This window comes from Cajanus cajan, chromosome 6 (assembly GCF_000230855.2).
Source record: "Cajanus cajan strain Asha chromosome 6, NIPB_CcT2T_4, whole genome shotgun sequence".
NCBI lineage: Eukaryota > Viridiplantae > Streptophyta > Magnoliopsida > Fabales > Fabaceae > Cajanus > Cajanus cajan.
Window position 1 is genome coordinate 56178740 of NC_138522.1, and position 102728 is coordinate 56281467.

At 31.6% G+C, this 102728-nt stretch overlaps 11 protein-coding genes, 2 non-coding genes and 1 pseudogene across 22 annotated transcripts; 9 read left to right on the plus strand and 5 right to left on the minus strand.

The window, feature by feature from the left end:
- The first annotated feature begins 4377 nt into the window (after nt 1–4377).
- Nucleotides 4378–8481, plus strand: ACLA-3 (ATP-citrate lyase A-3). 2 transcript variants are annotated; one of them, XM_020356518.3, is made up of 12 exons: nt 4380–4607; nt 4698–4874; nt 4966–5127; nt 5272–5352; nt 5826–5877; nt 6179–6293; nt 6405–6486; nt 6988–7083; nt 7224–7325; nt 7456–7572; nt 7657–7773; nt 8157–8481. In XM_020356518.3, the coding sequence occupies exons 1-12, from the start codon at nt 4509–4511 to the stop codon at nt 8226–8228; spliced, it is 1272 nt and encodes a 423-aa protein (XP_020212107.2). In that variant the 5' UTR covers nt 4380–4508; the 3' UTR covers nt 8229–8481. The 2 variants fall into 2 exon arrangements, with proteins under 2 accessions (XP_082933840.1, XP_020212107.2); XM_083077714.1 differs by lacking the exon at nt 7224–7325 and having other exon boundaries at nt 4378–4607.
- A 1050-nt stretch (nt 8482–9531) lies between these two features.
- On the minus strand, nt 9532–9605 carry TRNAI-UAU (transfer RNA isoleucine (anticodon UAU)). Its single transcript has one exon. It is a non-coding gene; the product is annotated as a tRNA-Ile (tRNA).
- Nucleotides 9606–11247: 1642 nt separating this feature from the next.
- On the plus strand, nt 11248–11320 carry TRNAF-GAA (transfer RNA phenylalanine (anticodon GAA)). Its single transcript has one exon. It is a non-coding gene; the product is annotated as a tRNA-Phe (tRNA).
- Nucleotides 11321–17308: 5988 nt separating this feature from the next.
- Nucleotides 17309–18992, plus strand: LOC145958785 (serine/threonine-protein phosphatase 7 long form homolog). The gene is made up of 5 exons (XM_083076327.1): nt 17309–17717; nt 17813–18239; nt 18322–18406; nt 18496–18894; nt 18984–18992. The coding sequence occupies exons 1-5, from the start codon at nt 17309–17311 to the stop codon at nt 18990–18992; spliced, it is 1329 nt and encodes a 442-aa protein (XP_082932453.1).
- Nucleotides 18993–19636: 644 nt separating this feature from the next.
- On the minus strand, nt 19637–21397 carry LOC145958875 (uncharacterized). The gene is made up of 2 exons (XM_083076409.1): nt 20668–21397; nt 19637–20593 (listed from the first exon to the last, which is right to left on the minus strand). Exons 1-2 carry the CDS (start codon nt 21338–21340, stop codon nt 19812–19814), a joined length of 1455 nt encoding a protein of 484 aa, XP_082932535.1. The 5' UTR covers nt 21341–21397; the 3' UTR covers nt 19637–19811.
- Nucleotides 21398–22876: 1479 nt separating this feature from the next.
- Nucleotides 22877–25163, plus strand: LOC109796681 (S-adenosylmethionine synthase 1). Its single transcript, XM_020356429.3, has 2 exons — nt 22877–23030; nt 23736–25163. The coding sequence occupies exon 2, from the start codon at nt 23746–23748 to the stop codon at nt 24925–24927; it is 1182 nt and encodes a 393-aa protein (XP_020212018.1). The 5' UTR covers nt 22877–23030; nt 23736–23745; the 3' UTR covers nt 24928–25163.
- Nucleotides 25164–27466: 2303 nt separating this feature from the next.
- On the minus strand, nt 27467–32432 carry LOC109797493 (putative receptor-like protein kinase At5g18500). The gene is made up of 8 exons (XM_020357546.3): nt 32049–32432; nt 31191–31890; nt 30726–30830; nt 30282–30404; nt 30043–30213; nt 29797–29926; nt 28025–28237; nt 27467–27858 (listed from the first exon to the last, which is right to left on the minus strand). Exons 2-8 carry the CDS (start codon nt 31868–31870, stop codon nt 27742–27744), a joined length of 1539 nt encoding a protein of 512 aa, XP_020213135.1. The 5' UTR covers nt 31871–31890; nt 32049–32432; the 3' UTR covers nt 27467–27741.
- Nucleotides 32433–40725: 8293 nt separating this feature from the next.
- Nucleotides 40726–47023, plus strand: HASPIN (Protein kinase superfamily protein). Its single transcript, XM_020357271.3, has 14 exons — nt 40726–40956; nt 41046–41138; nt 41229–41319; nt 41632–42206; nt 42917–43040; nt 43263–43372; nt 43820–43931; nt 44253–44345; nt 44431–44492; nt 44578–44708; nt 44824–44894; nt 44973–45025; nt 46218–46284; nt 46576–47023. The coding sequence occupies exons 1-14, from the start codon at nt 40820–40822 to the stop codon at nt 46705–46707; spliced, it is 1851 nt and encodes a 616-aa protein (XP_020212860.2). The 5' UTR covers nt 40726–40819; the 3' UTR covers nt 46708–47023.
- A 2327-nt stretch (nt 47024–49350) lies between these two features.
- LOC109798054 (uncharacterized) lies at nt 49351–52724 on the plus strand. 2 transcript variants are annotated; one of them, XR_002239763.3, is made up of 5 exons: nt 49351–49548; nt 49639–50985; nt 51566–51614; nt 51715–52012; nt 52374–52724. XR_002239763.3 is itself a non-coding variant. In XM_020358257.3 (4 exons), exons 1-4 carry the CDS (start codon nt 49440–49442, stop codon nt 51848–51850), a joined length of 1641 nt encoding a protein of 546 aa, XP_020213846.1. In that variant the 5' UTR covers nt 49351–49439; the 3' UTR covers nt 51851–52724. The 2 variants fall into 2 exon arrangements, 1 of the variants encoding a protein (XP_020213846.1); XM_020358257.3 differs by having other exon boundaries at nt 51715–52724.
- Nucleotides 52725–57612: 4888 nt separating this feature from the next.
- On the plus strand, nt 57613–61592 carry LOC109796120 (uncharacterized). Its single transcript, XM_083077715.1, has 3 exons — nt 57613–58027; nt 58733–60185; nt 60274–61592. The coding sequence occupies exons 1-3, from the start codon at nt 57766–57768 to the stop codon at nt 60458–60460; spliced, it is 1902 nt and encodes a 633-aa protein (XP_082933841.1). The 5' UTR covers nt 57613–57765; the 3' UTR covers nt 60461–61592.
- Nucleotides 61593–63498: 1906 nt separating this feature from the next.
- On the plus strand, nt 63499–68826 carry LOC109796513 (putative pectinesterase/pectinesterase inhibitor 13; annotated as a pseudogene).
- Nucleotides 68827–69736: 910 nt separating this feature from the next.
- LOC109797560 (Pyridoxal phosphate (PLP)-dependent transferases superfamily protein) lies at nt 69737–73659 on the minus strand. 6 transcript variants are annotated; one of them, XR_014434905.1, is made up of 3 exons: nt 72076–73659; nt 71066–71305; nt 69737–70854 (listed from the first exon to the last, which is right to left on the minus strand). XR_014434905.1 is itself a non-coding variant. In XM_020357632.3 (2 exons), the coding sequence occupies exon 1, from the start codon at nt 73403–73405 to the stop codon at nt 72080–72082; it is 1326 nt and encodes a 441-aa protein (XP_020213221.1). In that variant the 5' UTR covers nt 73406–73658; the 3' UTR covers nt 69737–70753; nt 72076–72079. The 6 variants fall into 6 exon arrangements, 3 of the variants coding, with proteins under 3 accessions (XP_020213221.1, XP_020213220.1, XP_082933843.1); XR_014434906.1 differs by having other exon boundaries at nt 71227–71287; nt 72076–73658; XR_002239711.3 differs by having other exon boundaries at nt 71066–71287; nt 72076–73658.
- A 5046-nt stretch (nt 73660–78705) lies between these two features.
- On the plus strand, nt 78706–83819 carry LOC109797728 (aspartic proteinase). 3 transcript variants are annotated; one of them, XM_020357849.3, is made up of 14 exons: nt 78706–78899; nt 80218–80581; nt 80659–80719; nt 80853–80947; nt 81040–81152; nt 81300–81468; nt 81565–81604; nt 81887–81951; nt 82027–82140; nt 82238–82311; nt 82644–82797; nt 82901–83020; nt 83339–83427; nt 83566–83819. In XM_020357849.3, exons 2-14 carry the CDS (start codon nt 80231–80233, stop codon nt 83648–83650), a joined length of 1530 nt encoding a protein of 509 aa, XP_020213438.1. In that variant the 5' UTR covers nt 78706–78899; nt 80218–80230; the 3' UTR covers nt 83651–83819. The 3 variants fall into 3 exon arrangements, with proteins under 3 accessions (XP_020213438.1, XP_082933844.1, XP_082933845.1); XM_083077718.1 differs by lacking the exon at nt 78706–78899 and adding an exon at nt 79081–79106; XM_083077719.1 differs by lacking the exon at nt 78706–78899 and adding an exon at nt 79081–79106 and having other exon boundaries at nt 82238–82302.
- Nucleotides 83820–84770: 951 nt separating this feature from the next.
- Nucleotides 84771–88411, minus strand: LOC109797842 (D111/G-patch domain-containing protein). Its single transcript, XM_020357989.3, has 8 exons — nt 88232–88411; nt 87497–87575; nt 87099–87294; nt 86236–86390; nt 85845–85988; nt 85631–85734; nt 85329–85482; nt 84771–85079 (listed from the first exon to the last, which is right to left on the minus strand). Exons 2-8 carry the CDS (start codon nt 87566–87568, stop codon nt 84990–84992), a joined length of 915 nt encoding a protein of 304 aa, XP_020213578.1. The 5' UTR covers nt 87569–87575; nt 88232–88411; the 3' UTR covers nt 84771–84989.
- Nucleotides 88412–102728: the final 14317 nt, after the last annotated feature.

A 102728-nucleotide genomic window follows, 5' to 3' on the forward strand; every position in this document is an offset into this window, starting at 1 on the left:
TCAGCGTTTTGTGAACATCCCAATTGGCTAACGCTACGGCTATAACCATGGGATCGTCCTGGTTGGGGTTGACTCCGGCATAGTCATCATTTGTGAAAGCAATCGTCGGTGCACTTTGGTGCAAAGCTGAGGTAGTTAAGTGTATGTGGTTGACGTTGCGCAGGTGTCTTTTCCGGGCCGAGCTGTTGGCGCCCCCTCCTGCGAAACCACTCGCGATTGTACTGATTACTCCCTGTAGGGGAGTTGGTCCTTTTTCCTGGCTTACCTCGGCTCGCATTGCTCCGCCGGGGTTGAGTTGGGAGGCAGAGGGTTGTTCCGTGCGAGCTCCTGAATCATGACCTCTGTCTTGTCTTTGTCCTTTTCCTCGACCTTGGTCGGGGAGAGTGGAGTGTTCCTCTTCCTCATTACGGTTGTTTGTATGAGGGGGGTGATCAGAGTGTCGCCGCGGGAGTTGAGCGCGAATCCTTTTGTTTTCCGTGCGTAGAGTCGCTAGGTCAGCCTCATTGGCGGTCCGCATCGCGACTAGGTCAGTTTCGTGCTTGGCACGCATACTTTGTAGATCTGCGGCGTGTTGTTGTCGCATCTGTTCGACCTTCTCGATTAGTTGTCTTAATGCTGCTTCATTTTCCATGTTAGTGGTGTGATCTAGGTCGTCTGTTACGCGTCTGCTATGGCTTCCGGTGAAAACCACAAGCGTGGCCGATAAGAGCTATCTTGATCGGCCCCACGGTGGGCGCCAAATGTTCCTACCGGAAATCTGCTGTAGAGCTGATCCGCCAGGTAAGATCGGTGAGCCCCCTTCACTGGTACGTTTGTGTTCCAAGATGGTGGTGGTACCTGCAAAAGAGATTCCGATGCTAAAGTTAGTGTTTGTGGGAGTATCAGTCTCGTATAAGTAATGCATGTACCTTAGTGTGAATTAGGGTTGCTTTGGGCCCTAGGCCTGAGATAAGATATGATAAAATTAGATGATAGATCTCGTCTGGAGCGAGATTCCTTGAGATCAGTTATGATCTACTTAAATGCCGAGCTGACATCGCGTAGCGCGTGCCTGAGGTCATCTTGCGCTGTGGTGCCGAGCTCCCGAGCTCGGAGCTCGGCTTCGCAGTACGGACAGTACAATTGGTAACATAAGGGACTAAACAATAGTTTTAAAAATAGACTAAAAATAACGATTTTAAATTTAAGAGACCAAAAACAAATTCGTTTTAAATTTGAGAGACTAAAAACATATTTAAACTTTAAAATAAATAGTTAATTTAATTCCTAAAATTATAATTCACCGTTGTTTTAGTATGAGTTTAACGAAATAAAAAAAAATCTTAAATTGTATTTTTGTCACTCATTCTAGTTTTTTGGTCAAGCATATATACATGAGATATCAAGTATCTAAATGACAAAGTGTTACGTGAGTGTCTTTATGTGGTATACAAGTGTCATTTGAATGCAATGTGATATTATTTTATTCATTAAAATTACAACTCAATATTATTTTAATCTCGAGATGTTATTAAAATTTTGTTTTCATTGAATAATTGACTTTAATATTTATATAATAAAATTAATAATTTAATATTGTCAACAGAATGAGAAATATATTAAAATCATGATATAAAATGAGTATTTAACATTGCGTTTTTATTTTAAGTATGTTATATCTCATTTTTCTAATTATTAATTTTTATTCTTTTATTCATTTTATTTAAATAAATAAAAATTATAACTTCTCTATATTTTATCTTATTGTATAATTAATTCAATTATCAATTTATTTTGATTTTTCTCTATTCTAAAAAATTTATTATTTTTACCTCTTAAAATCTTCAGAGTTTATTATATCTTATATTTGATTTTGAATAATTGTAAAATAAATAATTAAATTGATATTTTTTTTATAAGAAGACTAATATATTTGACAACATAATATAAAAGTGATACTTGGTATTTATTCTCATTTTGAGTTTTTTTTGGTTATATATTTTTATAATATAAATATTTAAAATAAATACTTTTCTATATTACACTTTTAGAGTACAATATTAATTTTATAACTTCTTTGAAATTCAAGATCCAAGTAATGAAATTTAAAGTATATTTGATTTGAATAATTGTAAAATAAATGATTAAACTAATATTTTTTTTATGAGAATACTAATATATTTGACAACATAATATAAAAAGTGATACTTAGTCTTTGTTCTCATTTTGAGATTTTAATTTTTAATTTTTTAGTTATCTATTTTTATATTTATATAATATATAAATATTTAAAATAAATACTTCACTAAATTACACTTTTAGAGTGCAATATTAATTTTATAAGTTCTTTGAAATACAAGATCAAAATCATGAATTTTAAAGTAAAGAAACGAAAATTAGTTTTAGTAAAAAGCTAAAGAGAGAATGCAAAAGTATTTACCTACTTTAAATAGCATGATAAAATATTTTAATCAAGAGATAAATATGCTCCTGTTTATCAAGAGAGATAAATATGCTTTAACTTTAAGTCTCTATTAATATGTTTCTGTTTTGTTTTAATTTTTTTAATTTTTTTTGTTCGACCTTAGATATTTGATATTTTTGTAGTCCTATATTAACTCTAATTAGTTTATTATTCACATAAATAAATAAATAAATAAAATTAAAATAATTAAAGTAAAAATGATATATTATAAATTAAGACAATTAGATTATTTTTAGTTATATAACTTAAGTAATTTTTTATTAATTTATAAAAACAAGATAATTACATATAATTTTTTTATTTTTAATTTTAATATAATATGAGCATTGATTTTTAATTATTTTAATTCACTATTTTATTTTTAATATTAATATTTTTAACATATATATATAGACACTTTATTTTTTATATTCTTTTTTGTATTTAAAGGCAAAATCATTGTTTTTAATACATTAAAATAAGTTATATTATAATTAGTAAAATTAGTGAATTGAAATGTAAAAATAACATTAAAACTTAAAAGCATCGTATTAAAAAGAAATAAAAATAACTACTTATAATATATTTAAAATAAATTAGAACACAAAATTATATATAATTATAAATTTATATAAAATAATAAATATATTATTTAATTAAATTATTCACCTAAAAATAATTTAATTACATTATTTGTATTTTTGTTAACTTAATTATCTTAATATTTTTATTTTATTAATGATGTCAACACCAAATAATTAATTTAATAATAAAAATTAAAAAATAACATATCTAAAAATAATAAAGATTTAAAAGTGACAATTTCTTAAGAAACTTAAAAATAATGTTAAGAAATACTTTAAATATATTTGAGTATTTAATTAATTAATAATGTAAAATTATTGTATCAAATTAAACACTCAATTATAATATTATCAATTTGATATTTTAAATTTAAATTTTATCTATATTAAAATAATATTTAATTAGCTTTCACCAACGAAATCATGTTGATAGAAAAATAAAACATTATTATAACATATCAAAATTAGACTAACTTTTTTTTTTGAAGGGAAAATTAGGCTAACTTAATTTTACTTACTTAAGAAATTTAATGCGCTTGCCCACCTACCTACAAAACAACAATTATTATGTCTTGAATTGCCCTGCAAAGTGCATAACGAAAATGACAAATTGAACAGAATAATAAACATGACGACATTGACACGCTCATCCTTATCCTTATCATGCACCAAACTAGCAACTAAATATATCATTTGTAATTCAGATCAATAAAATTAATTAAACTTAACTAATTTTTTAATCAAAACTTTAACATTCTTTGAGTTGGTAAGAATATCCATAATTCATATTTTGGTTGACATTAAAAATATTTTTAAATACCTACAATAATAAGAAGAAGAAAAATAAGAAGAAAAATAATAATAATAATAATAATAATTATTATTATTATTATTATTATTATTATTATTTTATGATTCACACAATATTTTAAAATTAATGATGAAATTAATCAACATTTGTTAAATAACTTTTATAACCCCAAGCGTGTGGTTCGCGTTAAATCTTGGGGCCAGCTATCCCACCCTTTGAAGTGCCACCAACGTAATAAGGAGTTATCGACAGTGGATACTTAGGAACAAAAAAAAAATAATAATAAAATTATTTATGACAAAGGCACGACATATTTAAATATCAGACCAAATAAAGATATAACTAAAAGGTTACACTAGGTGCTAAAAAAAAATTCTAACACATTCTTTTAAATATATTTATTTTATTAATTGAAATTTATAATTTTTAATAAATTTAAAGGATTAAAGAAAATTTTATGAGAAATAATTTGCCACCATTTGTCAATTTAAAAAAAAATAGACGAAAAGAAACAACAGTTACAAGCAGAGCAATAAGTGTTTGGAGCACAGCATAATTTGCGTTCACCCACTCACAGTGAGAGTGTAATAAGAATAAGAAGAAAGAGCAACCACTCCACTCCACGTTCATTACTCCGAATTCATCATCTTCGTTTGAATTGAGATCGTAAATGGCGAGGAAGAAGATCAGAGAGTATCACTCGAAGAGGCTCCTCAAGGAGCACCTCAAACGCCTCGCCTCCATCGACATCCAAATTCTATCAGCTCAGGTTTCCAACTAGTATAAATTTATGTCTTCCGTTATGAATTGAATCGATCGTGAATTCCCGATTCCAACTCAAGACTTGGATTTATGGCAGGTAACCGAGTCAACGGACTTCACGGAGTTGACGAACGAGCATCCATGGCTTTCCTCCACCAAACTCGTCGTCAAGCCGGACATGCTGTTCGGGAAGCGCGGAAAGAGTGGCTTAGTCGCTCTCAATTTGGACATTGCGCAAGTCGCCGAGTTCGTCAAAGCGCGTCTCGGCGTCGAGGTTGAAACCAAAACTCTTCATCGTTGCTTTTTTCATTTCGTTAATTCTTCTTCCTCGCCTGAACTTTGTATTCGGATTGGACGTTTCGTAGGTTGAGATGGGAGGTTGTAAGGCGCCTATAACTACTTTCATTGTTGAACCGTTTGTTCCTCACGACCAAGAGTATTATCTCTCCGTTGTTTCTGAGAGGCTGGGCTCCACCATCAGCTTCTCCGAATGCGGGGGCATTGAAATCGAAGAGAACTGGGATAAGGTCTTATTCGTATATGGTTAAATTAAATTGGAACAGTCTTATTGTTTTATTTGCTGTTTCTTATTTGTTGCCGAATTTTTGCTTCATTTCTGCAAATGTAATCCTCATGAGCTGGGGCTGGGATGATTGACTGTTAATTTTCAGGTTAAAACTATATTCCTTCCGACAGAAAAGCCGCTGACTCCAGAGGCATGTGCGCCGTTGATTGCTACACTTCCTTTGGAGGTTCGTGTTTTGGCAAATCCCTTATGTTGCCAATTTCTTGTGTGTTTGCGCGGGAACTTGTATCGTGTTGAGCATTCAAAGAATTAATGGTCTAAAGAACCGCTCTCACATAAGAGCCTGATTGAATACAACTTACAAGCTTAGAAAAGTTTTTTGAGAGATTCTCTATCCAAAAAAACCTATTTATTTTTAATAGAAAAGTTTTCAAAAGCTCTTCTAAGTTCATATCCAAACAAGCTCTACCTTCATGTCTAATCAAATGTGAATAGCTTAGACTTTGCATTTTGTGAAAAGATGGTACTTTATGTGACTGCATCATCTGGACGTGCTTAATGCCGTTTGGAGCTAACCATTTTTACCTATCATTATCGAGATTTCTGAGAGTTTGAACTTCTGCATTTTTAGGATAACGCGTGTCTATCTATATTCACAACGTTTTACTTCTGTTACTTTATTTTACCTCTAATTTGCAGATTCGCGGGAAAATTGGTCATTTCATAATGGGTGTGTTTGCTGTCTTCCAAGGTATGCAATTCACAAGCTTGAGAATTAGTGTATTTAGAATCTGAAGCATGATATGAACTCCGGAATCTAGAATTCGGAAATGCTTTAGAACTTTAGTATGTGATTTTGAGTACTTGCCAAATTGTTCAGGTTCTGGTTAAAACAGGGTTATGAATATTGTTTGCCTCTTTTCAATAAAAAACTATGGGGAAATACTAAATAGTCCATTTTGTGCAGGATAAGATTCTTTTGTGTACTATTTCTCTCATTAGCCATGCCAATTTTCAAGTCTAACATTTTTTTTCCTCCCATTTGTTCATAGATCTGGACTTCAGTTTTCTAGAGATGAATCCATTTACACTGGTGAATGAAAAGCCATATCCATTGGATATGAGAGGGGAATTGGATGACACTGCTGCATTCAAGAACTTCAACAAGTATAATATAATCCTTTAATATTTTGTTCAGAATATTTTAATTTTCAAGCAATGGAAATTTAGCATCTAATGCATGTAACTAGTTGTTATCCAATGTATATATGCTTTCAGGTGGGGTAATATAGAGTTTCCGTTGCCTTTCGGAAGAGTTCTGAGCCCTACAGAAAGCTTTATTCATTCCTTGGATGATAAGGTATTTTTTATTTTTATCTGTAAAATTTCTTTGATATTATTATAAAAATAAGGAAAGCTCTTTTTTCTGTGAAATTGACTTATGCTTTTATAATTTGCTGAAAACAAGCTTTTTTAACACTTCTTTTTGCCAGTTTATTTTACATGGGCTTTACTTAAATTAGTTCTGCTAAAGATGATTTTGGAGCACCTCCAGAACAATGTACAATATAAGGCACTTTTGCACAGTGAGTGCTGGGAAAATCCTTAAAATTTGAAGAATGTTATCAGAATTTTAAGCATTTTCCATCGTCATTCTGATGAAATTGGGAAAATAGTTATCCAACCTCATGATAAATCTTGCTTCAATAAATGGTAGCCCAGATATTAGGCAATTAGCTATTTGTAACCTAGATAAATTACACCTCAGTTTTTTGTAAAATTCGTACTTATTTTAATAATTGCAAAAGGAACTTTTCTCTGTATTAGAGATCCCTAAAATATATTTTTTTTCATATTGCAGACAAGTGCATCATTGAAATTTACTGTATTGAATCCAAAAGGACGCATCTGGACAATGGTAGCAGGAGGCGGTGCAAGCGTAATTTATGCTGATACTGTAGGTTTCCATGTTTCTATGGAATTATTTCAATTCAAGCTAAAAAAGTGAATAAAGGGTCACCTCATCATAGTGATGATTACTGGAAAGTTTTCTTTTAGTAGGCCTTTTGGTGACCTAATGCAACTTTTGTTTATAAGGTTGGAGATTTAGGCTATGCATCAGAGCTTGGCAACTATGCTGAGTATAGTGGAGCTCCAAATGAGGAGGAGGTGTTGCAGTATGCGAGAGTCGTAATTGATGTATAGATCATATCCAATTGATTTTTTAAAAAAATTGTTTGTGGCTTAAATTTCACTAATTAGTCATAGCAAGTGGTTTTATCACTACACTGCATTGTTTGTGAAAATTGTGCTGATGACTGTGTTGCAGTGTGCTACTGCGGATCCTGATGGCCGTAAGAGAGCCCTTCTTATTGGAGGTGGCATTGCAAACTTCACTGATGTTGCTGCCACATTTAGCGGGATTATTCGAGCCCTGAAAGAAAAGGTATATTATTGTTCATTGTATTGTTAATCCGCTTCAAGTAGTTTAATTTGCCAGTTACGAGTTAATTTCCCTGTCACTCTACAGGAATCAAAACTTAAAGCAGCGCGAATGCACATCTATGTCAGAAGAGGTGGTCCAAACTATCAGACTGGTTTGGCAAAGATGCGTGCATTGGGGGAGGAATTGGGAGTACCAATTCAGGTAGGATGACAACTTTCTAGGGATCTTGCTATTAAATGTGCCATAAATATGCTCAACTGCTGACCACTGATCAGCACCTTATTGTTATCAGAATCCGGGACCAATGAGTAGTTACAAAATGCTTTTTGGTTCGTAGTCAAAAACTATACTAGTAAATGGTGTAAATGTAAATTGAGAAATCTTGCAACTTACGGTTTAAAATGTAAATTAAGGCTTTGGCAGTAAGCCTGGGGATTTTAAGGGTGAAAGGAGTGTCTGCATTAGAGTCTTGTGTGGAGAGTTCTCTATCTTTTCTTAAAACATATGATATAACAGTACTATTGAAATACAATTTTTATTTTATTTTATTTTGTTGTGTGATTGTGGTAATCTTGTGGTTCCAGGTTTATGGGCCGGAGGCTACAATGACCGGCATCTGCAAACAGGCTATTGATTGCATCATGTCTAAAGCATAAAGCAGAGGTGGTGTTTGGATGGATACAAGTCTTTAGTCTGTACCAAGCAAGAAGGAGGAATAAGATCGAAGGGAGGAGGATAAATGTTGCAACCTTGAACTGTTCTTTTCTTCCTATTGTGATTTTATTGTTATATTTTGACTGCAATATAGCTTAACATTATAAAATCCTCAACAGTAAATGTGAAAATTGTGATTGTCGTTGACAACTTTCCTTTAAAGTGCTAAATTCCATGTTTGATTCTCTGTTTCAATTGTTTGTGTTGATATCATGGACAAATGCAAAGATTTCTTAAGCCCATTATCAAGAACCCATTCTTCCCAAGGCTTGCTTTTGGGTAGTTAAAGGCTCTTGACAGTGATTTGAAGTTAGGTTTCCCGCGTTCTTTAAGATACAAGTTGGGAGAGGGAGGCTGGTCTGAGGAACATAGTGGGCACATGAGTTAGCTTCTCTATTGAGGACGCTGGGAGACCAACACATCTCCGGAAACAAATATAGGACCGTTAGATTTGCTTATTTGTAAATTGAAACTTTTTATTTTATTTCTTTTCCCCATTTTACCCCGTCTCTCTCTCTCTCTCTCTTCTTTTTTCTCTTCACCTTCTCTTCTGCGCGGTAACCATTCCGCACTCAGATAAGCAACAAGGAGGTGACGGGTCAGCCGACAACTACTAAAAAAAAAATTATATAAAATTATTAAAAAAACTGCAAAATAAATGTCTTATGTCTAACTTAAAAAACTGTTACAAATAAATAAATATAATTACATAAAATTAAAAATTCATATATATTATAATAATATATGTTTCATAGAAATAAATTACAAACTTACAACAAAATTAAATAAAAACTAATCTATTTATAATAAAATTAAAATTAAATTACAAACTTACTAACTATTAATAATCTAAATTTATTAATAATTCATAAATGAATTAATAAAGTCTATTGAAATCCAATTATTTATGGGGATTGACAGGCTGTGACGAGACGAGACCCATCATTTGATCACATATTTTGACAGATTGAAATGAATGATGGGATCGCTATCCATTGTGCCACCTCTATGAGCAACACCCACACATTCAAATCTGTCCAACCAATGCAGATTCAACAAACAAAACCACATACAACCAGATTTACGAAAAGGCCGCTGTTACGGAAAGTTACGACGAACAATGCCACAACGATCTGAACGACGACGAGATCAACGAGGATAAAGAGAGATGAAAAAAAAATAAAAAAACGAGAAGGGGAGGAGGTTTTGGGCGTCGCCGTCGTAAAACAGGAGATAGTTTAGGAATGGTCCCGGCGGGGCTCGAACCCGCGACCTTCGGCTCATAAGACCAACGCTCTAACCAACTGAGCTACGGGACCTTGTTGCTTACACGTACCAGTTTAGAATAAAACAAACTCTTTCAATCACAGGAAAACAGAAGTCCCTTTCTGAGATTTTTTGTTCAGGTTGTTGCTTTTATGCTAACTGTAACTTTTGGTTCGTAATTTTGAAATTATTATTTTAATTTTATAATTTTAGCTTTAATTTTATAAAATTTATAATTTTAGTTCCACTATTAAAATATATATTTATTAATTATTAAAATTATAATGTTGATTATAATTTTAAATAAATAACATGACAATTAATATGAAATAATATTTAAGTTAAATTACACTATAAGTTCATTTTATTCTTTTTTATTTTTAATTAATTTTATGAAATAAAAATAATGATTAAAAATATAATTTAACTTAAATATTTTTGAACACAAGTTCATATTTATTTTATACAATTTTAATAGTCAGTGAGTAGAATGATCAAAATTCATTTTATAAGTTTGAAGAATTAAATTTTAAAAAATATAAATTAGGAATCAAAATCACAAATTGAATACGAGAGGAATCAAATTAAAAATTAGTCTTTCTTTTATGTTCATAAGTAATTTCATAACTTAATTTGGGTTTAGTTTTTTTGTTTTCCAAATTTTTAAAGTATATTTTTAGTTTCTGTCTTTAAAAGAAATAATAAACAAACAAACTCAGTTTAATCATCTGACCACCTATATAAACAAAATTGAGTCAACTATGCAAGAATAGTTAAATTTAATGTAATGTTTTTTTAAAATAATAATATTAATAAATAATTTTTGTGAGGCAAATCATCGGACAAAATAACTAAAATATACTATTTTTAAATTACAAAGATTAAAAGAATATTTTTGAAATAATTAAGAAACTATAAAAGATTACATATGAATTCAAGAGAATAAAAAATTGTTTAAAAAGTCATAAACTCGTTAATTTTTATACTTAATAATAACAAATTTTTAATATAAATAACAATATTTAAACCTAAAACTGAAAAACTTTATATATACCATTCAAACCCCAAGAACGACTATAACAATTTATTGTCATAAATTCATTATGAATGTACAATTGAAATTTTATTGAACATGGGAATTGAAGATGACATTCCATTTGCATTCTTTAAACAATTAGAGTATATCATTATGTAAAGAACATATCATGATTTAGCTGGTAATTATAAAGACAAAAGTGGATACATAGCGCATTATTGACAAAATAAAAAATAAAATAAGAAGTTCAAAGAAAAAAGGGGGAGGGGGTTATATTAGGCAAATCTAAGACTAAAAACAATAGATAAAAACTCTTTTAAACTATAAATCAAATATTTTTTAAATATGGAATATTTATATTTTATAAATTATTATTTAATTATTGAGTTTTTAGGATTTTTTTTCAATAAAGGTGTTTTAAGAGGTTTTTTATCCTCATATTTATCTCAATATATCTTTTTTTATCTTTATTTTGAAATCAAATTTAAATAATTATTATAATATAAATAATTAAAAATAACTTTACATCATAATATAAATTATTTATTATAAATTTAATACAGAGAGATAAAGGAAGTAAAATTTTACTTTGTAAAAATTAACGGAATGTATGTTAATGAAATGTATATATAAAATGTTAAAATTCACTTTAACAAGTTGCGGGGATAGCTCAGTTGGGAGAGCGTCAGACTGAAGATCTGAAGGTCGCGTGTTCGATCCACGCTCACCGCACTTCTATATCTTTTCGTTTATGGGGTTTTTGACCGAAGTGGGGTCGTTGACCAAATTATTTACGTAAATGGGGCTGTTCTGAATTTATTTACACCTTTGGGGTTGTTTACAACGGTGTCGCTATGGGCCATTGCGACACCAATGCCACGTGACTTTTTTTTTTTTGGCGGACGGATGGCTGGAATGAGCCACAACAGTGTCGCTATGGGCTGGACCAACACAGTTTGTGAGCCAACAAAGCTGGTGTAGCCCATAGCGACACCATTTAAGAAAAAAAACGAAAAAAATTGAAATAATTTAAATGTAACCTTAAAATAATCAACTGAGTATACTTATTATATATTTATAAATAAAAAAAATTATTTAAAAACGTAATTTTAAAAAATAGATTTAATTATTTATTTAAGTGGCGATGTGGCCTATAGCGACACAGAGTCGCTGTGGCCCACAGCGCCACTAATTAATTAATTTTTTTTAGTTATTAACTTATTTTGTTTGGAAATTTGTTTAATTTATATTTAGCACTTAAATATTAATTTGTAATTATAAAGTTTATTTTTTCTATAATTTATATTGTTTTTGTATATATATTTTTGTCCTTTAAATAATTTTAAATAGGCGCTGTGGCCTACAGCGACTCTTAGTGTCGCTGTGGCCCACAGCGCCAGTAATTTTTTTTTTTTTAGTTATTAACTTATTTTGTTTGGAAATTTGTTTAATTTATATTTAGCACTTAAATATTAATTTGTAATTATAAAGTTTATTTTTCTGTAATTTATATTGTTTTTAAAATAAATTGTTTTTGATCACATTTTATTTTATTTTCGAATACATAAAAATATGTACTTATAAATATTTACCTATTTCTCATTTTTCTTTATTTTATACATTTTTATTTTTGTATTTACGTTTTTTAATTCTTTTTTATCACATTTTAATTATTAAAAATTATTTTTTTAAAATATGTGACGCTGTGGCCTACAGCGCCACTTTATTTCTGTTTTTTTTTTAAATTATTAAAATAAATTGTTTTTTATCACATTTTATTTTATTTACGAATACATAAAAATATGTACTTATAAATATTTACCTATTTCTCATTTTTCTTTATTTTATACATTTTTATTTTTGTATTTACGTTTTTTAATTCTTTTTTATCACATTTTATATATCTGATTTTTTTTAAAAAAGGGGACGCTGTAGCCTACAGCGTCACTATATTTCTATTTTTTTTATAAAAATTATTAAATAATTTGTTTTTTACCACTTTTTAATTATTAAAAATAAATGTTTTTTTATATATGTGTCGCTTTAGGCTACAGCGACTTTATTCTAGCTGTTTTGTGGCGCTGTAGGTTGTAGCGACATTATTAATATTGCTTTCATGGCTTTCTTGAAGTGTAAAAAAGGCTACGTGGCAACGGTGTCGCTATGGCCCATAGCGACATCATTGTAAACAGCCCCAAAGGCGTAAATAAATTCAAAACAGCCCTATTTACGTAAATAACTTGGTCAACGACCTCACTTTGGTCAAAAAGCCTCGTTTCTGAGCTTGTTCTTGTTTTTTTTTTTTTTTTTTTTGCATTTTTTTTATGACTTTACTTTCTTCTTTTAAAAAGGAAACCCTATATAATTACGTTGAAGTCGAGTTAAAAAATATTAATATTTATGTAGATTAAACACTCTTTATACTCTTCCAATATGGCGATTTTATATTTGATAAATTTGTTAATTTTTAGAATAATTATATTAAAAGTTATATTTTAAATAATTTGAGATTTTTTTTAAATAAATTTGATATTTTAGTTAGTGAGTTTTAAGTATAAAAAATTAAAACAATGTAATTAATTCAAATATATAAACATGTGGAGTAAACAGAAAAAAAAAAATTGAGTTTCGAAATAGAAAAGGTTATTATAGACTAGATTTATTTATTTAAAAAATTAAAACTTAATTTAACTAAAAAAATATAATTGAAATCCAAAATTGCAGGGTTTAAATTGGAGAAACAAAAACTAAAAGTAAATATATTTATTGAATAACTATCATCAAATCTTGCTTGAAAATATTATTTATTAATTTATGAGTAATATCATTAAGGTTTAAATATATTTTTAGTCATTCAAATTTAGGATAAATTTATTTTTAGTCTCTCAAATTTAAAATTATTATTTTTAGTCTTGTAATTTTAAAAAAATATTATTTTAGTTATTATATTCAAATTTTGTTAAAAAATCTATCAAATATTATTATATAAAATCTATATACTAGTGTCCCTATTAGTAAAAATATCACATTAAGTTTAATTAATATTGTTTAACCATCTTAATTTGTCACTTTCAGATATGTTATTTATGATCTAAGGGTTTAAAACAATATTTTTAAAATTTCAAGAATTAAAAATAATTGTTTCAAATTTGAGGGACTAAAAATAAATTTTTCTTAAACTTAAGGATTAAAAACATATTTAAGCCTATCATTAATTATAAATAGAATTTATACTATTTAATTTCATGAATATTTTTAAAATAAAAATATAAAACTATGATTATTAAATATAACTAAATAATTTAACTATTTTCATCAATTGTATGATATAGGTATTTTTTTCTCTAAATGAATAGAGGTAGTATATGTAATCATGAAAAGACATGATTACTAAAAATTACAAATTTTAAGAATCATAAATTTTAAAAATAACTTAAATCTATTTAGTTATTCATAAAGATTTATGAAAAGTTTATATAAAATTCTTAAGAATTAAATATTTTCACATTTGATTATAATAGTATATTATTGAGTATATAAATATTTTTTGTAAAAATATTATTTATTAAAATAACTTCATTAGATATATTTATTTACTCAAATCCTATTATAAATGTGATATTATTTTTTTTATAATCTAATTACTTTTGAGGATAATAAAAAATTAATTACATATATAAATAATTTTTTATATAGTAATATTTACATTTGATAAAACTTAAACTATTTAAAAAAATTAAAAACTTATAATTAAGATTAGTTAAATACATTATTCAACAAAAGAAATAAATAAAGAAAATGTTACCTATAATAAGAAAGATAAAAATATATTATTTTATTTCATTAAAAAAATATATAAAAAAACATTTATGTGAATATTTTTGTGAAAATGTGGAATAAAAATATTCTCTAGGAACAATATTTCTTAATAATTTTTTTAAATAGTAACTAATATTTTATATCTAAGATTCATCAGAAAACTAAAAGTTTCTCTCCTATCAAACACCCTTGGAGTTGGAACACCTTTAATTATAGCTAATCTCACCAACTTCCTCACTTGCCTGGCCTCACCATGCCATCAACTGCAAATCTGCAATATACATTTCCTTTTTTGTCTTCGGTAAGTATCATCTCACACATATATTTATTTATAAATAATAAAAGTTAAAATATATATGGATAATTTGTCATGGGTAAGGGTAAGTATGCACTAAATATAGGTTTTTTGACCAAAGTAGGGCTGCATGGAAAGTTATTTATGTAAATGGGGCTGTTTAGAAATTATTTACGCCTTTAGGGCTATTTACAACGGTGTCGCTATGGGCCATAGCGACACCACTGCCACGTGGCATTTTTTAAACTCCAGAGAAGCCATGAGAGCCATATTGAGGAAGTTGGTCCAGCCTATAGCGACACCAATAGCTACAATGAAGTCGCTGTAGCCCACAGCGACTCATATTCGAAATTTAAAAAAAAACTAAAATCCAAAAAATATAATTTATTTAAAAAGAAAATTTATAAAATAGTTATTAAAATTTATATGATAATGTAAAAATAAAAAAATTAAAAAAAAATATACTACATAATTTAAAATATTAAAACGTAACATACAGTTGGTGTCGCTATGGGCTATAGCGCCACTCTGTCGCTATAGCCCATAGCGACACTATTATATACAGAAAAAAATAAATATATTTATATTAAAAAAAGAAAATAATGGAAAAATAAGTTTATAAAATAGTATAATTTATATGATAATATATAAATATAGAAATGTTTTAAAAAAAATAAGATAATAATTCAAAAAAAAAAAAAAGAAACACTTGTGTCACTATGGGCTATAGCGCCACTGTGTCGCTATAGCGCCACTGTGTCGCTATAGCCCACATCGACACTATTATATACAGAAAAAAATAAATATATTTATATTAAAAAAAGAAAATATTGGAAAAATAAGTTTATAAAATAGTATAATTTATATGATAATATATAAATATAGAAATGTTTTAAAAAAAAATAAGATAATAATTTAAAAAAAAAAAAAAAAAACAGTGGTGTTGCTATGGGCTATAGCGCCACTGTGTCGCTATAGCCCACAGCGACACTGGTGGTGGTGGTTGAGGCCATTTATTACAGTGGCCACGTGTCAATTTACCGTCTGAGGAACCAATGGGTAATTGACACGTGGCCTGGCACAGTAAAAAAAAAAATTCCTATATATATATATGGATTTACCCTGCTGGTCCCCCCCCTCCGCGTGAACGTTCCTCAGGTGCAAGGTAGGTAAATTTCAAAAAAAAAAAATTCTTTTTTTGTTGAATTTCGTTTAATTTTTTTTTTTAAATATTGTTTAACTTATATATTATAATTAATATTTCAGGTTAAATTGTATTATTTGGATTTCTGCAGAGTTCCAGAAATATCAAGTATTTGAGGTATTTTTTATTTTATCAGTTTTGTAATTTAATTAAATATATTGATTTTTATAATTATTATAGTTTATTTAGTTATATTTGTATGTAATTTATGTTTAATTTAAAAATAATGATATTTGTATTTATTTTATTTAGTTAAATTTCTGTGTAATTTAATTTAAATTTTTTATGAAATTATTCTGTGTAATTTGAGGTAGTTATATTTGTCTGTAATTGTTTTTATTTTAAAAATAATATTTGAAATTTAAATTGAATTATTTTAATTCTGTTAAATTTATATTTATTTAGGAAAGAATTTAATTTAAATTTTTTGTTAAATTTGATTGTGAGTAATTTAATTAGTTATAATTCTGTGTAATTGTTTGTTATTTAAAAAATAATGATATTTAAAATATAAATTGATTTATTTTAATTCTGAATAATTTATATTTATTTAGAAAATAATTTAATTTAAATAATTTATTAAATTTAATTCTGTGTAATTTTATTTGTTATTTTTCTGTGTAGTTTATTTTAAAATTAAAAGATAATGATTTTTAAAATATAAATTGATTTATTTTAAATCTGTTTAAATAATATTTATTCAGAAAATAATTTAATTTAATTTGTTATTAAATTTAATTATGTGTAATTTGATTAGTTATAATTTTCTGTAATTTATTTATATTTTAAAAATCATTATATTTAAAATTTGAATTATTTATTTTAATTCTGTTGAATTGATATTTATTTAGAAAATATTTTAATTATATTTTTTTATTAAATATAATTCTGTGTAAATTTAATTAGTTATGTTTCTGTGTAGTTTATTTTAATTTTAAAAATAATGATAGTTAAAATATAAATTGATTTATTTTAAATCTGTTTAAATAATATTTATTTAGAAAATAATTTAATTTAATTTGTTATTAAATTTAATTATGTGTAATTTGATTAGTTATAAATTTCTGTAATTTATTTATATTTTAAAAATCATTATATTTAAAATTTGAATTATTTATTTTAATTCTGTTGAATTGATATTTATTTAGAAAATATTTTAATTATATTTTTTTATTAAATATAATTCTGTGTAAATTTAATTAGTTATATTTCTGTGTAATTTATTTTAATTTTAAAAATAATGATATTTAAAATATAAATTGATTTATTTTAAATCTGTTTAAATAATATTTATTTAGAAAATAATTTAATTTAATTTGTTAATAAATTTAATTATGTGTAATTTGGTTTATTTGTATTTTATATAATGTATGAAATAATTAGTTGTTAAATTTTGTTATAGATGACATCATCTTCTACATCTATGCGTGTGAGTTGTGGACCCGTTGAGGATGATTTATTGTCATTGCAATCCATACATGTTTCACAACATGTTTGGAATAGAGAAGAAGATAGGAGATTATTAGCAAGACGTGCTGCTCCAACACGCAATGGAATTGACGGAATTCCACATCAAATAGTTCCGTTATTAGACCAGGCTGGATTTGGATGGATTGCTCGGTTGAGTTATATCAAAGTGAGCCCTGGTTTATTAACTGCTTTGGTAGAACGATGGAGACCAGAAACACACACATTTCACATGCCATTTGGAGAATGCACAGTTACTCTCCAAGATGTTGGTATGATTGTTGGTCTTCCAGTTGACGGTCAAGCACTGTTAAGTCGAGGCAGTGCTAATATATTTGAATCAGGTACTAAAATAACTATACTTTAAGTTTTTTTTTGTTATAGTAATTGTGTTTTATAATATTAAAAATCGGTAAATAATTTATTTTGTTTTATGCAGCTCATGATTTTTTAGGTGTTATTCCACCTGAGTCAGAAATGAAAGGTCATAGGGTCAAGCTATCTTGGTTGGCAACATATTTTAATGAGATTGCATATGATCTACAGGAGCTACATCAGTTGCTTCCTTATGCTCGAGCTTGGATACTACGGTTTATAGGAGGCGTTTTGTTTCCTGATAGATCTTCTAGCTATGTCTCATTGAGGTGGTTGGCGTTCTTAGGTGACTTTCAGACCATTAAGACGTATGCATGGGGTGCAACTGTGCTTGGATGTTTGTATCGCAATTTATGCACCTCTACTGATTACAAAACGCCAAGTTGTGGTGAGTTTACACTTTTATTGCAGTTACGGGCATGGGAACGATTCCCAACCATTCTGTCTTCTCCATTCCCACCTATTCCTCCCGCCAGTCCTATTGGTTTAAGGTATGATCAAATTCAAATATTAACATTTTTAAAATTATTCAATAAATTTTGTAGAAATTAATTGTTTACATTTTTATTTCAGGTGGTTGAACACAGCCACTAAAATAAGCATGAGCGATGATATTAAATTTTATCGCAAATTCTTTGATCGTTTGTCCAGAAAATCAGTAAGTAACTAAAATTTAAGGGTTTTCGGTTTTTATTGTGTAAGTTATTAGTATTTTAATATAAACTAATTTAATTTTTTTATTTACAGATTATTTGGCAACCATATCCGCCTTTGGATCAGATGCCCGAGGACTGTACACAGGGGATACGTATTTGGGGTTCTGTAATCCCCTTACTTTCTCTGTGTATTTGTGAGTGGCATCAGCCAGATAGGGTGATGCGGCAATTTGGACTCCAGCAACCAATTCCAAATGCTCCGATCACTCCTGCTCATGTGCATGCGTTGACCCTGCGGGAAAAGACGGATGATGATTGGACTACAATATTAAGTCCAGCACTTGAGCACTGGGCCAATCGATATGCATACCACTTTCCAGCTACTTCTCCACAGGTTGGACTATTAGGTCCAAATTCTGAATACATGAGGTGGTATCGCAGAAAGGGGAAATTGTACATTGATCCTGATGAAGTTAAAGACTCGATTGTGGTATGTACATATTACAACTCATATTTTAATATAATATTTTGTTAAATTATAAAGTGGTAAACTAATTTTTTTATGTCTTGTATATGTAGGGAGGCTGAAGGGTTACCTAGACGAAGAACGCCAGTTGAGGCGATGGATCAGATGTACCTTACAGTGCCAGACAGAGCAGCAGGGTTATATTATATTCCTTCTCAGGAGCCCACTTATCCATCGCAGTCCCAATACACATATTGGTACACTCCACCTCGCCCTCCAGGTTTTGAGACATCAGTTCCGATGACTACTACACATATCTGTGAGTCACTTGGTTTAGACTCATCACCGGAACCAACTATGTCATCAGAAATGATGGATCATATTTTTGGACATTCCCCTTTAATGACTCCACAGCCAAGTATGCCACAGGATGCCACACAATCGAGTCAGGAAGCACCTTTTCATATTCCGTATGATGATGATTATATCAGTCGTACTTATACATTAGGTCTACTCATATTTTATTATTTTGTTATTCTTTTCTTCTTATAATTATATCAATATTAATAATTTGTGTCAAATATGACGTTGCAGGTGTTGATTTGCGTCCACAATTTTCTGCGGAGGCTAGTCATCACCCATCACCGCCAGAACAAAGACGTGTTCGAAGAAATCCTCAAAGGGCTGCAAGGGAAAGACGACGACAGTGTATTCTAACTCCTGCTACTGATAGAGGGCATCATCATCAGGAAGATGAGGAAGACGATGATGAGTAGATTTTGTATAATTATCAATAGACAATAGTAATTACATTATGTTATACAATGACCATCATGAATACACATTACTAATTACAATATGTTTAACAAATTCTAAACATCTTCAAAACTTATCGACTGATTATTAGACTTAGATGGACAATTGCGCCTGTTGTGACCCTCTTATTTGCATATGCTACATTTTGGTCGTCGTTGTGAGCTCTCCACCCAATCCATTTCGTTTCTAATTCTTGTGGATTTCGGTCTCCCTTTCCCGCGCACTGATGTTGGATCTGAGACAAGTATCCAATCCTCATTACTCGGAGGGATTAAGTCATCATTTCCGATTGGTTCCCACGGACCAGAGTAGGCTTTTAAAACATAATCACTGGTATAAACAGGATCTATAAACTGGTAGTAATCAATGCTAACAACACCACATGCAGCTATAACATGAGAACAAGGATAATGAAATGCTGTAAAATTTCCGCATTGACAGTATCGTTCCTTTAAATTTACTACCCATTTCTTCCCTCCTGTTTGTGTTACTGGATCAAAGGCCTCTTCAACCTCAAATTTTGAAGATTGAATGTCGTATCTACAAACTTGGTGGGAGCAAGCCTCTTCTTGATTTTTTTGCAAAGCTTCAACTAACTTTGAAACGAAGACCTTCCCAGATGAAACATCTGCTAAAGCACGACTACCACGAACACTAAAATACTCAGCGCACCTGGTATACGTCGACCGAACTAATGCAGTGATAGAGAGATTTCTACAATCCTTTAACACCTTGTTAACACATTCAGACAAATTTGTTGTCATATGACCATATCTTCGACCATCTGCATCATATGCCATGCTCCATTTGTCTTTAGATATCGCTCCTATCCACCTTTCAACATCAGGGTTAGATTGACAAAACTTTTCCAAATTGCGATAAAAAATGTGCTTACACGGTGTATACCCTGCATACCAATTAAAAATAACGCACTATAAATTTGTTTAAAATGGTTGAAAAATTTAAAATAACAATACGTACCTAACTTCACAAGCTTTTGTTTAAGTTTGACATCCTTGAATCGAGTATTAAAATTACTTGCAATGTGCCTAATGCAGTACTTGTGATATGCATTTGGCGGTCTCCAACCAATTGCTTCATTGTCAATGGCCGATTTAATGCTACGATGTCGATCAGATATTAAACATATCCCTTCTTTATTTGTAACATGTAACCGCAAATGAGACAAGAACCACGACCACGCAAGTAATGTTTCTCCTTCAACCACAGCAAATGCAAGAGGAAGAACGTTGTTATTACCATCTTGTGTTGTAGCAATCAACAATGTACCTCGATACTTGCCATACAGATGAGTGCCATCAACTTGTATCAACGGTTTACAAAAATTAAAGGCATCACAACACGGCTTGAATGTCCAGAATAATCTGTGAAATTGACGGTAACCACGATGACAACGATTACCAACAAAAAACTCATCATGACACAGATCATAAAATGACCCTGGAGCAATTTCTTTCATGTATTGCAGCCATCGAGGTAAATAAGCATACGATTCTTCCCAATCTCCAAAAACGTTAACAATTGCTTTTTGTTTCGCCATCCAAGCCTTTCTATAAGATATTTTGAACCCAGTTTGAGATGTTATTCTCTCTTGGATAAGGCTAATCTTTATTGATGGATCTTGGTTAACCATTCCTACATATTGACTTCCACCTATTTTAATAATAATGAATTTAGTAAGTTCAATAAAATAAAATTCAACAATTTACTTTAAACAAATAACAAATTATTGACAAATTTATTTTTTAAATGATACCTTCAGTAGATGGATACATTGAAATTGGTTCAACCATTGGACTATTAACAAGAACATCTGGCTGCACCTCATCATCAGATGGTTCACAATTATCAATTTCATCTTCATTGGATTCATCAATGCTTTCATATGATGATGAAACATGATAGTCTTCATCTTCTTCGTCATCTTCATCTTCATCTCTTGTGATCAAAGGTGATCGTTCAATTGACAAATTTTCTAATGAAAAAGTAGAAGATTCTTGCATACCTATTTCAACATATAATTCCATTATTGGCATCACATTCTGGCTTTGAAATGCTTCTATCATGCATTGTACATCATCATCGTCACTCAATTCCAATGAACAATATATGTTGTTATCACCTTGTGAAACTATAAATCTGTAGCTTACAGATAATATCACTTGATTTGAGTTAAGACTAAATTTGTTATGAATCCTTCTCTTTAATATATCCAAAGTGATACCTCGTTTAATATACATTCATTTTCTTGGTCCATCAAATGTTACACCTTCAGCACCTTCATACATCTTTCCAGTATAAATATAAGCAATCATTTGATCCATAATATCTACAACAAAAAAAATTAATTAGTGCAAATATCTATAATTTATATTTAAACAAAAATAAAATTATACTCACCGAATCAGAAAGAAACATAACTGGCTCAGAGTCTTAAATAAGACCAAAACGTAATTGATAAATATATATGACTTCAACTTGAAAAGAACGTAGCTGGGTGGGGGTATATATATTGATAATGTCGCTATGGCCCATAGCGACACTGTGTCGCTATGGCCTATAGCGACACCATAAAAAAAAATTTAAAGGAAAAAAATATACATAGAAAAATAAAGAAATTACACAAAAATTAATTTTACAATTACAAATTATTATTCAACTGCTAATATAAAATAAACAAATTGTAAAATAAAATAAGTAAATAATTATATATATTTTTTATGATTACGTTTTTAAATAAATATTTTTTATTTTTATAAATATATAATTCACTTCATTATTTTTAAATTTAGAAATTATTTTACTTTTTTTGTTTTTTTTCTTAAATGGTGTCGCTATGGGCTACACCATTTTAAATGGCGCACAAACTGTGTCGCCTCAGCCCATAGCGACACTGTTTTGGCTCATTCGAGCCCAGCCCACACAAAAAAAAAAAAAAACCACGTGGCATTGGTGTCGCTATGGCCCATAGCGACACCGTTGTAAACAGCCTTAAAGGCGTAAATAGTTTTCAAACAGCACCATTTACGTAAATAACTTCCCAGACAACCCTACTTTGGTCAAAAAGCCCTAAATATACTTTTCTTTTTATTTAACATATAAGTAAATTAATTTAATGAGATTAAGAGAAAAAAAATATAAATATTTTGGCTACAGGTGTCAATACCTATCAAAGCGTTACAAGTACGATGTGTGGACAATGGCACAGAGGATCCGATCCATTCGGTCTATAAATTCTAACCCAAATTCGCGGCGTAAGAGTGGCAAGGAATTTAGATAAACCTGAAAAGAGTTGAGACTGACTTGACTCTATAGTGTAAAAGGTTTGTGTTTTTGGGGTTTGTCCCTACTTGCTAGTCATCTCATTTTCTGTTACTTTAATTATTTGCATGTTTGTTTAATCTGAATCACGCCATGCTATTTTTATTCATGCTTGAATTATTGGTTATGAAAATTTGATTGCGCTAGTCTAATTTTGCTACAATCTGTTATCCTTTTTTTTAATTGAAGAAATTGAACAAACTGGCAAATTTTCCATAGGTCTTGCTCTGATTTTTCTCCTGTTGTGTGCATGTGAAGAATAACAGTTGCAATTGAAACTGACGATTGAGGGATTTTTCTGATCGTGTGAATTTTTTTGCATTCTCCACATCTGTAAAGTTGATAAATCTTTAGCAAATTGAACCACCTTCAAGAGATGGTGATCCACCATTTTCGGTCATGAGAATATTTGGTTTTCTATCTCTTTTGTGTCTTTTTTAATGGGGGTAAAATACCTTTTTTCTTTTCTTGAATGTGAAGAATTCATCTTTATGCTTTTGGGGTATAAGGACAGGGTTTCTTTACTCTTCTTAGAATCAAAATGTCTCATTAGTCATTATTCTTCTGCAGGTGTGGAACTTTACTTTTTACTGTTGTTGTAGGCTGTGTAATTTTAGCACGAACCATTTGTTGTATTTTTAAACCAATCCTTTGTGTCATAATGGTACTTGTGGTCATATTTTTAATCCTTCTATTGCTTCTTGTAGCTTGAGAAGAATGGATACCTTCCTGTTCACTTCTGAGTCAGTGAATGAAGGTCACCCCGACAAGCTTTGTGACCAGATTTCTGATGCAGTCCTTGATGCCTGCCTGGACCAAGATCCAGAGAGCAAGGTTGCTTGTGAGACCTGTACCAAGACCAACTTGGTCATGGTGTTTGGAGAGATCACAACAAAGGCTGATGTAGACTATGAGAAGATTGTGCGTGACACGTGTCGTTCCATAGGCTTTGTGTCCAATGATGTTGGCCTTGATGCTGACAATTGCAATGTGCTGGTCTATCTGGAACAGCAAAGCCCTGATATTGCTCAGGGAGTCCATGGCCACCTCACCAAGCAACCTGAGGAGATAGGTGCTGGTGATCAGGGCCACATGTTTGGCTATGCCACAGATGAAACACCTGAGCTTATGCCTCTCAGCCATGTCCTTGCAACCCAGCTCGGTGCTCGCCTCACTGAAGTTCGCAAGAATGGAACCTGCACCTGGCTCAGACCTGATGGAAAGACTCAAGTCACAGTGGAGTATTACAATGACAATGGTGCTATGGTCCCGGTGCGTGTCCACACAGTCCTGATTTCTACTCAGCACGATGAAACTGTTACCAATGATGAGATTGCAGCTGACCTCAAAGAGCATGTTATTAAGCCTGTTATACCTGAGAAGTACTTGGATGAGAAAACAATTTTTCATTTGAATCCATCTGGCCGTTTTGTCATTGGTGGTCCTCATGGTGATGCAGGTCTCACAGGGCGCAAAATCATCATTGACACCTATGGTGGTTGGGGAGCTCATGGTGGGGGTGCCTTCTCTGGGAAGGACCCCACCAAAGTGGATAGGAGTGGTGCCTATATTGCTAGACAAGCTGCAAAGAGCATTGTGGCCAGTGGTCTTGCTAGAAGGTGCCTTGTGCAAATTTCATATGCAATTGGTGTTCCTGACCCCTTATCAGTGTTTGTTGACACTTATGGGACTGGAAAGATTCCAGACAAGGAGATTCTGAAGATTGTGAAGGAAAATTTTGATTTCAGGCCTGGAATGATGTCCATTAATTTGGACCTCAAGAGGGGTGGGAATGGAAGGTTCTTGAAAACGGCTGCTTATGGTCACTTTGGAAGAGAGGACCCTGACTTCACCTGGGAGGTGGTGAAGCCCCTCAAGTGGGAGAAGCCCCAAGAGTAAGGTTGCAGTGAGAGTTATGATGAGTTGGTTCTTTAGCTGCTTTCATGACTGAGTTTTTTGGTTTGATTTTGGCTTTGCCTTTTCTTTTGGGTCTTGTTTTTACCTACTGTATCTCCACTCTGTTAGTTCTTTGCCCTATCCAAAAACATGTTTGTACTGAGCTGAGTATTTTAAAAAGTTAGGGGACTGTTTAATATTATGTTTGAAACAACTATCATTATATTCATTTCTATTCATTACAAGTCTCGTGGAATATTTATAATCCTTAATCTCGGTAACATGGCAGAATATTGAGGAATTACAGAATTACAGGTTCCTTAGTTTTTTTGGTTTGGAGTCACTTCACTTGAATCAGATATATTCATTGGAAAACTTATATTTGCCTTGCTACATCTGTTGTCCCTCATACATCGCGAATGCAAAAGAGAAATGTTGGTTTCGAATATTGCTGGTACAAATCATCGTTCAAAATAAAAAATATCATAAGAGTAGCAACTGAAGGAAAAGGAAATTACATTCTTCTTAGCTCTCCCTCTCCCTAAATATTTTTGCGTACACTGTTATTCTTCCAAATCCAAATTTCTTGTTACTGCTGAATGTTATTACTTATTAGCATTTCTTTTACACTTTTCTTATTTAATCAAGACTAAAATTCGATTCCTAGTTTAAAAATAGAGTTGCGAGAGTTTGATTCCTAATTTGAAAATAGAGTTACAATTAGAAATATCAAATCAAAAACTAAAATTCGATTCCAGTTTAAAAACATAGTTGCAAGAGTTCGATTCCTAATTTGAAAATTGAGTTGTAACTAAAAATATCAAATCAAAAACTAAATTTCGATCCATGGTTTACAAATAAAGTTGCAAGAATTTAATACTCAGTTTAAAAATAGAGTTGCAATTAGAAATATTAATTTATTAAATAGCGCATTCATACTATTTTTAAGAGAAAAAGGTTATATATATATATATATATGTATGTATATATTATGGTACAATATGTTAACATAATGTGGCAGATTAATCCAATTAGTGCAAATAGGAACCATGAAAGAGAATGAGAAGGAATCGCTATGCCAGCAAGCCTTAGCCTAGTAGGTTGAACCGGTTCAGGCTGCTCAAACATTTTGTATTTAGATGGGTTGATGCTCAAACGCAATACATCTCCTGTATTTTTTTTTTGTCAATAGTACAAGAGAACGCAGGCTCCAAAGGCCCAAAGGAACAAACCCAACACTCCTAAAGAATCTCCCAGCAGCAAAAACAATCTAACAGAAAATTCATCACTTCCACTTAGTTGCCTTCGGAGTCAAGGCTTTCTGACAACACAACACAATACATGTCTTGTTCAGTATTAAGGACCTCCCCAATACATCTTTAGTGGCCTTTTATTTACGATTATGGATTATGGTGAGACCAGTTAAAGTCTAAACTAGCCTCATTTTTCATATTCATCATATTATAAGTGAGACTTTCACTTTCTTCCCTCTCAGATAAACATTTTTTTTAGTGTCGTTCTATTTATAAGATCTAACATTAAATAATTATTTATTTTTTTTTATAAATTTTATTTTTTTCTCATATATTAATTATTTTTGGACTAAAATATCATAAATTAAAGTGTGTTATCTTAACTTAATAAAATGCATTAATTATAAATTCTCTAAAGAGTATGTACTTTAGTCAAGAGAAATATAAGCATTAATTAGGATAAAAAAATAATATAGGACAAGTACTCTAATTGGTTAGAGATATATATTAAGAAAAAAAAATAGTATAAGGGTAGTTCTAAAAAAATATAGGTTAAAATACTTGTTTAATCTCTATTTTATAGTTTCATTTACTTCATTCACTTTTTAGTTCTTATAACTTAAAATATATTTTTTAGTTCCTATGCTTATCTTTTTCAATCTTTTTAACAATAGGCATCAAAGATATAAAAAAGACACAAAACATTGATAATTTAAAATAATTTCAAAAAAATAAATTTAATATCAGATATACAAAATTGAATTAAATAATTAATATCTATCACGTTAATCTAAAAGAGACAACATTACAACAACAAAAAAATAAACACAGAAACTAAAAGGGTTATAAAATTACAAATATAGAGGTTAAAAAGATTCTTATCTTAAATTATAAGAATTAAAAAGATCTATTTTAAATTATAAGAATTTATAAAATATATTCTAAGGAAAACTATAAGAAATAATAAAATATTTTAACCAAAAATATATAAATAAAACAAACTTATTGTTTTTAACTAAATCACCTACTTTTAATTTCGGTGAAATAAGTAATTGAGTATTATGTATAATAATAGAAGTAGTATTTAAATGTAATAAAAAAAAAAGTAGTATTTAAATTTTTTTCAGCAAAAATTATACTGTCACGTTCATGAAATTTTAGCATAGCCTAAAATAAACTGAAGGTCTCATGAGCGGTTTCTCAAAAACATAAACTGATCCTTCCCTTCTTACGCTCCCCAATAGCAACATATTAATGGAGCAAATATTGAAATTAGGAAAGATATCAAATTCTGTACACAACCCAATGTTATGGGTTCTTTATCTTAGGAATAGCATCCATCTTCATACACAAAAGGACACCAAGAACCAATGCATGGTAAGAAAAATATTAAAAATAAAAATATCCCCAGCTGTGCCTACCCCTTTGCAATGCCCATCTTAGGTAGGCAAAAATCCAAGAATCTAAAAAGCTACGGAGGAAAAAAAAAAGAAAAAAAAAAACTACCACTTTATACATCCCAGTAACCCCCGAATTCTCAATAATAATAGGGTCATGTCTGTTGTCACCCTCTTCTTTCTTCTCTGGAATCATGAATCTCACTCCTGTCTGTGTCAGAATATTCCTTCTGGGACTCTATTTCTCCACTACCCCCTCGATTTCTTCTTCGGTGTCTTCGGTCCTGAACATCCACACAACCAATGAAATCAAATGTCAGCCTAAAAACTTTGAATTTTGAAAGAAAAAACAAAAGGTGTGAGATCAACTTTGTTCTAATATGTCATTTCATTTTTCACAACAAAATTCTATGATGAGGACTTAAATCAAGGAAGTGGGAAAAAACAAACCTCTCTTGGTAAAGGGTATTCCTCTGACTCCAGCATACGTACAACTTGGCCCATCTTGGGCCTTTTCTCAGAATCTGGATCAACACATCTTAAAGCAGTTAAGAGAGCCCGTTTTAAAGCTCTGGTGGATGGCTTCATCTCAATGTTGGGGTCCACCACTTCTTCTGATCTCCTGTTTCCCACCATCATCTTCAGCCAATCAACCAGGTTCACCTGAAACCATTGCAGATAATTGGTATAGGTCAGTTAAAAAACTTGATCAGAACCTGTCTTGTAGAAATAAGTTATACTAAGAACACAATTCTTGTTTATATTAATAATCGAGCAAAAGGTGGTGAAGGGAGGAGTATTTATAGTCCTCTACACAAAGTCACAAACTAATCCTCTTATAATTATTGCAGGTGCCAGGCCAGAGTTCATATACCGTATAGTTAAAATGGACGTGGTCGATAATGAACTATTCATAGCTCAAATTAGTAAATTACCTTCCAAATTTTGAGGTTAACTGTCTATAGTGATAAAGTAAGCTTTGGATAAGCTTCAAAAGGATAAGGTAATGAATTTTGCTTTGTATGGGGTCCCTCGTAGCAATAATAGAAGTAGAATACTGAGCAATTTTTAGGTGCACCCAGGGCAAAAAAAAAAAAAAAAAAAAAAAACCACTTACGTACCATTCAAAACATGACCCCTCGTATGTAACATTCAACATGTTGCTAAAGTAGATGATAAATGACCCACAAAGCTGAGATGGTACACAGTACTCAAAGCTAAAGAGCAAAAAAAAGTTCTTTCTCTAGAAACAACTAAGAATTTCTCATATAGCAGTGATGACAATAATGAACATGCGAAAAAGATAGTTACTAGCATGTTGAGAAGGTCAGTGCTGTGTTTCCTGCTTTTGAAAGAGTTGCTTCAAAAAAAGTGAAGACTAAGGCCTTGTTTGTTTACTGTTCTCAGAAACACTTTCTATTTTCTAAAATTTGTGTTCCCTAAACACATTTGAAAGTGTTTGTTCCCCTAGTAATTTTTGTTTTGTAAAGGTTTGTCCCATGAGCATTTGAAGAAAAAAAGAGGATAAAAACGTGTTTTTTGGTTTTTAACACACTTGTTTTAGAAATAATTTTCAAAATTTAACAGATTTTGGATAAGAAATTGATTGCACGGTAGTGTGAAATTGATTTAGAATAGTATTTTTAAAACAAAAAAGTGCGAAGGAAACTTATAAGTTTTATTGCTGTTTTAACTAGTCAATTAATTTTTATGCATAATGTCCCAATATAATACTGGAAATGGAAGTCACTGGTTCAAATCCTGAAAACAGCCTCTCCACCTGGGGAACAAGGTTGCATGCTTCAACCCACCCCAGATTTCATCAGGTGGAGCCTTGCACTGGGTCTTCATTTATGTCCCAATTATTTGCTTCTCTTAAGAGTTGGAAAAAATAATTAGAGATAATAGAGCAGTCATGCACCACCAAATTGAAAACAGAATGGAACAGACCAGATTTTTCATATGAATAGATTTGTTGCTAATAATATATAATTTTCATCCTTAAGTTGATTGGAAAAAAAGGTAGAAGTGTTGTATAGCTACAACATATGTCAAGATTAGCCGCAGATACACAAGACAACAATGCATTTCTTTAGTACCACAATTTGGCTGAATGAACCAAACATACACGGTTAATGTTTCAGGGTGGTGAATTGGGAAAAACACACTGTATGCACAGTGCTAAAAGTTGAATTTTGTGCTCAAGATAAAAGTTTACTCACTTCATTTGCTGGTCGACCATAGTCAACTGGATCTCTTCCAGTAATCCCTTCCAATAGCAAAACACCAAAGCTATAAACATCACTCTTCTCATTTAGAAGTCCAGTATTTGCATATTCAGGAGCCACGTATCTGAAATATTTAAGCAATAGAGAAAATAAGAATTTTTTTTTTTATAACAAAAGTTGAACAACACTGAGCATGAGAGAAGTTTATTACTATAATGGGTAAAGCACAGAAAAACTGACCCAAAAGTTCCCATAACTCGTGTTGTGACATAACTCTTCCCAGCACCCAATAACTTGGCCAGGCCAAAATCAGAAACCTTAGCATTGAAATCATCGTCAATTAATATGTTGCTTGACTTGATATCTCGGTGTACCACCTTTGGCTCAATTGCTTCATGCAAATATGCAAGCCTGAAACATGTACGTTGCTTTATATGAGGAATAAGAAAAATAGAACTAACATAGATGCAGGGACTCACGCTTTGGCTGTGCCAAGGAGAATCTTGATTCGTGCTTCCCAGGTAAGGTATCCATGGTGACGCATAGCTCCATGAAGCCACTGTTCTAAGTTTCCATTATTGACATACTCATAAACTAACATCCTGAAAATATATCACAATAGGAGAATTCAGTGAATGGGATATCGACCACCTCACCAACCATCAGGAAGCAGATTAATGAACATGCAATTCTTAGAGTCTGTTTGGATACAAGATAGAGGTGTTTTTGAAGGTTTCTTTATTGAAAATAAAGATTATTTTCCACTAGAGAAACCATTCAAAGCACTTCTAAACTTATATTTAACCAGACTCTTAGTATAATTAATTGTCATTTATTCTGGCAACAATTATTTAATTTAGCTAAGCTAGCTATATGAAATCATATATGTTGAGATGGGACTATTGTAATTGAGAATTATATACCTGTGAGTTCCCTCCATGCAGTACCCCAAAAGGCGAACCAAGTTTTTGTGGCGGACATGACCAATAGCTTCAACTTCCACTCTAAATTCTTTCTCTGCTTGACCACTGCTAAATTGAAAAGCTTAAGAGCTGAATTTCAGCTAAATAGAGATGATAAAGGGATTGTTTGGGTAAAATTCTCAAGAAACACTTTTAAGAGATAAAAATAGAAAATAAAATTAAAATAAGATTCTCTATAGGTTAAAATTGACTTATGCATAAGTTAATTTGTAGAAATTCTCCTGTTAATTTCTCCAAAATCTTACTTTTAACTAATGCAAAAGCCAGTTTTAACTTGTAGATAGGCTTATTTGATTTCTTTCCTACTTTTTTCTCCCAGAAGTGCTTTTGATGAAGTTTATCAAAATTCACTCTAACAACAAAACAATTAAGGTAACTAGCATGAATATTGTACTCAAAACTCACATGTTATTGAGTATCTTTTTAACTGCCACTTGAGTTCCATTGATCAACTGTCCCCTATAAACAACTCCATACCCACCTTCACCAAGGACATTTTCTTTGGAAAAACGGTTTGTGGCAAGTTCAAGATCCCTCAAGGTAAACCAGTGACCCCAACCCAAGTGAGAGAATTCTGGAAGGCCAGATAGAGGTGAAGGAGCTGTTATAGGGTATGAAGAAGATTGCTTGTACACTGTAACCGTGCCAGTGCCAGAGCTACCTTCTTCTCCTGAATGTGTGTATGAACCACCTCCATCTTTCTCTATGTGATGAAATGAATCCGAGTAACTAGTGCTATCCCCATTCTTCATCTTCCCCACACCTAAATGAACCATGACTTTGTCTGATTCCTTGTCACTGGACTTATCATGAATTGTGAGAAGTATTCCATCACGAGGAGCAAATACATTGGTTGACACTTGTTCAACCCGCACTTCCTTGATTTCCTTTGAGACAGCAGGTATTTGACTAAGGGGAATCCTGTCTTTATCTTTTCTAGATTTCTTCCTTGACGTGAGGCAAAGTGAGAGCACAGAGAGAATAACTATTATAGACAATCCAACCGCAATTCCAATTATTTCCCAAACCTTAAGACCAAAAAAGGGAGTTTTCTTGGACAATTCAGCATTAAGATTAGACCCCATTTCTCAAAAAGCCTTGATACCTACAATATGCAACACAAAGCCATTATCAATTAATCCACATAACTGCATACATTCATCAAACAATTGGAACAAGTATGAGATTAAAAAATTAAAAATAACTCAAATTAAAGAGCTAATACACCAACAACCTATAAACTATCCATAGTCTCACTCTTACCAGTACTCATTCAGAAGAACAAGTGAGAAGCCTCAAATCCCAGATCTCAGAAATAGCCCCATCACAAGTTAAGAGGCTGAAACAAGGGAACAAACCCAAAAGGCAGATCTTTGAGACCCTTGAATGTTGGGGTGTCAGCAAAAGCAAGTCTGTCTATATACGCGAGAATCGTATTCCCATGTGTGGAAATGGAAAATGTGAGTGCGAATCTAAGATGGGGTGGAGCTATCTGAAGAACAGACACAAAGGTGGTCGGGCTAGAGGGACATGAATGGAAATGTGAGTGATGATAAAGAGGAAGGGATGGAGTTATCAGTGGTAGGTGATGAGTTTCGGAATAGATGCCTTCCAACGCATGTATATCAATGTGCTTATAAACATCCATTTTTTCTAACATGAAATTCTCTAAGGGGTCAAATATGTTACTTATTGCCAATGCTAAATCAAAGCTATGTTTCTCCCTCTTAGCCTTGCCTATTCCATGAACGTGACTCGGTAATTATCGGCAAATAAATTATTTTCACTCCTTTTTCGTTTTATTTCTTCTGCTTTTTTTTCTTTCTTTCCTTTCTTTTCATTTTATGGTAAGTTTAAGTTAAGCTGTAAATTTTCTGTCCATCAACAGCAACTATTCAACTTTTAAGCTGATTATCATGCTTAACTAATGGAAAGAAAGAAAATAAAAAAGGAAGCAAGTATAATTAAATGTATTTTAGTCTTTCTAAATAATGTTAGTTTCTTAAAAATAAATTATCTTTGCAGTAAAAAGTATCTTATTTATGGAAATATATTATGTGTTTTTTTTTATTATTCACAAACAATTGTTTCTTTTTAAAAATTAAGATTTTACGTGTCATAATTTCTTTTTACTGTCTTTTCCTTTTATTAAAAAAAATCGTTACTTCAATTAATGCTCCCTTGCCCTCTATAATGTCACCATCATCTCTATTAGCTTTCTCATCTCTTACGGCATCAATCTCATAGCTTCCAAAACTAACCCCAACCTTCATCAATGAAGTAGCACCCTCTTCTCCTTGTTAATGGGTTTTTACTCTTGTTCTTAGGTTATGGTAACTACTTTCCTTGGCATTATGAAAACTTTATAAACCTCCTTTCATTAGACCTAGGAAAGTGATTAAATAATCAATAAAGATGATATATATTTGCTTAATAGGAATATACTTTTCCTTCCATTTAGTCAACATACGATTTATCTTCTTCTTATTGAGTGATTATCATGTTTAGCTTTTAAAATGAAGTTATTTTGTTTTTACAATAATTGTTTATTAGTAATGACGATCAAAAAATAACAAATTAACATGTTAAATCTATTAAAAAAAATAACATGGTATTAACTTAGGTGACACTTTACAATCGGAGGGGAAGATAAGACAAGAAAGAACAAAAAAAAAATAAAAATAGAGATAAAATATTTATATCTCCCTTTTTAAACTTTTGTTTATAAAAATAAAAATAAAAATACTACATATGACTCCTTTTCGTAAATAAGAGAATAAAAAGAGATAATTTATCGACTAAAAATGAGTATTATTTGATTTGCAAAGACTAAAAAAATATTTTATCTTAAAATAATTGTCAAATATTTTTTGTTAATGTACATTACATATTTTAGTTCTTATTTTTGAAAGAGAGGATTTTAAGTTCTATTTATTTTATTTTTTGTAAAATGGTGTGATTTATTTTACATTAGATATTTAATTTAATTTTTTTATTTTAAAATATTAATATTTAAATTTAATTAATTTTTTAAGTTAATAAAATAAAACATTTACAATCAACATATAAATATCTAATTTTTTAATTTTACTTAAATATAAATACACTTGTACAATATATTGAAAACACGTTTATAAATTACTTGTTAATGTTAGAGTCAGATATTTGTGTATGTATAATGCTAACGATAAAAAATCTTACACAAATTATTTTAATTTAGTAGCCATTAATTTAGTAGTGAAAATTAAAGTAATATGTATAAAATATTAGGTTCAATTTGTTATTATAATATTTGTTACTTATAAAAAGAAAATCAGTTATAGTAAAATTGCTATCAATTATTCATAATTGGTTTTTGACACCAAAAGTATTCCTAAGCGTTAATAAACAATGAATGAATTTTTTAATAAAATACATGAATGACTTTTTGTGATAAATAATTATTAACACCTTTAACAGCTATTTAACAGTCGGAATGAGGGGAAAATAATAATTAAATGTAACTTAACATGCCTATATTCAACGCTAAACTGCTACTTGACCATTATAGTTATAGTTAGAGCGTTTTAAAATTATTTGTTCCTAAATTATTTTTACATCTTTTAATATAATTAAGTTGCATGAAAAAATATTTCTCAAAAATCATATCTAGAAAGGAGTAGAAATAAGAATTTTATATGTTTGTGATAAATTATTTTAATTTATTATTTTTGTGGAAGTATATATTATTGATCCTTTGTCAAGTATATGAATATGAACGTGTAATCAAATATTTATTTATCATATTAATAAAATCATATTTTTTTATATATAAACAATAATTAATACCTCATAAATTTAGGCTTCGGTATTTTAAAACCATAAATATTCACACTTCTTTTATACATTTCCTTAGTTCGGAAGAATAAAAACATAAAACAACGTGTTTCATTATTTTATCATCTAAATAGAAGATGACACAACAATAATAATAATACAATAATTATAATGTATAAATGACCTCATTGAACAAGTTATAATATATATATATATATATATATATATATATATATATAAAAAGGAAATTATATACAGGCCGAAGCAAGTACGAAACTGAAATTTATCAAGGACGTACTAATGATGTTTCTGAACCACGCGATGGACTTACAAAGGAAACACCTTTGGAAGCACTAATTTAATAATTGATTTGACTTATAAACTAATTAATTTGTTCCTGAGCTAAAGTTTTGAGATTTAAATTAAAGAGAGAAATTAACAATTTTGTTATTTGAAGTTACTTTTTCCTTTTTTATCTTTTCAACTAGACAAAAATTTATCAAATTTTATTTGAGTCCAAGACCAACACATGATCTTGCATTTCTCAGACATTAGTATTTGTCTGTCGTTGTTTACTTAATTGCTTGCGTCACCAAACAATTATTCTACCGTAATCAAAATCTACAAATGAGTAAATCTCACCCTGATTGGGCATACACTATTTTATCTTTTTGAAATATTCTCTAAGTGTCGAAATATCTTTACATTTATATACATGCACATCCCTCCCATAGTTACGATTTACAACATAATATAGCTAGGGGAGAGGAGCTCTTATGAACAACTAGAATAATGATTTATATGATTATCAAGCGCGTAAAGCGATTCACGTTAAATTATTTTAAGTTTGAGTCTTAATATATAATTATGTTAAACATTTTAAAAAAGAATTTATCTTACTAAACTCCAAAAATATATTTAAAAACAAGACTCGTGTAGTGTTTTTTCATTTTTGGGCAAAGTTTAAATGAAGTATATAGATGTGCCTTTGTTAGGGTATGAAAAACTTGAAATTGGGTGTAAGGTATTCTTGTGGTAGAAACTTAGGCTTAGTTCGGCCACGGCTTTCTAGATGGTGACCCATGAGGTTTAACAGGAAGAAAAACATTTTCATGATGAATCAAATTAGACATAATTTTAATGTATAACCTTTATTTTAAAAAATAATAACAATAGATACACAAGTTTTAATATCTAGTTTAATGTTAAATAACCTGACTGTGAAGATAGTTATGCAAAATAACATTCTCTAATACGGTCATATATATATATATATATAACAAACCTTTGCTGGCAGTTTGGTATTATTGGTCTATCTCATTTCCAGCACCTGATCCCAGTCCCATGTATACATAACATTTCTGGGACCACCAATTTTGTTTGCGTTAATTAGACCAATTAATTGTGTTCAAATCATGTACATTATCTTAGAAGGGTAGTTAAAGGAATAAAGAATATTTAATATATCATTCAATTAATCTTGTACGTGGAGCTTAGTGGTTAGATGTTATTCGGCTTTTAATTAACTCTGATTAATAAGAATAAACTGGCGTGGGATTATAATAACAATGGCTAGCTAGCATTAGATGAAAAAATGGCTTACATGTATATACTATATAATGTTATCCATTCCATGGTTCTTTTTGTTTCACCTATAAAGAAAAAATAGGAAATAGTCATGTATGCCCGCGAGGGTCTACATGCCTTATCTTTGTAGGACAAATACATTGACGGATACCCCAAGTTGAATTAAATAATGATGTGCATATATATAAATTAACTTATAACTGCTTCCTATATATGCAGAAAAATGGTTACAGGGAAAACCAGAACCTGGTAGGTGGAAGTATTATAGATGCTACAAATTAAAAGGTGGCACCGAAATGGACCAGTTATGTTCTTTTGTACCTTGTGAACTAACTGTAGATATAAATGTTTGGTTGATAGGCTCATTGGGAAGGTCTTAAATTCTTTCACGCTCTGTGGTCCATACTCATTCTATGGTCAAAGGACGAAACCAATCGTTAACCTAAACATCTTTGTCATACCAAGCTTAGCTACAAAGAGTGCACCTATTTATAAAACTTTTTTCTTTCTTTCAATTTTCTGTTATATCAAGGTGAGAAAATTCAGCTTCTAAAACTACTTACAAATTACATATTAACAAAATCTTCACATTGAATGAAGGTAGGAATTCTATATTTTTTTTAAGATATATGAGTTTGTTCTATTAACAACAAAAACCAAATTTTGTTGGTGCGTAAATATACATGAGCCAGCTCTAATACATATATAGTCAATAAGATTTTCGTTGAAGTTAGATATAATATAATTAATAATTGGGTTTGAAAATATTGAACCAGCATATATACTTTGTTTAATTATTTGTGACCTAATAGAAGTCATGTACACACATTAACAGTCTCATGCACGTTGATGCTAAAAGCATATATATATATATATATATATATATATATATATATATATATAGGAGGGAAGCATAAGAAAGGCATGAATTATGAACGGTGTATGGGCAAAAAGCTTAAACCTATTATACATTTATACACCAACCACCAAGGAAACAATCAAAGTGGAGGGTCCGATGAATAAAAGTATGGCATCACTAACTAATTTCATGAGTGCAGTGGGACAACTTTTAGGTCTCACCATTATTGTAACCGCACAAATGACTCAAATAAAACTTGATGAAAGAGATGATACATCAATAAGTTTATTGTAATTAATAATTTTTTTATATTAAATTATAACGATCTAATTGTTAAATTAAATTTTTTTAATATATATATCAAATTTATAAATTTTCAATTTTTTAATGTATAGATCAAATTTATAAATTTTTTAAAGTTAAAAAAAATAATGCTCTATTTCATCAATTAAAATTAATAGATAATTATAAAAATATTTTATATTTTGAATTAATAAAATAGACTTTTAAATAATTTTTAATTTTTAAAAAATTTGTAAACTTAATCTAGATAAACTTATTCTTGAAGTAAGTGAATCTTTCCTCACATATTATACACACATATATATATATATACATATATATATAAAAGAGATTTATTTACTTTAAGAGTAACTCTATCTAAACGTACTTCATCCAATAACCCATTCTATATCAAATTTTAAAGATCTAATTGTTCAATTAAAAGGCTTTAATGCATAAGTTAAGTTTACAATTTTTTAAAAATTTGAAAATTATTTGTTATATCATTTTATTAATTTGAGTTAATATATAAAATAGTTTTATGAATATCCATTGATTGAAAAAAAAAATTAGAATAAAAGATGATAAATCCAGAAATTGATATTACAGAAACTTTTAGACTACTAAATATTGTATATTATAACTTGTAGTATCATATTTTAGACATTTGCTGATGAATATTGATGTCACTTAGATGTAACAAAAACAAAAGGCAAATAGAAGGTTTGATTTATTGATTCTGTTAGTGTAATATGCTAAAGTTCTTAAATTTAAATTTTATTATTATTATTGTAATTAGGGATGACAACGGGGCGGGGCGGGTACGAGTTTGAGTTTTATCATACCCGTCCCCGTCCTCACGAGCCAAACCCATCCCCATCCCTATACTCGTACCCGTTGGGTATGTGATTTTCATTCCTATTCCCGTCGGGTATCGGGTATACCCGTACCCGTCAAAATTTTTATTTTTTATTTTTTTTAAATATAATATTTTTAAATTATTTTTTAATTATATTATAATTATAATTAGGTTATTTCTCTATCTCATATTATAATAAATAATCACACATAAAAAAATATTAAAATTCTTTAATATAATTAAATTGAAAGTGAGTATTAAATTAAAAATTACAACGAGGACGGGTACGGGTACGGTACGGGTACAAGGCGGGTAAGTAGATACCCGTACCCGTACCCATACCCGATTTAATATATCGGATTTTACCCGTACCCGTACCCGGTCAAATCGGATATTCCCCGTCAAAGTCGGGACGGGTTCGGGTATTACCCGCGAGTACAGTATATTTGTCATCCCTAATTGTAATTTTTATGAATAAAAAACAAGGATAAAAGAACTTAAAAGTTCAACGCATAAAACTTGAAATTGAAAACAGAAAAAGTAAATAATACTATTAAAAGTAAAACGTGGGTTCTATACCTTATTTGACAATTTTTTTTTTATTTTGTAACTTTCAAAAAAATTTAATCAATAATAATAAATATGTTAGTGACTCTTCTCATTATTTAAATTGATACTTTTTTATGAATAAAAAATTAAGTGATAAAAAACTTTTAAGTTCAATGCATAAAACTTGAAATTGAAAACAGGAAAAGTAAATAATAAATATAAGACATGGGTTCTAGACTTTGAGAACTTTTTTTAAATAATAGTGAATATGTTACTGACTCTCTTCATTATTTAAAACGATACTTTTTAATTGATTTTTTTAATGATTTGGAACTAATTATTTTGGTAAATAAGTCCTTGGTAATCATCATTAGTTATTGATGTTATCGCCTCTAAGTTTACTGCATGTATATTTATCATCCACCAACAGCCTGAAATTTCTGTACAATAATAGCGAACGTAGAGGGACAAATTGCTTGAAACCGTTAAAACTTTTTCATATAATCACATCAATGGCAGCAAGAAAGTTACGAAATAAATAATCACATAACAAAACTATACGATGATTGATGAACTAATGAAGGAAAGTAGGTTGGGTGGTATAGATAGTACTTTAAATTGAAAAAGATACCGTAACAAATTTGATTTGAAATGTATTAATGCTAAATTTCAAGCAAATTTTGAATTGAATTAGTCATTGCCAATACTTGAAAGCTTTTTTATTTTTTTCTTCTTCCTTTGGTATATATCAAACTGCATAATTATTGTGTACTTAATCGCCTTAGTGATCAAATCATATGAATGATCTGTGCCAAAAAAGATTGGTCTTGAATGGTCTCAATTGCTCCTCTTAGGAAGCTTCATGGCTCGAATTGATATGATGTATCATCCATTTTGTCATGTGTTGGGAAATTATTCCACAAAAAATGAGGCCAAGCATGTCAATGTCCACACGGATGCATATATAGGTCACTCTAATCAAGCACATTATGGGGTTAAAGAAACTTTATTTAAAGTACCTGCTATATATATGGTAGGTGCATAGTATCTAATAAATTGACCCAATGAAATTATGCATATTTGTCATGATTCATCATAATTCAACCTTCAACCCGGATTCCACATAGCTTTGTGAAATGCAGTTCATTGATAGTGGCGCGTGAGAGGGACAGAAAAGACATGTTCATGCTTGCGTTTGATGCGCATTCAATGGCAGCTTAAGTATCATCCAGGGTGATGAGAATGAAAGCCCAAAACCAATTCATAACTTAGACCTAAGTATTTTGATCGGGCTGAATCCCCAGGCCCAATAATTGGACTTAGTGGAAAATTATCTCTTATTTCTAATTACCTCAAAAGAATATTTTTACGGTACTCACCATAATTGTGAAGTACCGTATAGCCGTCTAATTATTTATTTATTTATTGTAATTACTTGTTTTATTTTTATTTTTATTTAATATTTTTAATAATTTATTTTTATAAATTTTTTTATATTTTTATATTTTTTAAATTTTATCTTAATATAACATCTATTATAATTAAATAATTTAATATTAATATTTTGTTATTACATTTTACTTTTTCTTTAGTGTTAATTTTTTAAATTTATAATATAAATTAGTTTTTTAATTGTATTATTTATTTATTTTTCTTATTTTAATATTTTTATAATATTATTATATTTTTTGTTTTTAATTTTTTAATTCTCACGTATAAATAAAATTTATTATGAAAATTGATTTTTTAATTATTTTTTTTGAATTAATATTTTTTTATTATTATAAATTTTTAATCTAAAATTTATATTATTTTAAATTTATTTATTCAAATAACGTACTAAAACCCTTCAATTTCCTTATCTTAATCCTAGTCCATCCAGGCTAGTCATAGTGATATTGAGTTTGACCATTTAGCGAAAGCATATGAATATTATTTTTTTAAAAAAATAATTATTTAAAATAAATTAAAGTAAAATAGATTTGTTGTACTGGGCTCCCGCCAGGTTGCGTTTTTAAAATGTGACGAGAATCAGTATTTGATGCGACGGAGAAAGAAGGAAGTGAAGCAGAAAGCATAAGCATGAAGACGAGTAGCAGCAACTCCAACGCACCCGTTGATCTATGGTCAGAAATCCTGGCCGCTGAAACCCCACGCCCCCAACAAATCGGCGTCGTTTACAGCCGGAGAAACCCAAACCCTCGCAACCATCCCAACCAGTACCTCCATTCTTATACTATTTCTTTTTTCTTCCCATTTTCTTATTTCTTTCACTCTAACTCATTTCCTTTTTGATTGATTTTTCCAGACAACCTTCAGACCCTGCTCTTCCTTGTTCCACTCGGGTCAGTTTGGCCGATCCTAACAAGCGAGTCAGTTGGAATCGTTCCCTCTCCACCAGGTTTCTATTCTGTTCAATTCAATTAGTTGCTTTCAAATTATCATTTGCGCTTTTATTTCATTTTCGATTTTCGATTAATCCTTTTCACAGAGGGAGGACAAGTATAGCCGTTGGTGCTTGCATGGTTTATCAGCCTGGGTTAAAGAAGGACAAAAGGAAACCAAAACCCGCTCTTCCCAAAGTATGCTATCTTTTCTACTGGAATTCAGCCTCATTTGATACATATTTATATACAAGAGGAGATAATATTTACAGGTCCTATGTTCCAATCCTGTTGCATTCATTGTGATTCATGCGGATGTAAAAAAAATTCTATTGAGAAGAAGTAGAAAGTAAAATAAAGTTTTCCTAATATATTAAAATCGACTAACACACTTCAACATTTACAATAAGCTTTTTTATTTAACCTTTTTTTAAAAGTTTATTTTAAATCATGAGAGAAACTTAATTTGTTTTCTTTTTTCGTTATGCAAAACTTGTATGGTATGTACAGGGAAAGCTTGTGCAACCTCCAAACTTTGAGAAGGAGAGGTTATACTTTCAAGAGGTTGATGCTTTTGAGTTGTTGGAGGAAAGTCCCTCACCCAAGAAAGTTGGGACATGGATCACAGGAAATATGACAGAAGAGGGACCAATACCAGCTATAAGCTCCAGATTAGAAAAATGGTTACACTCTAGAAGGTTAAATCCTATCTGTGGTTCCTCTAGCACACTGTCCAAGATACTGGAGGCCCCATCCACACGTATGGAAACTATTTGTGATCTTGATCTCAATGCTTCTGAATTGAGAACATTGGAACGAACGGAGGGAAGCAATTCACTATTACATTCCGCCCAAACTGGTGACAAGAAAAGTTTTATTGAGAATGACCTTCATTTGCAAACAAATGATAGGATGCTGGCGGCTCAAAGTGGTGAAGGGTGTGAAGATATTGAAGCTGCTGTCAAGAAGCTCTCTCTGGTATCAACGTTGTCTTCAATAGATGATGACCACATTAGTCCATTTTCTGCTCTATTATCGATTTGTGGACAGTCTGCACCTTCAGCGTTTCAAGATGTTTTCTCTAGGTATTGGATTGTGCCTTATTTTCTAGCAACATGCTATCTTGGTTTATTAGTGAGTACTGACAAAGGTTGGCATAAGTGTGTGCTTGTGGTTTTTGAAATAAATTTAATTTCTCGTTGCATCTATGTATAATATAATTTGTTGTTTGAGAGGCGCTGTTTCTACTTCCTATGCTACCTAGTGCTTACCTACGTAGTTGTGTTAAAGGCTTTTGGTTTGGGTGTTATTTTTAGTTTGCAAGCCAACTAACATTGGATTGTGATGTTAAGAACTCAATTTGATGTTAACTAGTTATGTTTTTTCTTTCCTCTATATGCATTACAGTTTTGTAATCTCACGCTGGCTGTTAAACGGGAAATAGATAATGTTTTATTCTTCAAGATCACAAGGGACTTCTGTTATACATTTGAATTTGTTTATTTTTCCTGATAGTGGTTTGTGCTAGAGATGATGTAAGGTTCATGGCGTGAGGTTAAAAATTAACTTTTTTTGGGGCTTAATTTCCCTTCTCTAATTCGAAAGTTCAAGGTCATAGAAATCATGTAAAGGAAGCTCACATCTAGTATACAAGAACTACCTCATTCTTTTTTAATTCAGAAGTGTCTTTGCTGTAACGAATAATGCAGCAATGACATTTTGATTTTTCAAGCGATATTTGAATTATGATTCGGTGTCGTTGGGTTCATAGGAATGCAATTTTTCTTTTTTCCAGTGTCTCAGATACTATTGTGAAAGTTGGTGAAGGAACATTTGGAGAAGCTTTCAAGGTTAATAATTATGTCTGCAAAATAGTTCCTTTTGATGGGGACTTCAGAGTGAACGGTGAAGTCCAAAAGGTAACAGTCGCATTTATATTGTATTGTAATATATATATATATATACTATTATTTTTGTTTCCAATAGTTATTTTTCAAAGTAACTATGTTTTCCCAGCTACGATCAGAATATTTGATGAACATGTTGATAACAAGCCTTCTTAAATTTAATTGAATTGAGTGGGATGCTGCGTCACGGACAAAAAGATTGTTAAGTTAATGAATTATTGGTTTTGTGTACAGACATCCGAAGAGCTGCTTGAGGAGGTGCTTCTTTGCAAAACTCTCAACCAATTGAGAGGAAAAGATGGAGATTCTGATAATTTATGCAGCGCATTCATAGATTGCGTAGAGTGAGTATCTGACTTAAATAATTGTAAGGTGCTGGTCACATTTTCCCAGGGAACAAAGTTTTGATTACCTTTCGCTAGGTCTTGAGGTTTTAAATTGTAGTCGCGGTTTTATCATATTGGTTAATATTGTGGGATATTGCAGAGATGTGGCCGAAACTGCGGTCGTAGACGCCTTAGAAATATTGACTTTGTGTTTGTGGCCGCAATCGTAGTTGCTGACTGTTTTTTGAAACATTAGTGCTGGCCATAGTTTTTGAGTTTGGTGCCTATGGTGTTGTACTTTTGACCTTTGTGGCTTGGTAGAAAGTAGAAACACAGATGATTAGTAGGGTCATTGGCTTGCCATCAGGCCTGGATTTCGAAAACTATTTCTGTATTTAAATTTCTACTTATTTTGCGGCTAAGTATTAGTGTCTCATCTATCTATTGTCATGTCTTCTGTGATAGATTTAGAGTATGTCAGGGCTCTTATGATGCGGCACTAATTCGAGCATGGGAAGATTGGGATCTTAAGCATGGCTCAGAGAATGATCATCCAAAAGAGTTCCCAGATAAACAGGTTTCCTCTTTTAACTTCATTATTGACGAACTTACGTGTATTTCTATTCTGAATTAAATTTTACAATGTTACTTCCAATGATATATTGCTGCCAACATAAAATGATGGGGATTGATTATGAAGCTACTATCCTCTTTCGTCAAACCAACATTTGCTAATTTTGTTTAAAAAAAGGTTTAAAGAGCAGATTGGAGAGAATAGATAAGCGAGGAATGACGATATACTCCCTTTTTCATCAAATGAGCAATCCATACTTTCATACATCAAGCATGACTGTATCTCCCAAACAAGAATTATATACTAACATATAATTACATTTAGTGTTACGTGGTGTTCGTACAACAACATGGTGGCAAGGATCTTGAAAGTTTTGCCCTCCTGAATTTTGACGAGGCAAGGACTTTACTGGTCCAGGTATGTTATACTTGTTATGATTGCACCTGCTGAGTGCTTGAAGCTTGACAAAGTATTAATTTTTAGGTTAATCTCTGTCATACAGGTTACGGCTGGGCTTGCTGTGGCTGAGTCTGCTTATGAATTCGAACATCGAGATCTTCACTGGTGGGTTATCATGCAGTGGTGTTATATATGCTCATTTGGTCATTTATTTGCACGATTACTAACTTATGAATATCCAATTGCTCAGGGGAAATATACTTATCGGACGAAGTGATTCTGAAACGTTGCAGTTCACTCTTGATGGCAAGAATATGTTAGTCAAAACGTATGGTTTAATAATATCAATAATTGACTTCACTTTATCTAGAATAAACACAGGTGAGCACTTGAAGTTTTGCCTTTGATATGATATCGGATTTATGGATCAAAACAAAAAAATGACATCAGATTTAAAATTTGTCACGTGTTATGATTAACTGTCTTATTCTCCCAGGTGATAGAATACTGTATTTAGATCTTTCTTCTGATCCTGACCTATTTAAAGGACCAAAAGGGGACAAACAGGTAAAGAGTGCTTCTTTAGAGTCACAAGTTCTGTTGGTTCTATCTGATTAAACTAATGAGTCTAAGTAATGCATGCAGTCAGAAACATACCGGAGGATGAAGGAGGTGGCTGAAGATTGGTGGGAAGGAAGGTATAATTTTCATACCTTTCTTTTTATTATTTAGGCAAAAATATACTTTTCGTCACTTCTATTATTTATTAGTGTCAATTTAGTTCTACTTTAATTAATTAAATCAATTTAGTCTCACATCTTTACAATATATCTCAATATATGACCTTCCGTTTCTTCCGTTTAAATATTTAACAGATGTGACGTGTATCATGCCACGTGTCATGCTATCATGTAACGTGACATGACATCATGACATGTGTTATGTCATTATGTCATGTGTCATGACACGTGTCAGATCTGTTAAATATTTAAACGAAAAAAATAGAAGGTCAAATATTGAGATACATTTTAAAGATGTGGGACTAAATTGATTCAATTAATTAAAGTGGGACTAAATTGACACTAATAAATAATATAAGAGACGAAAAATATATTTTTGCCTATTATTTATTACAGCCAATTTCACTCAACTTGGAAATCGAGAACTTGAATGCTTGATTATGAGTTTCATATGGTGTTTAATATTATTTATACTTGAATACTGGGCAAGAGGTTCGAATCACTTGTCCCGCCACTCCCCTTGTCTCTCTAATTAAGTGACACCACACTAAAATATCGTTCCTTCAAAGTATTATGTCTTAGGTTATTTATTTATTTTTTTATGAGATGTCATGTTTTTAATTATAGAAACAGGAAAAAGGATGGGCAAAATGACTGATGCTTTGATTCCCTGGTTAATTAACTAGGCCCCAACAAGAAGGAAATAGAGGGAGTATTTACTATTTACTATGTACTTCACATGTAATAATCACTAAGGGATGAGTTAAAACTTGTCTTCTGGGTTCTTGCTAACATGGAACATGGGTCTTAAATGGGTGATTATGCGTAAAATGCCTCTTTCTTGTACTTTGGGCAAAAGTATACGAACGCAATTCTTATCCCTCTTAAGTCTGCCTTGTAGCCCATCAATCTCCCTCCTTTGCCAGTCTACGTATATGGAAATTAATTGTGTAACACAATTCTTAATGATTATCAATCGAGTCATGTATAGTTTCACATTTCCACGCCAGTGTGGTAATTTGATTGTGTTATAAGATTTGGCTGTTGGCACACTCTAGATAATAGTCGCGACGGTATATTAGTTCCAATCTTCTTTGTTTTTATTGCATTTTCTAGACACTGAATCCTTGTTGCCTTTTCAAATGTACAGTTATCCCAAGACAAACGTATTATGGTTGATCTACTTGGTAGACATACTCCTTATAAAGAAATCATTTGTAAGTCTTCTCTCTAGTTTCTCCAAGACAGCAACCATGTACCAGTTTTGCTTATTTTTCTCATATGGATAATGATTTTTGTAGAATTTCAATTTGTAGTTTTAGATGTAACTTTCCAAATCTTGCTCTGATACTTCGATATCATACCACTGAATTACTCCATATAACCTTTGGTGTGTGTTATGGTTATAAGAGTTAAACAGCATTTATTTTGATTAGGCATATACTCTTGTCTTAAATGAATTGAACAAAGTCAACAGCAAAATATATAATGAACTATTGTTATTGCAGGAACGTACTACAAAGCACGAGAGAGATCTACGCTCCTTGAAGAAGCGTCTTGACAAGTATGATTCGGCCAAGGAAGCAATTCTTGATCCCTTCTTCACTGATTTGTTCCTTGAGTCTGACCCAAAGGCTTAACAAGCTAAAGCTCCTTTTCTCACCTTCCATGGCTTTTTGTCAAAACTTAACTTTCTTGCATCCTTGGAGGCAGCTTACTCCATTGTTCAACGTGATCCGTACAAGGGGAATTTTGTTTTTGCCTAGTTAAAATATTAGTGTGTAGATCAAAATGTGATAACTTGAATATACGGGTTCAAACTTCTACAGCAATGCATGTTGTGAGAGTTTCTTCTGTAAATGTTACAGCATATGGTACTGGTATATTTTTCCGAGTGAATGTTATCACATTTTAATTTTAATGTTTTCACTTGACAACAACCTAAGTCCTGCAATATGTATTTCCCTAGGGAGAGGTTTTTTTTTTCTTTATCAGCAGAAATTAGAATGTCTCTGAAAGAATTTGAATTTAGAATTATATGTACTACTCTAACCTTCAACACTACTCTAACTTTCACCAGTAGGCTGATCAGTGTTTTTTGAAAAGGGTTAATCTACTAAGCAAATGTTTGGATTGTGCGATATATGGGTAGCAAAATTTAGTCTACTTAAAAGAAAAACGACAAAATTTAGCTTACTTGAGGAAAAAAAAAAGTAAAATTAAAAGATTTCAACGTTACAAGGAATTTAAATTTATAGGGTATTATTTGTATTATTGCAGTTTCAATCCTAACTTCAACGTTAAGGAACATTGCATCTCATTTTTTCCCCTTATGGTTATCGTGTTAGCTTTGTCTAAAAATAATTTTCGTCGAACAATTTGATTCCGTTTTACCGTCGAACACATGAATCACACGATTCTAACCTAATAGTATTTTTTTTCCAAGGATTTTGAGAAGTGAAAATTGAATAAAAATAAAAGTACTACACGCAATATTTTTTAAATATATTAAGGACATTCAATGTTTTTCGTATAAAATTGAAATCATTACTAAAAATATTAATCAGCATGATTTCAAATTATTGAACCAAAAGAGGTTACACAGTATGGCTGTAAGCTTTGTATGCCGAAACTTGCATGATATTTTCGCCCTTACGTGTTAGAACAATTGGATATCCCGTAATATCCGCAATCTCTTATAGCAGACAATACTTTTTCAACTGCATTACCCCCAAATTTTAGCTCTTTGTTTCTTGACTATGGGAGGGAGCTACTTAATCCTCCAATATCTATAAGAGTGGGAAAAATGTTGTCCAATTAGTTTTTCCCTGTTTTTATCTTATTTTATGAAGACACAACAAACAACTTTATAAACCCATTTTCCTAGTAGACGGATTGTCTTGTTCCTACTTTGTGGTTTTGAGATTGAGAATGGTTATGGACCCTTTTGTGCAATGCATCACCCCTATCACTTTCTCTTAACTTTCGGCTAGAGACCTAGTCAGACACTAGTCCTTGTTAAGCCAAAGCAGGCAGAATAGATTATTCCACATGGGTAGTGATTTTATTTTAGGCCAAAACCTTTTCTCAATCTTTTTGCCTAAACTACATATGGCTAACATACACCCAATAATCGAGGTAGAATATTTTAGTCTACCCTGCCTAAAAACTTATACTCAATTTCGCCCATGACTTTTGGACCTAAGAGAAAAGTATCCATGACTTTCTTATACCTTTATTTAGCGTCAACATATTACTATTGGTAGTGGTTTTTGCTGAGACAATGTTACTTTTTTCTTTTGTAAATCTTTAATACCATTAACTCAACTTTAGATCCTTGGTAGATACTATATATATATATATATGAACTTAGTAGTTACTTCAAACCGACGCTAGTGCACATGGTCTGATCCCTTATCTCAGGTCAAATTTTCCGTGGTCTTTAAAAATTTGAAAAGCTTTTTTATTTTTATTTTAAAAAATTAAATAAGAAAAATAACCGTACAAAACTATGTATTATTTATAATTATATGAGATGAATAATTAAAAAGTAAAATTTATGATTTTATAAAAAAAAATTAAATCAAAACATTTTAATCGTATATAACTTCAAAGTTTAAATGATAGAATAAGACGGGTGAAGTAACATTTAGTAACACATACCTTACTTTTGTCGATATGCGTGCTTTATTCAACACCTACCCATCAGCCAGTAATCATCAAGACCCAGTCAGGAATCCAACGGCTCATTGTGTGTTTGGAACGGCGAGTTTGACTGGAAGGAGAAAATAATAGCTTCTCTTTAAATTGTTACTTGCACGTGGAGAGAGACAAAGAAATTGAGTTTCAAAATTAAAATCAAACACACACTCAGTCATTATACGTGCATAAAATAGTTTATAAATGTTTTTTTAACCAAAAAACTAAGACTAACAACACTAATAAAATCGAAAATAATTAATATTAGACACTTTTAAAATTAAAAAATAAAAATTAAATTGAGTAGTAATTGAAATAAAAAGAGAGTCCAATAAGCAGATAAGCAAAAGGCTGATGTCTGTGCTTAACAGAGAAACAGGTCATGTTGCTTGCATACACATAATAAGGGCTTTTGGAAAGATAAAGAAGCAATTTATAGAAGGACAAAAAAAAAAAGCATGTTTCTTCGTACTTGTGATGAGACCTAAATATTTCCCTACCCAATGATCCTTCGTGACAAAGTAACATATTTTAATTATTTTTAAAAATCATTATTACAACTTGGTCGTTTTCTTTTGTTGAAACTTTTCACTCCTCACCTTTATGGTCAGTATCTTCAACACCTTCCCTGGTCAGGGGCTTTTAGTCGTTTTTTTTTTGTTTTTAAACCCAAATGAAGCACACCAACATTCCAATTACATTGCAAATCCAATCTTTCATAATGACCAAGGAAACTTCTCTGTGCCTCTTGTTCCTCTCTTTTCTCATTATCTCCTCTTCAGGTCAGTAACTAAAGTCACTAGTTAACACTTGTTTGCTTTTGTTTCTGAATCTGCAACACTTAACTGGGATCCATCCTTTACACTTTGCAGGGACTAAATCCTCATCATCTGATGGAACCACATTCCTCCACAAAACCAAGATCTCCAATTCTCAGATTCGCTTCTCTGTAACAGATTACAAGGTTTTGAACACTCTTACCAACACCAACCTGTCGGTTGATTTCTTCTTGAATGAAAGCCTTGTTGAAAATTTTGTTGCTTCAAAATCATCTGTTGTTGCATGGCTCGAAGCTCATCTTATAAACATTCTTCCACAATTAGACATCAGAAGCATCATTGTTAGTTTTGGCAGTGAGCGTTTGGGCCAAGATGAGATGCCTTCACTCACACCTGTTCTGAAATCAATTCATTCGTTTCTCAGCAAGCTTCCAATTAGAAGGGAAATAAAACTCTCAGTGGCGTTTCCACTTTCATTCATAGAGAATTTGAATGCATCACATGAAAATGATCTCCTTAGGATTGTTTTGTTTATGAAGAAAATAGATTCATTTATCATGATAGAAGACAACATCGAAGAGGGATTGAGCATTGTTCAGTCTGTTATTGAGAGAGCCACCCTTGCTGCTTATATTCTCCCTTGCAAAGATGTTCCTGTGGTTCTTACAATCAAGAGCCAAGATGTTCCAAGTTCAATGGAATTATCTCAATTTAGTGAGGCAGTGTCAAAATATCTTGAAGCAGGATCCCATTTCACAAAAAGGATAGTTGCATTGTATGCACAAGTACACACAACCAAAGATTTTGTAGTGAGAGAGCTCATATGGGAAGAGGGAGAAGAGATATTTCCTTTGTCCCTTGGAGAAAATCCAAGCAAGGTCCACATGAGAAGAACCCTACAAGACACACCCAACTCACCTACCACTGTTTTCCCCACAAATCCAACCCCACCTACACCAGTAATCACACCTCCAGATACACCAACCATCATCACAGTTCCTTCCACCAATCCTGTCACAGTTTCCCCCACCAATCCAGGTTCAACACCTATCACAGTTCCTTCTACCACACCAGTTGCTCCCTTAGCCCCTACCAATCCGGTTACCAACCCTGTGACTTCTTATCCACCTCCGTCATCTGGAAGTGTTCCTGTCACAAGTTCCATTCCTCCTCCTTCTCCAAACACAAATGTTCAAACAGGGCAGAGTTGGTGTGTGGCAAAGACTGGAGTTCCAGAAGCTTCTCTTCAATCAGCACTGGACTATGCATGTGGAATGCCAAGTGTAGATTGTTCACAAATACAGCAAGGTGCGAGTTGTTATAATCCAAATTCTTTACAAAACCATGCTTCTTTTGCCTTTAACAGCTACTACCAAAAGAATCCTGCGCCAACAAGCTGTGACTTTGGAGGCACTGCTAACATAGTTAACACCAATCCAAGTAAGCTCTCAGTAGTTTAATGTCCCAATTTTATTTTATTATATGAAGTTTGATTTATACATGAATAAACGATTAATTTCATCTCCCAAGTATTACCCTCTCTTAAGCAGTCCTTAAATAAAATTATATAAATAATATATCAAGTATTGAATATCTATCAATTTAGTTCTGAAGTTGATGTTGTTAATAAAGTTCAGGAACCAATTTGAAGGTTTTTTCTTAATATTTTGTGGACTAGTTACCATGATTTATAATACTTGAAAGTTTACTTATATAGTTTTTTAACTTTAAGGACCATTTAAGAGAGAGGACAATACTCCAAGAATGAAATTGATGGTTTGTTAATTTATATATATTGGTCTGAAACTTCTTTACAACAAACATTCAATAAGAATTTGCTTCATGGCAGTCAAATCTCATCTGATGTTTTATAAATTGTATGTAAATTATTTGGTTAACATGTCTGTGTAAAGATGTTTTATACTAAACTTGTATATAAATTAAACTTTATGCTTTCACAAAATTGAAAACCATTATATTTAGTTAGGCATACTAAAAAGCTCTTTTTAATTGTAACTAGGCTCGGGTTCTTGCGTTTTCCCATCATCTTCAGGAGCAGGCACATCCGGGTAAGTGATATAACATGGTTTTCATTGCTGCAACAAGTCGTTGGTATCACTAAGCCTTCAGGATACTAATCATGGTTCTGTACGATACCATCTTTTGCAGCTCTAGTAGTCCACCTTCAGTTTTAGGGTCCCAAAGCCCTTCTAATATAGATACCTCGTATTCAGCTGGTCTGAGACCTTTCCTTGGCTGCACGGTACTAATGATATCGTTAGTCACTGTTAGACTCACTATGTAAGTCTTCCACAAGAATCAACGGTAAAGATCAATACACTTCGCTTTGGAATTAGTTGTGTTGTAATACTACAAGCAGCCTACAGCTCTACAAGTGCAGAATCAGAATGATAGAAGAATGAATATAAGAAGAGAATTACGTGATGATCACAGGTTATATGGTCAGGTACAAAGTAGTATGTAGTTCAGTGTGCATTGGTCTGAGTTTGTGTTGGAATTATTCATTTGCATATAAATGGGGGGTTTGCTATTTTGCAAAATAATTCACGTGGATATATAGAGTGAGTCCAGGTTAGCTAACTCACAGATGGTCAAGGAAACAATTTCGAATCATGTAAGAGCATATTTGAATACAAACTTAGAAGCGCTTTTGAAAATTTTTCTATTAAATAAGATTTTTGTTAATAGAAAAGTTCTCAGAAATGCTTTTAAAATTGTATGAAAACAGACTCAAGTCTAATAAAGAAGTGTCATGTTCAGTATAATCATATGTAAAGCTATAATTGTGATATTGGTAAATTGTGAAGGTTTATTGGGAACCACTCCAAAGGCACTACTATAGATCATCATAGCGGAATTCTCATCATCATTTGTCATCGAGCATGGATGCTTTTAGTGGATTTGAATCATGATACTGAGTTACTCACCAGCATGTTTTTCACTGTCCATATCAAAAGCTCTTATTCAACATGTTCCTATTTGTTAGCTAATGTTTTTTTCTTTCCAAAGTTATTTATTAGGAAATGTTGTTCGTGCATTATCCAGACAAATAACTGCCATTGCGGCTCAATCCCCTTTCCTTATTTATATCAAAGAATGAGGAATGTTGGCGACATTTCTCCATCACTCCTTGGTTGAAATTTATTAGAAATATCAAATTTCGTGTCTTAGATCTCATTTAATGAGTTTCTTTTCTGATTTAATGGTAACACTTGTCAAAATTTATGATTTTAAAGTCAATAGTAATAGCAAGAGTGCATTAGAGAATGCTTCAATAGTATTTCTCTACCATACAATATACTTCTCTTCAAATGAACTCCCTTTAAGGACTACAATCATAAATGTGATGTAGAATTAATTATTAATTAACAATGAATTATTAATTAACATTGAGTTTTATTTTATTTAAAGAATTTCCATTTTGAAATTGTCTTTTAATTTTGAAATATTGTTGTTAATTCATATTTAGGAATTGTTGACTCTATTTATAATAATTTTTTTTCCATGCAAGAGTACTTTTTTTTTATTTTTTTTTTTATTATTTTTTTTTTTTACTGCGGTACATAATGAGAGTACATGTATGTGGTTAGTCATGAATACCAGGTCAAAAACAGAGTTGATAAATGGCTCATGATAAACACACCTCCACTCTCTTATAAGCACACCCCCTTTTAAAAAAAATATATATAAAATGTCTAAATTACCCTTAAAAAAAAATTCTTAAATTTACACCCCTCCTTCCTCGCACCCCTTCTTCCTCGCACCCCCTTCCCCGCAAGCAGAACGGGCCGTACTGCAAGCAGAACGGGCCGTACTGCAAGCAGAACGGGCCGTACTGCAAGCAGAACGGCCCGTACTTCTTTCAATACGGCCCGTTCTGTTTTCAGTGCTGGCCGTTCTGCAGCAAAACGGGCCGTACTGTTTTCAGTACGTCCCGTTCTGCAAGCAGTACGTCTCGTTCTTCAATCAGTACGGCCCGTTCTGCAAGCAGTACAGGCCGTTCTGCTTGCAGCAAGGGCCGTTCTGCTTGCAGCAAGGCCGTTCTGGGGCCGTTCTGTTGCAGTACAGGCCACCGCGTCACTTTTAAAATGGCTACCTTATGACTGATTTTAAAACCCCGATTTTAAAAGTTATTTTTGTACTAATCTTTCTTTTCATAGAACAAGTAAGAGTCTTTCTCATAGAAAATCACTTGCCGACATTGCGCACCCCTCTTCTTTCTCTTTCTGGCACTCCTCTTCTTCTTCTTCTTACTGTTACGAAAAGTTCTTTCCGGAATTATATAAAAATGTTCCGGAAAATACTTTCCATAATATTAAATTCTTATTCCGGAAAGTATTTTCCGGAAATATTTTGTTATATAATTCCTGAAAGTATTTTCCATAATATTAAAGTTACTATTACGGAAAGTTCTTTCCGGAATTATATGAACAATAATTTCTATTCCGAAAAGTACTTTCCGGAATGCTAATGACTGTAAAAGTACTTTTCGAAATGCTATGACTGTAAAAGAACCTTTCTTATGCTGATTATGGTGAGACTAGTCCTTTTTTTCTATTCAGAATGACTGTAAAAGTATATTGCTTAATAACATTGAGCGGAAAGAGGCTTTGGGAAGAAGAGGGGTGTGAAATGTGGGGTGCGGGGAAGGAGGGTGGGGGAAGGGAGGTGTAAATTTAAGAATTTCATTTTTTTTAAAGGGTAATTTAGATATTTTATATATATTTTTTTAAAAAAGGGGTGTGTTTATATGAGAGTGGAGGTGTGTTTATCACCAGCCTTGATAAATTAGGCCGTGTGATTCAAGTTTATCGGGTTAGAGTATAAAATCAGGTTGGACCGAATTTTTTTGGGCTTCTTAATTTGATAGGTCTATTTTATCAACCCAACAACATAAATCAATCCTAATTAAAAATGAAAAGAAACTTAAACATGTTTAATATACAAAATTTTAAGAAATTAATATTTTAACATATATAATATACAAGATAAATGTTTATTTTATATTTTTTATAATTGGAATAAATAAATACCAGAATGAGAACAATAATTATAAGTCAAATTAAATGTTAAAATTAAAATACACAATGGATGACAAGAATAAACTGAAATGTATAATAAATTATGTGATGAATTACATCTCAATTTCTTGCATAGAAATAGCGGAATAACATTATATTTGCTCAAGCAATAAATAAAAGGTGATTTATTAAATGGATATTAAATATACATATCACGTTGGATTATCTAAAACAGATTTTTCTTAAAAATGGCTTACAAATTGTATTTAGATAAAGATTTAATTTTTTTTCTAAAACCTTGCCACATATCTAGGCTACGTACAATCAAATGAGGAAAAACTCTTGTTTTTTAAAAAATTAAATATTTATTATAAATTTATGGTGATTAAGCTGGACATACAAATAACCATTATTATTTAAATATTTTGATTATCAGAGGGAGAATATAATAAAGTTAGCATAAAAAAGAAAAAGAATATTTGAATATATAAATTATATTTAAAATTTGTATAAATAGATATTTTTAAATGTATAAATTATATTTTAAATTTATGATAAATATTTTATATTACAGCACAATATTATTTTTTATTTATTGATAATTTATTTTAAAAATATTAAAATTTAATTCATAAATATTTATGTAAATGAAAATTAAATTAGATAAGAAATTTTTAATAAATTTCAAAAACTCATTTGTTGAAAAAAAAAAAACTCTTAAAAATAATCTCGTGCAAGATAGTAGTTTATGTTTAATACATAGAAATTAATTGATTAATAATTTATTTTAAAATATTAAATTTAATACATAAATAATTATGATAAATATAAACTTAAATTAGATAAAAACAATTTTTTTAAAAAAATTATTTCATTAAAAAAAACTTCTAAAAATACTATTATACAATATAGAGGTCCATATTTAATATATAAGGATTAATTTCTCTTTAATACATGCTTTTTTTTTAATATAAAGATATTTTTTTGGTTACAATTAATATAGATATATAAATATATAATACAATATCTATAAGGAAATTCAATAAAACACGATAAAAAATATTTGAGTAATGAATAATAATATATTAAAATTAATATTAAAACTAAAACTAACCCCTGTATATTAAAAAAAAATTACTATTTTGCGAAAAAAAAACATTTTTAATGACTTTTCATCAATGGTAAAGTTTATAAAGATTTTTAACTTCTTATAAAATATAATTATTTATGAATTAAATTTTATAATTTAAAATAAATTATTAATAAATAAAATATTTTTGTACTATTATAATAATTATTTATCATAAATCTAAAATATAATTTATACATTAAAATATTATATATATATATATTATAAATTTTAATTATATATAATGAATATGTTACATATGCTAAAATACTAATTAATAATAATAAAAAACATATGACAAATTATATAACAAAATAATGAATAAAAAATAATAACAATAAATGAAAATAGATGTTAAATTAAAATTCCAAAGAATAAACACAGACAAGTATAACAAATTATGTTACAAATTACCTTCACATAGCAATCCTCTATACGAGGAGAAAAAAACAAATTACAATTAATAATATACAGAAAGATACAACAATATGTAACAAAATAATTGGATAGTAAATAATAACAATAAATTAAAATAAATGTTAAAATTAATAGTCAAAAACATTATAAATGAAAATAATAAACTAAAAATAAATTATGTGACAAATTACGGCTATATCTCAATCCCTGGTTATTACAAGAGAAAAATCAGTTATATTCTTCAAATTTATTGTAAGTTAGTTGCTCATACACATACTCTTTTAGTTATCTAATTACTTTAATTATCAAATCATCCTTAGAGCGAGTAAGACAAGTAAATTAAACAGAATAAAGTTAACATTAAAGATAATGCTCAATATAAAATAAATCAAAGAAATTTGTCTTAAAAAGATATTAATTATTAAACCCGATGTTTTGAAAACCAGAATAAATCTATTGGTTTAACCGGAAAACTAGTAAACCGGTAAGGTAACTAATTCAAATAAACTATTAAAGAAGTCGAACAACTGAAAAATTGGTCAAAAAATGTTCAAAGCGAGCCCATTGAAAATTCTTACCTATTTAGTGGAGATTTATTAATAGCGAAAGAAATGGATCAAAATAAATTTTTTTAAAAAAATTTATATTTTATAGAAATTATTTAATAATAATTATAAAGAATTAAAAGTAGATTCCACTTTATTTTTCATAACCTTTTCAGTGAGATTCTTATGAAATTTGATAAATGTATAAAATTACATAACATAAAAAAATATTAATCCAAATTATATTATAAAATGAGAATAAAATAATAATTATAGATATTAACTTTACTATATTTTTCATTTAATTTTATCAAAAAATTATAAATTTTATTACATTTTATTTTATCTTTTATCAAATTAATTATTACTTATTCTGTTTTATTCCTTTCCATTCTTTCATCTCTCCCAACAAAGCATTAGAATGTTTGTTTGTATATCCTTATTTCACGTTATCTATATTCTCACATCAAAAACAAGAAATTAAAGCAAAATCAAGTTGGAATAACTTCAAGTGAGACATGAAAAGTCTCGTCCTAAAAGTAAGTCAGGCAAGCATTTAATAAAAATCTCGTCCTAAGCAAGGAACAGGAAAAGCATCAAGAAAAAAGAAGTTGCGATGAACATAACCTCACAATGGCTGGGAATAAAACCTTACTTGCTAAAAAAAGATTCATTGGCTCCAGGCATGGAAAAATCATCGCATGGCAGGATGATGGAAAAATCAAGGGAAGATAGATAAGACAGTCAAAAGTAGAAAAAGAAGAGAAAAAGTGGGTGACACTCACAGTCAGGGATACCGGGTCAACCCGACCCGAAGACCAAACGAAGGACTAAAGACTAAAGTGGACTGTACCCATGAGACACGAAAAGGGTAAATGAGTAAATATACAACAACGCCACTTTAACTTTCTCTCTCTTTCACGAACCATATAATCAGATAGCGTACCCACCTCACTCAACCACCCTTTTTCTTTGTTCTAACTCCGTTACTTTCTGCCGTCCCGTGGAACACGGTAGTCGCCCTGTCCTCATAAACGGTGTCAGCGTCTGAATCGGAAGAGATTAGGTCACCCAAGAGATCGGCACCATGGGCGGAGACGGAGCCACGGCCAACGCGGAGGCGCAGTACACCACCGCCAAGACCTCCGTCTGGTGGGACATCGAGAACTGCCACGTCCCAAAGGGTTCTGATCCCCACGCCATCGCGCAGAACATCAGTTCCGCCCTCGTTCGCATGAACTACTGCGGCCCCGTCTCCGTCTCCGCCTACGGCGACACCACGCGCATCCCAGCGTCTGTACAGCACGCGCTCTCCAGCACCGGAATCTCCCTCAACCACGTCCCCGCCGGTCGGTAACCGTCTCTTCTCTCTTCCTATTTCGCCTTTTTCTGTGGCTCCTGCCTTGGCGATTTACGTTTTCGATTATTCCTATCTACTATTTATCACCACTCGATCTAGTAAAACACTGCGCCTGAACTCTATTACCATATACTCGCTAAGTTAAATCTTCTTGTTATTATCATTCTTATGATCCACGCGCTTTGAACCCAATCTCAACGCTTGCCAATATTGCTCTCTCAGTAGCTTCCAGTTTTTGACGGTTGGAATTACTAGTGCACGTGCTTAGTTGACTATCGTGAGGAATTTCACAAGTTTTTGACGACTTGTTAGTTTCCTCTTCCAAATCTTGTCGATGTGTTAGTTAGGTTGTAAGTTCTGGTCATGGTTGCAGTTTTCGTTCCATTTCTTGTGGGAAATTGCAGACAAATACGACGGATGTGGCTGCTATTGTGGTCGCAGACACCACCAAGAGCGAGAATTGCAGTGGCAGCCACGGTTGCTATTGTAGACATAACCGAAACAATGATTGAGGCAAAAATTGTGCATGGACTGATTTTTGAACCTTGGTTACGAGTTTTCTGGTTTTGGATCAAGGTTATTGTGATTTTTTTAGCTTTGTAGGTGCTGTGAAGCTTGAAACTTCTTTTTTGAAAGAAAAAAAAAAAAAAAAACAAACAAACAAACAAACTGACGTTTTAACATTTGGTTATAGGCGTGAAAGATGCAAGTGATAAGAAGATTCTTGTAGATATGCTGTTCTGGGCAGTGGACAATCCTGCACCTGCTAATTATTTATTAATTTCCGGTGACCGAGACTTTTCGAATGCGCTCCATCAACTTCGGATGAGGAGATATAATATTCTTCTTGCGCAACCTCAGAAAGCATCTGCACCCCTAGTTGCTGCTGCCAAGAGTGTATGGCTTTGGACTACCCTCTTAGCTGGAGGACCTCCTCTGTCTAATGGTGAATCGCAACAACTTGGTAATGGTAACCTTAGCCATGTATCATCTTCTGACTCCTTACAAATACCAGTTACAAGTGCTGTTCTGATACAGCAACAGGTGGATTCCTATTCAGAAGTTCATGTAGGAAATTCAAAATCAAATGGAGGAAGGGGGGTTGATTCGAGATATCAGGGGAAAACAAATTGGAGAAACCCGGGTCAAACAAATGGACCCAGATCCATGAATCCACCACCAGTTGGACCTCAAGATAATCGCAATCGTAATAATATAAACTCTTATCGACCTGGTAACTTTAATCCTAATGTTCCGCATAGTGGATCTGCTACAAATTATGTTCATGGAAATACTACTGATCAGTTATGGAGCAATAACAGTAATCTACAGGGCGGCAATCATCAAATTCCTTATTCACAGCCATTAAGACCAAACAACTTCCCATTGCAACCTCCTTTTGCACCTAGTAATTCTTATACTCCAAATTCCCATACATTTGCAACTTCAATGATGCCACCTAGAACTGGTGGTCCCAATTTCACTACAGGGCCACATACCAATGTGCCAGATATTGGTAATCTGAACATTTCTGGATATCCTAATACTGCTCATAACCCTCCTATTGTTCCACAACGGAGTGGAGAGTTGAAACACAATCCTAGTAGTAATGCACCTCATCTTTTAAGATCAATTGATGAAAAAAATGGACATATGGTACATAACAGTGGCACACAACAATTACACCAAGGTTATCAGCATGGCCCAGATTATCAACATACACCATTAGCAGCAATGGGTAATAATAACTCTCCTGGTAATGGCATGTGGGGTTCTCCAGGATGTCCTAAACCTTCTGAATATGTACAAGGCCTAATAGGGGTTGTTTTACTTGCCTTGAACTCGCTAAAAAATGCAAAGATGATGCCAACTGAGGCAAATATAACTGATTGCATCCGGTATGGAGATCCCAAGCACCGCAACACTGATGTTAAGAAGGCTCTTGAGAGTGCTATTGAGCAGCAGATGGTGGTGAAACAGAATTTAGGAGCTTTGCCACTTTATGTTGGTAAGAATGATAAACTTTGGAAGTGTGTAAATCCTTTAGGTGGTAATCCTAAGCAGCACTCAAAAGAAACATGGGAAGAAATTGAAAAGTTTTTAACAACTCCTGCTGGAAGATCAGCATTAATGGCTACACAGTGCAAGTAAGCATATTGTGATATGTCTTCCAACTTATTTTATTTTCATTTCTTCAAACTTGTCATAGTAATATGCCTTTATTTTTTTCTCTAGGTATGAAGCAGGTATTGTTATAAAGAATATGTGCTTTAAAGATCTTGCTTTGGGTGATGTCCTTCAAATTTTAAACATGTTAGTTACCCATAAAAAATGGATTGTGCATCATCAGTCTGGTTGGCAACCACTTAACATTACACTTCCTGAGACAAACCCTGGTTCAGGGGTTGTAGCTGGCGCATAACTGGATCCTGATTAAGGTAATGGAAAGGCACCCAGATAAAACTCACTGAAGTTGATGAATATAGTATGAGCCAGTTGAACTAGGAATTTGTTGAATAATCTTCTGTTTCTCGTCTGAATCAAAAGGTAGGTAGTAATGGTGAACTGTAGTACAATAAGCATCTCGAGAGTTTATGGTTATTGTTACAGCCTTCAGTTGGTTTTGAGGGAGAAATGAAGGCAGCATTTGAGTTTTGTTTGAATATACCAAACTGTAGGTTGCTGAGGGTTCCTATTATGGTCTGCTATGCATCACAGTGGATCTATCTTGGAATTAGTAATCCTTCCTGTGTCCTGAGCTTCTACACATTTATCCTCCTAAAGTTTTATATTTTGCTTGGAGGTTGCCTTATTAGACTGAAATCTTGGGACCCATTTATTGATATATTCTAAATAGTGTCCGGGATATATGGCAAGTACGTGTTTTACACTTTTGCTGGAAATTGAAGGACCTTCGAGCTAGTTAAGAAAACCATCCTCGATGCTGTTTGTTTATCACTAGGAAATTGATCTTCCAAATCAAATTCTTCAGGTTAAGTACCTTTTGTTCGTTGGTGGCTGTCTTTGAAATGTTACAGGAAGTTTAAGTACTGGACAGAGAATAGTTAATTTGCACAAAATTGAAGACTACTTCATTCTTAAAATCCTGCATGAAGCCTCATGACTTGTTATCTCAACACAAATACTTGGTATGTTTATGATATTGGAAACTGATTTCACTATGAAAATCACGCTACGGAGTATTCAATGATTCAAAGATGGTGAAACTAAACGGTATTGCATCTCTTGTTGCTGATGGTGCCTGTTGTCATATTTTATTAATCATCTGGAATTAGCTTCTGGATACCTGGCTCAATGCGCAGAATTCGGTAATTCAGTGGGGGAATTAATCTGGTCTGGCCGCTTCTTATTGCCTTGTTAATGTTATCTTGATTTAAATATGCATTGTATCATATAGATTGTTTATTTGTATGCCCTCAGCTTAAGTTTTATTTTTACCTTTGTGGTTGGAAGATAATATCGGTGGATGTGCTTATTACTGGAGCAGGGTTTAATTTGTGTTTAATATGATTAAACTTTCTCAATCTTTGCAATAGTGTGACTCGTTGAGTTATACTGATGCCCACTGGTGTTGGTCAGTGCGCGCCACAGCTGTACATAATCTAGGATTTGGATTTGATGCAGCCAGCAAGTAATGTACTGTCTCGCTTTTAGATTTGATGTGTTTCAAAAGTGCACATCTTGTTAACTGCATTCAGTCCAAAGACCATAAACCCTAGCTATTTAGAGATGTTCCACCTGTACTTGAATTAGATTACAACCTTTATTTAGTTTTGGTTCAATAAATATTATGTATTCAAGGGCATTTGTGGTTTAAAGAAACAGTTTTCTTAACATTTTTGCTCTTAATAATCCGTTTTTAATTATAAGCAATGTATGGTAAATTATCAATATCAAGAAAAGTAATTAAGTTGTTACTTTTAATTAATTTTAAAATATTTTAACTTTATTTCAAAGATATCCGTTGTTATAACTGATTGTTATAATTAATGCTAGTTATTAAAGTACATGAATAAAGTTAACAATTAATTAAGGTATAAAAGAAATTAATCCTTAAGTGATTTTAAAATTAAATGATTGTTATTTATAATTAAAAAAATTAAAAATATTAATTTGTTGTTTATAATTTAGATTGATGGTAGTATATTTGAACTTAAATATGATTGCGGTTTTTAAAAATACATGTTACTTTGATTTACTTCCTAATAAAAATTTTATTTTTAGATTTTAAAAATATGTTACTTTCTTGGATATTTCTATTAGGTTTTTAATGGATGGTAAATAAATCAATTCAAAAATAGTTTGATTCAATGCATGAGTTAAATTCCAGTTGAGTATAATTTAATTGATCAAATGAGTTAAACTTCGATTAAAGATTAAGCTAAATAAATAAATGAACTAAGTTTGTCGTGTATAATTTAATTTATTTGATTCATAAATCGGTTTGACATATAAATATAAAGTTTATATGTTTATTTTTTTTATTTAATTTTAACTTATTAAAATTTTAAATAAAGTTAATAATAAAATACGTTAAAATTTTAGAATTTTATAGTTATAAATTGAGTTATCTATTATTTTATGTAAGGTGAAGTAGTTTTTATTTATATGGATTTTAGTTGTAATTATGTTTCTTTGAAGTTATATATTGTAACCTTGCAAAGTAGATAGAATAACTTATGTTGTCTTTAAAAAAAAGTTAAAACAATCATTTTATCTAAAATTTATTAATAAATTAAAGTTTTGAAATGTGTAAAATTCAAAAAAAATTACTCTTGATTTATGTGATTCAAGCTAACAAATTGAACTAATATGCTAGCAAGTCTAAAACAAGTTAATTGTAAACCCTAAAAAAAGGTTCATGTTCAATTTGAGTTAAGTTATGAACTGAGTTGAGTTGAATTAAATTTGAATTAATTTGACTCATTTTTAGTCTTACTTTAAACTACAAAAATTTGTGATTAAGTTTTTCATCATTTTTTTTTTGTAGTTTAGTCCTTAGACTTGGAAATTCATTTACAATTTATGAAGTTGATTATTTTTAATTAATTCTAAAAAATTAAATTTCACTTTAAAAATACCATTTGCTTTAATAGGTTGTTACAATTAATAGTTATAAGTGAATATATAAGAAATAGAGCTAACAATAAATTAATTCTATAAAAGAAATTTACTTTTAAGTAAATTTTAAAAACTAATGATTGTTGTTTATAATAAAAACTAAAGAAAAGTTCAATTTGTTACTTATAATTAAGACCAAAAATAGTATATTAGAACTTAAATATATTTATGGTCTTTTAAAAATATATGTTGCTTTGATTTTATTTCTTAGAAAAAGTTCATTTTAAAGTTTTTCTTAATTATTATTTTTTCTGGTCTTATATATAAGAAAATTAGACATAAGATAAAAACTTTCGTCACCATTAGCAACTAACAACTATCTAACTTAAGTTAAGATTCTCATAGATCACCAAATTATTATTTTTTCATAATTATTATTTTTCTGGTCTTATATATAAGAAAATTAGACATAAGATAAAAACTTTTGTCACCATTAGCAACTAACAACTATCTAACTTAAGTTGGGATTGTCATAGATCACCAAATTGCACTCCATTACAAGTCAAACATATCAATTCGTATTTTTGACTATTTAGATTTTTCTATACATACGATTATGTAAATAATGGTCTTGGAAGATATGGCTTTACCTTAAAAAGGGATCATCTTTAATTATTGTTTATGAGTTATTGCAAAATTTAGGCAAACTAGAAGTTGTTTTTATTAAAATTTAAATGCTACTTCACATTAAACTGAGGTTTGTCTTTAACTACTGTTTATGTTATTCCAAAATAATTATTGTCCAAAAATAAGTAGAGAAAGATGTAACAAAGAAAGATAGAGAGAAAGAGTGATAAAAAAAAAAAAGTGTTATGGATTATATAAATAATATAGTAATTCTTAATAAATTGTTGGAATCAGTTGCAACATTGCAATGAATTAGGATCCTCTCAAACAAAGTTTTCCTCCGGCCAAAGTCCTGCAAGATCCAAGTCCTTTGTTGAATTTTGTACAAAAATAAGATAGGAGAGAAAATGTAATCAATGGTTCTGATCTTACAATGCATGATAACTGAATAACTAATTAAGATGATTATATAATTTGCTGAGTTTAAGTATACTTCACGCATATCGAAGTGATCACAACAAACCCAATACAACAAGGAATTCCAATTCAAAATACCTATCTATCTATAACATCATTTAGGTGGAGCCAGCTAAGAACCAATGCATCAAAATTGTGTATGATAAGAAAGACAACCATTATCATCATCAGAATCACGAGTTTTTCTCATATTTAGTAGGATCGTATATATCACATTAAACAAGGAGAGTGAGACATTATGAATCAAGTATAATCACGTTGTACATTGATTGTGATGAATCATCAAGATTTTGCAAATCATAACCAAATGGATGATGATTCAAAAAAGGAGGCGTTGATTTTGAACATAGTGATCATGGTGGGATCCATGATTATGATTGCAATGGTGACCATGGATTTTGTTTCTAATTCTCACATAGATGGCCCCAAACAAGATGCAAACAAATGTGAAGTCTCTTCTATATGTTTGCCAAAAACCAGAGGAACCAGAAACTTGTATCCGTGTGTTGAAAAACGTAGGTGAGAGGGACACAATTTTGGATTACGAGAAAGGAGTTATCAATGCAACCCTCACAGAGTTGTTGGTGGTGTTTAGGCCTAAGCCTCGTCTTCAAAGAAGCCTCACGCCACTGCAACATCAGTCATATATAGATTGTTTGGAACTCTTAATTTTCAGAAAAGAAGAACTAGAATCTTTGTATATGAATAGTGAAAATGCAAATGCTAATGTTGAGTTGAACAGGCTAAGCCTGGATGATGTAATCAACAACCTAAGTGCGGTCATTTCGTACCAACACACTTGTTCTGATGAATTAATGTGAATAAATAGCTATGAAGTTTTGGGCTATTCATTGGAAGTTCCAATTCTTATTGCAAGGATAGCCTTAGCCATTGTTAATAATTTCTATGAGAGGCCTCCTAACATTAAGGCTCAACGACTAGATGGATTTCCAAGATGGTTCCCTACAACAAAGTGCCAAATGATAGAAGCTAAAGGAGGCAGTGGTCAACAATGGCCAAAAGATGTAATTGTGGTCGGTGACGGATCCAGAAAATTTAAATAGTGGAGGTAATATTTAAAGATATAAATTTGTTAAAATAAAATAAAATTTCTATAAAGATAAATACATATCATAATTGTTCTTTACGAGTTTTCATAGTTTGAAAATCTTGAATGATTTGCTCATTTTCAATATTATCAAAAACCTCTCTTTCTCTATATAAGTAACTAAACAATCATTTAACCATTCATCTCCTATACGATTTCACATCCAATTCTTGATGATATTCATAGCATAAAAAACACTTTCAACTGATGTAGTTGCCACTGGCAGTATCAAGGCTAGCTTTAAAAGCAAATACACCAATGGATATACAACATGTTTTCATGTCTCCACAAACTTCATAGAAAGATCATGACTTCTAATTTTAAAAAAGCACTGTCAAAACATACATCTATGAAATAATTTTCAAGTTGGTTATCTAATGCCAAAAGTTCAACTGGAGAAAATTTAGAAGAATAAAATTGAGCAAAACGAATCAACTTCTCCCTGTCAAATGCAGAAAATGAATCTATTGGATTTAAACATCTTACACAAAGAAGCAACTCAATATTTGCTTATGTGAAACAGTTGTTTAACTCTTGAAGTTGTTGATCAATCACTTGAAAAAATAATTCAACTTGAAAATATAACTTTAATTAATGTAATGTTCATAACATACACTGATTTTTCTAAACATAAAAATAGAATGAGTAAATAAAAATTAAAATACTAAATTTCTCATTGAAAATAAAAAATAATTCAAATAAAGTAATATAAAAATAATAACTTTAAATACACTAACCTCAAAGATCACTTTATTAAATGTATAGTTTAGTTATTAAAACATGAAGGAGTAGAGATGGAAGAAGAAGTTTGTTTTTTTTTTCTTCTCAATTTCACTCTTCTACACTTTAAAATATGTTAGAGGTAGAGGGAAATCTCAAAATATGAATAGAATTGGAAAAAGTAAAAATAAAAAAGAAAAAAGATATAAAATATCCAAAAAGAGGTTAATAACAACTTATGATTTTTTTTACTTAAAATGCATATATTATTAATTTATAATTTTTTTATCTTGATTTACAATTTAAATACATAATAATTTTTTTTTCTTCTAAAACATGTAATTTGTTATTAATTTTTATAACATATTAAATTTTTTTTAAATCTTTCTTCTCACACAAAAATAATTGTAACAAGACTTAAATTCAATTATAATTTTATAAATTTTTTATTTTTTTTAATTTTTTGTTTCTTTTTTTAAATTTTAAATAATAATATATATATATATATATATATATATATATATATTAAAAGGAAAAAACTGAAAAATTAGTGGGGACAACTGCCCCCACAATCATATACGTGGATCCGTCATTGGTTGTGGCCCAGGATGGAAGTGGCCAGTTTTCAACCATAGCTGACTCGTTTGATGCATGCCAAAAGAATAACAAGGGTGTATGTTTTATTTACGTGAAAAAGGTAAAGATGATGAGAGAGTGGTGATTCCTAAGGATGTAAACAAAGTGTTCATGTATGGTGATGGGAGTGAGAATACCATTGTCCCATGTATCAACACAAGAGACCCCAAAATAGTCACAAGCACCTTTCAGGCAGCCACGTTTGGTAAGCTCCTCTACATTAACAATATTCCTCAAATGACCAATTTTTAATGACTACATTACTTACAACCACAACCAATCAAGAGTTTGGATTACACCAAGATTTTATAGAATTAAGTTAGATTCAAACTCAAATTTTTAACATGGTATTAGAACTTATTTTAATAATTATTGTTAGATTTATTGTATTTTTTAGACGGTCTAATCCTATAATCTTCATGTTCAAAAATTTAAAATATTCAATCCTTGATTATGAAGGATGTGTTGTGTTGAAGATCTATATCAACTAGTAATATTGTCAAAATAAAGTATATAAATAAAAGTAAACTTTTATTTACAGAATTGACCTATAGAAGAATTGTTCATATTTATATATTTTATTTTAACCATATCACTAATCAAGATAATAACAAGTACATATTAAAGTACGTGGTAGAGCTGTTTTATTTGAATGTGACAATTTGTTTTAATTTATGGCTCTTGTAAAATGCAGTGGCAATGGGAAAAGGATTCATTTGCAAAGACATGGGTTTCATTGCCCCAGTTGACATTACAGGAGCACCAGCCCTCCTTGTTCTTTTTGATCATGCAACATTCTTCAACTGTAGAATTAATGGTGATGAAAATAGTTTATATGCAGTAACCCAACGCCAATTCTACCGAGACTGTGAGATTCTTGGTAGTGTGGACATCATTAAGGGAGACTCTACAACCGTAACTCAGAACTCACAAATCATTGTGAAGGCTTGAAATTCCTCTGATTTGGTTTTTAGGAGAAATGTGGTGAGTGCTCAAACCAGGTATCAGACAACTGGGTTGGTGATCCAAAACTGCACCATCACAACACAAGAAAGTAAGAATACTCTCAATGCTACCACTTACTTGGGCTCCCCATATGGTGAATACTCAAGGTCAAGGACTATCATAATGGAATCATTACTAGATGTGATACACCCAAAAGGTTGGTGTAAATGGAGTGACAACTATGGCATTGAAACAACAACACATGCACGGAGATAGAGGGACAGAGGGAGGGGATTGTAATAGGACCTAACTGAGTTAAACCTCTTTGATATTGTTCACTTTGGTTAAGAAGAAAAAGGAAAAGAATAGAAAATGAGATGTGATTTTGAATTGTTTGGTTGTGTAATAATAGAAATGAAAGAGAAAAAAGTTTAAATAAAATGGTATAAATATCAAAAAAAAATTAAAAGGGTAATATTTCTTTCCTTCATTATAGATGCCCTTTGAAACACTTTACACTCCAATTTTTTTACAATTCAATCATTCTTTATTGGGAGTAAAAGAGAAGATATTTCAATCAAGGGAGAAATTGGAGAAATCCCATACGACGTACTATATTAATCAAGTTGAAGAACTATATATCTATCGAGATGCTGCTTCTTTCATGAGACTTTAAAATTAAAAGGGTACCTTTAAAACACTAATGAGCATAAAATGAAGAAATATATAAAGTTATATATCTCACTTTAGTTTGAAAACTTAAGAATTAGTGTATCATGTTAAAACTGATTTACTTTTATTCTTTTATAAAGAAAAAAGAAGGTTGAATTTTTCTTTCCTTCTTTTATTTTTATGATATAATAAATGATATCTTAACACTCTTTTTGACACAAGGAGATAAATTGAATAAATGAAAATAAGAAAAGGTGTTTGATTTAAAATATATATATATATAAGAGAAAAATATAAATGAATTTTTTAACGATATATTGTTTTAAATTTGATTAATTATTTTTTTTGGTAATATAAACACCATGACAAAACAAAAATAATTGACTGTTTTCAGTGAGACGTTGGAACTATTGAAATCTCAGCTTGCACCGTCTTCCCCTCCCTCCTCTCCTTCCCCCTTCCATGGTAACAAACAGACCCTAAGAACTACATCCAATCAAATTATTATGCCCTTTTGTTTTTGTTAACCAAAGGCACTGACAAGACTGAAGATATAATAATTTTTTATTTAAATTAAAATAACATTTTCAGTGATATCTTAAAACTTTATTTTGTATTTCAACCTTTTTATAATTAAAATCAATTTTGCAATTGTAAAAATTAACTTACAGTATATCTAAATAATTCATTTTGTATTACAATAATATCTTGGAAATTAATGATAAAAAATTTAGTTGTTCTGCATCTCGCAAAAAAAAAAAAAAAAGAATTATATCAATAACATTTTATGTCACTTAAATAATCTTTTCAATTTTAGTATTATTTAGTTTTTTAGTATTAAATTAAAAATCCTATTGCAGAATATTTATTATAGACGTATAATTATATTTAGGGAAGTTTTTAGAAAACAAATAATATTACGTCAATAATAATATTGTGTCCCTTACTAAAGTATCCAAAGAAAAAAGAAACAAAATTTTGTAAAATAATAAATTATTTAATACAAAGAAATTAAGTTATAATTAAAATATATGATATTAAAAATATAAATTATCATTTATTCGGCTTTATAATATTATATATTACTTATTTTAACAGTAATAAATATGTATGAAACAAATTGGGTTCATAGTTCAGTGGACAATGGTAGGGCATTCCGCATTTGACTGCAGATCAAGAGGTCACCAGTTCGAACCAGTTGGGCCATTTTAAAATGCATAATAGAAATGTACCATATATGTTGACTTTGTTTTCCACGCATATAAGTTATATGGTACCGGGTTACTCATGTTTAGCCAGGACCAGACGAGCTCATTAAATTGAATGTTTCAAATTAATTCTTTGTCAGCAATGATGTATAATTATGCCAAATTATGAGTATTGGAGAATCCAATAAAATTACATAAGCACAAAAGTTTAACCTTTGATACGGGACAGAAAAATTGTTTTCATTACTTTTGGTGCAAATATTCTAACATAATATTATGATATTGTAATTATTGATAAAAATAAATCAAGGTACCATTTGGTTAAATCCAAAAGCCCTTGACTTACAAAATCATTCGTATATAACGTCCCATGTTTTTCTGCACGTCATGAGAGCCCTGAAAATCATTATCATCTATAGTTGCAACCTTTGAACCCGTTCCTTTTAAACCATGAAATACAAGAAATAACCCCTACCTTACTACCTACAGATGCCACACTACCGTGAATAAAATAACTAGAACACCCCGGGAACACCATGAACCAACATCTGTGAAGCTCAGTCCAGGTTGAAGCCAATAATATCCCTATCAGCCAAACAGAATCCACCCTTATAGCTCATCGAAACTTAAACAACCACGTTCCCCACATACAACTTGCAACATAAAACAGAACCCATAGAAACAGAGCACAGTATGATCACCAAACCAAACTCCTCTTTAACATAAAACCACTAACATTTGGGTGCCGGTTAGATTCATGGCATAAAAGGTGGTTTTGAAGACTAATAACAGGGATTTTTATTGGAACAGTAACAAGGAGTGTTTGGCATCTGTAAAGAGATTTTGGCATGGGAACCTAACACGCAAATGGAGCATGGAGTTTTATGGTTATACAACTCTGGTACACCGACACGACATGCAAGTGGGTAACAGGAATGCTTGAAAAATGAAAATCGGTTTATACTCTGAAAAATGAAAATGGGTAAATGATGTTCGAAGGGCAGAAATGACTGATAAAAAAATTGACCAACTAAACTTTTTAACTAAACATATCCCAAAGCTGTTTGAAAATGAAGGTTGAACTTCAACTGGCACAATGAAGGTTAAAAGCATTAAACCATCAGAGAATCATGATTATATTTACAAGTATATCTCCATAGATCTCAACATAGAATTTACTCCTAAAGAAATTTACTCAGCAACGCTAATATGAGCAATTTCTGTAGTTTCTCAGCAAAACCTGCAGTTTGTGGTACCAAAACATCACAACTAGCCAAGCTTGCAAGCAATCATAGAAACATTGTTTTTATTCATCAGAAAGACAACAGTGACACCTCTCAGCTGCAAATAAAAAGAATATCACTCTAATAAGAGTAATAACAAATATAACATAACTAGAAGATTTTTTTTTAGGGGGGGGGGTGTAAATAACTAGAAGATTAAGATTTTAAGAATTTAAGAACAAAACAATTAAAATTTAAAACAATTGGTGTTGTTTGGTTAAACATAAAAGATCTTATGGACTCTTAACAGTTTCAAAAGAATGTTCTACCTCTATACTTGGGTAATGTACCAAAACCTCAAATATATATTTCACTAGTGGCACCAACCACGAGAGTTTCTTGCATTTTCCCGAGGTTAGAAGCATGAAATCATATAGCGGCAACTTTTTTCAGTAATGCCTCATGATTTATGAAGGAAATACTAATTTACCCTCTGTTGAATCTTGTTCCAAGAAGAAGCCTTTTAGAGAAGTATTGGATTCAATGGACAACTACAGAACAAAAGATCTCTATGGTAAAAGTTACAGTTTGCAAAGAAAAAAATGGCAAGCATAACCAGCAAAGAAAATAATAACGAATGTACATGATCACTATAAACATCTATGTCAGTACTAAACAACACTAAAAGAATGTAATGAATAATGAGGACAATTCATCAAATTCATATTAAATATTAGATAAAAGATTTAGGTCAAATTAGAAAATATGATAAAGAAAAATTTGAAGATATTCAAATTTAATAATAGATGCACAAAAGTTTTAATAAAATGGAACGGCAATTTCCCTTTGAAGCCTTGCAAATTTCCAAACTCCAACGAATTATGAAAAATGATGTGAATCTATGCCGTTTACTTGTTCTTAATTATACCATCGCTGTTCCTCTTCTAACAAATAAACTACAAAAGAAAAACCTAATTGATGTTGCAATATTGCACAAGTAAAACTTTTAGACAAGTCAAATAACATGGGCAGTGTATGCAAATACTCCGTGTCTGGCTATAAAAAAAAATGATGAAATAAAAACGTGCAGTTAACTTCAGAATAGAAGGATATTGAGCAAATTAGTTAAGGGTTAAAACGGAAAGGTCTGGAAGAATATGTACACCAAAACAAGGTATGGCCTTTAATAATTGTTATAGATGACTTTTGTCAATGGAATTGGCACCACAATCACCAGCACCACTACATTCATATATCCAATTCCAATGCAAACTTGATTTGCAAACATTTATTATTAAAAATGAGGCAGTAGTACAATTGAAAGGAGGTGGGAGCAAACCTTTTCAATCCGAAAGCTCACCACAAGTGAACCCATTTTGCACAAGCTGGTTAACCGCATCCCTGAACTTGTAATAGTCATCGACCTTATTATACACTTGATAAGAAATCCTTGCGTATCCAGTCACCACCCCAACCTCCCCCTCTTGCGGCGGTCGGTAGTAAATGGGAACCTCAACCCCAAAAGCATCCCTCAAATGCGTCCTCAACTTGAGAGCATCCGAATCACTTTCAATTCCCAAAGAAGCTGGCATTCCAACCATAACCATGCTACAACACATATGAGGGGGGCAGCCAAGGTGAGTCCCCCACGCCTTTGCAAGCATCTCCCCCATCTCAACAACACCCTCATGATTCCTCTTCTTGATCCCCTCAATGCCTCCTTCAAAGCGGTTAACGAACTCCACCGCCTCCGGAACCACCAACTGAGCACTGTAATCCCTAGTCCCAATCCAAGCACTCTCCACAGCAAGGCCATTGCCGTACTCATGAGACACAACAGGGTGATGCAAATCAAAAGCAGAACCCTTAGGGTTTCTACGAGCGTACAAAAAGGCAATGGAAGGTGGACAAAAGAACCACTTATGCAAATTACTAGTGTAGAAATCAGCACCGATTTCCTGCATGTCAACGTCAGTACATCCAATGGAATGCGCAGCGTCGACGAAAACCTGGTCAACACCCTCCTCCCTGCAAATCTGAATCAACTCCTTAACGGGAATGACGACACAGGGCATGGAAGTGACGTGATCGATAACCGCTAACCTAACCCTCTTACCGTTGCTCTTACCTCTCTCCAACGCCTTCCTGAACTCGGAAATGATCTCTTCGTTGGAGTTAACGGGGAACGGGAGGGGAACCTCCACGACGTAACCGCCGGCGCGCGCGACGTAAGCCTCCATGGATTTCTTAACGGCGCCGTAGGCGTAGTGGAGCATGAGGACGGCGTCGCCCTGGCGGAAGCGGCCTTCGCGGAAGCTCCAGGCGGCGTGCTGGAGGACGATGGAGGCGGCGGTGGTGGCGTTGTCGACGATGGAGATCTCGTCGAGGTGGTGGGCGTTGACGAGGCGCTGGATTAGGGTTCGGGAGCGGAGGATGGCGGGGCTGAGTTGGTTGAAGTAGAAGTGGTCAGGGTGGCGGAGGAAGGCGAGCTGGGAGCGGCGCTGGGCGGCGAGGATGGAGGCGGGGCAGGAGCCGAAGCTGCCGTTGTTGATGCGGGCGACGGAGGCGTCGTGGTGGGCGAATTCTGCTTGTATTTGGGATGGTGTTATGAGTGTGATCTTTGGCTTCTTGGTCTTGGGTATGTGGGAACCATTGCTGTTTTCGTCCATTGGAGTGTGAATTCAATCGTAACCTCATTTACCTCTCTCCGTTCATTATAATAGATTTGGCTATTGGCTATGCCTATTTATCATTTATCACTTATCACTTCTACTTCTACATCTACTCTCTCATTTATTACCTCAATGGATGTAATGTAAGAAACTACACTCTCACATTTTTACTCTCCCTGTTCTTCTTCTTATCCAATCGAAGTGTTTGATGTTGTGAATGGTGTATGCATTAAACATGTTAGTTGGCTTAGGATTAAAGGAGCAAATGTTGTTTGGAAAGTTGAAAATTCCATATAGGTATTGGTGTTGTGTATTGTTTTTGATTTGATGGTTTGCATATTGGTGAGTAGTATAGATGTTTCATTCCTATACTTGTATGCTTTTGAAATATAACTTGCCCTTTCATGTTTTTTATGTAAATAGATTGCGATAATCATACTTTGTATGAGAACATAACAAGGATAAGTCGACAGGGGCAGACAATAGAGACCATTAAGAGGATGGTGGTGCTTTTGGATCTTTCAAGATATCCCATTTGATAATTGTATATAGTTATTCTTAACTGACAGTTAGGATTTTATACCATTTTTATATTAGATGACCGTACATGTACTATATATATTTGTAAAGTGGTTTTAGTTGTTTATATTTATATAGATGTTAGGGTGTGCATATCCAATTTATTTTGATTATAATTTTTTTATATATAAGTTAACTCCGTTGCTAGTAATTGTAATTCATAAGTGTGTTATCTATGATGGATAATTCCAGTAACAACACACAAACCTAAACAAAATAAAGTTAGTTATAAAAAATAAACTTTTTCATACTTATGACCCAACTATATATTAAAAAAATGAATTAATGGAATAAATCCATATATAAACATCAAATTGATCGTAAAAATCATTTTAAATTTGTTATGCAAAAACGAAAATTCAGGTAAAGATAAACAAATCATTTATATATATATATATATATATATATATATATATAAAGAGATCTTTTTACTCAAGGAGTAAGTATACGTAGACTTACTTCGTTCAATAACTCATGTTCTACATCAATGTATAAAATAATTTTATGATTATCCGTCAATTTGAATTAATGAAATGAAGTATCAAATAGTTTTCAAATTTTCTAAAAATTGGCAGATTTGATCTATGCATTAAGAACTTTAAATTGAACGGTTGGATCGTTAAAATTTAATGCAGAACATGAGTTATATATATATATATATATATATTACATAATCCCCAAACAAAATTTTAATTTGATTAAAAAACAGTGATGAAATATTGGAGATAGTATTTATATGATTCTAGATTCAAATTTTGTTATTCCGATTGTAGTTTTAATGATAAAAAATTGATTAAAGAAAATTCTTTACTTTTATATTTTGTGTATAACCTTTTTAAAAAAAATAAATAAAAAACTTACATTTTTTTAATATTATTTTATCTAACATTTTATTTGCCAATTAATTTAAATTAAAATAAGTTAAATAAATTTTAAATTATGAATTTAATATTATTTAGTTGATATGACAGTAATAAAATAAAGTTTTATATTGATCGTGTTATGTTGTATTTTTGATATTACAATAAAAGATTTAAATATGTTTTTAGTTCTTCAAATTTAATACAAAGTTATTTTTGATCCCTCAAATTTAAAACGATTGTTTTTAATTCCTGTAATTTTTAAAAATATTATTCTAGTCCCTCAGATCACTAATAATATATATGAAAGTGACAAATTAAGATCATTATACAATATTAATTAGATTTAATAATGTGATATTTTCATTAACAGAGACACCAATAAGTTAATTTTATGCAAGAATATTTGATAAATTTCTTAATAAAATTTGAATATAAAGACTAAAATATTTTTTTTTTGAAATTATAAGGACTAAAAATAACTATTTTAAATATGAAGAATCAAAAATAAGTTTATCTTAAATTTAAAGGATTAAAAACATATTTAAACTATAATAAATAATAACAAATGTAAGTTATTGATTTATTTTCTTAAAAAACATGAGTTTTAAGCAAATACACACTAACCATAAAAGATAAAATTAATTTCAAGGTCATTGATTAAATTAATTATGATTAATAATTATTTATGTGAACCTAAACATACGGAATGGATAATTTTCAGCAGGCTTTGTTAAAAAAAAAACGAGTTTTAAATAAATATATCCTAACCATAAAATATGAAATTATTTTTAATGTCATTGATTAACTTAATTGTGACTAATAATTATTCATGTATACCTACACGTATATATGAGATAAATAATGTTCAACAGACTTTGTTGAATAAAAATGAGTTTTGAATAAATACACCCTAACCATAAAAGATGAAATTAATTTCAAGATCAGGGATTGAGTTAAATTGTGATGGATAATTATTCATGTGAACCTCTTTCATGATGTTCAATGCATTGGAAACTATACATCACATTTATTTAAATTATCCAAAATAGCCAACGTAATAATATTGGGTATTAATAAAAAAAATCTTTATAATTGGTTACCATCATATAGAAAACGTACACAAAATCAAGTACCAATACAGGCCTTAGAAAGTGGAAATGAATGCCGGAAGAAGTTTGAATACGGAAAAAAAAAAAACGCTACAATCCTCAACTGTTGGCTTGTACAACTATCCAAAACCAACGTAGTTTTTTCCCCACAAGTATCATGAGTCCAGGTTAGGAATAAGATATTAATATTTTGAGTCATTAATTTTTTAATGATTAAATTTCACTTTTTTTTTATTATGTAATTCTTGTCTCTTATTTTTAGTTACACAATTTTCATCTCTTAATTTTAATATAATCGTTAAATTTGTATACTTATAATGCCATAAAACTTAATATTTAAGGTGATATTTAACACAAAATAAAATTTTAAATAAATATATTATAATGTTATAATACCCTAAACCTAAAAATACAAAACATGTTTTTATAATATTATTCTAAAGAAATAATTATTCAAACACTAACTTATTATTATTATTATTATTTTATATATGATAAAGTCATGTTGGGTCACCAATTTAAAAAATACAAAATTTATTGTCCAACTCATATAATGGTTAACACAAAAAAAAATTCCATCCAAATTTAGTAAATCAATTCAGAGACTGAATCTTGTGGGAACATGATTATAATTTATAATGAGCGCATAAAATCATCAACTGGTATCACGGGATGTTGGGTTTGTATGGACTGGGCCAGGATTTGTTTGGATTGGGTCTTGGAACAAGGAGTCCATTATGATGTCCAATTCCTGAATATCATGACGAAGACAAGTTTCGTATTTGTTTTCAATCATTTTATATTTTATAGCCAAAATTAAATATTTGTTTTCGGATCAGGAAAGGACAAAACCCCTTTCACCAAAAAGAAAAGCAAACTAACAAAAAAGGAAAAGAATGCCATAATATGGAAAGTTCTGGGTAATTTCTTACACAACATGTAATGATAATAACACCTTATTGCTTCTATATTTTAAGAAGAATTATAAGATTTTTTTACACAATTCTTTTCACATCTTTATATTATATTATTCATCTTTTCTTCTCCTTTTTTCTTTCTCAAAACCATAATATTTTTTTTTTGTACAATCCTATTATAAACATATAATTCTCTTTATAAAAGCTTTGTGATAGGTTAACAAAACTGCAAAATATAAAAATTTAATTTTAATTTGAAAAATTAATTTAAATCATATAAAACGAGTGTGACGTGTTTATTTAATATCTTTTCATCGGTATGAGAACAGAGAAATCATAAGAGATATAATTTATTTAGGGCACAACATTCGAATATTGAATATAGGCTTATTTTAATATGGATTCAATAATTATAGAAAATATTTTATTACAACTCATTATTAATATATCTTTTTATTTATTTATACAAAGTCAATAATAATTATAATGCATATTTATATTGTCTGTGGATAATCTATATCTATATATTTTGAAATTTGCTTATCTTATCTGTAATAGGTATCAATTATCAAAAGTCTAATCCCCTCACCAACTTCTCCAACTGGAGGAATATTTTAGTCACATTAAGGTTGCGTAATGCGTAGCAGAAATCATATAAATTAAAATTAATATTCAGAGTCAGTTTTTGTAAACATTTAAGAAGATAATTTCTCCACGTATTATTCTTAAATCTTATTGGTTCAACCGGAGTGAGCCCCTAACTAGTAAGTAGTAACTACCATTTGTGTTCCACTTACGAATAAAAGAATCCTAGTAACATCCCATTTAAAATGGTTATAGCAGGAAATGAAAAATTAATTGTAAATATTATCTAACATCATCATTATCACTTATATTTATAATATTTTTCACAACGGAAAAGCTACTTATTCTATCGCTTTTTTTCCCTTCTAATGGTGAATCAAATAATAGTCAAAAGTTCTATCATGATCACTAAAACCTCACTCCCAATATGAACTTATCAATCAAAATAATAAAGCAAAGCCAACCAAAATGTACTGTCGTCACGTAGAAAAAACAAAAGAAGGAATCAAAAGCGAGTACTAATAAATTTAATTTGATATGTTACGTATAATGCTATTTTGTATCTCATTTAAGGGTTGTTTCCTTTGTGCATGAAAACATTAAAAAAAAACAAAAACAAAGATGTATTAAAAAAATAATTTTTATATTAATAACAGTGATAATATGTATAACGATTTATACAACACTTTATAAAGTATTAATTTTTTTAATCTATTTTTCTTCATATTTAAATATAATAAATGATGTGATGAAAAAATAAAATTTATTTTAAGGTGGTATCAAAAAAACATTTATTTAAGGTGTAAGAAAAAACATTTATTTTAAAGAATAAGTTCATAATAAAATTAAATATAAAATTTTTTTTGTTAAACAAATATATTTCTAACTAAAAATTAATGACTAAACTTTTGATATAGATAAATATTTTTTCATACATTAAGATTAAATTTCTAGCTTGTATATCATTACACACGTTGTTGGTAAATATAAAACTTTGAATCCATCACATAATTAATAATTTTCACTGTTAAGGAAAAAAATTATGTTTGATTAAAAATAACCAAAAATACTGTTTATTTATTTGGAAAAAACAAGGTTTGGGAGCGAGTGCGAATCGAAACAACAATCGTAATTGCAAAGGGACAATTAATTGGAGCGTGGTATTTTGTTGTGAAGCAGATATTTTCAAAGCAATTTTTGTTTTATTTAATAATAATATTAATTTTGGTTGGGTTTGCAGAGAGAAGAAGCAAACAATGAATAGAGCAATGCATATGCATCCATTAAATTATTAATTAATTAGTAGAGGAGAGGACCTTCCACCTCCTAATATTATTGGTTGCTTCCTCCAAACTTCTCTCCATTTCATCTCTGGGGACTGGGGCGTTGCCTTCACAACAGTAACACCACCTTCTGCAGTAGCTTTAAGCTAACCAAGGTTGCTTTTTATTTTTTTATTATAAATTATTTTTATCATTTTAGTGTGTTCAACCCAGTTGATTCCTATCTATAACATCTTGTTTCTGTTATCATTTCAATCTTTTGATCTTCAAGCATGATGAGTTCAATCCAGTTGACTTCAAATTACATCTATTGATTATCTTTTCATTCCTGATTCTTAAGAATCTGTTCGCATGATTGGCATGTGGGTATTAAGGATCTTGTATTTGTAGCTTTAGTAGACTGAACTGATTCTCTTTATTATTTTTTTCCCATGCCCTTTTTACTTTTCTCTTAGAGGACTGTCGAATTGTATGACTTGCCTAGAGGACAAAGAAATAAATCAACCATAAATAACGTTGGTACTTGGTTATAATAACTCACAAGTTTGTGATACAATCTTAGCAATAGCTTTTCCTTTCCTCGTTGAATAAACGTGGAAAAGGTACTCCTTAGTTTTTTATTTTTTATTTTTTATTTTTAAGTATCGTGAATGACCGTATTTTAGCTTGTTTATAAAGCCAAAGATTTTCTTGTTTAGTCTTGACAAGAATATGATTTTAGGAGTAATTACTGTTGGAACTGGAACAGTTAGATGTCTGCAGAAAAGAATATATATTTATCTGTTAGACTGGCTGTGGGGAAAATAGACTGTGAGGACTTAGCGCATGTTTGATTCTCGTCATCACGTTGAGTTCGATCCACGTCACACAGAAACTAATAGAAGTAGCTTCTACACGTTGGATATGAATTTTTCTGGTGAATGAGGTTTATGGGCACAGATCCAAACATACACTTATGAGATGTTTCGTACACAAAATATCTTTTACTTTTTTAGAATTTAAAGTTGGGAATGTTAGTTTTTCATGTTTAGTTTATCATCTAAAAAATAACATTCCTTTAAAACATGGGAATGCTTTTTATACAAGTTTCCTACCAAACTATTTCTATTGGATAGGTGAGAATATAACATTCTTGATTTAAAATAAATGTTTTATTGTGGTAAAAATATTACGCAATCTTAATTTGCTTAGTTAATGCAATTAAAATATTTGATTTTCAAATAACATTTATAAACATTTTCAAAAACTTTTATAACCAACCAAACAAATTTAATTATTTCTGGAATCATAGATTCTTAGAATTTATGATTCCCAAAAACCATGATTCTCATGCATGAAAATTTTCCATTCTACCAAATGCCTCCTTAGTGTCTCAACTGTCTATTTCCTTTATTGTTCCATGGTTACTTGCCTTCTTTGTAAAATTAGGACTGTATCCAGCTCAACTTACTTTTTGATTACCTTGTATGACAGATTTTCTTTGGTCATGGGGCAAAAGCATTTAGTGGTGGCTTTCTGTTTATGGGCTTTAACATGTTCCCTTCTCCCCTCTTTCTCCTTTGGAATTATGAGAATTGGTTTGAAGAAGAGGCCTCTGGATCTTTATAGTATTAATGCTGCTAGAAAGGCAAGAGAAGGTCTGAGATCAGGAAGACCAATGATGGGTGCACACAATCAGTTTAGCAAGTCGAGTGGTGATATTGTACCTTTGAAGAATTACTTGGACGCTCAATATTTTGGTGAGATTGGAATTGGCACACCCCCTCAGACCTTTACTGTTGTGTTTGATACTGGTAGTTCCAACCTTTGGGTTCCATCATCCAAGTGCTACTTTTCTGTGAGTTCAACTTAACTTGTATGTCTTCACAACCATGTACATATAAGCATATCTCATTGACTAATGCTCTCTTGCAGCTTGCCTGCTATACCCATAATTGGTACAAAGCAAAGAAATCCAAAACATATGCCAAAAACGGTAATGCCAGCTCTCATTATTCAATTTGATTGTAGTGGTCCTATGACATCATGGATTAAATTACATGATACTGTATACCTTATGATATGCCATATAATGTAAGTTTCATCATATCTATCAACTTGTTGACCAGGAACATCATGCAAAATAAACTATGGATCTGGATCAATATCTGGTTTCTTCAGTCAAGATAATGTTAAAGTTGGCAGCGTTGTTGCCAAGCAGCAGGTGAGTACTTTATTTATGAGCTTCCACTTCAATATAGATTGTACAAATCTGTAGACAACAATACTTACAAATGTCAATATTGTAAACTGTAGGATTTCATTGAGGCTACCCGAGAAGGAAGTCTTTCCTTTCTGTCAGCAAAGTTTGATGGGATACTGGGACTTGGATTTCAGGAGATCTCAGTTGAAAATGCTGTGCCAGTATGGTGTGTTTCAACCTGGTTTTTATTGTTTCATCTATATCTGATTTCATTTTTCCTTTTTAAAAAATTCATATTTGATTTCCATGTTAGAGTGAAGTATTGTGAATCTTTTTTGTGCCTTTAATTGACCTGTCCATGATAAAATCATAGGTATAACATGGTGCAGCAAAATCTTATCGGCGAGAAGGTGTTCTCTTTTTGGCTAAATGGGGATCCAAATGCGAAAAAAGGTGGTGAAATAGTTTTTGGTGGTGTTGACCGAAAGCACTTCAAAGGAAACCACACATATGTTCCAGTTACTGAAAAAGGCTACTGGCAGGTTAGCAAAATCAAATTTAGTTTGATTTGAAATTCCTTTTGAATGTGCAATTATTCACATCAGAAAATTCCTTGTTATGAAAAATTTCTTTTTCAGATTGAAATGGGAGACTTTTTCATTGGAGATGTTTCAACAGGTGATTTTATTGTTCCTCAACAATTAGATAGTTCTATTTTGGGGATTCACTATGGGAGTGATTGAGTGGTTAAGATGATTTGGAATATGGTATAAGGAGTGAATCTAAAATGAATTTTTTACATTCCCATACTTGAATGTTTTGAGGAAATACAGTCTAGCAAGTGTTAACAAAGTGTATCTTTACATCAATGTTTGTGCAATGATATTTTTTTACCTTTTCGTTGCATATGCTTGATCCCATAGTACATCTAATTCTGAAGTATATCAATGTTACTTTTAGGTGTTTGTGAGGGTGGCTGTGCAGCTATTGTGGATTCAGGAACATCTCTACTTGCTGGTCCAACTGTATGTGCTTCCATTTTCTGAAGATTTTTTGCTTGTAGATTTTCATTTATAACTTCTGTTAACCATTAATTTCAGCCTGTCGTGGCTGAAATCAACCATGCTATCGGAGCTGAAGGGGTTCTTAGTGTAGAATGTAAGGAAGTCGTTTCTCAATATGGAGAGATGATATGGGATCTCTTGGTATCAGGGGTAAGTTTTGCATTGAACATGACTTTTGGCTTGTGATCTTTTTTCCCATTTGCATTTCCTCTCTATGGACCTAAATGAGTTTGATCTTATTCTGTAGGTGGAACCTGGTAACATATGTTCTCAAATTGGCTTATGTTCTTCCAAAAGGGATCAATCCAAGAGGTTAGAAAGGTCTTTATTTTTTGCTACCACTATGCCTTTTTCACCGTATTTGTTTCATTGCTCGTCCATTTGATAATAATTTGAAGATATTGGAGGGATGTTTGATGATTTTTTGCTGATTATAAAGGTTAGAAAGTCAGAAGTATCAATTCCAAGATAAAAAGGTTTTTTAAACAAAAGAAAAATGTCAAGGAACCTTCATTATATTCATAATTACTAGCTTATTAATTTATTCTTTTGCCACCGGGAGAGTTTAGGTCTTGACCTCACTCATGCTGCAAGCCTGCAATATTTTGGATGAAACAGACTCCTAAATTACTTTGAATTCTATTTTTTTCCAGTGCTGGAATTGAGATGGTGACTGAAAAGGAACAGACCGAGTTGACAGCAAAAGATACTCCTTTGTGTTCTTCTTGTCAGATGCTTGTTCTTTGGATCCAGAATCAACTAAGACAGAAGGCAACAAAGGACAGAGTATTCAACTATGTGAATCAAGTAATCCCTTTGAATTATCCGGTTCAAAAGCTGAAGCAGTAATGCATATTTGTATGGTTTAGAGTTTATACATGTGGTTAATGCTTGTTTTGATCACTGGCAGCTGTGTGAGAGCCTTCCAAGTCCATCCGGAGAGTCAGTGATAAGCTGTGATAGTCTCTCTCAGATGCCAAGCATTACATTCACAATTGGAGACAAGCCTTTTGTCCTTACACCAGAGCAGGTTAGGGTTTTAATTTTCCATAATTTAAGTTACATTGTGGCTTCGGTGGATGATTATACTTCCAGAAATGTACTGCAAGAGTCAAAAGAACATTGAAGTCAGGAAGTACCTAAATAACTTGAACAATTTTTTGGCTTTTATGCCAATATGTAATTGAAGTACAAAGAAAAACTAGCAGTATTAGCATTCCAAACGATGTGAGCACACACTAAAACTGAAAAGCAAATTGAACTACAAATTATGTTGTTATCTATATATAGTTTAAGGCTAATTGTTTAGTTATTTTTGTGATTCTAAGAATGCTTTTTGTGCTTTCAGTATATTTTGAGAACCGGAGAAGGCGTTACAGAAGTCTGTCTTAGTGGGTTTATTGCTTTTGATGTTCCTGCTCCACGGGGTCCACTATGGTATATTACCTTTTTTAAATGATTTATCCAAACCACATATGCACACACTAGAATGGTACAGAACAACTATGAATCAAGCGAATTACATAAAATGTTTTAAGCGTTGTTCCATACTCTGATGGTACTATATGCATGCAGGATTCTTGGCGATGTTTTCATGAGGGCATATCACACCATCTTTGACTACGGAAATCTCCAAGTTGGTTTTGCCGAAGCTGCCTAATTAGCCTTATGGAGGACTATCTTTGCAAGCATTTTAATAATTGTTGGTGTACTGTGTAAATAAGCTGTTGTAACAATTATTGTAGCTCAGGTTCACTTTATGGAATCACGAATGTATTTATCCATTTAAAGACGTAGAAATATCCACTTGAAAGTGTTGTCTGCCTTTACGTGGAAAGACCACTTGCGTTTCATTCCGAATATTATGCCCTTTGTCCCTTTCAGAATTAGGATACCGATGCGAAACCTTGTACCGTTTTTTTCTAGCCGATGACGACTGCCTTGTATACACATCTATTTAGAAGTATTTATTTTAAATCTATTAAAAATAAAGAATATTTTTAATAAAAAATTCTTAAAGGTATTTATAAACTTGTATTATATGTTAACAGAAAGCTAAAGGAGAGATGAAAAGACAAATATCAGAAGGGTTTTTGGCTTGCTGTTATAGGAGAAATGATTGTTGTAAACACCCTCTTCTTAATGTCATGCAAACCAATGGCTGAAAAAACTGATTTACCCTCTATAAATCTTCTCGACCGCTCCTTCAACTCTTAAGATTTTTTCAAATAAGAATTTGAAAACTACTAATTTCTGATTATTGTTATAGAAACTCTCAACAAAAAAAGTAAATAATCAAAACCTCCGCCGTTAATAATGCACACATACTTGCTGGCATGGCAAACTCATTTTCAAACAACAAATTCCGATTACTTAATTATAAAAATAACACTTCAAAGAAATATTTGGCTAAAACAAATACTTTCTACTTAATTTTTTTTTAAATATAACTTTATTTTTTAATTTCACAAATTTGTAACAGAGTGAAAACAAAAAAGAAAACAATAAAACCAAACCAAAAAAACATTTCAATAATGTATCGCCTGATGTTAATGCAGATGCTTGATGGCACGTTCATTTTCTACAATCATGGCATCCAGGTTTAGCTGAAGGCTGATGTATCATATACAGATGCTTCAAGCAGCGGAAAAGTTTTACACTCTTCTGCCATCGTAGCGAGGTCAAAATATTTAACTTTCATCTGCAATATATTCTAAACTACACATCTATGTTGTTAACATCGTGATTCAAGTCTTAAGTATCAGTGTAAGTATGGAAGCTTAACAAACCATGGCACTCACGTAAAACATAAAATCCATGCAAACATAACAAGTAACATTTTTGGTCTAACAAACTCTCCAAATTACACACAATCCCAAATGTTATCTTCCTCTTGAACTGAGGATGGCCATAAATATCAAATAAAACATCTAATGCAAACCAAATCACGCTCTTGGAGGAGATATGTCATCACGCTGGTACGTCACTGCATTTTTACATTATTCATCATCACTATCATTACTAAATATAGAGGAGATTGGAACATTTTGCTTCTTTGCAACATTTTGCTTCTTGACACCAATTGTAATCTGCGAGACATTGGGGAAAAAGAAAATGGTGTTACCAATAGATATGTTCTATTTATACATAAATCTGCACCTTGTAAGAATGCAAAAGCAGAACTAAATGGATTGGCAGGGTTGAAAATATCAAGCCTAGAATTGGAACAAAACAGCATCAAGAACTCCACCACGGAAATATACAAAAGCTGTAAGCATTCCAAACTCCCAAGTACTATATAAGGACAACCGCTGTTTTTTTTTTTAAAGTGGACATACCTTGGAGCCACTGCCTTTAGAAGAAAACCCAAACTTCAAAGTATTTCGCTGCACCTGATCTGTGAGTGCTGTAGCAGTTCTAGATTCAGAGGAAACTGTTGCTGATCCAGACTCTTCTTGCAGTTGAAGTCGTTGCTGCTTTTGAGCATCAGCACTGATTGACATAAAGGAAAACAAAAACAAAGATGACATGAAAAGTTGGTAAGAATTAGAATATTGGACCCCCTATCTGGCCACCCACCCTTGGCCAAAACAAAAAGGGTAGAGGAGAATAAAAAATTGAAACTGGAGCAAATATATACATTTGAGCAAACTTTGCCATTTCTCTCTCTTGACGCTGTTGTTCTCGCTTTTGCCTATCGTCCCGACTACTACTACCATGCATTTCCTTCATTTGTTTGAAACGCTGCATTAAACATCAAGGGTTTTGCATTAGGAGAAAAAGCATATTAAGCCAATTAGGGAATCAAGTTGACAACAGCAGTACCAAGTTAGTGTTTAGTTATACTGTCTAACCTTTCTGTGATTGTGATCATAAGAGCTCAAGTGTGCTTCAAACTCCATTGCCAGCTTGTATTGCTTGTTGCAGAGATCACAATAAAACACCTTTCGGATTTCTTTCACTTCAGTTTGAATTTTTTGCTCACGTTCAGCTAACACCTGAATTTTCATAATGTGCACGAAGCAGGCAGAAGAAGCCACCAGGTAATAAAAACTGCAGGAAATTCTCAAGATCTTCCAAAGTTGATGGTTCCTTATGACATACCAATCCGGTCAAAAGACATGCATATAGGCTATATGCTGCCTTCTGCTATGAGGTGCAGGTTTGAGAGATTATAAACATCAACCTCATTACTACTATGTTGTTTTGCACTAAGAGCAACTACTAAGGAGTTATAAATCATACCTCCCGCTTCTTCATATGTTCTTCTGTCTCCTCCAATTCAACATCAAGTTTTTTCCGCTGGATATTTTCTTCTGCAGTAAAGAAATCATCTTCTTCTTGCTTCCCAACCCCCAGTCTAGGATCTCTAATCCCAGATTTTATTGGCTCAATGATTCCTGCACACAAGCCCAAATCAATTTGAAAAGCTAAGACAAAGCATACCACATTTAGGAACTTATAAAATTAATGTTGAAAGAAAGTAACAATTGAACTCATTGCCAAAATCCATGTTCCACTGGGGTAGGAGCAAATACATAGGTGATTCAATAAACAAAGCAACCAAACCCCTAAACTAAAGAAAACTCTTCTCCCAGACACATTTGCGAAGATCCTTACTGTATACAATTATAAAACCAATTTAAATACTGAAACAAAATAACAAAAATTACAATAATCTTTGCCATGCATACAACAAACTGCTACTACTACGTGTTGATTTATGGATTGAGGTAACCCTATAGACCAAAAACAGCAAGCTTCAAAGTCTTGGGTTTTAAATGTCTGCAAGGTAATAGATGTCATGACAATACATGATTTGGGAAATAAAATCTCTCAGTTTATTAGCAGCATTAACAAGATTCAAGTCATGTTACAGAGTTTTTCTTTCTTTCCACCCACTCCATAGAGACAGAGGAGAGAAAGGGCAAAAGAAGACATAAAAGGAAGGTTGTAACAACACTATGAAGGTGGTACAAATAGGGGTTGGAAGATGTTCAAGAAGAGCATAGCAGAAAATAAAATGATGGGTAAATGCATTACGTGGATTTTTATAAAAAGAGAAACAAATTGATAAATATAAAAGAAAGTGACAATACAGTGCAAACCTTGTTCATCCTTCCCAAGACCTTTTCCTTTCCATCCCATCTTTTGGAGAAGCTTAAAGCCAATATTAGATGATGTTAACTGTGTGTCCAGAGATGCTTGCTCTACATTGTCCAGATCAACATTTTCTGTCGGCCTGTGGTTAATTGGCAAACGAAAATCCTCTGCCAAATCCTCAATGAGAGATTCCTCATATGCCTGCAAAACCAATTCATCTCAATACAATGGGAATCACAGTAATAATTATGCATTCACAATGTCTTGAAGACACATAGTATCATTTTACCAGTACAAAAAGGCTACACATTTTATAGGTTTCAACTAACAAAAATAAATAAATAATACACACACATGCACACTTCCATCTACCAGAGAATTGCAGTGAAAGAACATCAATTACCTGTTCCCTCTTAGATTGCCTCCTGTCACGGCCACCGGTTTCCTGCCTACCATTGGTCCATCGATAGTCCATTTTGAACCTACACAAGAAACAATATACATAAGATGCAAAGAAATAACCCCGTGTCATTCTTTCTTGCATTCTCGCTTTCTTGATTTCTTTCTTTTTTCCTTTCTTGCTTTCTTTGTTTCTTGTTTTTCTTCTTCTAATCCATTTTCAATTATTCTTCAAATCTCCTTACTTTTTTATCATTAGAAAAGATTATGACGACAATGGAGATCGAGTAGGTGCGTCTCCTAACAGATTCAGGTGCCAGAAACTAGCTGAATGAAGTGGACACAACATGAACCCAACACGGATTGATAAATACAGGGCCAATTGTACAAGAATAAACCGTGATGATAAAATAAAAAAAAATAAAAAAACTTTATACAGGGCAGAACACACAGCAATTAAACATATTCACAATACTAGTACAGAGACATCTGAAAATACCAGTTATGGGTAACCTAATCAAATTCGCCAATGATAAAGGCCAATACAATTCAACTCAACTAACCAACCCACGCACTTAGAAAAAGAGGATTTTTCTACCACACTGTTGAAATTTAACCAGAACCCAACAAGGAAATTCCTGAGGGAAAAGTATTCGAATCAGATCCAGCAAACCCTAGCTTAAACACTTTAAGAACAAAACCACGATTGGGGAAAGGTTAGTCTGAGAAAGTAACGTACCTTGATGATGGCAAGAAGGTAGCAAAACACGATTGCTTGTTAGATTTCAACGCACGGTCTTCGGCATGAGATATTCAGATGTGATGAGGGAATAACAGGATCAAAACTAAGAAGCAAAAACAATGATATTTTAATATAAAAAGAAAAGAAAATTTAATTATGGAAAAAGAAGAGAGAGAGAGTACGGGTGGTGGATACTGATCCAACATTGGGTTGGATTCATTTAATTTGGGTTGATATACATTTCCAAAGTTGAAACCCTTCTTCTATGTTTTGGGCTGGGCCCAAGGTGTCACTGTGAAAGATAAAAAATGAAAACTTACATCAAGAAGCCTTTAGATGTGGAATTATTTCTAAGTTAAGGAATCAAATGTATGTTTGGTTAGAATTGCTTTTTTGAAAATAAATATTACTTATCTTTAAAAACTAATTTAAGAATTTTAGTGTGTTTGCTTGTGTTTTTAAAAATAGATTTAAAAAAAAAAAAGCTTTTAATAATAGCAAGTGTTACACGTATTATATGAATATAAATATTAATAAATTAAAATTGAAAACAAAAAATATAAAGAATAATGCTTAAATGGTGTATTTTACATTACCAAAAAATATATATAACATTACCAGAAATGATGTATTTTAAGAATAAATTTTGAAAAAATTATGATTCTATTTTATTGAATAAATATCATGCTTATACAACGATAAAATGTGGTAGATTTATACGCCGAGTCTCAAACTGTATATTGTAAAATACATTAACACACCGGTTATCATTCATTTATCCGTTTTCCATGTATTTTGACAAAATGGAATTTCTGCAAAAATACCTACGAAACAGATATTTTAATTTTTTAAAATATTTTTTCCTTCTTAAATTTTTATATTTAAACCCACTGCACTGTCCACTCTGGTCTTGCATCTATCACTGACCCACGTAAATATCTAATGGTTGACACAGAACTTCAAGGCATAGCAAAAAAATATCATAAAATATCACTTGAATCACGAGATAAAGGGATAGATGTACCATTTACACACAAGAGTATAACAACATAAGGTATGACACCGGATATAAAAGGACAAGAAGAAATCCTAAGGTACGTTTTATTCATTTAAAAGCTTGCTTAGGTTTTTCTCACACTAACTTAAACATCAGAGTATTTTGTAAGTAATCATACTCTTACCTAGATCAAAAGATATGCCAAAATTCACATGAGACAACATTCTATAATGAACAAGTATAATTTTCTTAATACTATAATTTATATATTTATTATACGTGACATACTTAAATTAATATATTAAGTAAACAACTTTTAATTAAAAAATAAACTATTTCATGATGTACTAATATATAATTAAATGATAATATATAAAAGATTCACGCATTATTCGTCAATCAAACTAAATTCGGTAATCATAATTGTGTGAGGATTATGCAAAGCTTGTAGTTCAAATATTAGGCACAGAAGTGGAATTATTCTCCCTGTTCAGCATAGTTATGAAAAGCTTAATTAAATATGATTACAGCTAGGAAACATCATCACAAATAGCAGTTGTAATGCAAAGAAGGAATATATTAATATTAAAGGGTATGGGCTTAAGTACAAATGGGTATTCCAAACCATGACCCTTATAGCATCTCCAAGCAACCCCTATGGCACATCACTGCCAAATTAGCTCTGGTCCATTTTGTGAGTTGTTTAAATTTTAGCAGGGTTGCTTTTACAAGCAATTTTGCTAAAATTTAAGCAACCCACAGAGCTGATGTGACAGTGATGTGACACATAGAGTTGCTTATAAGTAACTCCTATTATGCTCTTACAATTTACAAATATCTTAAGATATTTGGAGATTCTGTAAACTCGACAACTAGCACGCGACCAACACCACGGTATTGGTACGTAACTTGTTTGCTGTTAATCTTAGATATTTTTGGGATCTTTTCTGTATATTAATACTTGCAATGGTGATTTATCTATTTGGTTTGTACAGGTGCCATCACTATAAAGCCACTAAGTACTTTCTACGGTTCAAGAGAAAAACTTAACCCAAATAGAGAATCAACTTTATTTAAAAAGCACCTAATTAAGACTCTGCTTTTGTTTTAAAAAATTTGAGAAACGCCTCAACCTTATGCTGTTCCTGTATTGTGCATGAACCAAATTAATAAAGCTGTCTTCCAACTAATACCTTTCTTTAATTTCACTTGCTTATTAATAGACGACTATAATTATTTTGGACACTACAGCTATGGTTGTTGTGGCACGTAATCGACATAATAAGTGTTAGACAGCTGTGGCGGCCAGCACCGAAAACACTTTCGGTGATTTTTGGTTTTTTAATTAAAAAGCGGGTCCCACATAATAAAATAATATTAAAAGTTTAGGAGAAATTACGAAAATGCCATTGGGACTTTCCTATAAATATGGAAGCTGAAAATCATAATTTTCATCCCAAATCTTCTTCTCTTCTCTCTTCCTCTCTTATACACCTTGAGATCTGTTCTCGGTAGTAGTAGTCTCCTAATTCAAAGGAGTAAGTTATAGAGAGAGAAGTGTTGTAATTTCCTCCCTTTCAGTAAATAATATTTTTACTGTAGTTATTTTCTCCCTTGTCTCTTTTTACTCATCTCTTGTTTTAGCTGTGAGTAACTATTAAGCCTACTCTGGACCTAACAGTGGTATCAGAGCCACTAGGTTGTTTATTATTCCGCTGTAGTGTACATTGGTATAGTGTCGGAGAAAATTCTTAGTATGCTCTGTGGCTGCAGTATTGTCTGATCAGTCACATCAGAAAAGAATTATTCTTGTTACTGGATTTTATCATTGTTCCAGTAGGCGGTACTATTCTAGTGGAAGTTACTTAAGTCGGTTTAATAGAAGAAATTATGGCAGTAAAGTTTGAGATAGAGAAGTTCAACGGGAACAATTTTTCCCTGTGGAAATTGAAGATAAGAGCAATTTTGAGAAAAGACAATTGTCTTAAAGCAATTGAAGGCAGGCCATCAGATATTACTGATGAAAAGTGGAGAGAAATGGATGACAATGCTCTTGCCAATTTGCACTTAGCAATGGCTGATTCAGTTTTGTCGAGCATAGCAGAGAAGACAACTGCAAAGGAGATTTGGGACACGCTCGTAAAATTATACGAGGTCAAGTCACTTCACACCAGAATATTCTTAAAGAGGAAACTCTACACTCTTCGAATGAGTGAGTCCACAGCAGTGACGGACCACATCAACAATCTGAATACGCTATTTGCTCAGCTTTCAACAGCTGATTTCAACATAGTGGAAAATGAACGTGCGGAGCTTCTACTTCAGAGTTTACCAGATTCATATGATCAACTCATCATCAACATAACAAACAATAATGTTGTTGGTCGTCTATCCTTTGAGGATGTTGCCGGAGCTATTCTTGAAGAAGAGTCCAGGCGAAAGAATAAGGAAGACAGACTGGAAAGTTCAAAGCAAGCAGAAGCTTTGACGATGATGAGAGGAAGATCAATGGAACGTGGCTCTAGTGGGAGTCAAAATCATGGTAGATCAAAATCTCAAGGAAGGAAGAACCTCAAATGCTATAATTGTGGCATGAGAGGGCACATGAAGAAAGATTGTTGGCACAAGAAGAGTGGAGGAGGGAAGAATTCTGAAGCGTCAACCTCTCAAGGTTGTGTTGCTAGTACCCAAGAAGATGGAGAAATATTGTACAGTGAAGCAATAAGTTCTAGAGGCGAAAAACAACTCCATGAATGTTGGATATTGGATTCAGGTGCAACCTGGCACATGACTCCAAATAGAGATTGGTTTTGCACTTATGAACCAATTTCAGGAGGATCCGTATTTATGGGAAATGATCATGCTTTGGAAATTGCTGGAGTTGGTACTATCAAGTTAAAAATGTATGATGGTACTATTCGTACAATTCAAGGGGTACGACATGTGAAGGGCTTGAAAAAGAATCTATTGTCCATTGGGCAACTAGATGATCTCAAGTGCAAGATCCACGTTGAAGGTGGAATCTTGAAGGTAGTTAAAGGCAATTTGGTGGTGATGAAAGCTGAGAAGATCACATCAAATCTATACTTGCTTTTGGGAGAAACGTTGCAAGAAGCAGATGCATCAGTTGCAGCAATAAGTCAAGAAGAGGCAACGATGATGTGGCATCGTAGACTAGGACATATGTCAGAGCGAGGCCTGAGAATTCTTGCGGAACGTAATCTCTTGTCAGGGCTTAAAATGGTAACCTTACCATTTTGTGAGCACTGTGTGACAAGCAAGCAACATAGATTACAATTTGCCAAAGTAACTACAAGGAGCAAACACATACTTGACTTGATCCATTCTGATGTTTGGGAATCACCAGAAATTTCCATGGGAGGAGCAAAATATTTTGTATCATTTATTGATGATTATTCCCGGGGATTGTGGGTGTACCCAATCAAAAAGAAGTCAGATGTGTTCCCAGTATTCAAGGAATTTAAAGCACAGGTGGAACTTGATACTGGAAAAAGGATTAAGTGCTTAAGGACAGACAATGGAGGAGAATATATAGATGGTGATTTTCTGGCATTCTGCAAGCAAGAGGGTATCAAGAGGCAATTTACAGTTGCTCATACACCTCAGCAGAATGGGGTAGCAGAGCGGATGAATCGAACTCTTCTAGAAAGGACAAGAGCTATGTTGAGAACTGCAGGATTAGCCAAGTCTTTCTGGGCAGAAGCAGTCAAAACTGTTTGTTATTTGATCAATCGCTCACCATCAACAGCAATTGGTTTGAAGACACCAATGGAGATGTGGAATGGAAAACCATCAAATTATTCTTCATTACATGTGTTTGGATGTCCGGTGTACGTGATGTACAACTCCCAAGAAAGAACAAAGCTGGACCCAAAATCCAGGAAATGTATATTCTTGGGTTATGCTGACAATGTTAAGGGGTATCGCTTGTGGGATCCCACTGCCCGCAAGGTTGTTGTTAGCAGGGATGTAGTCTTTGCAGAAACTGAACTGCAAAAGGAGCAGGAGAATGACAGCACTATCAAAGACACTAGTATAGTGGAGATAGGAGGAAAGTCTAAAAAGGATGACACCTCTGAAACAGAACAAGAGCATGAGGAACAAGAACCAAATGAGGACAATGATGGAGATGTTCGACGAACAACACGTCAGACGAAGAAACCATCTTGGCATTCAGACTATGTTATGGCAAGTCATGATGCGTACTGTCTCTTAACTGAAGAAGGAGAACCATCAACCTTTCAAGAGGCGTTGAGGAGTTCTGATGTTTCTCAGTGGATGGCAGCAATGCATGAAGAAATAGAGGCCTTACATAGAAATAAAACATGGGAACTTGTTGATCTTCCAAAAGGTCGAAAAGCCATTGGTTGCAAATGGGTCTATAAGATCAAACGTGATGGCAATGATCAAGTGGAGAGATATCGTGCAAGATTGGTGGTTAAGGGATATGCTCAGAAAGCGGGCATTGATTTTAACGAGATATTCTCGCCAGTTGTCCGATTAACCACAATCAGAGTTGTTCTGGCTATGTGTGCTGCATTTAATTTACATCTTGAGCAACTTGATGTAAAGACTGCTTTTCTTCATGGGGAACTCCAAGAAGAAATATATATGCTCCAACCAGAAGGCTTTAAAGAACAAGGAAAAGAAAACTTGGTTTGTAGGTTGACCAAATCTCTATACGGTTTAAAGCAGGCGCCAAGGTGTTGGTATAAGAGATTTGATTCCTTCATTATTAGCCTTGGTTACAACAGACTGAGTTCAGACCATTGTACGTACTACAATAGGTTTGATGACAATGATTTCATCATCTTGCTGTTGTATGTGGATGACATGTTGGTGGTAGGCCCCAACAAAGATCAGATCCAAGAATTAAAGGCACAATTGGCTAGGGAGTTTGATATGAAGGACTTGGGACCGACAAACAAGATTTTAGGGATGCAAATTCACCGAGATAAAAAGGATAGGAAGATTTGGCTTTCTCAGAGGAATTATTTACTGAAAGTCTTGCGGCGCTTCAACATGCAAGACTGTAAGCCAATTTCTACCCCACTTCCTGTCAATTACAAATTATCCTCAAGTATGAGTCCTAGCAATGAAGCAGAGAGGATGGAAATGTCTCGAGTGCCATATGCATCAGCGGTGGGAAGCCTTATGTATGCCATGATTTGTACGAGACCAGACATTGCACAAGCAGTGGGAGCGGTCAGTAGGTTTATGGCAGATCCTGGTAGAGAGCATTGGAGTATTGTAAAGAGGATCCTTAGATATATCAAAGGAACCTCAGATGTTGCATTATGTTTTGAAGGATCGGAGTTTGTTGTCAGAGGCTATGTTGATTCAGATTTTGCAGGAGATCTGGATAAAAGAAAATCTACTACTGGTTATGTGTTTACACTTGCTGGAGGAGCAGTGAGCTGGTTGTCTAAGTTACAGACTGTTGTAGCTCTATCTACTACAGAAGCTGAATACATGGCAGCTACGCAAGCATGCAAGGAAGCAATTTGGATTCAAAGGTTATTGGAAGAACTCGGGCACAAGCAGGAGAAAATTACTGTGTATTGTGACAGTCAGAGTGCCTTGCACATTGCAAGGAATCCAGCCTTTCATTCAAGGACAAAGCACATAGGAATTCAATATCACTTTGTTCGTGAAGTAGTAGAAGAAGGAAAAGTGGATATGCAGAAGATCCATACAAAAGACAACATAGCAGACGTAATGACAAAGCCTGTCAACACTGACAAGTTTACATGGTGTCGATCCTTATTTGGCCTATTGGAAACATAAGCAACATGAAGTATCAATAAAGAAGAAATGGTGTGAAGATATGATTAACTTAATCATAATCTTCAAGTGGGAGAAATGTTAGACAGCTGTGGCGGCCAGCACCGAAAACACTTTCGGTGATTTTTGGTTTTTTAATTAAAAAGCGGGTCCCACATAATAAAATAATATTAAAAGTTTAGGAGAAATTACGAAAATGCCATTGGGACTTTCCTATAAATATGGAAGCTGAAAATCATAATTTTCATCCCAAATCTTCTTCTCTTCTCTCTTCCTCTCTTATACACCTTGAGATCTGTTCTCGGTAGTAGTAGTCTCCTAATTCAAAGGAGTAAGTTATAGAGAGAGAAGTGTTGTAATTTCCTCCCTTTCAGTAAATAATATTTTTACTGTAGTTATTTTCTCCCTTGTCTCTTTTTACTCATCTCTTGTTTTAGCTGTGAGTAACTATTAAGCCTACTCTGGTCATAACAATAAGCATGTAACTCACTTAAGTAAGCGCGTTCCACTGTTCTTTTTCCAAGGCACTGCCACTAACAGTTATTTCTATCAAATCATTCATCTTATTTTACATTTTCTCTCATTCCTCTTTTTTGTATAAAATGTTATATGAGTATAAATTCTCTTAAAATAAGAAAGTTGGTAAGATCTTTCTCTTACTGTTTTACTCAACAATTATATATTATATACGCTATCATATAATTTGGCAGGGGAATTGTGCATGTGGTGTTGTAGTTATACTATAATTAGAACTGACGTGTAGTGAAATCTCACATATGACAAATCAATCTAGAGTAGACCCTATTTTGTAGGTTAGTTAAAAAGCATGTTACAATTACAATCTCTTTGCATTGGTAAATCTAGTTAAAAAGTGACATTTGAATAGCTGTCAATGCATATTTCTTACAAAGAGAGTCATGCACTCACGCGGATCCAACAATTGTCAAATTTTGATGACCAAACGGGGAAGGAGACATAGCCAAGATCAAGCCTATGACTGAGTGAAACCAGCGGACCGCAGAAAATGTGCCTTTAGCAAAAGATGGAACAGTGTTAAATGTTCCATGTCAGCTTTAATTGGACCATGAATATTGATCACAGCAGTGGTTTGAATCGGATTCTCCACCCTTGATCTCAGTTTAAAAAAAGTGGCCTAATTTGTGCTATAAATTAAGCCCCCTAGCCTGCAAGGTGTAACACAACACAACTACAAGTTACTTAGAAACGTAGTTACTCTCTATTCCTTATCACTAAAGTGTTTCATAGCCAACAACAACAATCATAAGCATGGGTGGCAAAAACAGGCAAAGGAAATCTTCTTCTTTTCTTTCTGTTTTCAACATTTTCAAATCCAACAACAACAAGCAAAGAGGGGGAGGCAATTACTATGAAGAGGGGCCAAAGGTGACTTGGACCAAAGTGTGGCCTAGTGATGAGGACAAAGGTCGTTGGGGGGTGGCTGATCCTGTCATTGACATGAGAGCCACAGCTTACATTGCACAATACAAGAAGCGCATTTCAGAATCCGAAATTCATTGTCAAGCTCAGTCACAGCACTAGAATTTTTTTGATATGCTTGTTCTTTTATTGTAACAATGTTGTATTTGCATGTCTTTAGCTATTATTGATTAATAAGTTGTAAACTACAGGATATCATGTTCAATATGAATACCAACCACGTGATTTCAGAGTTTTTGTCTTGGTTGTTGTCTCTGATAATACCATATTGAAGTGAGCAACTGAAAAAAATGATCAAGCTTTCATTACTGAGAACTGAATTTACACAAATATATATTATTTGGCGCGTGTGATCTTTCATATATTTTCACTTGACTCATCTTATGCTTTCAACAAGTTGAGTTTTTAAACTGTTATGGAGTCTCCTTGAGCATTGCAAAATTATTATCATTAGTTTTAGCTCACTGTTTGAAGGTTCAATACTAAAGAACTTGACCATTTTCATCTTTTGTTATCCTTTTTCCCAAGCAACACCCATGATGGAGGTTTGATGTTAATGGACAAGTCCACATGGATTCCCTTTTGCTGCTTCTATGATGTGACACTTGGGACATCACATTCACGCCTCCACCTGCATTCGTCACTAAAGACCCTTGATGGTTTTGACTGGAATAGGATGGAATGATTTGTAAATAGTTTATAAAGAGGTGGAGTAAAAAGGGGAATATATAAATATATATATACTTGATTTGTTTTTGGTACATTAAAGATAAAATATACTTGGTTATTAAATTGAAGTTCTTGAAAGGAGTTTTTTCTTCTTCTTTTTTAATTGAACAAAAGTTTATAAAGTGTCGAGCTGATCAGCTAGTTGTACAAGGTGTGTAAATTGTAGTATTCTGGATACTAATATTCAACTATGTTGGATAAAAATTAGTAAAGTAAAAACGATTATAAATTAGCTAGGGGGAGTGTCAATCACTCTGTTAGGGTGTGTTTTTATTTTATTTTATTTTTTTATAATCAGAACTACCTAACTATAATTCTTTTTATATGATACTTTTAGTCGTAAATGTTAAAGTTAGAGTTATTGAAAAAGTTTATAAATAAAATAAAGTTTATGTTTGAATTGGATTATTTTTTTTTTAATATTATAAGTTGTTTCTATTAAAAACTATTATAATATATTAATCTTATTTTTCTTCTTGTTAGATAATATGAGAAGTTCTAGTAATATATTAAAATAACGTGGTTTAATTCAGCTTGGATTTTTTTTTTACATAGAAAAAATCCAATTCAATTTAATAAAATATAGTTTAGATTGGATTGGTTTCTTCAATTTTTTGCTGACACATACTGACCAATATTTCCAAATATTGAAGATTAATTTTAAAATAAATTATAAAAGCATATCAATCGGTTTGTAAATTATCCAACAACAAATTACCAAAAAAAAAATTATCCTACGACTTGATTTCTTTTTCTGGAGACAGAAACATATATGTTTAAAATAAAAGACGAGGACAACAAAATATATAATTATATTGTGTAATTTGTGTTGGTTAGATTAGATACATGAAAAAAAAAAACATAATAAAAATATTGCTGAAATACTAAAAAGCATTATATAATAATTACAAGTGAAATGCATAATAACGTAAGTATATTAAAAAATATTGATTTGATTTGAATAAGTTTGATTTTGCAACATCAATATAAAATCGATACAAATCGATCGACTTAGCAAATATCGGTTTCATTTTTATTGTTTTTCAATTTTTTTGAGATCATTTTGCATTGTTTTGTTGGACTAGATCAGAAAAACTCTTACTAAGCACATTTTATATTATTGGTTGAATTTTTTTGTATATAAAATTGAAATAATTATCCTAAATGGGACTGTATATTTTTAGAAGTTATTACTTACCATTATTTTAGAATGTAAAATACATATGTTAAATATTTATTATATATAACTAAAATTTATAATAAATTTTATATATAAATAAATATTATGTTTGAATATATAAATTATATTTAAAATTTATATAAATAGATATTTTTAAATATATATAAGTGATATTTTTGATAAATATTTTATATTGTAGTATAATATTATTTTGTTTATTGGTAGTTTATTTTAAAAATATTAAATTTTAATTCATAAATAATTATAATATATAAAACTGAATTAGATAAAAATTAAAAAAATTCTCTGAAAATTCTCTCATTGAAAAAAATTCCTAAAAATATTCTTATGTAAGATAGAAATTTGTGTTTAATATATAATTATTTATTCATAAATAATATTGAATTAAATAAGAAGTTAAAAAATTTCTAAAAATTCTCTTGTTGGAAAAAAAACTCCTAAAAACACTGTTGTGTAAGATAAAAGTTCATGTGTAATGTATAAAGGTTGATTAACAATAATAATTTTAGGAATTTATTCAATTAAAGTAATTTTATACATTTTTATTAACCTTTTATTTCTTTTAAAATATCACTTTCATCTTTATTTCTAATTTATATTCCAGTATTTTTTAAAAAAATACATAAAATTTTAAAATAATTTATATTCCATTTTTCTAAAAGTAGAAAATTTAAAAACAATTTTGTATCATAATAATAATATAATATTTATGAACAACAAAAATGAGATAAAAACTTTTTAAGTTTTTCATAACTTAAAAACTAACTTTGGAAACAAATATGAGTATTTACATCACCATTTTTATAAACCAAAAAAAAAAGTGACCTTGATATTAATTAATTTTTATGAATTAAGTGAATGCCAGCTCTTGGAATCCTATAGGCTTTCAGGAAATGTGGTTTGTGGTTTTCTTTAAGAAGCAAAAATACCGTACGTTGTACATGTTTCCTTATCAACTTCTTTTTCTGCTTCACTCTCATAATACTCGTTTATCGGCTTTCCCTCCTTTTTCTCATCCCTTTATTCCACCCTTAACACTACCACCATCTCTCCCTTTATCAACTTGTTATTAGGTTAAATTTCGAAAGGAAAAAGTGTAAAATCTCCACTGAACTTTTCCTCTTTCCATAACGCACAACTCATTTTTAAACTCCAGGTAATATTCCAATAAATCTCTTTTTTCTCGATGTGTTGTTAAATTAATTGTGCAAACTGTTATTCTCAAGCTTTAGGCCTTTCATGTATATATAACGAATATATGAACCCTTCATTTTTATTTTTTTTATTCAAACTATGATTTTGTCTAATAATATTTTATATATATGATCAACATCTTTAAACTAAAAAAAGATTTGGTCCTAACCACTTTTTTGGTTATAATAGTTTACATGCCACTTGAGCTAACCAAAACACCTGCTCATTTAATATATATATATATATATATATATATATATATATCATCATATATATAGTTCCTCCAAAGCAATCTAATTCTTATTATAATTGTAATCCATCTCATCTCACACGTAATCATATCATGGATAGGTTTCAGCACCAAGTTGGAGAACGCATTCTGAGCTATATTCATGTCATGCGGAAATCTTAACAGATGCATCATGCATGCATATATTTCGGGATGAATGGTGGCCTCGTGCCAGATGAACATAAATCTCACAGTGATGCTAAATACCACCACTGTAGCAGAAGATGTCAACTCGAGTGTGTCCATTTTACCTTTAATAGAGTTAATATATATTTGTAGTACGTATATATATATATATATATAAAAAAATCAACTAATCAAGGGTTCATATATATTCATCATATATTAACGAGAAACTCTTGATGTACAATTAGTCTTTTAACAAAATCTAAGCAACAAAACTTATTTTAATTAATATCTATTCACACTCTTTTTTCTTCTTCTTTTTTTTCTTCCATATCTATCTGTTCACACTCTAGAAACAAAAGTTTAAGGAGGTTTGATATACTTTTCTCTATGTGGGTATAAGAGTTGGTGGTAGTGGGAAGGAAATGTAGATTAGGCAAGTCCATTATTGGTGGCACAGAATTACGTGCATAAAGTGAAAAGTGACAATGAATTAATTATAACGTGAATCTTCATTGAGGTGTGGAGAAAGTACAAAAGGCATAATTTAACGAGAGCATTATAAACAGTACCCTAGCTACTAGCCTCCACAAAAAAAGCTTGTTCTGGTCAAGTAGCGGACCATAGCAAATGTGCTTTCAAATTAATTGTGTGTTAGCATGCCATGTCATCACCATGAACGTTGATTTGAGTCCTTCGTGTTACCACTCCTTTATCAGATTCTTCACCAACCATTTTTACAACGTACGCTAGCCTTAGCCTCCACAACGTACTATAAATTCAGATCATAGCTTCTCAATGGAATACGTAAATTAAATATATAGTATGGGAGGTAAGTATTCATTTAGTTTGTTCTTTGTGTTCAACCTGTTCAAAAGTAATAAGAAGACGAAAGGAGGGCCAAGTGATGGAGGTGAGAGCGTGCGTCATTGGCCTAGCGATTACGACAAAGGCACTTGGGGTGTTGCTTCACCCAATATTGACAAGAAAGCTCGCATTTTCATTGATAAGCAGAAGAATCGTGTTTATCACCAACCTTGATCTGGATGCGTATATGCTGGGGAAATGAATCGTAGAATATATCACTGTATTTGTTTATTAATTTCAATGGATTTCATCATCATAAAGTAATGCTGCTATAGCTTTTACGTTGTATGATAATGTTATATAATAATTTCGTGTATTAGTTTTTCTTTTAATTTACTTTCTATATAACGCATAATTTTGTTTAGATACGCATATCTACACTTCCTGATCCTGACCCGAGAATGATATTGCTTAGTTTTCCAGACCCATCGTATTCTTCTCACCATGAGCATTGTTATAAAATACTATAAACTTATGATAATTGCCGGTGCACCGTTTGTTGTCATCATGTCATTGTGTTGCATGAATAGGGATCGGATTTGTTCGTAATTTAATTATGATTATAACACAACTAAGAATTAAAGTAAAACCCGTTTTGTCCTTTCAAAGATTTGGGATTAATTGATAGTTGTTGAAGTGCCATTTTGTTTCTAAACAATAAAAATGTCAATCGATCAGTCTTTTTTATTTACATATATCAATTTAGTTTTGAGAAATTAAATTAATTGCCATTTATAGATTTTAGGATATAATAAATGATCATTTTTCATATTTTATAGATAACAAAGATGGTTTCTACTTTTTAACAACTAATATAACCCAAGTTCTTTCAGAAGTTGAAATGATATTTCACTAGGGATACAATCCTTGTCATTGAAAAGCTTCAGCTTTGTAATTTTAAAGAATTCATTTGAATAGAAATATTGTATAAATTATGCGATACTAATACTCACAAAATTGTTTGATAATAATGAATTAAATTCTTTTTTTTATATAGTCAAATGTTAGTATATTATGCTAGTTGGAAGGATTTAAACTCGTTCTCTTTATCATTTCAATTTCAATTCTATGTCCCTTCTTCATACCGTCTTATGATGAATTATATTCTTAAATCAAACAAAGTTTTGATGCATGTAAAATATTGAATTACCACCTTTCAAAAGTTTCGAACATGAGTTGTTCCTATAAAACTTGTTCGAATGTCAAATTTTTATGAAAATTAATGAGTTGTTGGTACCATATAATTTGTTTCTATTAGTAGTATTCGATTTTCTCTATTTATGACCCAAAATTATAGAAAATAAAATTTTAATTAATTTCAAACTGGATCCAATTGTTGACGTTAATTCGTTTTAAACACCCTTCATTTCACGTATAAAAAGCTGGTTTTAGAATTGATAAAAGCTAGCTGTAGAAATTCTACTCGTTAATTTTCATGGGTAGGGGTTGTGTGTATGTTTTCTTGGCACAAGTATCGCACGTGTACATTTTTTTTTCTTTCTATTTCTATCGCACGTTTCTGGTCTGAGTTCCTAAAAGATCGATGCACCCTTTTCTTTCTTTTCTGCCTGTCTTTATTCCTTCCTTATATTATTTACCAGCTTCATCTGAAATTTTGGTTATTAATTAATTCAAGCTTGGAACTGAAGGTAAAAAGCATGCAAGTGCTATTTATAACGGAGAAAATTATATATATCCTAACTAGGTGAATTCATCACCGTCATCCCACAAAACTTCCAAAAGCCTGGAGATAGTATTGGATGATAAAATAGTAAATATATCATAAAAACCAGTCAATACAGGGTGCATGCTATCTTCTGAGAAAATC

Bases quoted from the DNA above. Each gene is read 5' to 3' on its own strand.
- LOC109796681 (XM_020356429.3), top strand. From the start codon at position 23,746: ATGGATACCTTCCTGTTCACTTCTGAGTCAGTGAATGAAGGTCACCCC.
- LOC109796120 (XM_083077715.1), top strand. From the start codon at position 57,766: ATGGGCGGAGACGGAGCCACGGCCAACGCGGAGGCGCAGTACACCACC. The intron at 58,028-58,732 runs GTCGGTAACCGT...ATTTGGTTATAG, and splicing joins CCTCAACCACGTCCCCGCCG to GCGTGAAAGATGCAAGTGAT. The intron at 60,186-60,273 runs GTAAGCATATTG...TTTTTTCTCTAG, and splicing joins TTAATGGCTACACAGTGCAA to GTATGAAGCAGGTATTGTTA.
- LOC109797842 (XM_020357989.3), bottom strand. From the start codon at position 87,568: ATGGACTATCGATGGACCAATGGTAGGCAGGAAACCGGTGGCCGTGAC. The intron at 86,391-87,098 runs GTTTGCACTGTA...GCTTGTGTGCAG, and splicing joins TCTTGGGAAGGATGAACAAG to GAATCATTGAGCCAATAAAA. The intron at 85,080-85,328 runs GTATGTCCACTT...AATGTCTCGCAG, and splicing joins CTAAAGGCAGTGGCTCCAAG to ATTACAATTGGTGTCAAGAA.
- LOC109797728 (XM_083077718.1), top strand. The intron at 80,720-80,852 runs GTAATGCCAGCT...CTTGTTGACCAG, and splicing joins CAAAACATATGCCAAAAACG to GAACATCATGCAAAATAAAC. The intron at 82,798-82,900 runs GTAATCCCTTTG...GATCACTGGCAG, and splicing joins TATTCAACTATGTGAATCAA to CTGTGTGAGAGCCTTCCAAG.
- HASPIN (XM_020357271.3), top strand. From the start codon at position 40,820: ATGAAGACGAGTAGCAGCAACTCCAACGCACCCGTTGATCTATGGTCA. The intron at 41,320-41,631 runs GTATGCTATCTT...TGGTATGTACAG, and splicing joins CAAAACCCGCTCTTCCCAAA to GGAAAGCTTGTGCAACCTCC. The intron at 44,346-44,430 runs GTATGTTATACT...TCTGTCATACAG, and splicing joins CAAGGACTTTACTGGTCCAG to GTTACGGCTGGGCTTGCTGT.
- LOC109797560 (XM_020357632.3), bottom strand. From the start codon at position 73,405: ATGGACGAAAACAGCAATGGTTCCCACATACCCAAGACCAAGAAGCCA.
- ACLA-3 (XM_020356518.3), top strand. From the start codon at position 4,509: ATGGCGAGGAAGAAGATCAGAGAGTATCACTCGAAGAGGCTCCTCAAG. The intron at 4,608-4,697 runs GTTTCCAACTAG...GATTTATGGCAG, and splicing joins TCCAAATTCTATCAGCTCAG to GTAACCGAGTCAACGGACTT. The intron at 7,774-8,156 runs GTAGGATGACAA...TTGTGGTTCCAG, and splicing joins AATTGGGAGTACCAATTCAG to GTTTATGGGCCGGAGGCTAC.
- LOC145958875 (XM_083076409.1), bottom strand. From the start codon at position 21,340: ATGGTTAACCAAGATCCATCAATAAAGATTAGCCTTATCCAAGAGAGA. The intron at 20,594-20,667 runs GTACGTATTGTT...ATTGGTATGCAG, and splicing joins ACAAAAGCTTGTGAAGTTAG to GGTATACACCGTGTAAGCAC.
- LOC145958785 (XM_083076327.1), top strand. From the start codon at position 17,309: ATGACATCATCTTCTACATCTATGCGTGTGAGTTGTGGACCCGTTGAG. The intron at 17,718-17,812 runs GTACTAAAATAA...TGTTTTATGCAG, and splicing joins TGCTAATATATTTGAATCAG to CTCATGATTTTTTAGGTGTT. The intron at 18,240-18,321 runs GTATGATCAAAT...TTTTTATTTCAG, and splicing joins GCCAGTCCTATTGGTTTAAG to GTGGTTGAACACAGCCACTA.
- LOC109797493 (XM_020357546.3), bottom strand. From the start codon at position 31,870: ATGGGGTCTAATCTTAATGCTGAATTGTCCAAGAAAACTCCCTTTTTT. The intron at 30,405-30,725 runs GTATATAATTCT...ATATATTTTCAG, and splicing joins TGCATGGAGGGAACTCACAG to GATGTTAGTTTATGAGTATG. The intron at 28,238-29,796 runs GTGAGTAAACTT...CAATGGTTTCAG, and splicing joins ATGGTCGACCAGCAAATGAA to GTGAACCTGGTTGATTGGCT.
- LOC109798054 (XM_020358257.3), top strand. From the start codon at position 49,440: ATGAAGCACACCAACATTCCAATTACATTGCAAATCCAATCTTTCATA. The intron at 50,986-51,565 runs GTAAGCTCTCAG...AATTGTAACTAG, and splicing joins CATAGTTAACACCAATCCAA to GCTCGGGTTCTTGCGTTTTC. The intron at 51,615-51,714 runs GTAAGTGATATA...CATCTTTTGCAG, and splicing joins TCAGGAGCAGGCACATCCGG to CTCTAGTAGTCCACCTTCAG.